Source organism: Pezoporus wallicus, unplaced genomic scaffold (genome assembly GCF_028554395.1).
Source record: "Pezoporus wallicus isolate ANWC-B61680 ecotype Strahan unplaced genomic scaffold, APGP_CSIRO_Pwel_v1 scaffold_11491, whole genome shotgun sequence".
Taxonomy (NCBI): Eukaryota; Metazoa; Chordata; class Aves; order Psittaciformes; family Psittacidae; genus Pezoporus; species Pezoporus wallicus.
The window spans coordinates 12,265,242-12,409,420 of NW_026642649.1; the positions used below are offsets into that span (position 1 = coordinate 12,265,242).

General features: G+C 41.6%; 3 protein-coding genes across 11 annotated transcripts in view; 2 read left to right on the forward strand and 1 right to left on the reverse strand.

The window, feature by feature from the left end:
- Positions 1-23,349: 23,349 nt before the first annotated feature.
- Positions 23,350-66,471, forward strand: ITPRID1 (ITPR interacting domain containing 1). The gene is made up of 12 exons (XM_057431535.1): positions 23,350-23,623; positions 31,412-31,463; positions 32,279-32,365; positions 33,006-33,208; positions 38,887-39,449; positions 42,071-42,125; positions 58,113-58,198; positions 58,571-60,061; positions 63,155-63,282; positions 64,094-64,205; positions 64,879-65,232; positions 66,130-66,471. Exons 2-12 carry the CDS (start codon positions 31,432-31,434, stop codon positions 66,184-66,186), a joined length of 3,168 nt encoding a protein of 1,055 aa, XP_057287518.1. The 5' UTR covers positions 23,350-23,623; positions 31,412-31,431; the 3' UTR covers positions 66,187-66,471.
- A 17,913-nt stretch (positions 66,472-84,384) lies between these two features.
- Positions 84,385-144,179, forward strand: part of PPP1R17 (protein phosphatase 1 regulatory subunit 17) — a 74,882-nt gene continuing 15,087 nt past the window's right edge. The window contains exons 1-5 of one of the 3 annotated variants that reach the window (XR_008975184.1): positions 84,385-84,578; positions 91,578-91,690; positions 93,598-93,750; positions 95,055-95,216; positions 100,161-101,012. Coding sequence is in view for 2 of the 3 variants with exons in the window: in XM_057431604.1 (XP_057287587.1) it covers positions 91,612-91,690; positions 93,598-93,750; positions 95,055-95,216; positions 100,161-100,240 (474 nt within the window). In the remaining variant the exon portion in view is untranslated. Of the gene's footprint in view, positions 84,579-91,577; positions 91,691-93,597; positions 93,751-95,054; positions 95,217-100,160; positions 101,666-144,179 lie in introns of those variants that run through there. The other 2 variants (XM_057431604.1, XM_057431605.1) reach the window with 2 other exon arrangements.
- PDE1C (phosphodiesterase 1C) overlaps positions 107,023-144,179 on the reverse strand; it is a 179,218-nt gene continuing 142,061 nt past the window's right edge. For 4 of the 7 annotated variants that reach the window (XM_057431601.1, XM_057431600.1, XM_057431599.1 and 1 more), the window contains 6 exons: positions 142,404-142,524; positions 141,026-141,201; positions 135,592-135,891; positions 132,264-132,338; positions 110,501-110,566; positions 107,024-107,694 (listed from right to left, as the gene is read on the reverse strand). In XM_057431601.1, the coding sequence (XP_057287584.1) occupies positions 107,525-107,694; positions 110,501-110,566; positions 132,264-132,338; positions 135,592-135,891; positions 141,026-141,201; positions 142,404-142,524 (908 nt within the window). In that variant the 3' untranslated portion in view covers positions 107,024-107,524. Of the gene's footprint in view, positions 107,695-110,500; positions 110,567-118,904; positions 119,774-132,263; positions 132,339-135,591; positions 135,899-140,942; positions 141,202-142,403; positions 142,525-144,179 lie in introns of those variants that run through there. The other 3 variants (XM_057431598.1, XM_057431603.1, XR_008975183.1) reach the window with 3 other exon arrangements.

The window sequence follows — 144,179 nt, forward strand, 5'->3', positions numbered from 1 at the left end:
GAAATACCACAAAAGAGGGAAAAAATAAAGAAATCAGTAGTATTTGCACTACGAGGGAGTAGAGCAGTATGTACTCCCAGGTGCACAGAGAATTTAATGATGGCATGAACTTTTTTTAAGCCTCATGCAGACTAAATATGGATTTTGTTGAAAGTTCTTGTCAGGTTTTTTATGACCTGAGATGCTTTGATGTCCATAGCTGGGATATTTCAGTTGCCACACAAATGAAACACTGGAAGTTTCCACCCAGGCATGGCTTCATCATTAGTGAAGATTAATTTACAAGCTGATTTGCATGTGCTTATCTTTTCTTTCCCCCAATAACACCTGTCTCTGATAAAAATTATTCTCTGTGTGTTTGAGTGGTTCCCCTAACCTAAATATTCATTTCTTTTCCCTGTACATTGACATTGCCTCTGGCTAAGACAACTGCATAGAGCCAATGAGTGTTTAAGGTAGAGAGAAGAAGCTTTTGGCTTTCTATTCCCCCCCAGACATCAAGGTTTCATTTCATATTTCACCTGGGAGTTGCAGGCACATGCTAAGAGAAAAACATGACCCCAGCCATAGCAAATATTCAGCCCTATTGATTTAGTTAAAAGTTTCATTTCACCTCTTCAGAAAACTGGGCTAATTGACCCAAAACCGCAGCTGGACTGAGCCAGAGTTGGCCTGCTAGCTCAAGGGATCTGTAGCTACAGTATTGCTCTCCATGACTTATACAGCTGAGGACAGGGCCTCACTCTTTTGTGGATAAATCATTTCAAGATGCTCAGAGCTGTACTTCTGCCAGAGTCAGCACAGTGAGAAGCATCTTGGACGTGTGTTGAAACATCTCTTGTTTCTCTGAAGGGAATGACACTTAAGAGCGATCAAGCATGGTATGGATAGTATAGCTGTAACCCAAGGATGTATTGTATAGGTGGAAATGGAATGCAGATAGGGTAACTGTTTGACACATCAGCGTATGGTTTTGTTCTTGTTTCCTGGCATATTGCTCCTTTTCTAACTACTTCAGAGTTAATAGTCTTTGACTCAAGGAGCTGCTTTGATTTTAACACCAAAATTTTGGCTTTCTGCCTATACTCTAAACTGGTGGGTTTTGGGGGGAAGGGGAGGATTCAACATAATCTAGAAATATTAAATACTGATCTGAATTCCCTTGAACTGAAGAAAAATTCAATCTATTTATTATGCACATTGAGTTTTCCCTAAGCTTTTTTTGCTCCACATAAAGCTTGGCACGATGTGCTTAAACTAATACCACAGCAAGAACCATTGAAAAACTCACTTGTGAGTTGTGGATCATTATTTGTGATTACCTCACCTAGAGTCCCCTAGAAAGCGAGCTGCAATTTACCATGTGTTGTTATACTACTCAGGTGTTGTAAAGAGCTCCATTTTTTAAAAATGCAGAGAATTAGTCCACCTATAAAAGGCAGTATTTCCTATTTAGTTGAAAGAGTTACATGCCAGAGATTTGCCCACAATGATTAGAAATGCTCTGTAGTGATTTTGTATTCCTTTACATTCATTATCTTACATTTCATGACTGAATTCTCTTTATTCTCTTTTCTTTTCTCCTCTGTCCTGTCCTGTTCCACGTGTGATCAGAATAAGATACTCAAGGTCTTGTCTTAAATTTCTCAATAACCACATGGAATTTGGGGCTTATTCTTTGAATTTCTGATTTCATGCTGATTTCATCATAACCCAACATCTTCTGATCACACTCCTCCCATACACAACCCTTGTTATGAAAGATGTAGCTCCTGTGCTTGGGAATTAATTGTAAATGAACTCTTTGACCATAAATTATGGTTTGTTCTTAGAGGTACCATGTAAATTTGTTAATGGAGTCAGGTCAAGATGTCTCCAAACAATAAACCTAATAATTTAAAACTCCACACTTCAGAAACAATTTGTCTAATAAATCTTCCACTTTTCTTTCACTCATCCAAGAAACTCTTGTTTAAGCAGATTTCATGTAAAAAATTAAGACCAATGGAGGTTATATTTTTTCTGATCACTGGATTTTGAGTTTCTCTGATTTTTTTTTTTCTTTACCTCAGGATGTTTGCCTCATATGCAGCAGATACCCTTTTGTGATGTTCATTTAATAGTAGACACCTCATTGTTCTTCACCTTCAAGGATGTTCAAAGAGCTTCCGAGGACTGAAGTAGGAAAGGGTTTTCCAAAAGTCAGAAGCCACAGTGAACATGCGGGTGAGCAAGGAGTTTCTCTTTCAAGTTTTCAAGAGTTATCATAATCAGTTTCCAAGGAGAAATAGCTTACCAGTGTTTTCTATGGGAAAAAAAAATGTGATTCTTTTCCCAAACTATGAGCATTTGTAGTAAAATATTTAAGGTAGTGAATAAAACCAAACTGAGATATACATTAAATTCTGGAAGTAATACTTGGTCATGGCTTTAACGCATGCATTATATAAAGTACTGACAAAGTGATGCCTTGATGAAGTAGATAATAGTATATCATAGATTGTGTTCTATCCCAGGCAGAGGAGAACGTCCTGGAAGACCTTGGCTTGATTCTTGGCTCTGTCACAGTCTTTTTATGTGACCATGGGCAGGACTTTTCATCTGACAGTGACTCAGGGTTTTTTATTCCATTGATTTATTTTGGTTTCATTTGGTTTATGAACTCTGTAAGGAGGAAATGCCTTGCTCTGTGCTCCACTATGAAAAAGAAACTTGAAGAACAGTAATATAATGTAACTAAACTTTATCATTTGAAGAGGCTGATTCAGTTCAGTGAGTAGAGTGATGAACTCTGAAGGGTATATAGTTCATGATGCTGTGTGTGGTCTGAAATCTTATGCAGAGACAGATTGAAATACTGGTATTTTAATGAAGCTTTAGGTATGAGGAATAATACACTGTCATATAAAATGATGGTAGTGAGTTATTTTGCCAATTTGCAAGTTCCCATAACACTGTAAACAAAAATTAAAAAGCCCTACCCTTGGAAGACTTTGAAAAAGAATCAAATCACACAAACCCCTTGTATTTGAGAATAGCCTAAATAGAAGAGTTGCAATATTATCACAATAATTTCAAAGTAAAAGGATAAAGCTAGGAAGCCAAGTATTTTATAATGAATGCAACATATAGCTTTTAAACAGGGCTAACATATGGACCACTAATGTGAATGTGAATGCAAATTAGATACTTTTGATTGCTTGAAATAAAGTCAGCAGAATCCAAGCTTCAAAAAGCAAATTGTGTGGATTTAACTACCTGAGTGCCACAGAAAGAATGCTGTTCCTACAATATTTCCATATGAAACAAGGTAATGAAGCTAATTAAGATAATTCTAAGACAAGCTGCCCTAGATAACTTGAAGATGAATTGTATGGTTTCCTCTTGCCATTTTTCCCCCCCTTTTGGTTTACCTGGATTTCTCAACCCTGGTTTGTTTAACCTTTTGAGACTGTTCTCTGCTAATTTTGTCACCCAAAGCTACAGGTACATTACTGGTATCTGTCATTTTTAGAGGGGATACAGCTTGCTGCAAATATGTTGCTTTTGTGAAGAATCATGGAATCAAAAGTAACACAAGTGGTGCTGGCTGGAATAAGCAGTCACTGGGAACTCCTCAGCTCATAAAGTATGATTTAGCAGATTGTTTGATTGGGCTTCTAACATGCTCTAGTTCAGTTAAAGGGAGAAGATTAGAGGTTGCTTTAACCTTGAAAGTGCTTGCGTAACAGCACAGCAGGACATACTTTGCATCCAACCCTGCTGGGCTGTGAGCAATTGGGAAAACTGGAGAGTAATGCTCATTTTCTCCATGAGCCATTGGCCTTCATGCGAAAGCAGTAAGCTGCTCTTGGTGAGAGGGGAAATTAAGTGCCTATCAGGCTACTTCTGGCATGGCTTGTCCCTGTGCAGCAGCTATATCACACCCTCCCTGTGAGCAGTGACTTGCAGGTACTGCAGGAGCTGCTGCTAGGATCTCTTGGGTGATGGATGCCCATGGAGCTGCACAGTCTGCAGGGGAAAGACCCTGGAGTCTGGGTGCTCAGACATCTCTATTCCTGCTCCATGTCCTGATTGACTGTTTTACAGCCAAATCCACAACCTATTTCTGTCAAACCATCTTTCCCTCATCCAGGGACACCAGCTATTCTTCAAACTGCTGTTCCCTGCAGCAAAACCAGTTCTTTAGCTCCCCTCACAGCCGGTGTTGCCTGACCATGGTAAACGTGACCACACACACACCCATTTACTGCTGATACTTCTGCAGCTGTGCTGGGTACTCCCCTGATGCCTTCCTACTGCATCTGGAGATCTTAATGCATTAGCAGCCTGAGCTGTTTATTAACATCCTTATCATGCTTGACCCAGGCACATGGGTACCCTAGCCCAAACTGCTGCAACACCTGCCAGGTTTGGGGCAGTTGCATTAACTTCCTCTCATTGCCGTAACTTGGGGAAGAGTATACTGATGGCAAACTGAAGTTTAAAGGAAGGGGAAAATGACTAAATGAGCTCATTTACATGTTTGCCAATCACTTGCCAATTTGCAAATATGTGAATTAGCGCATTCTGAAATTTGCATAAATTCACACATGGAGCTGTGCAAGACTTGGCAGCTATGAAACAAAAGAGAAAAAAATGTATTAATGGCTGTGCAAAAAGGAAAGGAAACTGGTTCCAGAATATAAATGCCTTTATGACTATATGAAGAATGGAGAAATGGCTTTTGAGCCTAAGATTGCTTGTCAGATTCAGGACTGGTGAAAAAAGATGCAACTCTGTTAATATTGCTATACCCAATTATTTAAGTCCTGAAATTGGACTTTGGGATTCAGAGCATTGATTTGGGCCCTCTTCTTTCTTGGGAAACCATGAAAAACTGTTGTGAAGACTAGGAAAAAGAATTCTTATGAAAAGAAAAGTGCTGTGCACGAGGCTTTGTTTAGTGTTACTGAAGGGCTTGGGGGGATTCTCCATCTCCTGCACTTCACGTTTTGCACCAGCAGTACTCACCCCTGGCTGCGCACTTGCACTCTGAAAATGGTTTTGATTAAAGCAAATGATGTTTCTAACATATGGCTGTGTTAGAATTTAAACTGAGCCTGAAGGGCTTCTGGACGTCTGTTTTTGCACTCATGTTCACGTGTGGGACTTATCTAGTAAGACCACTGAGCTTAGGCTGCAACCTGACTTGCAGTTTTCCTACCTTCCTGAGAGCAAGCAGGTGTGTGGTGTTTGCAGCTTGATCAACCTCAGCTTGCAATCATTCTACAGGGCGCTGACTCTGACACATGCGTTCACATCCTTACCTATTTCAGGGATGGCTGCGTGCAGGTGAACAGGTAACGTATAATCCTTGTTTTCCGTGCCTTCCCAAGTGCTGCTGTCTCCAGCTAGTTACCTCTCAGCAGGCAAAACTGGCTGATAATATCAGTTAATGTCAATGACATGGGCAGCATCACTCTATACCACACACTTTTATTAGCAGAGGTGTAGCTCCCACGGATAGGTAGGGCAAGGTGCGAATTATGGCACATGTAGGTCTCACTTATGGCTATACAAGGGGTACCTGATAGTATGTTATGTTGTCGGAACTGGGCTTTTGTCAGTATATTCTGCTTTACCTGTAAAGGTTGGATTAATTGCTACCCAAAAAGCACGCTGTCACTTCCAAAAAATCATGATCCCTTTTGCTACTCCCATATCCTGTTACTGTTACACAAGCTGCTTCCATCATTGGTAGGTCTGACCTCTGCTGTCAACACCATGATCTTTTATGAGTTGAAAATTAAAGGCGCAGAGCTGTGTGCAATGCAGTGGTTAAGTTTCAGTGTAAGGGCTTAAGGAAATCTCTTCTTTAAAAATGCTTTTTCATAAGCAACTGCTTTTTTGACTAGGATAAAAAATTGTAAGTTTGTCTGGAGTTTCCCAAACCCTTAAAAGCAATATTAAAAAAAGGAAAGTCAAAATTGTTGTTATAAGTAAACTTATTTTAGACTAAAATTACCTTTTTTTTTTTTCAGAACTGTATTATTTTACAGAAAATGTTTACAGAAAATGGGATTTTTTGCATTATTAATATACAAATAATCTTTAGGAAATTTAGGAAAGCAGGAGAACTATTAGATATTGTAGGCTGACTTTTTAAAATTCAACTGGAAATGACCATCTTCATCCTGAAGTGCCTTGATACCGCAGACTTCAGGACCTTGCTAAAGTGTTTTGGATCATTAGATGCACAGCTTTCACGGGTTTGCTTTTTCCTAGCTAAAAATGGTTGAAACAACTTAGTCCTTGGTTACCCCTGTTATAGGATATATATATTCTATATCTCTATTCAATATATACAGTGAAATATAATTAAAATATTTTTAATATATTAATGGTTGGAACTAGATGATCTTAAGGTCCTTTCCAACCCTAACTATTCTATGATTCTATGATATATGAAATTTATTTAAACAAATATATGCATGAAATGTATTAGTTATAGGTGATATATTATTAATATATTATAAATAGATTTATATTTCATTGTATATCACTATATGTTACATATAATGAATTTTTATTCATTATTTATTGTTACATATTATTCATATGTTCATTGTTATTGAATATTATTATATGTTATATAATATATATTTCAAGGGCTGTTTATTAGGCAGTATGTGAAGGTATGATATACAGGGGAGAGACGGTATAAAAGTCAGGACTCTGTTTTACTTCCAAAATACCTGAAAAGATTCCCAGTCTTCAAAGTCTCATAGGTTCTTCCCTCCCTGATTTGATTGTCATCCTCCATGCTGAATATGTTTGCACATTAGGGTCACCGACTACCTTTGTAGACTACAGTAATTAATCTAATAATACTCCCTTTGGTGTGAATGACACAATTGGAAATTTGTCCAGGTAAAGACAATTATGTAGAAAAGGCGAAACATAATCCTTCTGTCCCTGAAGTGACACAGTACTTATCTGCCACTCTTCCTACATTTCTTCTTGTGACAGTCAGCAACTATTTCCATTTCCCTCACTTTATTCACTTTCAAGTCACGAATAGATTAGAAAATTCTGCGGTTGACTCCTTCCCTTAAAATTCAGGAAAGCAGAGCTGAGCTGTTTCACTTTTTAAAGATCATTTAATTGCCTTAATGAGTTTGCTTGATTTTTTCAAATCTCCCATGAAATCATAGCCAGAAGTTGAAATGGTTTTATTTGCCTTGGAGAAAATATATACACTCTGTACTAGGCAGGTGGTTTACGTGTGTAAAAACATGTGCCAAAGCAGTCTCAGCCTCATATTTCCACAGCAACGATGAGGGGACTCCCATACTGCCCTTAGCACCTCGTGATGTGCAGATGTAAAATCTAGTTTGTAGACAAGAAATGCCCCAGATTTTCACCAGTGCTAAGTATTCTCAACCTGAAGCAGAGAGGAGCTGAAGGGCTGCAATATCCTGCCAGAATAAGAGCATGTTATACAAAACTATCCATGCAAATATTCATGTTTACGGTGGTCAGATCTGGGTAATTTGTTCTTGTATAGGTTTTATTTCTGATCCTCTGCAAAGAGATTCTCTATTCTTCAGAAGAGAAGGGAAGATGGTGCCATGATGCCGATTCAGACTTTCCAGGTGGTCTGAAGCAGGTCATTTATCTTCCCTGAGACTTTATTGTCCACCTACCTAAGAAAAACATAGTGCATAAAGAGAAATTTGTTAGAGGTTGTGGGGTGCTCAGAAGCTGTTAGAATCATAGAATGGTTTGTGTTGGAAGAGATCTTAAAGCTCATCCAGTTCCAACTCCCTGCCATGGGTAGGGACACCTTCTGCTAGAGCAGCTTGCTCCAAGCCCCATCCAACCTGGCCTCGAACACTGTCAGGGATGGGGCATAATGGAGGTGATGTGTTTTAAAACTATTGCAGAAGTAAGTGAAACTAGCCAAGGGGTATGCATAATCTCCTTACCCTTCAAGTAGGTAGGTTAAATCTGGATAAAGGTTACTGGTTCAGTGTCTGAAACAAATAGATGTCAGTGGGTCTATCTATGCTTGCAAGCTTAAAGACTTCACTTGCTTCTCTGGGCTTTTTGAATTAAACCACAGGAGATTTGTTTTGCATTTAGGACTAGGAAGGATCCTATCTGCTAGTGAGGCACATAGCAGACGTGGAGCTGCTGTGCAATCACTTAAAATACTGCTCTATAATAATTTTGGAAATCCCATCTGTAATCTTATCTGTGAGACAGAATATCATTTTGCTGAGACACAGGATTTCCCTGCATGTAGATATTACCCTAGCTGAAGAGGGCATACTGGATAACCAAGCAAGAAATCAACCCAGTGGGTTTGGATAAGCATCTTCCCAGCAAACTTGTGGGGGCAGTTATCAAATACAGGTCTGTGCTCAGGGTTGCAGCTGAGGCTGTTTTGTAAAAGACCAGAAGGACACGAGTGATTAAACAGTGATTTGTTCCCATAGCAGGAACAAATGGCAGGGACTGAGCAGTGTCAGAAGAGTCTCAAAGCTATGTGGGGCCATGTGAGAGCACAGGATCCCAATGGCAAAAGCTGACCCAAGGCAGGCAACCTGAGAAAACCCTATAGCGGGCTTTTGTGGTTCCTGGCAGGTGAAACTTCTGTGAGACCAGTAACATGAGCATTGTTAGCATTTTTTAGAGAGCAAGGGAGGAAAAGCAGTGTTGAGCAATGTCTGCTTTGCCTTTATACCTGCCTCCTGGCCAGCTGTATTGCTGGGGTTTCGATAGCAGGAGCTGCAAGCTGGGGTGATGGTCACCTTATCTTCATTTGCTTTGGTGTGCTGGGTTGCTGCACATAGGGCCACCAGCAGCCAGGCCTGGCGCTTGGGTCTGTCAAAACCCCTTGCTGTAAGGCTTCTGTAGTACCAGCTGTGCAACACAGGACCCAAAGCAACTCCTCTTTCTCTCTTTCTTTATTCTGTTTCATCTTGTCTGAGAAATAAAAGACTGCATTTCAAGTGCAATAAAGCACTTAAGCGTGTATTTACAATAGCTTTACATATTTAATAAAAGCATTTCACAGTGTTTTTGATGCTTTAGACTGTCACAGTAAGAACACTTTTAATAATGTTTTCTTCTTTAGTACTTCAGTGCTGGCCCTTCCTGTCTTGATCACAATTAAAGGAAATAAGGGTAAGAAATAAAAACCAATCAAACGCAACCCTTTACACTTCCCCAAAGGTCTGTGATCTGGTTTGTTTCAAGTTCAAATAAAAGTTTGTGTCATTTCTTATTTAACAGCATTGTTTTCCCTTCTCTGAATTAATTCATCCTGGAGGCAGAATTGTCTTTGGATCTTTCTCAACTGCTTTTTAACATGCCCATAGAACATACAGTATTCTAGTGATGCGCTGCCTTTTTGAACAGCTGCCTGTAGCAGAGGTCTACTGAGTTTAACCTCTTTGGTCTCTGAAATTAATGAGTGTTCACACTTTGCTCTGTATCCAGGTTGGACTAAATGATGACAGTAGTTGTGATGAAAAAAGTACATTTACTTTGGTATTTAAATTCCATGTCTAACCATGCAGTGAAGTGCTGAACTGATATGGGGCATAGAGGACACTAATCAGACTATGATAGCTGTATTTCATAGCAAGAGTGAGCCTAGCATGTTTCCTTGACAGAAATACTGGCACATGAGCTGCCCAGTAAGTGGCCAGTATTTGGGAACATCAAATCTGTTGCACGTAGTAAACACTGCATGAATCAGATGTACCCTGGAAGTGACAGAATCAGTATACATGGACTCTGAGGTTTATCTATACTTACTCATTGCTCTTCACCATAAAAACAAGGATAAAAATGCCTGTTTCAAGCAGCAGGAGAAGACAGGTCTGAGGGACCCCAAAACCAGAGCAGCTTTATGCAAATATCAGTTGTATGGGTTTTGTTTGCAGGTTATTTAAATACTTTAGAGATTGTTAATTTGGTGGAAGTGCCTTTTTCATCTTTGAAAGGAACAAAATCACCATGTGGAGGCAAGTGAAAAATGTAAGAGGCTTTGCTTGCGCTGCTCCATGCAATGCACCTGGAATTGTATCTATGCAGTTTTACAATTTAATTTAACATCTTTTTAACTCAGATAGAACAAATGTCAAACGAAAAACGATTGGCATCCTCACCGGAAACAAAGGATGTAGCAGCCAGAAAGAGTTTCTGCAAATCTTTTGTGTAAATGATGGCACTGCTATTGTTGGCATTGTTATCTGAATTATTGAAATGCTTGATGGTTAAGTGGGAGAGACGTTTTGATTCCTCTACAGGTATTTAGCAATAAACTTTATAATGTCTATATACTGAAGATTATATAGATCTAATTTTGTATACACAATACAAACAAGTACTGTGGTTAGATGAACCCACAGACTGGGTAAATTAAGATACTAAGGAGTAATTGCTTTTCTTGTGACCTTTGAAGTGCATCCCTCAGCATTTGCAAATAGCACCTTCATGTGAAAATGTATATTCTACAGATGGGACTTCAGTTTTTAAAAGCAAGCCAATACAAAATGACTGCCACAGTATTAGGGAATCGTGATCTCAAAATCTTCTTTCATAGGTGTACCTGTCATTGCTTTCCTTACTGTCTGCTACCAGTTAAACCTATGTCCCAGTTATGCCATCTATGTGGAGAGAGCAAGTTCAGGCAGGTTGCGCACAGCTGCGGAATTTGAGTTCAGAAATTGCTGGTACTCATGTTTTCCAAACGATGTGCTTTATTTTTTAACCTAAGTTCAGTGGGATTTGATCCGCTGAGCTTGCAACCAGCCTGTTTGCGGCCCTAAAAGCATGGCATTCCACAAGGACACAGTGATGATGCTGTACCTCATTTAGCACAAGAAGGGAGCTTTCTTCATCAAAGAGTTCTCCTAAAAGAGGAGGAAGTGCCAGTCATGCTCCAGCCACAAACAAGGTTAGGCCTGGCCAGGACACCCCACTGCAGTATTGGAGGAAATGTGAAGGTGTCACAGGCTGTGCTTAGAAGAGCCTTGTAGCAGGATGGGGATAGCTATCAAAGTACCTGCTTGTAAGTTGGACCTTGCAAGGCAAGAAGAAAGAATTTTTCTTCCCCAGTGAGCTTATGTTTGGGGGCAAGAAATTTATGCCGAGGAAGAGGAAGCAGGACTGTGTTGGCTGGTGAGAGCTGAGTGCTGTAGGCAGAGTTGGAAAGGATGAGCGTTTCTAGAGTTTCCTCCCATCAATTAGAAATGCAGAGTAAAAAAATAACATTGTTCTCTCGCTAAGTATTTTTATCTCAGAAGAAAATGAAAGAACTGTACTCTCGTTGCTGAACTTAAGTCCTTCAAAACGGTTTTTGTACCAAGTACTGCAGGTGAAATTACTGGTTCCAGACAGTATCAGTCCTTTATGATTCCAGTGTGCTCTAAGGTAAATATGTTATTCGTATTTAATGCCCTGTTTTGTTACAGTATTGAGCAGCTATGGTGGTTTCCCAAACTCTAAAAACGGAGTTCTTCTATTTGTATGAGAGCGTTAGGAGTGGGATGCATCCCATTCCCTCCAGCTGTCTAGAGTACAAATTTCTGTGCCTGAGATAGTTAACCTGGATCCCCTTGCAATCAGCCATTTGGGTGAAAGAACCCTGCTCTAGATGTCTGAGATTCATGGGTGTAATATTCCTTTTAGATTTCATGTAGGCAAGTTTGGTGGGGTTTATTTTTGCTATTCCACTCCTCCTTTTTTTGAACTTTATCACTAGGTAAACCCTCTCTCCCATCAGAAACTCGATACTCCCATATGCTGTTATTCACAGGAAGTTTGTACTGATTTCAATTATAAATATACTAACAGTAGTTTATATGTGCTAGCTGAAATATATTTAGCATTTTTCTAACTCTTAAAGAGCTCAAATATTTGTTTGCATTGATGGATGAGTAAAAACTACACATCTTTTCTTCCCCTCCTAGTTCCCCACACTTTGGGAGAGAAAAGGCAAGCAGTTATGCTTCTTAACTTTTGGAAGTTTTATGCCTCTACTGTCACCACAACCTGTGGTGTAGATCTTGAGAAGTCTTTTGCAGTCTTTGTGATAATGGCAGTTTTTAATGAGACATTTGCTGGAGAAAAGTGAGGTACTTGTGTGAATGTTCTTAAGTCCAGGGAACGCACAGGAGATACTGTGATGGGATTTGTTTGCAAATGCAGCACCAGATTGGAGGAAGATGACCTCCCATTTGAGGTAACATCACTTTCTCTTTTTCTTGATCTTCTGTTCTCCCCAGGCATTCAGAAACCATGAGTCAAGCCTCGGAAGAACACCATGAAAAGGAATGGAAAATAACTGACTTGGCATGCTTTTCATTTCTCCATTCACAGTTGATTTTGCAAGCTTTTTCTTGTAATGAGGACCACAAATTCACTTCCTGTTCTTGTAGAGCAGCTTAGATTCTTAAAGATTCACAGGACTCCAGTAGCTGGAACTTCAGGAATAATATTGTGATACATTCATTATAACTGTGATATATTCACGGGAGCTAGCAGCTGTGAAATAGATTTGGAGCTGAAAGTGTAAGTGTGAGCTTCCACTTTCTGTAAGTGGAAGTACTTTGGGCTAATTGACCTGTAGGCTCCTTCCCTTGAGGTACTTTGCTGCGACAGGGATGGAGCACAGTCTCCTGCACTGCCGCTGCATCCATGTCCAGCTCTTGGTTTGAGGTTGTCCTGGAATGTTCCCCCTCATACTGGTTTCTGAGGATGTCTTTTCTTGATTGCACTATCAAAAAGTCCAGGGCTCCCTCTGTGATGGGAGCTCAGGCAGCCCAAGAAGGGCATAAGTACCTCTTCCACTTTGGAATGTACACACACGCTTAAAGGCATGATCTCTGAGCAGCAGTGGGACTTGTCATCGTAATTTCTTGTGTGCCACGGTGACCATTTACATTTTGCAAAAAGCTGTCCCTACAGAATGAATTTTCAGCGTTGGGGAAATATGGGCAGCTTTTTATAGTTTTATAATAATTTATCAGCCTCTCTCCTGCAGTCCTTGGCTGGCTGGCTGGCTGTTCTAAAAGCACACAATCAACAAGAGAGCAGTGAACAGAAATGTTTTCAAGAGCAGATGGGATGTACCTTCAAAACCCAGGATTGTCCCAGTGAAACTGGGACATCTGGCAACCCTAAAAAAACCCAAACTAGATGAAATAAAAATTATGAGATGGAGGAGCAGAAAAATATGTCTTTGCATTGATTAGTAGGCAAAGTAATTAATCTCCTTCAACTCCCCTTTCGGTCCTTGGTGTAAAACAAGGAGAAATAGGGATATTATTGCTTTGCCAAGCATTAATTCCTGTATAGTGATTGCCGAGCAGTGTTTTCAGACTTAGAAGGGCTATTTCACATAATTTCCTCCTTTTTTCCTATTACCCCCACTAACAGTCTTGATGGCATTTGTAAACAAAACCTGCCCCTTGCTGTCTTTGGGGTGGGTCTAATTCAACGTTTTTGTGTTGTCTTTCAGGCACTTTGGACCAACTCAAGCCCAGCTTTGCTGAGTTGCTGAGATTGTTATTGTGCAAGACACCAGCACGTCCACAGTCCAGTTACAATTGACTTTCCATCCTGGGACTGCTTTATAACAAGTAAACATATATGGGCCTTCTCAAAATGCTAGACAGACAAAGTAGCATCACTTCTGTAGTTTCACATGCATCATCGCATCCCACAGTAGGTTTCGGGGTAGGACGTTCACCATAATGCTGAATGTGAAAGACGGGGACAATTGATCTGTCCATTCCAGAAATTTCATGTATCTTGCTAGAAATATGTGCTAGAAGTCCATATTAACTATAAAATTTTGTTCCTTGCATTGCAACAGTTTTGAATTTATTTCTATGCCATTAGAAGTAAGTTCATGCTAATAGCATTTACACAGTGCAGTGAGATCCTCGCCCATGTTGGGGTGTGGGGAAAAAAAATCATGCGTTTTTACAGATAAGCTCTGTGGGAATGTTAAATAATACTGGGTTTGTATTGTATTTCTTCAGCAGACAGCACAAAATATCCATAGTGGAAACTTGTCATTTCAGTAAAGGGAAAAACTACATAGTAGAGAGGTATTTGGCCAGCAAGTGCAGATGTTTTAATGGCAGTGTGATGGTGTAGAGGGAAATGTTTTTCTTAGCATCTTGTCTCTCATAAGATGACAAGACAATGCAAAAAAAATCAAAGCTTCTTAATATCCAGCATAAGTGCACTTCCCAGTACAATTATATGAGGAATAGTAACTATTAACTCTTTTCTTATACATGTCTATTTATCAGAATCATTGTGTTACTCTCAATGTTCATTTGGATAATTGCACATATTTCCCATTTCTCTTTGCTTCTGTTTTTAATTTACTACAAAATTCCCATTTTCCTTTGTTCCTATTGTTAATGTGTTACAGTACAAAAGGGTAATGCTTTCTCAGGTTCATGCCATCGGTGTGCCTAAACAGGTATTCCTTGGTTTTTAAATTTTTTCCTTTTTTCTTTTCTTTTCCAAATAACAGATCTTACCTTTGCTAAAGCTAAAAACTTAAAACACACTCCCTTCCTAAAAAACACCTGCCAGCATGCATTAATTCATGGTTTGATCTTCAGGTGAATATTATGCATGTGTATGTCCTTGTGAAAACAGTGTCTTTGTCAGACGCCCCTCATCAACAGCCGTGCCACCAAGGCAGTGTATGTGAGGGTGGGATTTGGCCTTCTGGGAAGGGAGTCACAGATGATGCTGGTACACACGAGAAAGAAAAGGGAGAAAACAGATGGCTCCCATTTGCCCACTGCATTTTTTACTGAGACTTACATGAAGTTTCAGTGTTGCATAGGCAAGTTTTTCCCAGACAAATATAATTTTTCAGGAAAAATATTTCGGCCATCAGGGTTGCTTAAACTGACTGATCCTATACACACAAGTAATGTGAAAGCAGAGATTTTGTTGATTTTTGACAGCACAGACTGAATTTGTTTGATCAAATTAAGAATATTTGTTTAAGCTTTTTTAACTTTCATTATATCCAGCCCCGGACTACTTGCCTTTATGAAGAACACCCTGGGCATTGGGACTGGATTTAAGATATTCCCTTAGATAAAAAGACAGGGGTTTTTATGAGCTCCTTAACTCATTCTAGAGTGAAAATGACCTCTGCTGGTGGAAATTTGCAAGTCTGTTCAATTAACCAAGTATTATCCAGGTCTTTTCATGAACATTTTTTTCCAAATGCTGTTATGTTGTTTTCTCAGTGTATTTTATTGCAGCAATCTTCAAGGGGGAACTGGAATATTTCAGAGATAATGCATGTTACAAGATTTTCAGCTGTCTTCAGTACCAAAAAGGTATAGGCCTAAGGAATATTAAGGAGGATGTCACAAATTCTGCAGCACTAAAGAAAAGACAGAGTGACCCCAAAATATTTGTTCTTATGTAAAGCATTTTGACTGTGGACCCATTCCTGTAGCATCCTCTCCTTAAAAGTACCGAGCAGACTTCCAGCAAGGATAAAATTAGATCACATAAGTAATAGTAGTAGAATTATTTTACTCCTTTCTCCATGGAATATGGATTTGATTTGGAAGATCAGCATTCTGCACTTTCTTTCTAATCTTTCTGTAGGATCTTAGCTATTATGATCTGAATCATGTTTATAAAATATGTAATTTTCTACCTCCTTTTCTACCTCTTATAAAGCATATTTAGTGAATGATAACAACCAACAAACTGCATACACAATGGTATTAATGTATGTGCAGGTATGGAGATACAGAAGAAGATGGCCATATAGATTTTGTAGATTATGGCAGTTTTGACAATGTTAACTGAAGTCATAGTACCGATTTCTAGATACCAGTTCACCGGTTTCTATGTCAGTGTCCACACACTTTTGTTATTGTCAAAGACATGAACATAATCAAGAAGAAAACGGGGGGATTTACCCACTTTTTTAGCTTCTGAACCATGTTTGCTGGTTGTAACACAGTAGCAGGGTGGGAAAAGGGGATGTTAAAGCCCTGTAGTGTCTTTCTAAATGTGCTTCTTTGAAAGCAAGGAAACAAACTCCCAGCTTGTGAGAGCTTTATTCTCATAAGAATCTGTTTCAACATAACCCCATTTTTCACTGGGGAAAGAAAGTTCTCAGAACCTTTCCAACCAGACATCTCTAGGGAGCATGGACAGGGCAGGCCCTTTCATTTCTATGTTGTTTTCCCAAATTGTCTTTAGCACTATGACTTGGACCCTCCCACGTGATAAAAAGGATGCAGAAAAGACACAGCAAAAGCTCAGAATGTGCAAGAGAGCACATATTAGTTGTTTCCCCACCCAGATTTATTATTTGCCATGTTTCCGTCTAACTTCACAGAGAGTGCTGGAAAATGCATACTTTCAGTATTTCTAATTTTGTACTCTCCCCGTATGCACCCATAGAAAAGCAGACACATGCACACATGCAAATAGCTCCTTATTAATTGCTGTCCTGTTGAAAAATGTTCTCTTCTTTTTTTGTCTAGTATTCTAGAAATAGCTCTGAGAGGAATAGTTTCACTTCAGTGTCACAGGTCACCAACAAAACTTTTCTATTTGATTTGTACAGACAGCATCTGTGGCTTTAAATATCTGAGGAAAAAGCTGGATTATTTGGTTTAATTATTTACAGGAGGTGGGGAAGGAAAATTTTAAAGATTACTGCAGAAAAATTGACCAAAATCTCCTGCTAAAGGGCTGAACCTGCCTTGCTTAGTTTCAAGTGTAAGCCTGTCTTCATCAGCAAAACAGTGGAAGCTGAGCTTAATTCTAAGGACGCACTTTGCTACTTCCAAGCCTGAACCCTCGCCAGTTGCTTTAGATTCACTGGGGGACACCAGGACATGAGGAGGGAAATTTGCTCATTGGGGTGTTTGTGCAAATCCACTCTGTCTACAGAAAATACAACCTCATATTTGTTGGTGCCATCCCAACTTCTTTGCAATGGGTGAGACTGAATTTCCCAGTAATGAATGAGCAACCTTTTAATACCTGGTCTTTGGGATAGTCCTTTCCTGTGGTTTGTATGGAGCTGAAGTAACAGTATGTGTCTTTCATTCTCTGTCAAGGGCCACAACAAAGTACATTCACTCTGCAGATCCAGCCAAGGCTTTCCTTGTAGAAAGCCAAAGACTATGTGGAGAGAAATGAGCTGTGGTTTCCCACCAAATGCAGAACATTTGCCTGCAAACCTGAGGAGCGGGTTGGGGAAAAAAAAGGAGAAAATATTAAATAGGAAAGGTGGAAAGATCAGGAATATAAACAATCAAAGGATTTTGTTGTGATGAAAGTTCAGAGAGAAAACTGAGAATGCAGTTTGACCCAGCAGTTACATGCTGCAGAGTGAGTTGTTGACTTTGAAACCCAGTTTGTGAGTCCTGATGAAATCATCTCAAAATGATTTTCTTGTATAGTCAATAGATTGTGTTCATGGTAACAATAAGTTGCGTCATCCTGGCTGTCACAAAGACATTGAAGTACAGACTTGGTTAAAAAGCTGTGGAAAAAAGAACTAGTTTATTTCTGTTGACCTCTTTAATTTGATTCTTCTGACCTCACTTCTCTAGTACAATGGTGCACTTAATGCTCTGAAAATAAAGGGAGAACAAGTGCAGATAAATTGCTAATCTAGGCTGGGTTCTCCCGCTTAAAGAAGCTGGGATTTCACTAGAGAAAATAACATAATTTTGTGAAGGTGAGTTTGCTTTATGAGCATCATCAACACCACTTTGTGTTTAGAGACATCCCTGCAAGCTCTGCTGGGCATCTTGCTGCAATATCAAACTAGTGCTGTTAAGACTTGTTTAGTTCTGGTAAAATGCCATGTGATAGTGCAAGCTAGTTAGTGCTGTACACCAGGAGTTTGCTGGAGCTCAGTGTGATTATGTTGTGCTTATTTACTGCTTTATTACATCTATCCTCAGGCATAAGCGAGGAGGGATAACGAATGGACTGAGGTCACACGTGAAATCAGTACTCTGTGTTTTGGACATCCTCACTGACACTATGGGAAGCCAAAAAGTGCAGAATACTGGGAGGAAGAAATTACACTTACTGAAATCATGTGTTATTTATGTGTATTCATGCCTGGTACGTAGTTCCCCTCCAGGAGCACTTACAGAGCTCCAGATTAAATACCTAGATTTTGACTTGGTCATGCTTTGCCTTGTCTCGGTATTGGCTTAGTTAACCTACTTTACTACAGTTTCATGATCTGCCTATTTTATGTAGCTTTACAGGTTGTATTTGTTGTTTTTCAGGCTGCTTATTTTCCTTTCAAGTGTGATGAGAGCAGCTTTGTAAGCTTTGGCTGTGTTGTTATTTTCATTAGTTTTCAAGTGCTGAATTTGTTTTGCTTAGTAGGCCTGTGATTTTTTAAAGGATTGTTTGTTCTTGGGATTGATGTTTGAGAGCACTTTGTGCCATTTCCATGGGTCGTGAAGGTACCAGGAATTTTTAGTGTTCTGATGAACCCTGTGGTCATCACCATCCTCAGGCGCCTGACACACAACTGAGCAGGCTGGCTTCTTGCAGACATACAGACCTTCACAGCTGTAGAGGATGGCATGGATTGACCACTTTAAGGCAGTTTTGGATGCTGTTGGGACAACAGCCTGTGTCTGCCTTACCCCAACAGGATTGCCCAGAGTGTTTTCCATTTATGTACAAGACTGTCCACAGATAGGTTGGCTTGTGGCATCAACAGGGCAGTGAGAGGTATTGTTGGCCCTAAAATCTGTGCCATGTCAACTTCCCATATTGCTTTAAGGAAAAAAATCAACAATACAAAACTTCCTGAACACATTTATTCTTGAAAACATGTGACACAGAATAGATAAATTGTGTTTGAAAAACAGGTTTCTTTTTTGCATGAATGGTTGGGGATTATGAAAATATCAGCCCAGGTTAGGCAAATGTTTGTCCTCTCTCTTTTAGGAAAGGGAAAGCTGTGAGAGGTTTTCAGAGTTGTTGAGCTCAGATGGGAGAGCTGCTGGAGACTCTCACTGTCCCTCCTCTGGCTTCTGAAGGGGCATTAGAGGATGATCTGCAGTACCAGGGCTCACCCAGGTAAGCTTTGTGTCCCTTATTCTTTACTGAAGCTTCATTCTTATTGAAAGCCTACCGCAAACAACCACTGCTGGCTGAAGTGTGATGCCAAGGGAAGTACCTTTTGAGGACAAAATTCCTTTTCTACTGTTCCATTGCATGCAAACATATGCAACAGAGAGGGAAGGTGTGTCTAACACAGCATGACTGTGTCTCATACTCCGTGTTCATGGGACAATGTAATTACCAGCAGCTAAAGCTTGAAGCTTTTGTCACTGAGTAATTAAATATACAGTGTCTAATGATACCACTATCAAAGACGTTAAGCCATGTAGTTTTATTGGTCCGTATAAAGTCAGATTAAGTTAATGACTTATCAACTATACTCTCTGTTTTCTCAGACAGAGAGGTAGGATTATCAGTTGTTTAAATAAAATTCCTGTTTGACTAAGGGACATAGAATCTGGCCTACAACATGAAAGATTACATATACTTAGTGTCCATACCTGCCCTTCCCTGGTATGCAAAGAAAAGGAAAATGTTTGCCCTCAGGGTTTCCTGTGCCAGTACACAGATGGAGGAAATTAATGCTTGTGGTGGCTAGCAGAGTTCAATGTGGATGAAGGCTAAACCAAGTTCTCAGTGAGTAGATTTTGATTCACTTCTATAGTCTCAGAACTAGACCTGAAGTGATTTTCAGTTAAATCAGGAGCAATTCTGGGCAAAGCCTGCCTACTTCCATATGAAAAAAATTAGTTGAAACCTTGCACTGAAGAGAGAGAGAAAGGAGCAATTATGGTTAAACACTTGTCAGAGCAATTCTAGTGAATATGTGCTATTTCTAACCATGATAGGAGGTCAGCTTCATCTTATTTTTTCCTAATACACTGACACACACTAAGCATGCTGGCTTCTGACTGAAATCAGCCAGGCTGCTTGTGAACTAACCTAAAGCTATCTGAATCTGATCCAGACTCATGGCAAAACTGGGTATGACTAGCTGCAAGCAAGCAGAATCAGTGTTTGCTTCCCTGTGTTAGGACGTTACTGAGATATGAATGAAATACATACCCACCCCATAAATCTGGTACTGGCTTTTTGAACCGTTGTTGTCCAATACAAAGTTTGAGCTCATATATAAGGGTGAGGTAGGGTGATAAAGGTTGGTGAAAACCAGATTCCACTTGAACTGTGTGGCTATAAATAGCAAAAAAAGAAAAGTAAAAATAGTTTGCACTGATGCTATACTTTGAAATGAGCCTTGTAAGAATGACATTGCAAGGGCCAATGCACTTCACTATTTCTGTATCCTTGATGACTTAAAGATCCTAGTTTTACAGAGAAGATAAAAACTAAATGTTCCAAATTTCAGTTCTGTAAATATAGCTTTGTCCATAAGAGTTAGGGTGAGTTATTCCTAGCTCTGACAATGCCAAGAATAAAAACAGCAGGTCGCTTACCTCTTCTGGAGTATCTGTCTAACTCCCTTGAAACCAGTGGAAATAGCAAGATATCTACCATTTATAGATTCAGCATTACCATATAGAATTTGCTGTGGTGCAGATGTGGAGAGGCAGGGAATGCTGCTTTTCCCATCCCTGTTGTGGTTGTGCAGGATCAGTAGAATTAAAGCAACAAAATGGTTTTTACTAAAATAGAGGACTGAATCCACAGAGGAAATCGGCCTATTGATTGGTGGACTGAGCCCTAGCTTATTTTCAGGCATTAAAGAAAACAGTGCTTTTCATAGATTATTCACTCCAAGTCATTTTGTCACTTGAGACACTTAGCATCCTGCCTGCCTCACTACATCTCCACTGGCTTGTGTACTTATTCTTACAGAAATGCCAAGAAAACTGTTTCCTAATCAATTTTGTTGCAAAGGAAGGACAGACTCCTGCAGGGCAGGAGGATGGAACTGAAAATAAACAAAATGCTAAGTTTATATTTCAAGACCTACGTATGGTCTGCATTTACATGTGCTTTGGCCTGACAACACAGGCTGGCACCAGCATTTTCTACTCTTTCCTGTTGCTGCTGCAGGATGCACCTTGAAGTGCACTAAGAGCAGCCCATGGATGACTTCTCCCCACTCTGCATGGTTTCAAGGGGAGGCTGAGGACTTGCAGCTGTGGAGAGCTGTAGAGAGAGCATGCAGAGAGAGCAGCCTGTCCAGGTATTTGCTCCCATTTCAAGTCCCACCCTTCTCCCTCTCCCTTCTTGACCTGCTTCATGGGATGATGCAGAAAGGGAAGAGGACATAGTAGACCCAGGGCTTTATTTCATTGCTAGGTGCTCTGAAAGGATAGAAAAAGACTGAAGTGTGTGTGTATAAAGTCCAATGGTGCTTATGCGTGCACCAACGAGACTGAGGCAGCATTTCTGTGGTTATCACTTACCCCCTTCCCCAGCAGCACATTCACTGGAAGGCCAGACAAAATCTGTCCCATCAGTAGTTAACTTAGCATTATGGTTGGTGGAAATGCCTGAAATAATACTCGGGGAACATGAAGGTGTTGGTCTGGTGATGATGTTGCTGTGCACCTCTAGCACCAGTCTCAAGGGTGTATATTGCTGTGTCGCTAGGGAGTCTGGAGGTGAGAGTTCAAGGCGGGACACCAGAGCAAAGAGGCAACTTAAACCATCTGCAGGGCTCCATGTTCTCCGCTTACTGTGTTTGCTCAGGGGTACCATGGCTTGAGCTCCCTGTGATTGGTGTTAGGAAACGTATTCAGGGCTAGGCACGGTGCCAGCTGCTTGCTTTAGAAGAAAGGGAAAAAGCTTCTGGGGCTGATGCATCTCTCACTTGCAGACACCAGCAGAAAAAAAATCCACTGATGTGAGTGGGATTATATTGGAGCAAAGCTACTATTTAGTGGACCTTTTGATGAGCAAATGAATGGCGGTGGTCATCCTAATTGTCCCCCTGTACCCGTAAGGAACAGTGGTGTAAGGACAGAGGGAAATCTGGCTGCACCCTCCTTATCAAAGGAAAGCTATTTGGATGGTGTTGGTGCCCTGTCACTGGTTGTGGGCCACTCTCCTGGACTGGGAAGCCAAGAAGAGTATCCTGGAATGATATAGCTGCCCTGGCCCTATCAGAGATGTGCCTAGTCCAGTGCTAAGGGAGGAAACACTATTTTTGCCAAACGTCTGATCTACTGTCCTGGTTAATCCATGCCTAAAATCCCTTGGAAAGGAAACCCTTGATTCATGCATGTGGGCTAATCATTTGGGATCCAGTTACTTTTTCACTCAAACCAATAGTAATTTGGCTATTCTTATCCATAGAAGAAGAGTCATGCTGTAGTATCGTATGTCAGTTGAAATAAAAATGATATGTAACTATATATCTGGCAGAGCTTAAAGCAATAATTAAGAATTACTGACAATTAGCAATCTAATAGACAAACAATCATTTGCAATTTGTTATGGGGAAACAAGACAATTTCCCTCTTTGTTGTTAACTGTACTATGCTGGTTCCCACTAGGTCTGCTTAGGGGACTGTTCATGTTGCTCATTTAACTGGCTTTTGTATAAAATTAAGGTACTTTATAGAGTGCTTCTGCAGAATGAAGAGGACACTTAACTGGATAAAAACTTGCCATCAGAAGATTTGGCTGCTTCCTATTCCATTCCAGTGCTTGTGAAAATCTCTTCTTCCAGATTAGCAGCATATTGCTTCAGCTCTAGTACCCCAGGGGGGAAAGCTGTAAAGCTGAATGACCACCATACCTATCTTCTAGCTATTTCTCACAAGAAATGCCATTTCACCTGCAGATGTGCATGATTCTGTCTCTTCCTTCTTCATCTGAAACACAACTTCCCTTAGCCTTGCTCTCTTGGTACCAAGCACAGACCCAAAGTTGGTGGTTGTTTCACTTTTGATCAGTCATAAGGAAGAACCTGGAACACTCTGTGGCCAGAATATCAAGTTGGGTGTCCTTCACTGCTTCTAGTCGTTTGCAATGCAAATGGTAGGCTTTGTCTCACGTAATGCCATATCCATGGTAACCAAATGAAGACAAGTTTGCATTACTTCCTTAGCAAAGTGTAATCCTTCCCTTGGTATATGTGCCAAAGAGGCATACAGCGTTAAAGGGACAGCAATATATTTCTTGGGAATGGAAGCAACCAAAGAAACTTCTGCTTTCTTTCCCTAATTCACATTGAGTTATAGCTGCCTGTAATCCTTTACCCTCTCTTTCTCGTTTATTTCTAGAGTTCCTGTTCTTAAATCTAGACCTGTCTGTGCTTCTGCTTTGAGGCTAGCAATCGATCATCTGTCTGAACTGTCAACTTAAGCACCACTTCTTGGCAAACAGCCTTTCCTTGCCCTTCCTGGTATCTTTAAAGAAAAACGACAACAACTAATGGGAGTACAAAGCTAAGCCAAGAACAACAGTTCTTGTCCTTCAGTTTTGCAGACTTTGAGTCGGTGGCAGCGCAGAGGCGCAGATGCACCAGCCTTCAACTATTCCATTATATTAGCAGCTGGATTGAGCCATACAGGTTGGAGCTTATCAATTTTTTCATTGTAGTGGTCAAAATTTTAGAAAGCTTTTTTTTTTCTTTTTTTCTTTTCTATTCTGAGCTGTAAGATATGAGGTGGGAAATATTTATGTATTTATTTATTTATAATTTCTGGGTTGAATTCCAGTTAAAAGAGCTTTTATGTATTTCATAGCTTCTTTTGACCAGCCAGGGTATGTTTTGGGATCAGACTCAAACTGCATGTACTGCACTTATTGTTGTTGTTTCTGTTTTCACTGTTGTTCTGTTGCCTTGTGCACCAAATTTATGCATTTTTCTCTTATGTATCTTGACGGCTTAAACCACAACTCTTTCTCTCCTTCTTCAGCACAATCTTATGCAGTTTCAAATGGAATCATCTTTAGCTACTGTTATTTACTGTTATCTGTAATGTTTCTTCTCAGTTAAGAGTGAGTTAAATGCAGCACGATAACTTCACCTTCCAATGGGGTTATTCACAATGAGCAACACTGATTTTCTCAACCAGCCCCAGGACTTCTACTTTGAAAAGAGCAGAACAAGTTGATATTGTAGCTTCTGAGCAGGAATTTTACCAAAGACTTCACACAGACAGAACCCTACACAAATTTATATTTACCAACATATGAGAAGGCTTGAAGTGTTATTACAGCTTTCACTACCTGGAACACTTCCAGGAAGGCTTCACTCCCTTGTGAGTTTTCACATGGATGTTGCAGGGGTGCTTTGAATATCAAACTGAGTGTCCTTCCTTTCTTTCAATGCAAACAAATGGTAGGCATGCTGCGACAAAATAAACTAATACCTTCCTACAGTAGCTGCAATTTCAGTGTGGTTAACAACTAACACTTTGATAGGTAGGGAAAGGTGGCCTCAACTTCATTTAGCTGTCCAAAGTCAAGTCCTAATTTTAAAGACTGAAAAGGCTTTTGTCATCTTCTTTTGTTTCTGAGTAAGACAGTAAAAGCAGGAGTCCTCAGTGTTCAAGCAGTAGTTTGTTGTTGTAAATGGCAACTGAAAAGAATGAATATTACACACCAGAAATTATGATTACTCCTGCCTGAGGACACCGTGCTAGGTGTATCTTTCTTCTCATTTACTGGAGTAGAGTAGATGGGTACTGTGAGCTTTCTCACTGATGGAGCTGCCATAAAAAGCATAGCTTTTATGCAGAATGCAGAACACAGCTACATCACATAAATGACTCCACAGTAATAGTATGAAGAATCTTTGCTGTATTCCTGACATTTTTTTCTCTTTTTTAATGATTACCTAAATGTAGCGATTGATTCAGAAACTATATAAGAATTCATAGAGTTGATAATGGAAAAACTTCTCATCCTAGCTATGAGATCTGAAAAAAACAGGTTTTTTTCTCCTGTTTATTCCATGTGTCATAAGCATACTTAGTGTTCTGCTGTCATGCTAAACAGACCAGTCACCGTAAATACGCTTAGTTACTTTTCTGGATGGATATGGAATATCTTGGGAACATAAAGGCTTTCCTAACTCCAAGTATCTCAGACTTGCTGCTAGCTCCTAATTCATGTCTGTACAATTGCAAGTTTAGTTGTATAGTTCTCAATATTAAAGTTAACTGTAGGCTGTCTACTCAAGTATTGATGCACCTGGATATGGATATGGAGATGTTTGCATTCATAAATGTCTAAAGAAAGTGGATAAATATTAACCAAGTGTGACTGGGTAATCACTTGAAAAATGGAAAGGGAAGAGTAATATTAACAGCACTATCCAGCAGGTATCATACAGTGTGAGGAATATCATGTAAAGCTGATGAAGTTCAAGATCCTGTTTCAGTGAAACAAACACACTTTACTGTAGTTGGTGGCAAGGAGAATTGTTTCGTTAAATGCTGGCAACTGAAGTGAGACAAATCTATCTGGGAACCTGCCATGAACTGTTCATGTGTTGATCAGGTTTTATAAACTTATTTCTTGCATTCTGTAGTAAAGAGCTGGTACAGATTTCTTGCTGGTGCAGGGTCCTCAGTTCTACCTCAGAACCTCCTTTGAGGAGAGGGGGGAAAGGGAAAGACTTAAATAATTATTAAAAAAAAAATATTTCCAAGATGTTCTCAGTGTGTTATCAAATGAACAAAACACACAGAACATGGAAACCAGCCAGTCATTCATTCCATCGACAGATTTGCAGAGCTAAATTTGCTTCTGGAGAGCAGTTAGAAATTAAAACACACAGATGATGAGTGGTGCTGGCACCCAAACTGTGATCAAGAGGACACTCTTGCCTGAAAAGATGTACCCTATCAGATTAATCATTATGTGTTAATTAATTTGAAATCAAAAGGATGTCTTCTGCTGTCTACGCACAGGAAATTAATAGTGATAGCACTAATTAAATGTAATGGAAGTTACCTCTGTACTTCCCACATCTGGGGCCAAACTTTACTGCCCTTCATGTTCTGTCATTTACAGTTTAGTCCCATTGTAGCATCTTACCTTCATTGTGTCCTCCTGTAAATGGCTGTGCAAAGGAGAATCAGGTGGGTGGATTACTCAATGAGGAAACTAGCTCTAAACTTTGACTTCTAACCCTGAGATGGTGTGTCATTGCATCTCCTCCACTGTAAGTCATCCAAACATGATAAAATGGTCCTTCTGCCTCACTCTCTTCCTTTATTCCCCCCAAATACTACTGTTCTTTCTTTGACCTCCTTCTGTTGCACAGGCATTTCTCCTGGCAACTTCTCTGACAGGTGGGAGGCTCCGTTTCCTTGCAGTTTTTCTCTTTGACCAAATGCAGCAGCAGATATTTTCTTACCATTATAGTGTAATTGCAATGCTCCTACTGGAAGGACTTTGAGAGGCCAAAGAAAGTAGTTAAGACTGGATTCTCTCTGCCCAAGCACTTGGAAAAACAGTTCTTGCTGCATATCCCATACTCTGCACAAAGAATGTTGTTAGCCCATTCTTTCAGTCTTTACAAGCCCTCACCTTAGTAAAGGAAATTACTAGAGCCTTTTCCCAGTATTTATCATGCATTCCAGGGTCCACCAAAAAAGAAACAGCACAATAGGGTGGTTAATCGTTATGAATTTATTGGCAACACTTTACATTACATCTCTGCTTTCAGTTTTAGAAGACTCTATAGAGGAAAATATTAATCACTGGTTGAATTACTGTGTTTTGTAAGTTTGAGTCACATTATTATTTGTTGCCTGATTTCCAAATAAGAAATAGAATTTCTGTAATAATAAAATGTCCAGTAGGGAAATTGTGACCCCTGCTCTGGACGATTTCAACCAAAAGATTAGCTTTTTCTTTCGCTCTTTCACAAGTCTTCAGTCTGAAACAATATGTCTTATTTATGACCTAGTGCCTCGTGAGAAATGTATCTCAGTGCTCTGTTCATTTCCAGAGTATTCTTTGAAGGAAAGCATTTCCCATCATGTTTCTGGATAGCTTTCTGATCAAGCTATTTGCTATACCATGGGAATTTTGCAGTGCTGTGTGTCCCAGGGGAGACATACCCTGCTGCATGAATATAATTTATGGCGCAAACTGATTACACAAAGCTACCACGCCTTGAGGCAATGTGCTACTATAGGAAAATACAGTTTAACCTTGAACTTACTTAAATTTGGAGGAGTTTTGTTCACCAAAATTCTGATATTTTTAAACTTTCTGTCCTTCTTCAGGATAGAAATGAAGTCTGAAAGACTGGTATTTCCAATAAACTTTTAGGTATGACTTCATGCACTCACTGCATAAGCAAGCGCAGCTGAAGTGTATTTAAGTTAGATGCAGTGTTTTGCCAGAGAAGAAAAAAGAAAATAGAATGATGTTTGAAAGTAAGATGAGAAGCAAAACAAGTAATGGTAATTGTCTGCATCAGTCATATCAGCATTTTCCAGTAGCAGAATAAGGCCAAGTCAGCCAAACTCATGCATTGCAGGACTGGTGTCATTAATAATTACCATGTCACCATGTGCAGACACAGTATTATACAGATAAGATGCCTCTTGCGTGATGCACTGAAAAGGTTTTTGCTTCCATTTTTCTCACTCCTGCCCCAGACATGCTGATTTAATTAGATTCTTGGTAAAAATTAAGTTCAATAGTGACAGACTTACGCAGAATGCAAAAATTTCATCGGCTTTGTTTCAAGAATTAACTCAAGATTTGAATCTCTTAACAGAGGACAATGTATGTTGAGGAGAAAGTAGGTGATGTTCACAGGCAGGAAAGAAGGTTGAGCCTATAGGTCTGTTTATCTACCAGTCATCCCACCCAGCTCATCCATGCCTTAAATGCCCCATCAAACTGTCTCTCTAACCTCATCCCTTCTCAGGAAAGAGTAGCAGTTCTCTTGGGGCCATTAATTTCTTTGGTTTTTTTAATGGTTTTTGTTTTACAGTCTATCTATAGGTAAGGATAAGCTGCAAGGCCAAGAGTAGGCAGGTAGGAGAGAATGCCATTTATAATTTCCAATAAAGACTCTTAACTGTAAATGTCAAACACCACAGTTCTCAGGAGGGGGGCTATTGGGAAAATGTAGTACCCATGGATAAGCAGTGTATTTTTTCCTCCATTTGGTGTCATAGCAAGAAAATTCTCCCATGAGATCTTCAGTAGGAAAGACTTAAGCTCACCTCCACTGGCATGATTTGATTTTCTTCTGCTGAAGGAGTGAAGGTCTCTAGGATGGGTTTGCACAGTGGTCTGGAAGTTATGGTATAAGAGTTTCAAGTGACTGCAATTCTGCCTGACCTGAATGCAGAACTCTTGCTTGTTCTCATCTGCTTTTCTGATTTGGTGAATGTAGTGAATTCAACATTTTTTTCAGGAAAGGATACAGAAGACCAAATCACCTCCTGAAAATTTCCACATTTTTAGTGCTTTTGGAAGCCCGAAATATTATTTTCAGTGCTTCCATATCCAGGTTTTTTGTTTATTGGGTTCTCAAGTAGAAGGTGCAGTTCAACAATATGTGATTTAATCTCATTTCTTGTTAATCAGAGATTACTGAGGCTAAAATGCCTTATCTTCCCTCAAGTATCAGAGGCCATGTTTTGCTTATCAAAATATATTATTCATAAGCAAAGATATACTTAGATGTGCAGTAAACAGAGCACCAATTAGCACCACAGTTGGTTTACAAAGTATTTTCTGTTTGTTTGTTTGTTTTCATAAGGTTTTCTGACAGATTTCTAAAGGGCATTATTTCCCCCAAAGTATCTTCCAGTTTGGTAATGAGATTCAGTGTTTCTTGTGTCAGGAACAAAATACTTACACAGATCAGGAAATGTAAATACCGTACCCTCCCCATTACTATTTCTGTGACCTCTTAAATATGGAGAAAACAAACTCTAATATTTCAAAATGTCAAGCTCTATCCTCATTAGGAACTTCTTATGAGAGTCTTCTCATTAAAGAAAGTGGAGACTCTACCCATGACTGAAAAGGTCCATGCTACACAACCTAGAGGGGCAAAGTTTGTCCTAGTCACAAGGGCTCCTAAGCAGCTCACTACCACTTAACAGGTTAGATGGCTTAGCCTTGGTAACAGTACATTGGCATGTTCTTGACCCACAGCAGTACAGGACAATTCAACTTAGTTTAGCCTGCAAATCGTAGTTAAGGTTTCACACCTTGTCTTTGCCTGGTTTGAGAGTACAGCCGCACCAGCTACTGCCTCTTACTCAACTTACTGTATCCTATCAAGTACTGCATGTTTGACTTTTTGCTGACCTGCTACTTCCTAAACCTCCTGAAAAAAAACAGGTTTCTCATCATTAAATTATTTACTTAACACCCTGGCCAGTGTTTTACAGTACTAGGAGTTTTATTTGGCAACTCTTTTTTTTGTTCACTCCTGACAATATGAGGTATTGAGAAAATCACAGCAGCAGCCAGTTTGTGGTATAATGTTCCGTTACAGAGAGGAGTGCCTACGTGCTACTAGGGAAAAATTGTATTAACTCTCACTTTCAGATCTTAGTTTTTACATTCTCTTGCATTTTTATGGTGAATCTACATCTTCTGTTGGCACATGAGTAGGAAATAGTATACAAGAAGTAGCTGATTCTTATTCAAATTATGCTCAGTTTGCTGCTAGAAAGTCTCATTTATGTTACCATGGCAAATTACAGGATGTCAGTAACCTTTATGTTCTCAATTTGAATGGATATCCTTGCACTGAGTAAGCCAGAAGGAACTTATGTTAGAATTTATGAGCGGAAGAATAATCCAGCAGAGAACATGAAAGGATGTTTTCTCCTTCTTTATTGACACAATTTTGTTAAATGGAAAAGAAAATTTTAAAAGCTAGAAAATAAAAATATTAATCTTGTGGAATGCAGAATCATAGACTCATAGAATAGTTAGGGTTGGAAAGGACCTTAAGATCACCCAGTTCCAACCCCCCTGCCATGGTCAGGGACACCTCACACTAAACCGTATCACCCAAGGCTTCTTCCAACCTAGACTTGAACACTGCCAGGGATGGAGCATTCATAACCTCCCTGGGCAGCCCATTCCAGTGCCTCACCGCTCTAACAGTAAAGAACTTCCTCCTTATATCCAATCTAAACTTCCCCTGTTTAAGTTTTAACCCATTACCCCTTGTCCTGTCACTACAGTCCCTAATGAATAGTCCATCCCCAGCAACCCTATAGCCCCCTTTCAGATACTGGAAGAACGTCTACTGCTGCTTGCTAGGCTAATGTTACCCCAACTTTCAGAAGGTCAATAAGTGTGTTATTGTGGTGTTAAGAGGGAAGTGACAACTACAGGCACTGTATATTTGCATCTTATTTATGCCCATTTCATCATCGTAAATATAGCACACTTGGAGTCCATTAAACAATGTTATTAGTTCTTGGGCAAATATTTTCTCCTTCAGAAACTCTAAGCGTCCTGCAACTGTTTCACTCCTCTCAAACACATTTAGAGCGTGATGCATAGGGATGCTGGGGAGGGACTCTTCATTAGGGACTGTAGTGATAGGACAAGGGGTAATGGGTTAAAACTTAAACGGGGGAAGTTTAGGTTGGATATAAGGAGGAAATTCTTTCCTGTTACGGTGGTGAGGCACTGGAATGGGTTGCCCAGGGAGGTTATGAATGCTCCACCCCTGGCGGTGTTCAAGACCAGGTTGGACAAGGCCTTGGGTGATATGGTTTAGTGTGAGGTGTCCCTGCCCATGGGAAGGGGGTTGGAACTTGATGATCTTGAGGTCCTTTCCAACCCTAACTATTCTATGATTCTATGATTCTGTGCACAGCCTAGAGAAATCAATATTCCCGAATACTCAAAAAATTTCAGTGGATTAGACTTGAAAAACTGTTATACACAAAAGAAGTTGTACCAGTTCTGCTGGAATGAGTATTTAAAACAGTGTATTTTAATTGCTGGGAGAGGGCGGTTACTAGAAAAGCAGAAATTAATTTTTTTCACCATATCTGCTCTATGTATATCTTCAATGTCTCTGCAGCAGCTACCAAAACTCAATTGATACTACTTACTTTTAAATAGAAGGGGTTTGGAGTGTACTGCTACTGGTTTATGAAATGTAGAGACACCTATCTTCACCTTCTTATTGACATGTGTTGCATTTACCTATGACTAACGTAGACTCTGCGTTGAGCTTCCCACAACGACATTGTTCTGCAACTTGGGCACTTGGGTTAAAATGTTTCCTTATATAATGGAATCAGTCTTTTGGTCTTTTCTCTAGTTTGATGCATTGTTGTTTTGATGGGAAGAAAAGGTAAGAAAATAAATTATTTTAATTTCTTCGCATTTGCAGATTCCCTGTCGGTACCAGAAATGGTACAAATAACGGTGCAAAGCTACAGGAGGTAGGTGTCAGACACCAGATAGCTCTGTTATAAATTATTTGTGCTTCCTTTTCCTTTTGACAAAAGAATGAATTTTAGTTTCTTTATTTTTTTTTTTCCTCCCCCAAATTGATAGCTACAGTGTAGATTCAAATGTATGCATATACCTCCCGGCCTGTTTAAGAAGTGAGCTGATGGATAAGCTGCAATGGTAAAAATATCAATGCAATGCACTGTATATAAACATTTGCTGCTGACCTTGATAGGTATGTGTAGGTAAAGTTAAGCTTGGGTATAACAAAACCATGTTGTTTTACATATCAAGAAAGACTCCCATGCTGCAGGAAATTTCTTTAGCAGTGAGAAGGTTCTGAAAAGCAGTTATTTATCTGCAGATTAGTGGATACATACACAATGAGAAGCAAAGCACAGAATTGTTCTCAGGTGCCACTCCTGTTGCTGCAAATCATTGTGCCTTGTCTCTCCAAAACTTTGTTAAGAGCAATTATATCTTTTGAAGTAGGTGGCTAGAGAAACCATGCTCCCTAAAGGTTCCTCAAAGATTTACCATCTGTCAAAAGTGAGCCATTCTGCCACCTTTATAATTAGCATTTACTGGTACCTCACACCTACATTCTCACACCTACTGTAACATACTGTTCTTGAGAATAAGTGTATTGCCATGCTCTCATGCCGACTCTCCTTCTAAGGCATCGCTATTATGTATTATTATAAACCAAGAGAAAATGCAAATGTTTACTCTAGGAAAAAATCATAATGACATCCCAGAGGAACACATGAGTAAACACATTTCATTGTTGTTTTTTTCCAACCAGGTCCCTCCAAGAGTTTTCAGAAAGTCCGGTTATGTCAAGATGCAAGAGTCTCAGCTCTTCCAACTTGCTTACTGGTGCACCCCAGAGGTTAGTTATTTCCACATATTTCCAGCTAGGAATATAAGGTATTATATTATACCTTATATTATTATTATACATTATATATATAAGGTATTACACTATACCTTATATAAAAGCGTGTGTGTATATATATATATATATATATATAGGTATATATAATATAAGCCCATCTAGGGATCAACAAATGTGAGTACAATTTTGAATACAGAGTCTAGGTTATAGTTGTAAAAGGCATATCCTCATTTATTTAAAACAAGCTCAAAATAACCTTCTTAACAGGTGGCTGGTCTCAAATGCATTTGTACCAGTAAAAAACCAAAACCTACCTGAAACTGCAGTGGGCTTTATCGGTATTGTGTCTGGAGAGAAGTGACCTTGCAGAGCTGTGAACCTACACCTTTTATTAGTGTTCTCCTTGCTAAGATACCTAGATCCAGTGCCACCAAGTTCCTCTGGGGGAGGAACGTGTATTAATCTCTTAGCAATGTGACTGAGAAATGCTACTTTCACTTAAGCAGAAGCATCCACAAGAAGAGATAAGAAGGGAAGATAATCATTTAATAAAAGTGAGACCATATGATAGACTCTGCAAGAGAAAAGTGGTACCAAAACAGTGGTGTAAATAATCCCAATGTTTTCACTGCAGCATCACTGAATGGCTGACACTCTGGGAAAAGGATCCAGTGGAGATTCTGCTTGATTTGGGCTTTGGTACAGAAGAACCTGACGTCTGCACTAAAATCCCTCCTCGGTTCCTCAGTGGTGCTTCTGTAGCAAAAGGGATCAATATCCGAGTCTTCTTGGAAGCTCAGAAGCAGCGGATGGACATTGAGAGGCCAAACCTGTATGGTAAGGGAAGACATTTTGGAAAAGCAGAATTTTTAACCATAAATAGCATGGAAACTGCTAGAGTTTTCTGAAAAAAAAAAATGTGAAAAAGGAGCATGTATTCAGGAAACATTGAGGATCCTCAGGTACCCCTCTCTAGCAATGGTACTTCCTAATACAACAGAAATATTGTGTAGCTCTCCTCAGCTGTGGGCTCTGATTTATGTGCTGAAGCTACCAGCTTGTGGCATTTTAAAGCATAACTGCCTATTCCCTGTAAAACACACCCCACCACCAGAGATTGTCACTGATGTCCCAGAGGCTGAAGAATTGAACATGAGCTCATTGCCTCAGCCACTTCACTGGGAGCACGTTAGTGTGTACCCATCATCATTTGTGGTGTAAGCCAATATAGTGGATTTTGAATTCAGCCAGGCCTTTCCCCTTGCTGGGCACAGGACCCTTCTCACAGGGAAATGCACAGAGCAGATAAGACCTTAACTTCCCATGACTAGAGCTGCCAAAGCTTGTGCATCAGACCCACAAATCTCTACATGGAACCTACAGTTTTGTGGTTCAAATATGCCCTAAGATATAGATGAGGATCATATTTTAAGTCCTATAAAATTTCACCATTTAAAACACACAGTCTTTTATTCATTTAGATGGGTTTTGTTCTCTTTTTGTGTATTTGCAGTTGAAAAATGAATACAAGGTCCTCAGCTTAAAGACATATCTGCATTAAAACAGCATAGTTATTTTGCTGGTGTATCACCAATCTGAAAAGTCCAATTTTGACATCATTTCCCCTCATGTTTGTTGCACAGTATAGCCAGATGGCTCTTGAAATCTTCTGTTTACTTAAGATGCTCAGCAAAGCAGGATCTCTCACGTAGCCCATGCATTCCCATTTAGAATTACACCAAGAAAGCAATATGGATGGAATAAGAATTGAAACAGAAATGTCAGAGCATTGTGGAAAATGTGTTTTTCTCTCTTCCTCTCTTTTTTTTTATAGCAAGATCCGTGCACACATTTCAATATTTACAGCAAACTGACACATCAAACAGGTTTCTCTGCTCTCACTCTTCTTCTCTCTGCAACTCCTCTGAGACAGAGAGAGAGGGATCAGAGATAATCAGTGTGAATGGATAATGGATGGAGACCTCAGGGAAGAAGGTAGAGAACTAGAAGGGAATGAAAGCAAGAGGAAGAGCCTCTGAGGGAAGGCGTTGAAGCCAGGCAGTGGTAAGCCAAGGTGTGAATTTAATGACTCGTCCTGCAGTCATCCTCAATGGGAGCTCTCTTAGTACATGCTAATATCTTATCTGTACGGGGGAGTTGCTGTGAAGTAAGATAGGATCTGAATTTCTGTTTTGGTGGGTGTGATGTCCATCAAAACATATTATCTTGCTTTTGACAGTTTGGGAGGGGATTTTCACACCATCTGCTTAGGCCTCCAAAGTATGTGCCTGGGCTGAGAACATCAGATCCAGAGAGGTGGAACTGATCCTTCAGGAATACTTACCTCTTCTCTTTTTGCTATCTTTCCGTATATGTGGTGATTAACATAAGCCTGGTTCGTTGTACCATATTATAGCCATTTAGCTGAAGCATCATCTCAAGGGGCTTAGTCACTGTGGAGTCTATCTCTCCCCATAGCAAGTGAAGAGAGTCAGCCAACTCCTGCGGGTGATCATCCAGATACCACTTAAAACACCTCTCAGAAGAAGCCAGTCTGTCTCAGTGACCATGGAGGTAATCTTGCACAAGTACCTTCCTATAGCCGGTGTTCCAGGAGAGGACTTACAGCTAAAAAGGGATGTATCAGGAATATCCTCAAAAGGCATTTGTTTTCAGAATGTTGGGGTTTATTTCAATCTTGCCAACCTTAGTTTGTCTAATGATTTTTCAATGATGCCTAGCAAGAAGGAGTGAGTGGCAAATTCATGTTTATTAGATTTTAAAATGGATTGCATCTTAGAGTGGGACCTAATCTATCTGTCTTCAGTCCTAAAACTGCACCTGTATTTTCAGGCAGATGCCTACATTGTCTTGTAATGGCAATGAGGAGAACAGGTGCTTTTGAAGGTCTCCAGAAGATGCCCCGGAAAAAAGACCTTCAGTAGAAGGTTCAATTCTAGAGATGTCCGTTGGCATTTACCTCTCCGTGAACAAATAAGGGAACTCTAGATTCCTTACTGTTGGAGGACTTCTTCACCAGGGCATTGGAATGAAAGTGCCAAAATGAGGCAGACCATGCACCACCTGTAGAGATTCCAAGACTGCATTGAATGACTGTTCCCAGAGATGTGCTGAATGAATTCAGTTATTGTCACCCTGTTAAGTTTATTACCACTGAGCCATTTCAATGCAAATACAGTCTGAATCCCTCTCATTTGTCTCTAGCCATGGAAAACGAAGAAATTGTTTAATCTGAGTTAGTGAATACCTGAGAGGTTATCTGATTGTCTGTTTACTTTCTCCTGTTCTCTGAATCAGCAGAGAAACTTAATTGATTTGGTGCAATGTGTTATTCTGAGAAAGTGAGAAACAAGGAGAAAGATTATAGTTACAGTATGGAAGACAAGAAACCTGAAAGAAAGAAGGAGAGAGGGGTGAGAGAAACCAAGGACTTCCATAGCAGGGTGTTCCCTCTCCACTTTCATATTTAATTCATTTCCCAGTGCAGCCTTTTTCTGTTTATGTCTGGCTCTTCCCTGCAGTTGAATATAGTTTTCTAGGCCTCCTTTACTGCTGATTAGACCTTTTAAAATACATGTGGATCGTTATAGAGTTACATTGTTCCCTCACTTAGTTCTGTTTCTCCACCATTGTCAGAGAGGGTTTTTAAAAGGTTTCATTCACAAGACTAAGGTGCATTTTCAAAAACATCGATCACCCTTTCAGTTTCTCAGCCAGATCCAAAAGAAAAGTTTATCTCAATCTTTAGCCAGCTGAGAAAATGTTACTGACCTCATTAGAAGTGATATTTGACTTCTCAGCTGAGGAAGTAGCCTCTTGACAATCAGAAATGGTCTCAAGTGAAAAGTAGTTATGCTTCTGAATATATTGCTCCCCAAATTCTTTGAAAACTTCAAGTTTCTGAATGCCTTAGTTCAGAAATGTTGAAATGTTTCAATCTGACACTTAATAATATGAAACCCCACCACATTTCAGTGCCACCTGTTCTTACTGCCATATCTAAATCTATGTCGGGTTTGGTGTCTTGTTCCAGTGGATTTTTCACACTCATTTTCAAACTCATTTCTGACTCAACTGCTGCAAGCCCCTCACTGGAGCTGTAGTTCAAGTCTCACTATCCTCTGTGAGATGAGTGTACTAGGTGGACACCATTTCCCATGATACATGGTTCTGCCATGACAAGCACAGGTCACAAATATATACAGAAGCCTGTATGTCAAGAAGATACATACGTCAGCCTGTAAATACAGCCCTAGAAGAAAAATTAAATGTAAATTGCTAAATGCATTCTCTGAAGTACAGCTTCAATTCAGGCTTTGATTCAGTATTGCCAGGACTCAAGCTGAAACAGTCTAAAAAATAAAGGAAAAATATTTTAACGTATGACAAAGTAGACACTGCTGACATTTCATTTTTCCTTTTCCTGAGGAGAAAGAGCAATTCTTGATTTCCCCGCTGAAAGCTTTGGGGTTGTTTTTTTTTTCTCCAAAGTCTGCCATTTGCTGTTCAAAAAAGATCTTGATTGAAAATTTCCTGCTGGTTTTGGCAGTGTTCTACATTATTTCATTGCACTGTGGGCCTACTGAAGACTTTTCAACTCTTCCATGGATATTACTACATCAGCCTATGTAATGTTATACATTTAAGGTAGGAGGAGCAAAATGGTGAGCTTCTCTTCCTGTATTATAAAGTGGTTGATCGTAAAGTCATTAGAAGCCCTATAAAATACATAGATTCTATTGAAAATTCATTGATCATTTTTACAGCATGGCCATTTGAATTTTTGGCTGAAGTTTCTGGTGAAAATAAATCCTCATTTACGTCCTTTAGTATGTCATCTGTGCTACAGTTTTAGACTGGTCTGCAAGGATTAAAGAAATCTTACCAGCCTCTTGCCTATTTGAGAAATGATCCTTGGAGAGCACACCTAAAAACTGAAGGGACTGCTTGCCTGGAGGGAAACAGTCCACGGAGCAAGGCTGCCCCTGACATCATTTCTTTATGACCCATGTATTTATTACAGTTCACGTGAGCAATGGGATTTTTTTCTGTTGTTCATTTACTATGTCTGGTGTAGCTTGATTGGTTCTTTAGGTGTCCCAAGCTCTTTGAAATGACTCACAAAAGCTAAACAGTGTGTAAAAACTATTTCAAATTGCAGCAAGTCTGGTTCTGGTTCAAGCCCAAAGAAGGACTGGACTGCTGTGCCACCGTCAGTCAAAGGAGATTGGCATTTTGCATTTTTATGGCCTGATGTAGTGGGAACCAGATGAAATACTGAGGATAAAATGTGCTTTACACAGAAAGCATATGGTAGCAACATGAATGTACAAAACCCAAAATTGCTTAGTCTGATGCCCCAAATTTATGCAAATGGAAACTACACAGCACTGTGTGTATCTCCTTTAAGCCATATCAGGTGAGACCTTTGCCTGTATATCTTAAAAAGCAGCCATATTTTCCTTCAGTGTTACAAATCAGGCAATGTCTGGGACAGAGACAAAAAGGAATATTCCTGAGGTATAGTAGCTATCAGGAGATATATGTCACAGTATTGGTCCCCAAAGCAAAGCACCAGCTCAGATCCATGTTAAATATCCCCTTGTTGTCTAATTGTCAGTGAAGCAGCATTAGCAACAGCCTGCATGCAGACTGCATGCAGTAAATTTGGCTGTTCTCTAAGAGAAATGGCAGCCAAGAAAGTTAGCTTTTGCCATCTACTGTCCTCAATGAATCGCTCAAGGAAGGAGGAGTCCTGGTGACATGGTCATTGCCTCAGGACAGGTACAAAAACAACATGCAAGCAAATGCATTGTGTTTCTTTGTATAAATAACTTCATAATGTTGTAGTGATGGAAATCTCTGCGTCCCTTAGAGAAAAAAAGATTTTCTTCTCTTTAGATGTTATGCCACTTTAAAAAATGACCCTGAAATTACAGGAGGGTGGTACAGTGAAAAGAATCTGGGAACCTTTATTCAACATTGGCTATGAGTTTCTGGGGGATAAGGGTTTTGCTTTGTGCTGTTGTGAAATCAGGAACACAGCTTCTGTGGTCAATTTTTGTCAGTTAATGCCTATATGCATTTTGCAGTTATCCTGGACAGGTGCCAGCTGTAAACATTGGAGATCAGATTTTAATAACTTTATTCACATGAATTTTAATAAGTCCTCAAAAACCAGCATCCAAGTCTGGCCCAGCCAAGCGGAGAATTTCAGGCTGGATTCTGTAACCTTTATTCACACAAAACAGCATTCAGCTGCACTTGACCCAACAAATTCAATGTTGTGTGTTTGCCTAATAAAAAGAACTATGCAGTGACGTCTGTATGTACCCTGAATGGATCCTCTGGAAGCAAATGGAAAAATTTAGGCACTTTTGAATGAGATACTTGTTATGTTTCTTGGCAATGACAAGTTTGATAATCATTGTACCTGATTATTTCAAATTACACCTTTAAATAACCATGTTGCCTTCCATTCTGCCAAACTTAAGAACGTTTTCGACAGCTGGAAGTACTTGACCATGTAACGAGTGCACTCTCATCCCTGCTGACCGGCATCAATACCCAGCAGACCAATCTCCTGGATTCTACGAGGAGCAGACCTGTGGTGACACAAGCAAAACGGAGAAGAATAGGACAGCTCCTGAAAAGGGCTTCTCAGCAGACACTGCTGCTGAAACAGGGCTCACTGGCACCTGGAGAAGCCAACTTGCCCAGCAGGAAAGAGCAGCCCTGCTCTAGTGCAGATACTGCTGAGAGGGGAACAGTCCAGGCATACTCTTCTGCACATGTTACATTGAACTGTCTGACCAAGGGGCAAACTCCCAGAGACAAAGGTGCCTCAGCATATCCCACATCCCAGCGTTCACTGGCTCCATCAGGGAAAGCCTGGGCTCCATCACAGCAAGTTGCAAAACCGCTCCACCTTTCTCCTGTGTCTGAGGTACCTGCTAAAGACAGGCCAAGAAAAGAGCCACCTTTGCTTGTAGCCCACACACTTAAAAAAGTGGCCAACCTGAACTGCAAGCTGCCAGACTCATTTGAAATGGAAGAGGTGAGGTGTACTGTGCTAGCAATGTATCACTACCCATATTTACGGTGTAAGTTTGGATTCCCTTTTTGAGGACAGAAGCTAAGTTATTTTCAACAAGCACCATGAAGCAGCACTATGGGAAAGAGCAGTAGGATTTACTGCTCATTGGGGTTTTGATTAGTTTAAATTGTCTTTGTGTTAGGAGACTGTCAAAGAAGTTGGCGCTGAAGTTACTGAGATAGGATTCATTCAACCAGTATGATAGTGTGAAGATGCCAATGTGTTTTATGTACTGCTAGGTTGGTGTTTTTTTTTTAATAGAAAGAGGTTGCAGGAACACTAATACATATGGTAAAGGATATTTTTTATAGATCCAATCATTAACCAGGTTTGGGTTTTTTTTCCCTATCTTTTTTTCACCCCCTCAGCTCATTTTCTAGTATGCTCTTTCAGAAAGTTTCGTCACAAGATTAGCCTTGATTTTCTAGCAGTGTTTGAAATACTTTATCGCTCTGTAAGCTGAGCATCTTAGAACCAGAATAACTCAGAACAGCAGCTTGTTCACATATCCAGTCTGTGAAGTCCATGATACTCAGCTCCCTGTATGTTTTAGCAGCAGTGGGCTGTCAGTGGGTGTTCAACATGAAGTAGCAGAGACCAGGATACTTGCCAGTCTCTTTCTTACTTCCAGAGTTGTTATATGAGCAGCAGTTTTTCTGGCCATATACTGCAGAAAAAGGGCAATGACAGGATACTCTCCAATCATACAGACTCCACTGGGATGCCAACAGGGATACTAATGCTTTTCCAGCCATCCTTCAAGAGCAAGGAAAAGGAAGGAGTCCAAAAACTAGGCTCTACTGTAAGAATCAAAGAAAGGAGGAGAAATGAAATGGTTGAAGATCCCCTGAAAATATGTGGAGAATGAGAGGGAGGGAGGAAAGGAGAAAAGAGAAGGGAGGAAGGAAAGGAAAGAGAGAGCAGCAAGTGACAGGAAAAGGTGGGAGGTTTAAAAAAGTTTTCAATTCCTTAAAGCTTTGGAAAAGGTCAGGTTAAGATGGCATTCTTCCTGAGGAAAGAATATTTATCTTTCCAAGTCCTTCCAAAGGTGTCTTTTGTGTTTTTCTGTGAAAGGTTTGGTGCAGCTTTCAGACTCAAGAATCAGCATGGGCCTGATTATCAGCCTCCGTGGGGAAGAGGGTGTCTTTCAGAGATGTCCAGCACAGTAAATTTATAGTCTCAGAGCAGCCCATATGTCTCTGTATAGCACTTAACATGCTGAAGACCTTACTTGGAATATTGTGAGCAGTTCTGGTGTCCTCAACATAAAAAGGACATGGAACTGTTGGAGCAAGTCCAGAGAAGGGCCACGAGGATGATCAGGGGACTGGAGCACTTCCCATATGAAGACAGGCTGAGAAAGTTTTGGCTGTTCAGCCTGGAGAAGGGAAGGCTGCGTGGAGACCTCAGAGCAGCCTTCCAGTATCTGAAAGGGGGCCAGTAAGGATTCTGTGGAGGGACTCTCCATTAGGGACTCTAGTGTCAGGACTAGGGGTAACGGGTTAAAACTTCAACAGGGGAAGTTTAGATTGGGTATAAGGAGGAAATTCTTTACTGTAAGGGTGGTGAGGCACTGGAATGGGTTGCCCAGGGAGGTTGTGAATGCTCCATCACTGGTGGTGTTCAAGGCCAAGTTGGACAGAGCCTTGGGTGACATAGTTTGTTGTGAGGTGATCTTAAGGTCCTTTCCAACCCAACTATTCTGTGGTTCTATGACTCGCAGCTCTGTGAGTAGAGGCTCACACAAATGTGATGACATTGACTGAGCAGTAAATACTGATGAACATAAATTGCCCAGTTTGATGTCCAAGACAATTTGGTGAATGCTGTATGCTCAGATTAGACAGGGTGTATATTGTTTAACTTCTGAGTGTCCTCTACCACATAGTTAAGTTAAGGCTGTAAGAACAGTATAATGACTGAAACAATCAGGCCACCTAAACTGTTAGCCTGGCAATGGCCAGTAGGAGATGTATGGGGCAAATCCTTCTCTTGTATTGTTGTAGCTTTTGACAATGAGGGGTTTAGAGATCTCTTGAGCTACACAACATGTGTGTTCATGTGTTACTTGTATCTATAAGGTTCCCTTTTCTATTAAGCATTTTTCTGAAGGAGTTTATGCAGCACCGTGACAAGATGTTCCCTTGATACTATGAAAAAGTCAAATGGGTCTTCGTTCCTAGAGCAAAAAGAAATCCCAACCTTACATGCACTCTCTGGCAAGAATTTGCTTCCATATGGTTACATTTCCTTGGGTTCCTTCTAGTAAGTAATTTTTTTTTTCCTAGGGATATTTCTTTGAGGCTGTTCAAACAAGATTGTCAGTGTATTTACATGTTGGGAACCTTCATGTATTGATGACTTTGAGCAAGGCTTGGAAAGGTTCTGAGACTAGAGTGTGGTTTATGACAAGAACAAATACTTTAAAGAGGAAGCAACCAAAAAAGAATCATCTGAAAGATTTTACATTTTCACATGGAAATGTAGAGATTTTTTTTTCCTGTTTTTAGTCCTACCCCCCCTCATAATAAGGCATAATCATTACCATCATTAATAATTGTTCCTCCTCTCTTCCTTTTCAGATTCAGAGTTTCGAGGATGAAACGCTGTATGGAAATGCTCCTGCCATCGCTTTAGGTGAGTGTTAAGAAACAGACACTTTGGCCAGTTTTGTTTTTAAAACACTGTTCCCATGTAGCTGCTTCTAAAATTTAACCAAACAATACATTTTCCCTCTGCTCCCTTGATCTCTGGCATTTGGATGTATTACTCTAGATGTGGCAGTCTAGAATAATGATGATATGACCAGATAAATCATAGGGGTGTAAAATATACTCAGCTTGTCAGGCAGACACAATGAGTGCACATGAAAAGGTACCTCACATGCACAGCTTTGAGTGTGTGGTGTCCCTGTCTGATGCTATAAGCAGAGCTTTCTACTCTTCCAAGCAATACTAAAGCTTTGCTCCTGCTTGGTGAATTAGTTGTCAGATTCAGATGACCCTTCATCTGCCAGGTCTCAGACCCCTAGGAAATGACAGTCAACCAAGAGACTGGAGATAGTGGCTCTGCAACTGCTCTGTACCCAGCTCAACCAGGACCATGCAAACAGGTAGTTGTGGTGTCAGCATGGCCTCTATCCCGTTACCGGAGTATCCAATATTACATAGACTATCACCCCATGAGCTGACATAGCACTGAATCATGTGCTAGAAAATAAGTGATTTGAGGAGTCTATGAAAGGATTAAGAGAAAAGCTGTTAGACCAGACGTTATACTGTCATTTGGGGCAATTTGAGTTTGGATCCCGAGTAGCTTTTGCTGTCAGTGGTGGCAATATTGGGGAAATGGCTGTTCAGCCTCCAGAGCAGGGAGCGCTCGGCCCTGATCTCTAGGGACCCTTGTTAACCAGTGCTTAAAGCAGGACTGGCATGGGGGGGTGGAGAGGGTTATTATTATCTTTTTTAATGGTACAGAAACTTCATGTGAAAGAACTAATGAATAGCAAGAACAAGATAGAGAGCAACAAGGGTGAAAGTTTGATGAGCCTCACTTTCTGGGGACTACATTGTATTACTTTAGGGGAACCAGCACAGATAATTAAACAACCCAAGTTCATACACAGGTATCTAAAAAACCAACTCAGATATCCACTGACGCTGGTCATTAACAGATGCCATTGGCTGGAGTGCCATTGCAGGAGTGATATCATGAGCCTGTTGAAGGCAGTGGCATAAGTCCTACTGACTTCAGTGAGGCCAGTGTTTTCATCTAAACACTGGGGGGGGGGGGGTCTTAGTAAATCCTAGAGCCAAGTAAAGGTGATGGAGGGGGGGGGGGGTCTTAGTAAATCCTAGAGCCAAGTAAAGGTGATGGAGTAAAGGAAGAATTCCTTAGTTCCAAAGGGCTTATTTTTGTTTTCACATGACCTGTAAGCATACATTTCCTGCTCTGCTACGGGGCTTTTTAACTGTGTAATAGATTGCATACCTATGACATTCAGCTGTTCTTGCCATATCTTCTGGCAGGGCTGTATGCGTTCAGTCTGTCTATGTGTGGCTCCAGTGACTTTTGGGGCTTAATGTCAGGTCCTTGTTGTTATTCAGACTGTATGATTTGTCACCTGAGTACATGGGGTTATTTTGATTTTATTTTCTGATTGATGTCTTGATCTTCTTGAACAAAGACAAGCCCCCATATCAGTATGCTCATAGCAGTATCTATACAAAGAATAGCAATTCCCCAGGACTGGTGCACTGAAAAACACCATTTGGACAAACATTCAGTGAGAAATTAAAAAAAAGGAGAATGTGGACATAGATCAGTAGGGAAAAAAATAAAAATGTAATAACGTACCCACAAATGCTTCTTTTTTCCTTTCTTTGCCCATCTCTAAAACATGGCTTTGCTACTTAATGATGAAGGGCATAAGTTAAAGGATTTAATGGACTATATAGGTATAGCAATCACAATGTAAGGAGGAAAAAATAAGTATGTACCCTGAATACTCTTTTAAGACACAGGAATAAGCATGTATTTAGCAGTAATTTCATGACAGAAAACACTGAAAGTAATTATTTGGTTTGAATTCTGATAAGACTATAATCCACGAAAGTGGTCAGTCAAAATCATACAAGTCAACTGAACTTTTGTAAGGTTTACGCCTTTGCAGAACCATAATTCTATTTCAGAGTTTTGCTTAAGCACTGGAATATTTCTCCGTCCCCCTCTCTCTCTTTCTCTGTTGTTTTAGTGTCATTAATGCTTGGCCTAAATTTAAAGTGGATATTTCCGGCTGGTTTTTACAGGTTTTTTTTCCATATTCTGTCTCTTTTTCCCACTGCTCTTAAATGGTGCCCTCCTCCAGACCCATGGGAGCTTTGTTGCAATTTCAACTTGCTCTGCATCATGGAAACAGTCTAAAAATGGCCGTCTGTGAACGTGGTATTGTTGGTAGTGAACAATACCTCTCTCTTAAGAAGGTTCCTATCAAATTCAGCAGAATGTGTCTCAGACCCATAAGTAGGGGTCCTCAAAATAGGCATGAGTGGGAAACAGAGTCCATCAAGAGCCTGTACAAGGCAAACTTCAGCTCCCAGGAGATCATGTCTGAATTTAGGGTTTGGCCTCCACATTCCCTTGGGCACAAGCTGCCTATTTTTCAAGGCTCATGCAGTGCCTGATACCATAAGGGCCCATTCTCATTTAGTTGTGGGCTCTGTTGGAAAGGGTGTGAGTGAAGATGAAGATGTGAGAGCCTGACGTGACCCTGCTGAAATGGGAGCTCACCTGAGCAGGAAAGTGCAAGGTTCTCCCTTTGAGAAGAAATAGAGATCAAGAGGAACAGACTGCTTTGCCTAGATGGAGCATATTAGGGACGAGTGACTTATGGAAGCGCTTTTCCCAGTGGTATTGTCCCTTGGCTCTGTAGCCTGGCCTCAATTTTAGTCCAATTGCTTAATTTTCTACACTCCCCATGAAAGCCAATTCCCTGGCTGCTGTGTGTCTTCTTTATATTTCTCCATAATGTAGATTCTGGCTGTTTAACTGCAGTAGGCTTTATGATAAGGCTTTTTTTCCCCTCTCTCTTGGCAGAATGCTGAGACTTAATTTTAAAAGACGCTGAAACCCCCAAACATCTCCGAATGACTTACAGGGGAAGCAGAGTGTTTTCTAGCTCTGTTTTAAAAAATATTACAATCTTTTTTATTAGGCAATTTTATCATTGTTATAAATAAGTAATTGTACTGGGGAGAAGGGATAATCCTTATTTAATTAAATTCATCTATACTCCCAGGTTGGCAGCAACCAGACATATGTGAGACTAATACCCACAGCCTGCCTGTATGCATGTGCAATTAAAAATTCACTCTACAGTAGCACTGGCAGTTTAGTGTTGCTTTTGGCATTTACAAATTCTTTTATTTTGTGACTTTTTTTTTTACCATACACATATGCTGGAGCAGATGTTGCTTATTTGTTGTTTATTCAAATCTGTAGGCTCTGGCAGCTAACTCCATTGTTCTGTAATGAAGCTTTATTCACTGTCCTGTATTAGGACCCAGCAAATGCATGACAGGCAGAGTTAGCTCTCAGCAGGAACTACAGTTATTGTCCTTACTTATTGGCTGTTTATATTCTAAAGCTCACAGTTGAGAAAGCTGGCTGGGCAGGGTAAGGGGCTGGGGATGATGTGTGCAGAGGAAAATTACTTGACTCCACTCACTGTATCTTTGCCCTGATGAGGTGCAGGCTTGCATGTAAACTCATCTGTTGCAGGATTTCATATTCAGCTCTTGAAAAATAGAGCTGTTCTCTCCCTCCACCCCCTCTTCTGCCTTGTTCTCCCCCACCCCACCCCACCCCACCCCTGCTGCTCCTTGCTTTTTCAATTAGCCTTTGTAAAGAGCTGGGTTTAACTAAAAGATGTTTCCGTGTGGCTCACCCCTGTTAACTCAGCACGTGCCAGAAAATTCATTAGCAGCAACGCCTATTAGGGAGGCATCAGAAGTCGGTGCTATTTCAGTGTGCATTCGAGTCACCCGCTCCCCCTTGCTCCTTATTTACTTCCTTCTCCATCTGTGGGACAGCCACGTGCCCAAAAGGCAGGAATTCCTGCACGTCGCTGACCCAAGCGGACACACTGAGTGCCAACAGAAAGGCATTAGCCTGCTGGAAAAGCCCTTGGTGTAGCCCAAGAGGCAATCAATCAGGGAAGTAACCACCTCCATCTGGCTCACTGTGACATGGTAGCTCGCTACCGAAGCACTTGTGATTCATCTTGTCCCAACGAGTGATGCCAGGGATTGCATCCACCCAGTTTTTGCAGCAGCTGGGAACGTCCTGGCTTGCCCGCATGCTGAGCTAACACATTAGCTCCTGTGACTTCTCAAGTAGCAATTCCTTCAATTATCACACCTTCACTCCTCCTACTCGCCAACTCCTCTGATGGTTTGGCACCATGGGAATATTTGCAGGATGCAATTGGTATCTCTTTTAATTGACTGAGTGCCAAGAATGGGAGTCTTGTTTGTTATCTATTATCCATTGTAACTTCCGCCTGCAACTGAAAGAACAGTGCCTTTAGAAGTGCAGGAAGAAAAGGCGCATCTATTTCCTGTGCTTCAACGAGCCCAGGGGTTTCCATGTACCTCTCTCCAGTTTCAGAATGAAGAAGTGAACAGCTATTTCGTATTTTGTAGTTGCTGTAGTGCCTACACAACACTTTATGTATGACACAGTGACTTTTAGTTTTAAGTACAGATTAACAGAAAGTGAAAGGCAAAGAGATGGCCAAAAGCAAGACTTGTTAAAGCTGCAGTCAGAATCTTAACAACAAAAATCCTACAACTGGTCTTGTGTTGAGTCTGCCTGACATTTATGTGAACTTCAGCATTGGTTAATGATAACGTACATTCTCCAAATATGAGTCTTCCCTTCATAAAACATGATGAATTATAGATCTATAAAAGATAGACCCCTCTTGGCAACAGTTTAATTTTCTGCAGGTAGAAGGAGCAAAGGAGACTTCCACTTTCTTTGGCTGCTTTGGGTTGCCTCCATTTGTTTTATGATGTTGCAACCCACACTTTTCCCATCTTCTGCACATGGACCATGGAAAGGCCTTCTTATTCTTCCTTATTTCTTACATAAGGCATCTGTAAGTGAGAGGAAGCTGTGCCATCTTAATGCACTTCTTATCCTGAAGTAGTCTGAAGGGAAAATCCTGCCGTCCCAGGAATGAGCAAAGACCAGGAGAAAGAACAGATTGAAAAGCAAAGTCGTGAAATGATGAGTCATCAAACCTTCCTGCATCTTTTCGCCTTCTAGAAACATCCTGAGTTGTCTGGTTCCCTGAAAGGAGTCCTTCTAGAAATACAATTTGCTTCTTCAGCTCTTGAGAATGCCCTGGCTGCTTTGCTTTGTCACAGTCCTCCTTGGTGTATCTCACGCACTTGCATGTCGAAGTTCAGCAATGGAGGTGGTGATGCCACGTTCACCAGTACAGAAACTAGATGGGCAGCAAAGAAAGGAAGGGCACCCACCAGTGGTGCCAGGACACCCTGCCTGCAGTCCTCAGGTTTAAGAATCCATCCCAAGAGCTTTGCAGGGTTGTATAATTCTCAGTGAGTACGTTCCTGAAAGTCATTGTCCATTCATTTCATTGCATATACGTGTCATACTTTAGGTCCTACTGCAGCAGGCTGATTCATCCTAGTGAGAAAGGATATGCATACAACGTATACTTAAGGCAGATGGCCTAGTGAAGGTTATAAAACCTGCTGTTGTTTAAATCATGGGGGTAAAAAAAAAACCACCGTAGGTATTGAGGAGAACAACCAAATACTTAAGTGACATCAGTTTAGATTAAAAGCAATAGTGTCTTACACAAGGAAAGTACTGAAATGAAATCGATTGTGCTAAAGTTGTGCTGAGATTTTGAAAGGTCTTTAATAATATTTCTTCCTCTGCCTTTTCTTCCCATGCCCTCAGCATGGGAGGATCAGAGCCTTGCCAGTGCAATTGCAGATCTCCATGTTGCTATAGTAATTGTTCTAGTTGACAGCTAGACCCTTTGAACCTTCCTGCAAAATTCATAATCCCAACCCCACATCCAGCTCAGGCTTTGAGGCAGCTCTGTGAGAGCATCCATACTTTTTCTGATGGCACTTCATTGCTTTGCTGTGGCTGCTATGAGGGTTGATTCACCTATCAGTGACACCTGTGAGAAGAGGATGACTGGTGTTATCCTGGTTGTATTTTTATGTTCTGGAGAACTTCAATTTCTTTACAGGTGTGAAACATGATTCCTATTCCACACATCCTCTACATACTTGCCAGCTACTGGGTGTAGCTGTGGCTGCCCCATCCCTGGCAGTGTTCAAGGGCAGGTTGGATGGGGCTTGGAGCAACCTTCTCGAGTGGAAGGTGTCCCTCCCCATGACAGGGGGTTGGAACTGGATGAGCTTTAAGGTCCCTTCCAACACAAAACAGTCCGTTTTCTCCTTGGGAAAGTATCACTGACAAAGAGAGGAAAACTTACTAAGGCTGATGCTCTTAGACATCCTGCTCACAGTTTGAGTAGAGCTATTATAATTGACTGTTGATTTCTGCAAAGAAGCCAGATACCTTTGGGCACTACTGACCAGGCAGAAGTTGCAAGACCTACCAAAAACATAGGGATTTTCACTTATTTTTTCTCCAGGGTCTCTGTAAGCACTGCTGGAAGCCATCCTCCCTTTTGTGAGGTGTTCTCAGTTGCAGAAAGCCCTATGAGGCTCCCTGCAATCGCTTATTTTTTATTCATTATCTCTGTGCAGCTGCTACTGGGAGAAGTTGTGATGTAACGTGATCTACAGTGTAGGCTGATGACATTCAGCTCTACCTCTCATTTTCATCAGAAGCAGACACAACCATCACCCGTCTCTCCCGACATTTGGCAGCAGCACGAATCTGAATTAATGACAGTTGGCTGAAGCTCAGTTGAAATAAGATGGAAGTGATACTGATTCTCAGGGAAAAGTAGGAGGAGAACCTGGCAAAGTTTGAAGCTGTTTCATCAGCTGAGGGAAGATAAAAGACCATTGTCAAAGTGACTGCAATCTCAGGTTTTGACTAGATTCATCACTACTTCTAACCTCCCAGACTGCCGAAACATCATTTATCACAGAGAACTGCCTACAGTGTTCTCTCTTTTCCTGTCAAATTCAGCCCTTAGATTACTCATTTATACTTCTACCATTTCTAGGGCAGTGTGTTCTTTTGTAGGACAGGCAGGAGATGATGGGAAGCTCTGACTCGCGGGGAAAGCAGCTGCCTTGCTCCCGAGCATGGCAGTTTGCAGGGATGCGTCTGCCACTCTCAGCAACAGCGTGGGAGATTCACGATGTTGATCTATATTACCAAACCTAACATGACCTCCCTCCTCACCTACATTAAAGGTTTTCTGAAGCTCCAGTAAATCTATTACAGGAGGTTTACAGAGCTGTGGACCAAATTGTAGTGAAGATATTCTTGAAAGGTGGAGACTTCTGAATGGGGAACCTGTGCCACTAGTGCCCACATACATCAGTTCTTACCCCTCTAGAGATACACGGTGTGACTCATTAGTGCAGGGAATTATATCCTTTTTCATTCATGTACAAGGTAGAGAACATGCTTCTTCCTTTGCCCATATTCATCTCTGATTTGAGTAGGGAGGAGAGGAAATGAACATTAAGAAAAAAATAAATTATTTCATTTATCTTTAATGAGTAGCTTTATGGAATATTACAGCTAATTCAGTCCTTCTCTAAAGCTTCCTTCTACACACGGGCTTGGGACAGCCTGTAATGTGGAAGAGTGAGAGCGCCAACCAACCCACCCACCAGCCCCAGGCATTTCACAAAGGAGTATATTTATACCTGCTGTCACGGCACTGACTGTAGTGCACAACAGATGTACTGAAGCTAGTTTTAAATCAGTAAATATGTGCACCAGCTTTAAAGCATCCTAGCATGTAGCGCAGGTACCAGTGGCTGTCTAGCCACAGCACTGGGGAGCTGACAGTGTACCCTCTCACTCTGCTTTTCAGACAGGTTTTGCAACCTGGGCAGTGCTCCAGGCTGCTGTGCTCTGCCTGACGGCTCTGCTGTGCCACGAGCATGCTAGACATAACCACACTCTACACTGAATCTTAAGCCAAAAACTTGGCTGGAACTTTGTGTAAAACTGCTTTTTTTCCTCGGGTGTTCTGGAGGAGGGCTGAAGCTGAATGCTCTGATGATAGATGTGGATTTGCTACCTAGCTATGTCTGTCATACTCTAGGCTGGCACAGTTTGTGTCTTTAATGCTCCGTGACCTGGTTCCTACAAGTGCTAATAACTGCTATCTGGAGAGCATCTAGGCCAATGTCCTCCCAGGGGAATGTAGACACCTACAGGTCTACAGGGAGCCAGGTCCTGGGTGAGGATGTGGAGCACAGAGTGTGCATTCCAGTGCCTGTGGAGCTATGCACGTGTTTCCTGCTGTGAATGATGGCTGTGACAGCCAGACACCAGTGATAACCATGTAAAGAACCGCAGGATGAGCATGGAGATGAAGCAAGATATCAGTAGCTGTCACTTGTCATATGTGCCCACCACCTTTCATCCCTCCTGGCCCTGTCTCACCTCCTCGGGGTGCAGCATATGTGCATTCATGTCCACCTGAAGTGGTTGCAGCCGCGAGGACTGCGGGGCTTTCCCCTCCTTGTTTGCAATGAGTCTGGCTTCACACCCACAAAATGTATAACTGGAGTCCTCCATATGCCAGTGGTACCCAAAGTGATGGGGAGAACATTGCAGAGTGTGTGAGAGCTGAGGAAACTGGGTTTTGACAAGCAGAAGGAAGTAACTTCAAGAAGAGTCAGGTTTTGTTCACCTTGTCAGTAATTCTGGGCATAGACAGTTCTCCTGTCCCATCCATACAGCACCTATCAGCATGGTGTGGCACAATTAATAATAGAAATTGCTTCGTGCAGAGATTTTTAAAGATATATTTTCACCCAGTCACACTGTGTAAGATGATTGACATGAAATTCCCTTTCAATTCAAAAGGAGCAGGGGGTAAACAAATTTAATAGCTACGTTTGGTTTTGAATGCGAATAGGAGCTTTTGCTGCATCTAGTGCATTTTGGGGTGTATTATTTGCTTTACAATAATGTGACTATTCTGATAAGATGGTTTATCTCATTTCTGCTCCTTTGGAAACACGATTTGTGGTTTATGTGCTGCTGCCATCTGGTGATTGTTCTCATGAAATGCAGCACAAAACAGCGGTACAGAAAGGGGTCGGTCAGCGCTGCAGCCCTGCTCCAGTTGCAAGCATGACCGGACTGATCTCTTTTACGGACAGGTTATAGAATCGTTTATTGCGTTTGGGTAGAAAATAAATATAAAGTAGATCTTTCTCACCTCAGTTTGCTTGTTCACCATTTCTGCAATGTGGAAAGTGGATCAGGGTTACAGAAGCTGGACAGAAAAAGACTTAGATTTTCCCTTTGAGAGATCAGTGGTACAAAAGTACATAGTACAAAAGTACTATGACTACATTCATAGTCAACAGCCACTAACCAGTGCAGTTGCCTATGGGGGAACTACTTAGACTAAGTGAAGACAGTACGGTATGCTGGGAATGAACGGATTTTATGGGACACTTACATAGGATCAAGTTTTTCCGCATACATGGGAACTGATATGAATAACAACATTTCTTTCCACCAAATGCTGACAGTTGTACAAAATCATTTCTTCTAGTGCATCCGGTTGAGTGAGCTTCAGCAAGTCCACTGTTCTGGGTAACAGCACTAAAAAAAATGCTTACGCAGAATGTGTACTTTCAGTGGAGTTTTATTAGCTCTTAATAGCCATATTGTGGAGTGTGATACTTAAAAATTGGTGGTATCTATCCTTTGACTAGCAGGAGAGGGATGTAAGCTGCAGCAGCTCTCCCATCATAGGACTGGGTCATCTGTAACTGTAACTGTGCTATGTAGCTGACTTACTCCTCTAGAACATAGCCAGCTTGTCCTGCAACATCATTTTGCATGGTGCTATAGGCAAGGCAGTGTTGTTAAGGATAATTTATGGATTTACCAATTTGCAGAGCAGGCAGAGATAAGAGTGAAACCTCTAAATGAGATGGATCCAGTTAACTACTCAAATGAGCCTATTTCTGGTTTGAAAGTACTGTTTGAAAATGTATTGTTGAAAGCCCCTTTTTGGCATGTAAGATGCAAATTCTTGACTTTTTTTTGCTTTATGATGGAGAATCAGAACCTTCACATCTTCTGCTTGCTGCCACTAGAGCCATAATGCTGAGCAGCTTTGGTGGACCAAGCACTTCCAGTATGTGATGCCTGTGTTTGACAAGCGAAAACCCCAAACATCCAGGATGCAATAAAATACCTATTCAGTTCTGGCACTTCTGTGGACATAGTGTGATGTTCCTTCAGCACATCTCTTAATGCATTTGACTACTATTGAATTCAACTGTCATTGAATGGATATGTTTAAGGCAAAATCAGTGAGATATTTGTGTCTCCACTTAACTCTGGGTGTGGGAATATTGCACATTGATTTAAGCCTGAGCCTAGTTTCCCTGCTGAATTTAGCCCAAGTGTTTAAGCTGCAATGAAGTTAGTGCCTTGAGAGTTTTGTGTGAGAGACACTGCAAATTACTTTTGCTAATAGAGGAAAGCAGGAAAGACATGTTCTCAGTCCTTCAAGCTTCTTTTTCTTTGAAAAAGCATCTCACTAAATTGAGGCTTCGGTGCATTGTTTAGTCCCGTCTATGTAGCAGATTTAAAAATATCTGAAATTTGAGCAGCGTTGCTAGGTTGCAATTGGCCATTCTGCTTTTTCCTGTGACAGGATGAGCAGTCCAGATTTTCATTTGTGATTTTAAAGTTCATATTTGCACAAATGCTCTTGGCTTTGAAGTTTCTGTGCCTTTGCTTCCTCACGTACTCAAATGATGTCGAAAACAAATATTGAAGTACATTCATCAGTGTTAATGTGGTCCAAAAGACATGTAAAAAAATGTGCTATTATTTACAAGCAGTATAATAGCTCTCATGGTATCTTCTGCAGTTTGCAAGTATTCTCCAGGCTGGGAACTAGAAAAAGGTTGTGTCGTTTGCAGCCAAGTCCACAGAAAACCAGCTGTGGAGTCTTCAGAGGAATGCAGAACTGTACTCTAGCACTGATTTTATTACTGATTAGGGAATATTCTTTCATTAATGGTAAACCTAGGAGCCTGATAGTTTCAGAAAGTTTCTGTAATGAAGGCTGCTGAAAATGGGAGCCACTGTATCTGCATGCAAATAAGGGGAGAGAAAATGTCTCTTAATGAAATTGGACTGATCAAGTAAAGGGTTGGAAAGCAGTGGGAGCTTTGGGGTTTGGAAGGCATGTACTTTCTTACACGATACAAAATGAAGCAGAAACCTGATTAGTAAGTTCCTCTAGCCTGTTTTTATTTAAAATTCAGGCAGAACAGAAATGGGATGCAGGAGCTAAACTATCCCAGTTCAATTAGCACAGAAAGGCGAAGAGCCAAGGTTTTCCTCACCAAGATCTTCTGGGGCAATCCTCAGGTTTCCTCTTTCCAGCATAGCCAGATGTACTCTCCACACAGGGCCCAGAGTTGTAATTTTTAGTTCATAGTTGAATACGGTCTGCGTCTTTACTTCTTCTCCAAACATACTTTATCTTTCCTTGGTGTGATGCTCTGCATGTATTTGCAGAATCTCTACAGGTTTTGGGTGTCTCTACACACCAGGAGAACTGAGTAGAGCTACATGAATAATAGATACTTTGGTTCAGTGGCTGAACCAAATGGTTGGGGAAAAAATGCAGTTTGGGTAGACTAGAAACAGAAACATGTTTTGCTTGAAGTTCAGGTGATTTAACACATTTTTTTGCACCATTCTTCAAATTAAGAAAAAAAAAAAAGTTGCTTTCAGGAAAACAAAACAAAAACTGTTAATCTGAAAGAGAAAGGTGAAAGCATCTAAAACTGTCAAAATGAACTATGTAAATTTTGCTGACCTGACTCCCCCCCCCTCCCCCCATATATTTGGCCAACTTGTGTCCCTCCTTTAGGACAGTATTCCAGTTGCTAAAAGGCTTTAGTTCATTTAAACATAAGGAATTGTTGTTGTGAAGAAGCGGTGACCTTGGCCACTGCTGAAAGGTCTTTAGGTGCTAGTCTATTCTGGCACAAGCCGCTAGCACCAGCGTCCAGTCTAGACATTTTCAGATACCTGGTAGATAGAGGAATTTGTCCTAGGAGACATAGCAAAGACCTGCTTTGGACCCCTGCGAAGAGTCAGTCTCCTGCTAGAAACTTGGGCTATGTGTATCCTCACTGGGGAGCAGGGCCTGCCAAGAAAAACTGGACTGTTACCATTGGCAAGCTATTAACATTGCTGAAAAATTCACAAAGAGGGAGACTCGAATCCTCATCAGGCACGGTCTAATTTGAAGTGTCACTTAACTGCTGTTAGGGACACTAAGAGGAAATGAAGTGATCGATCGGCTCACTCCACACCCAAAACACAGTTTCCGCGCTATGCAAATGCTGCCTGCCATTATGCAAACATTACTTGGCTCTGGTATACAGACATTACACCAAACTATATTTACATAGGTTGAAAGCTAGCTGCCTCAAACTGAAAAGGCTATCATGCTTAATCTGGTTTGGGCACAGCCCCAGCTTGCACTGCGTCCTGCCTTCCCAGGACAGCCCATCTCTGTGTCTCTCCCAGGGCCACATTCTTCAGCATGAAGTCCTTGTGGGAGCACTTTGGCAACCTCTTCGTAGCTTTTTACCCACCTTGAGTTGGAGGCCTGTGTTCGCTTTTACTGAGTCTTCTTTAAAATTCAGGCTTCCACTGAAATCAAGGGAATTGTGACTGGCTTGAATAAAGCATTACAGAGTCAGAGAAACATCTCATCTTCCAAAAACCCCTTATCCTCACCTGCCTACCTTCAACAAAGCTTGGCATACTGGGTAGGATCTTGCAAGTCCATGTGGGATGTAATGATTAAATTAGGCATCTGAATGTATTTGGAAAAGAACTGCAGCTCAGACCCTCAGAGACATCGCTTTGCACTGACTGTATGTGGAATTTAAGCTTTTACTATGTATTAGGTCATCTTGTATCTGCTATGCAGGTAGGTGTAAATTTGAGGCCTAATGCAGTTGAAGGTTATTACTTGGTCTGAGGACAGGAAATCACAGTAACAAGCACAGGTGAACTGTGCTTAACATGGTTTGCATTCTACTATACTTTTATAAGTTTCTATTTTGCTAACATAAAAAGTTTTAGAAACTGGATTTATACTCAGAATGGTCATTAGATTCTTGCCACAGAAAATATATGGAGTCAGTCAGAGATCAATATGATCAGACAAAAGCCATTTATTATAGCATATCAATCCTTTTTATACTGTTTCTCTGCCTCAGCTTACAATAGCTTGTTGTATTATAATCGGATACATTTTCTCGTAATACACCTCAACTACAGTTACATTTACAATAGCTCGCTGTATAATATTGGATACATTTACAATAGCTCTCTGTGTTATAATTGGATATATATGCAATAGCTTGTTGTATGATGATTGAATACATATACAATAGCTCAGTATACTATGCTTTGATACATATTCCTGCAGCACACAGCAACTAGTAACAATGAGCATATGAGAACTTAACCTTTAAAATTTGCTAACAGTCCACTATTTTGTATCTTAGCACAGTCCAGTTTCTTTTCATCTTGCTTGCACTGCTACTTTTGCTGCTGCTGCTTTTGCTTCTTTACCCATGTCCTCCTTCATCCTCTGTTCATGTCGAGCTCCACATAGGCACTTGCTGACTTGGGAATGTGGCCATTCTTTGCTAAAAATCCATCCACAGGTTCTACTGTATTGCCATTTTTAAATGAATACATAGACAGCCTTTCAGAGGGCTTTAAACCTTGATTTATTTAGATGCCTTGCATGTTTTATCAATGAGAACCATGATAGCAAATCACACATCACACCTCCTTCCTGGGCAAGTCCATGGAGATACGTGGAGGTCTTTCTGTAGCCTAACTGCAGTGATATTAACTTGGTATGCAGACATTTTATCCAGTCTTTAATGTCTCACCTTTTACCTAAAGATCAGCCCTTAGTCCACTCTCCCATGTTTTGGGTAGCTGTCTAGCTAGTGCAGAAATGTAAACGTAGGTGGGAAGATTGCACTGTTGTTGACAGGTACATCACATTTAACTTAATAAATGAGTCAAATCTGGCTGCAGAAGATGAATTCTAGCTGCACTTACTCTTCCATCAAAAGCTACAGGGTTTTCACTTACATGTGGCATGCCAGCTACTTTGCCTGCACACCTAAGGAGAAAAACAGGCACCTTAAAACACTAGGCAAGCAGATTGTGGTCTTCTAACTGCAAACTTTAAAGCCTGAAATCAGCTGTTAGGTTTGTAGGATTTTCAGTATTTGAAACTCAAATAGTTTGAGTCTCGGGTTGGTTGGAACTACAGCAGCTGAAGCATTTCAGCTTTTCAAATCTTTCCCTAAGCCTTTCTTCATTTTTATGTGTGGAAAACTCTAGACCAGAACAGCACACTGGAAGCAACAGCTGGCAAAGATGCAAAGGGTAATTGAAACAGCTTTAAAAAAAGTTTCGAGAATGTGTAGATCAGCCCCCCTTGGGGAGAAGCTGGACCATGATGCTGTTTGTGGGAAACTGCAAGGAAGAGTTTTGAGACCACCCACAAAACCAGGCAATTTTCAGCAGCATCACTGCAGATTTTATAACGTGTGAAATGGTAACCACATATTTCTCATCCAAAATAAGAAAGTGACTGACTGGCTGGTGTGCTGAAGATGATACCAGGACTAACAATGCAAGTAATTAATTTCAAAACCATAAAATGATAGCTGCTTTTGATTTTACAGTTGCCGCCTACAAATAGATTGTGTGATTTTCATTAACTGATGTCCAAGATACATTTAATTAGAACATAGTCCGTTAATGTGTGAAAATATAATTTGTAGACTGCAGATTTTTGCATTTTCCAATTCACACAAATGGGAATTAATAACTCAGGTCTCAGAACTGTTTGGTGAATTGTCATTTTCCATGGATACAACCAGAAGATAAAAAGCCCTAGTGTTCAGTAGTGGTTATATATGCAAGGAACAACAAAGGAAGTGTAGCCAGATTGTCTGTCTCCATTCCTTCCATTCCCCTCAGCCTGCTCCCCCAGCTCTACCTCTGGGTTTGTGTCAGCTATCTGAGAATGAGGGCACTATCTGAGGATTAAAGTTACCTGAAAGTGTAAGTTATCCAAGGGCTGATAGGTATCAGGATGTACAGAATAACTGAGGGTTTACTTTCAAGCATTTGTACTTTTAAAAAGGGCTGCCTTTTATTCATTAAATCAGCCAGTTACTGGTGTATAATTTGTCTAATTGCAAAAGTTGGGGTAAGAATTAATTTAGCCAGATGGTGTGGGTGTTAAATTAGAAAACTGGATTAGTAAATCTGGAATACTGTCCTCTTCCCTTTTTGTCTTGCCATGCAATCCTGTATCATCTCTGTTACTGTGATTTCTTGTCCTCAGACCAAAAAATGGCAAAGATGATACTTAGTGCCTCAAAGCAGAGACAAACAGGTTTAGGGAAAGGCTGGGGTAGATTCCTTTGCCTGCAGGAGTCACCTGGTTTAAGCCACCAAAACTACACAGATATGAATGAGACTTGGTCTGAGCCAGTTCTAACAATCAGAAGTCAACATTTTTTAGCAAAACAAGCAGTTGGCTGCTTTATGCGTTATTTACACAGTATGCATTGTGTGAATATATCGAAATCTGAAATCTGTAGTTGTAGATTACACTGGTAAGTCAACGCTTAGTAATATCAGCAGTAGCTATGCTGTGGTTGTAGCAATATTGCAGAGCTCTGGCCAGGATCAAGAATACTTCTAGAAATGGACAGTTTAAAGTGGTCCTGCTTAGCTCCACATTCATTTTGGCCTGGTACTACTTTCTGTCCATCTTTCTAATTTTTCTTATCCTTTTGTTTTCCCCAGCAGATGTGATGGTGACAAGAACAAGCAGCTGCCAGTCAGATAGCAGTGGTTTCATGGAGGAGCTGCCAGAACCTTCAGGTTTGCAAGTAAGAGATGAGCAGTAGTCATCAGTAGGTCTGTAGAAATTCAGTAACCCTGGCACAAGTAACAAATAAATACATAAAAATTCATGGAGTTGTAAAAGCTTCATGAAAACAAATTGATCTTCCTGTAAAACCTCAGAAGGTGAGAAGCTTTCTCAGAACTTTGTGCACCACACTGATGCAAGACTAGTTCAAGGCTACAGCCATTAAGGAAGAAATAGTACAAGAATCTTTGATTCTTTAGTTCATGGAGTATTTAAGATGTATTTAAAGATGTCTTGGGGTGCCCAGGGCAAAATAGTGATAGGCAAACCAGTGTGATAGAACAAATGTAGTATTTCAATCCCTCTTGTTTTGGTTTTTCCCTCCCTTCAGAACGCTTCTTCATCGGGAAAGATTAATTTTATTTCTGATATCTACAATCAAGAAAGAGCTCTGTCACACAGGACTGGTTTTCCTATGCTAAATCAAGATTTTCAACAAGAGCCAGATGATTGTGTTGCTAAGGTCTTTATTGCAGCTTGTGAGAGCATTTTGGCAGTACCTGGATCAATGAAAGCATGCACCAGTCAGGGAGAAGAGACTCATCTGCTGCTGACTTCAGAAAACAGCACATATCAGGCATGTAAAGCTGCGGCACAGAGTTTTGTCCAAGAAATTGTATGTGACAAGGACAAGAAAGAGAAGACTGAAAGAAAGCAACTGGAAAAAGAGAGGTGCATAGAAGAGCAGAGGCCTTGTTTGCAGGGTGATAGCGAGGATGATCCTGGCTCCTCCAAATTTGATTGTTATTTATATTTTAGTAAAGGACACAAAAAGGCAAACGTAACCTTCACTGAATTGAGTGATCTAAACCCTGCAGTCATCAATGAGAACAATATTAGAAGTGAAGATGAACGTAAGAAGTGCTGGACTGACAAGGACATTGGAGTTGCAAGCAATGAAGATGCTCATGGAAGTAGTACAGGACATGTTAAAGGACCGAGGTGGGATATGGAAGTTGCCAGCAAAGACGATACCCTGCTTACAGCAAATGAAATGACAAACAGGCAGAAGTTGTGCAAAATGGATGGTGATTCAAAAAATACAAGATGCTCCCCCAAAATGGGGGTCCCAGAAACCCTGCAGTGGGGCTCAGCACCACAACGTGGGAGCAGTGTGTCTTCTCTGCAAGTATCACAGAGGCATCCCTCCTGCCTAGCAGAATGGCCTGAATTTAGTTTATCTGAAGAGCAAGAGACTGGTAGCACAGGGGAGATGTTAGGTGCTAACAAATCAGAACAAGGAGATGCTGTCCAAACAGGTGAAATGGCTTCTGCTCCCCTGAAATATGTTACTGTTCAGATGCCTTCAATGCTGGAGTTTACTCCAAGAGCAAAGGGCACAGGGCAGAATGCTCCTCTTGGTGAACGCCTTGCTAGGGAAGGTCCCGTGGACTTCTCCAACATGTCAGTGCACAGTTCTGAGGGTGCTCCTCTCATACAGTCAGACCCAGGGGCTTTGAAGAGTGTTGTGAAACAGACCACGGAAGCCTCCAGCCAAACTGACAACCCCGCCAGGAAACCCAGGTGGCCACCACTGCTTTGTTCACCCCATGCTCATCTGACAAAATCAGCCTCTCTTGACAGCATGGTTTGTGGCAAATACAGGTCACGCTATGGGGGTGAAGCCTCTGGCACCAGGGGTGTGCAGGGCAATCACTGCTGTCACTGCTGCTGTTGCCATGGCTGGTGCCCGTGGACCTTCCCTGTGGCTGTCTCTCCCCAGGGCCCTGTGGGCTGCTGCTCAAACCATGCCACCACTGAGCTGCACCTCTTGAAAACATTGGTGCTCCTACAGGACACTGCAACACATAATCCTGCTCCGGTGAGTAGCTTTCTCCACACACTTGGATAGCTGACACGCTAGCTAAATGTACAAGCTGCCTTTTTCCTTCCTCTCCTGCCATGCATGCTTCTTTAGTGAGACATGTCCTGAGAATGTAACTGGGAAAATGAATGGGGAAAGAAACACTCCTTTCTGGGTAAAAATGACAAACGTATCTGTGTGCCTTCAGTTGTGCCTCTTTTAGTAACTTATGTACATCAGTTCAATCTTAAAATGATTACTGTGAGCTGGGTGATAAAGTTTACAGGTCAAATGAGAAATTGGAGTTCCTCTTCAGAATTGCTGAGGGTTCCCCAAAGCTGTGAAAGACTCAGCGTATGTTGTGGAAGAAAGCAAGCAGGGAAGTCGAGAGAAGCCTTTGCATCCTCAGGGAAACGTGGTAGGAGCAGCATACCTCCTGCTAGTTTGCAGGCATTTCCATTTTTCCTCTTCTATTTGCTCTTCATAAGGACATGAAACTTGAACTGCTGTACAAGCTGGGGAAGAAAATTCTTAGCTAAAAGTTCTAGAAAATTAAATTGATGACTTTTATGCTGCTACATCATTGAATAGATCATCCTGCAATGTCTTGTCTTTGAACAGTATATTGCAAAATACACCTTCTGTCAGCTGCCTTGCTGTTGCCACAAGATGGCAGTGAGTCAGTACCTTATCCTGGACTGAGGAGCTTTTCCTCATTCACTACCATTTTAGCAGCCTTCTAGTGGGGGCTAATGGTAATTTGTCCTCTCTAGTCTGTGGACAGGGAATGTGGGAGGAACAGACTGCACTGTACTGTTATCCAGCCTAGTCTGGTGGAAGTGCAGAGAGGGGGGTGGAACTAGATGAGCTTTAAGGTCCCTTCCAATTTACATTCTTCTATGATTCTATGATATGTTCTTAGGGATATGGCTTCACATCCAAGTCACTGTGCAATATGTGAGTGAATTTAACGTTAGTCACTGCAGAGATTACATCCGTGCCTACTTTGTACTTTGCATTACAGATGGGGTAGTTTCTACATCTTTTACTGAGACAAGTTTGCTCAGGTTACATCCCCTTTACTGAAGGCATGCATGGGGAATGCAACCACCACAGAGCAATGGTTAGATAGTAGGTTTAGCCTGCTTACATGCACATTATTTTGAAAAAGGTCTTGCATGAGAATAGTTCTAGAACAGTTAATTCCCCTTCCATCCCTGCAGAGTGTGAACTCTGAATGAATCCATATGAACTTGTGCTCTGCAATATACTCAAAAAGACAGTGCCAGGGGAGCTGCCTGTACCTCATCTATAAGGGCTAGCATGACTTTGTACCATGATTAGATTATGGGCACTGCTCACTTGCACTCCACACACTTCCATCTAGGAACAAGAAAACTGTTTGAGGATCAAGATTAACATTTAGGGTGGAGGAAAATGGACAATCAGCCAATACTCAGTCTGCAGGTGCTCATTAACACACCAAGCTGCCTCCCAGGTGTGTGATTGCTGCCCTCATCCGCAGCATTAAGAGTTACAGTTGTGCTCTACATGAAGCAGATACATAGGAGAGTTCACCTCCGCTGCAGTCACACAACTGGCCATATCAAACTACTGTTAGTCTCCGAGTAGCCTCTTCTGGTGCAAACCCATGGCTGTTGGGTCAAGGCTTTTTCGTTTGCTGCTATGGGATGGTTTATTCTGGATCACTCACGGCAGGAGTGCTCGTACATAGCGTCTTCACTGAAATTGAGATGGAGAATTAGGTTTTTCAAATGCATGGGGAGCAGCTTTAGCCCTCTGGTTGAAGCTGATCCCCTAGCAGGGAGGGCTTCATCATGTCTCAGGTTTTGCTGGGACTGAGGGACATATTCAAGCACAAGCACAGATGTCATCAAAGGATATGATTGCAGGAATCCAAAGAGACTGAGCATTTCTATGCTTTGCAAACATGCCTCTTTATCAATTCCAGTAGTCAGTAATGGAGTGCAGGTCATGCACTGTCTTCCCATGGCTTACTAGAGACCAAAATTTGCTAAGATGGGAACATGCCAAACACCTTCTTGCACTTCGAGTACTTTCAGCATAATAGCGGGAGCATGTTTTCAGAAGGCAGGCAGTATTGCTTCCCAAATCACTTGGATGATGCTGTCTGCATTGCTGCCCTGGACAAGGTGTGAAAAGCCAAGCAGAAGTTTTAAAGTGGCTAGAAACTCAGACCTAGATGGCCTCTAGTTTTATTCTGGTGGGCTGCTATCATTGTACTAGTCCTGTGTTGCAATGTAGTAACTTGCAAATCTGCTTATACTTTTTCATGTGCCATTCCTGCTCATTTATCTCCCCTGCCTTGAAACATTCCTGGTGTAGATAGATACATCAGGGTAGATGTAGATGATCAATCATACAAGATACCTTTTTCTCAGTGAAGAGTAATGGTCACATTTGTGGCATAGGTCCTCTGACCTATTACAGATGTCTACTTCTGGATCAGAACAATTGCTCTGTTGCAGCACCTACCCATACACTGTTGCAGTAAATATCTGCACTTGGTTAGATAAATCCAATTTTAGGTTAGTAACTGGTAATAGATGAGAAATTACCAGTGTAATGCTTGGCAGAACCCTTCAGGAAAGACTCTTTTCCTTCTCATAGTTTGTATTTATCTTCCCTCTCTTCCCTTCTCCCTCTTTCGCTTTTTAAAAACAGCCCAGTGAACAGTAATTTAACCTATCATTACTCCATAGCAACTCATCCTGTTCAAATATAATGTCTGACAACAGGGTGATAACATCAGATTTTGGCACATTGCATCAGATCTTTGATCAAAGTCCTTTTCCCCTTCAATGGCAAAAAATGGAATCATCGGGTAGTGCCAGGACTTGATCCTACATGCTTTAGGGGAAAAGGTGGTGACTGGGATGTGAGTGATGCACACAGAGTAAACTCACTTGAAGTGCCATCTGGACTTTCATGGCAGCTGCTCACAAGGTCCCTGTTGTGCAGGTAAGAGGAGGACCCATAAGGTTTAGGCTGTCAGCTTCAAATGCACTCAACATGGAAGTGTCCAAAGAAAGGAAGTAAAGTGGGATGTCTTCTTGATTTTCTGTATAGTGTACCCTCAATGAGATAGAAGTGATGAAGAGCTCCTGCCAGCACTTCCAGGAGAAGCTGGATGAAATTGAACAGCACCTGACAGAAGAGCAGGTGCTGTTTTCCAGCGCTATGCCAGATGAAGGAAGGTAACGGCAGCCCAACACACTAAATCCAAAACTAGCATCAACAAGAGCCCATGGGTGCATGCAACATGACTGGTCATTTGTGGCACCACAGCACTTCTGGTCACTGAGGTGCAGCTGTGGGCATCTCGCAAGTGGAAATGTATTGTGATGTGGGTTTTGCTCAGAGGAAAGTGAGCTTCTCTCTGCGTCATTCAAGGATCTTAAATATAAACATCCTAAATGGGAAGATTGCACCATAGATGTAGGCTAGATTTTTAGCATGGAAATACTATGTTTTAATAACAACAGTAACACAGGAACAAATCTCATTCAGCTGGAGCTTGGTGTCCCAGGGAAGGAGGTGGTGATGATCTCTGACAAATCAGTCCCTTTAGGCCATGTATTTAGCGCACACAATCAACGCAGGGGCAACGGAGGAAAACTTGAACTAGCTCTTCATGGACTCAGCCCAAGTTCACAGTGATTACCAATAAACCTCAGATTCACAAGAAATCACAAGGGGCTTCCAGTCTCTGCTGCCTAAAAGTAGGACATTTATGCAGTGTTTGTGCGGGTGATAAATCAGAAGTGATAAACCTGCCCAGACTCAAGCTGGCTCTGCAACTACAGTGTGTTTTATCTTGCAACTGAGATAATCAAGGAAATGAGAGTCTAGCAGAGAAGGGCTGTTATTTATTGTTTTGTAAGGTATCCTGTGATCACGGGTAAAAACAAGACTGCAGTGGAAGATGATACAGGCATTATGTTGGAGCTGAAGAAGAGGAGGTTGTTCGCTGCTCGCTCAAGTGTGTTTTCACTGCTGTCCCTGCAGGGAGGAAGCCAGACACCTGCGACTCTTACGGCGAGCTGTTCGTCAGGAGGTTGCAGAGCTGGAATTTCAGCTGAGGGATCAAGCTTGCCAGGTCAGGGGGAGCATCCTTATGGTATGTTGAACAAACCACTGCTATGGGTTGTGAGGGGAGAGTTTAAAGTCTGTCCTGCTATTCATTGTTTAAAGTGCTGACCCTGAGGTACAGCTGAACAATCCTGTCACTGCCAAAAAGAGGAGGCTTTCCAATAACAGACTTCAGTTTACATCTTTGACCCTCTTTCTTCTTGGTTAAGCTGCTTGAGCTCGACTACCCAGGAGAAGTGACAACACTTATAAAAGTGTCTGCATCCTACTCTGCTCTTGGTTGCTAGAATAAGGTAACAGGCAGTCAGCCTACATAATCATTGAGAAACAGTTACCGGTCTGGTTCTTTTCTGGTCTAGCTCTCTGGTCAATAAGGAAAGGTAAAGAAATTATGGTCAGGGGACTTGTCTTTAATTCTTCCCTGACAAGGTTAGGTTAGAGGGCCAAGATTGCAATGGCCACAGGCTGAAGTCCATTTGCAGATTTTCCATTAGGCAATTAGGTCTATAGGTTTGGATTAAATGTCCTTTAGGCTTTTCTCTTTCTCTTTATGGCTACATCACATTAGCCAGATATTACATGTCTTCTCTGGACCAAGCAGAAGAATCAGGCATGCTTCATAGACTCTTGTGTATCCTGCTTGATTCCTTTTATTATATTTTTATTACTGCAATATGCTTTTCCTTCTATTTTCTCTGCAGCAGCTGGACCAATTACTAGCAGAACAATCCCATCTGTTTTTTGAGCTTGGACTCTCTGATTGGAAGGGAGAAAGAAAAGCCCAGAATAAACAAATGTTTCCAGATGCTGCTGACACTGAGCATCCTCAAAGTGGGTGCTCAAAAATGGTGATCCCAAGAGCTCCTAGCAAAACCACAACAGCAACATGTTCACTCTCTGCCCCACAGCTGGAGGCACCCTCAATGCAGTTTCCCACCAGGAAAATGCCTGAGTCAAACACAGTCAAGTCTGCCCCACAGGAGCTCTCTACCAGTGCAAAGGAAATAAAAGGAACTCCCCAAGCAAAAATGGACTTCAAGGCATTTATACACAATGTAAGGAGGTGTTTCAGGCTCACCCTCAAGGTTTTAAGTGGAAGGGATTGCTGATCTGCAATGCAATTTTACTATTCTGTATCTCATTGCCACAGCCTAGAGCAGGACACTTTCCAGCTCTGAAGGGGTGGAGCCCGTGTTTCAGGGCACTTTCAGTCCTCATAGGCAACACGGGCAGAACTGGAACTGGACCTGCCTTGATATTTCTCATTAAACTCTGTCAATGATCTAGATTCTTCAGAGAAGAACATATAAATATGTGGATGGTATTTGGCTTGCTTGGATTTTGACTGCAACTGTTTGACTAATTAGTACATCCAACCCTCTCCTACCGTGTGAAATCAGTAATTTATGGCTTCAGATTGCAGAGACAATTACCCAGTTTTACAAGGGCAGTAAAGGCAGTGAACTGGAAGGTCTGTTGTTTTTCTGGAGAAGCTCAAAGTCAGCATTTCTGACTGCTCTGATCTCACTATGTAACCATAAAATATTGTTTGCCTGCCTTTTGTAATATAAAATATGCCTCAAAATTCTCTTAGATGGCTGCCTTATCGTTTAATGGTCTCTTCCACATACACATTCCTTAAAGGATTTTTGAGGGATTAATCAATTCTCTTAAATTAACAATAAGGGTTCAATTCTGCAGAAACTTCATGTAAACACCATGGGAGGGGATGCTCTTTATTATAGTCTTATAATACTTTATTGATTTATATTAATATTACCACTGATATTATCAAGCAGAATCAAGTTCTTTAGCACACAGTTCAAAGAGTGAGAGCCCTAGACAGTGAGGAACAAAGAACTGAAATGTTTGAGATCATCTTTTGTCATCTTTTGCACCCATTTCCTTTTAAGATTAGCCTTACTAACACTTATTTCCTTTTTTTTTTCCAGTTGAAGAAATCTTTCCAAAACTCTTTAGGTAATGATTCAGCAGAAGGAAAAGACTGATGGAGGACAGACTTATGGATTTTGTTTCTAGTAAACGCGATGGTTTTCCTGAAATGCATGGTGTATCTCAGAAAAAAAGGGACCAAACATCACATTATAGAATGTCCTGATCACAGCAGGTTCATTTGCAATGAGATGACTGGCCAGAAAACAGGCATTTTTAAAGGAATTTTAGAAGAGAGGCGCTATGTATTTTGCTATTCTGTGTCTGTGAAACCTACTATGTGCCCAATTGCAGTAACATGGGATAGGGCTGTTCTCTGAAAAGCCATTTAGCAGGAAGAGAAGAAGGTTTGTTTTAAGGATAAACTTCAGAGCTTGCAGACATCTCAGGAGATACCAGCAGAAACGTATTCTCCTTATAGCCAATTACTTTAACACAGTCCTTCAACCAATATTAATCCTTAAGCCCACACTACCTTATATAGTCCTAGTCACATTCTAACTTTTAAGTTGTTACTAATTTCCTCTCACTAATTTTGTAAAGTTATAAAGTTGTATCTACTGTTAGTATCAAATCAGAAGCTCAGTGACAAAACACGTTAAACACCTGCTCTGTCAAAATATTACTGTGACTAGTCTCCTGGCTGTCTTCCTCATATTTTATTTGTTTAAATCCAATTTAAACCAAAATGAGATGAGAAACACAGGATTTTCTATATTAGAAGCCTTGAATCAGAATCCTGGTTCCATTTGCTGGGAGTGCATAGAGCCTGGATTCACACAGAAAAAGCCATAAGAAAAGGCCTCTCAGGTTTGGATCACAGCAAAGAAATTCAACCGGTTCATTTTCAGAGCAGTGTAGTTTGTACTACTGCTTTCAATATAGCACTTCCCAGACTGTGAGATGTCCTACTAGCTTGTTTGTTTAATGCTCTGGAGGGATCTTGGGTGTCATTTAGGCTTTGGTGTTGCAAATCACAGCTCTGCAAAGGTGCAAATAGAAGTAGCATTTGCACATGTTTAAGGAGAAAATGGAGTCAAGCATGCTGAGCAGCCTCGAGGCTCCCTGCACCTCCACGTTTCCGCAGATGTTCAGGGTAATAAAATGATTGGGGGAGAGAGGTACATAACATAGCAACTGACAGGATCCTCCACAGTCTGCTGGGCCATGAATTTTGCTGGTTGAAATTTGCCCCTTCCTTGAGACCCCGCATGGGATTTGTACACCACTTCCTTGTACCAAGTGTTTCAGAGTTTGTATGTCAAGACTTGTGATTGTGACAGTACCTTCTGGCAGCATGCAAACTGGACCAAAACATCCTTCACCTATGTTTTGGAGGAGCAAGCAATAAATAAAGCTTAATATTTACTTTCTTCACTGGCTTATGAACTGCGCTTACAGATGTTGTACCTCAGTTTGTGGAGGAAGGCAAGCAAAGAGTATGGTTGAATGACACACAATGATGCCAGCGCTGAAGGTCTCCTGGAATAAAGGATGACAAAGAAGCTTCCTTGCCTCAACCACACCATGGCTATGATTATTCCCATGAAACAAGATGGTTTTTTACAAGTGCAGCATGATGCGTAAAAGCTCTGTAGGTATGTGATGCTGCAATCACTGTCTGCCTGTCTTATGTCCATGTGTCCTGAAGATGGCATTGGCAGGCAGCGACTGTTCTTGATTAGAAAGGTCACGCAGGACCTCTGGTGCCATTTGAATTCTACCATTTGCATTCTTGACCAGGACTGAATCTGACTCCTGCTAAGAACTTTGTATGGTTTCTAGACTGGTATGTGCAGTCCAATTCCTCATTTCAATTTAACTATGAAATCAGTTCATGCAAGCCACGGATGGGATAGGGTTGTGCCCTATGCAAACACTTAGACACCCACAAATACTGTTAACTGTGAACTTGTTTGCATTTATAGCTAGATGACATTTCAGGCCCCCAATGTTATTCTAACAGTTAAGTTGTAACCTTGTGCAATAAAAAACATCCTAAGCAATGTGAAAGGGAAAAATCTTCTTACTTACCCTAGAGCACAATGAGTGATATTTCACTTCGTAACTCCTCCGAGCGTGTTACAAAGATGGCTGGGCAAAGTCTCATAATGCTGCTGTTGAAGATGGGAGAGAAAAGAAAACAGGCAGTAATTTTGTGATCAGGAAATTCCAGAGGTAGCACTGGTGACAGCCAGCTGTGTACCCACTTAACCTCACAGTGCTGTGAACCCTTTAAATGCTATCACTTCTTTCCCTTTAGGGCAGTCATAAGCAAATATGGTGGGAATCTTAATGATAACTTCACAGAATTAATGAAATACTAACATATCTGATTGAGTCTCATAATTGCTCTAGCTAGCTAGAACCATAAAAATTAGCTTGCAGGCTCACAAAGCAGCGGGTCATATCTTGGGGGGGGGGGGGGGGGGAACACACACGACTACATTGCTTGCAGAAAGCACTGGCACAAGGCAGTTTGCAAGTTTGAAATGGGAAGAAAACTGACCCTGTGACACTGAAGGACTTCAGACAGAAAAAGAAGAAGAAGAAAAAGGAAAAGAAAAAAAAAGGAAAAGAAAAAGAAATGCAAGTATTTGAGCAAAAGGCTGTTTTCCTCCCTATTCCAGCTCTTTGACCTATGTAGAAACTTTGGCTCTGTTTCACAGAGCTGTTGGGGCCCCACAGAGGTCCATACAATATAGATCAGAGTTGTTATGGAAAGGGGTAAGATACCCAGGGTGTAGGTATGCTACCGCAGTTGTTCTCCTCCCTGCTCTCTGGTGCTTTTTCAGCATCTCTTACCTGCAGAAAGCTAAAACTGCCACCTGAAATCCTTTTAACTCCCTGTTAAATGCTCAGCATTTCCTATGTCCCGGTCACGCCTTCTGGAGTGCAAAGGCAACATGCAACCTCACTGGAGTAGAAGGGAGGTGGGCAGGGGAGGGTCAATGGAAAAATGGTTCCTTAGTGAAGATAGAAAATTCAAAAACTAATGATTGCTTTTGCCTACCCTTTTGTATCACTTGGATTTTACTTCTTTTGTCATTGTCTTTTGCCTTCATTGGTTTTCCCTGATGCCCCATAAATCTTTAAACCCTGAAGCTAAAAGAGGCTGCATTGCGCACCAGCTTGAATATTGATTTTGCTAGAGAGTATAAAATCTAGAGAGATAATAAGGAAATCCATCTAAGGTACCCTGCCAAGGGCTCCCATTAGTTGCTTTACCAGGCATCAATTCAATAAACCCTCGAGAGCAGCACATGAATAAACATCAGAGCCTCTCTGGCATGTTAATGCATCAGTTGCCTAATTGTCAATGCTGCCAACAGACTACAAGAAAAGTACTGTCTTGGGAGTTCAGACCCTTCCAACTTCAAGTCCAAAGAAGATTTGACACAAGTTTAGGAGGCAGGGCTCAGGAGAGGGGCCGTGACAGCCTAATAAAATGGGCACAGCTGCTTGAAATGTATTGCTGATCTGCTGGATGCAGAGCCCAGCTCTAGGTGTGCTGCCTCTGTAATGCTCTGTAATGCATCCCAGTGCATGGTGATGAGGTGCCCCAGGTCAGGCCCAGGGTTTTCCCTGTGCAGGAGTGGAAATTGTGTTTGGGGAGAAAAAAATTCTCAAATCTTGGCCTCAAGCAAAAGAAATAAATGGGTCCTGACACGAACAACTTCCTCCTTTAGGGCTACCAGTGATGCCCAGTGGCAGGAACTCAGCATCTTCATCCTAGCTCTGCCATGTGTGTTTTCCCTGTGACCAGGACCCTTTTCTTTACCCCGTGGGGACCCTTATTCCTGGCACAGCTTCTTTCTGTCTTATGTAATGAGGTTTTAAATTCCTTGCAGAGAAGTTATTCTCTCCTAATGTGTTCATACAGTGCCTGGCACAACAGGGGCCTAATATCAGTTGGGACCTCTACTTGCTGCTGTGATAATAATTTTACAAGCAGCCTTTCATTAAGATCCATTGCTACTTAAGAAACAGCTGCAGTGTCAGTTTATAAGGCTGGTGACTGTTTTAACTGCCTCTGCTCCAGAAACAAGGTTTTGATCTTCCCTGTAAAAACGGATATGTGTAAAAGAGGCTTGAACAAAAAGGCAATTTTGTTATCAAATGGGAAAATTCAGGATCAAAACATCTCAGACTTCCAGGAATTAAACAAATGTGAAACAACATTGTTCTCACCTTGCTAGAGAAGTGCTTTTGAATTCATCCATCTTAATTTCTTTCTTTTCCATTGTCTTTCAATGGGCACATCACTCACTCAATTAGTACAGATCACAGCTAGTAAGAGGGACACAGGTGTGTCCCACTGAGGCTATTCAACCTTAATATGGGAAACATTTATTACCATGACAAATAATGCAGAACACAGGCAGCCTTTTCCTGATTTCCTCCCCCAGCCTCCTTTAAAATACTAAAGAAACCTGTTAGGACATTGGGGTTTATAGTTAATGATAGGCACAGAAGTAGTGAGGAGGCTAGAGGCAGGAGAGATTAAAGGATCTAAGAAGATTTTCCCCAAGTCACCCCTTATCCTAAGGGAGTGCGAGGGCTCCCTAGGGTTTCACCTGAAGCTGTTAACAAGTGTATTCCTTGCATGTCATGGCAAAGTCTAGCCCTGTCACCTGCAAAAGGCTTCTGCAAATACATAGGTAAGATATTCCTGCTCCTCTGTGCTCTCTGCTTGGCCAGCTGCCACCAGGAATGGCTACAGTAAGCATTTATTAGAGGGACTTCAGGTAGGGCAAGCACCGGCCAAGGGTAGCAGGTTACCAGGGGTCCTGAAAAGGACCAGGATTCAAATACTGGGTGCTGAAGAAAGCTGTGGTACTCACCTCAACATTCTCATGCTCCATCACATTTCATTTTCATTGTATGAATTTTGGGCAAATTGTTTTAAGATGGCTCCCAGTCTCTGAGGGTACAATAAGGTATACCTTTCACAAGCAGAGCTTCCTTTCCAACAAACAAGTCAAGCTATTGTAAGCCTACTGTGAAACAAGGAGTGTGGGGGGAGAAAAGCCTGTAGTTAAGTATTACCTTGCTAATGAATTAGCTTTTTAAAGGTTGACTGGACTTTCCAAAGGTTTTTAGGAGCTACTGGCAGAGAAAAAATATAGTGAGTAAGAAACAGTTATGGTCACTTAGGGGAAATAAAATAAAAAGCTAATTACTTGAAAACTAGGGTCTAAGTGTCTCAGTCCTGCTTCTGCAACGTCCTGCATAAGGGTTCCACTGCCCTTAATTTTTGATCTACAAGGAATAGCAATAATGAGAAAATGTTACTCTCTTTACATCAAGAGAGCTGTTCCAGATCTAGGGCTGCTCTAACCAGAGCAGAGCACTATGGAAGCAGGGTAGCCTGGACTCCTCACATCCTTGTCCCATTTAACAAGGTGAGAAGTGGAAGCAAGGGCACCCAAGTCATCCCAAACCAGGACAGGCAAATATGAGAGGTACCTTTCTCAGGCTTGGGTTTTCTGCTGAGTACGAGTGCGTGTGTGGGGTGGGGGTTGCAGGAGTGAGATGTCCAGGGAAATCCAGAGCAGCTGATGCCAAAGAAATCTCATTCTGGGAGTCAATGCTATAGCCTGGTGGTGTCGGCAGGTTGTATCCAGCTGTTGCCTAGCAAGCCCATCCTCAGAGACAGGCAGCAGGAAGCAATGATGCCAACGCATGCAGCAGCTGGGCTGACTACCACCCAGGCAGGAGATGAGAAAAGGGGCTCCTCAGCAGCATGGGAGAAATGTTGTAGCTATGGATGGGACAGGGGAGACTGGAAATAAGGGGCAGACATAGAGAGAAATTAAGAAAGAACAACAGTAAAGCAGGTATAATGACGTGGACTGATAGACCTGAAACTAGACAAAGGAGAGCTGAAGTGGAAGTTCACCTATGAGTAGATTCACCTGCCTAAATGTACCCTAAAGCTGTTAGTCCAATACATAGAGTTCTTTCAGAAATAAGTAAGCTTAGCTCCCACTCAGAAACCCGAGGAAATAAATTCACTTAACTGCTTTTTCCAAGAACACTTACAAGCACTTCAGGGTCACAGACTAGCAAAGGGGTTAAAGACCACAGTCAGATTAAGAGAAAGCACAGAAGAACAGTCAATTTAAGGCTATCTAAGTCCTCAATAAAGCACACAGCTGTTGAGAACATGAGAATTTACAGGGCCAGACCGCCTCTGACAAGATTATATCTTTGACAGAGAAACTAGGAAACATCTTTTTCAGAAAGCGCCTGGCCACTTTTTTGCAAGCTGCTCTCCTCACATGTCCTCTGCAGCCACAAAAGCTGGAGAAGGGACACTTGACCAACTGATGAAGCTCCTGATTAGGAGGCACCTATCCATGGTAAAGAAAAGGGATGGACATCAGCAAAGCATCCAGTTAGAATCAGTTTGCAGATGCTGGCTAGAACTGGAAGATGGATGAATGTGCTGTATGACTGCGCAGATGCTTTTCTGTTACTATTTTCCCCTTGGTTCATAGTTTTACTCCTTCTTTACTGTTTTTATTCTTCACTTCTGCTATGGGAGATCCACTGACTTTTTTATATCATATCCTCTCAGATTCAGTCTTGTTTTTTGTGCTCTGTATTGCAGCCAACCTGTCAGGTAAAGCTTTAGAGCCCACAAAGACAACCTCAGAGAGTCTCCATGGGAATATTTAAACCAGAGGATGTGTTGGTCTTCTGCTAGGCAGCTAGCAGTGTGAGTGCTTTCCCTCAATACAAGAGGGATAATGTTAACACAGTTAAGCATGAATTTAGACGTGTCACTGCTAATCCCTAGATTAACAAGAGGGAAGGAAATGTGTCAAAATAATAAAGTACCTATTAAAAAGGCTGTAGAGACAGACACTGATCCACAGTTAGCACCGATAGATGACAGAACATTGCCAGTGAAGCGTGAGCTGTCATCTGGCAACACTTTGTTCTGTAGAAACCAGATGAGTTAGGGACTTATGTCAGATTCACTGGGGATTTCCAGACATTGAAAGAAAGGAGTAAGGAAAGCAAATTTGGAAAATCTTATTTATTTATTTATGTTAAATCCTCACTTTAATTTGGGGTCTTTAGGACTTTATCCTTTCTTTCTCTAGAAGTACAGTGGGAAGTGGTGATCCAGCAGGGTACTCTGAAGCCCTTTGGAGGAATAAATCAGTTACTTTCTTTAGCTCATACTAGGAAAGAGAATAAAAGTCTCAGAGGAAGTCAGGTAGGAGCCCCAAGAGTCTAAGACATCTGGAGACACTTGGGGGCTATATGAAGCATAGAGCTTCTCAGGCGCTAATGCCATGTTGCTGATTTAGTTTATCAGGTAACAGCATGTATGTGGAACTGGCTGATGTTGGTTTTAATGTTTGTTAGTAGTTATGCTTTCCAGAGGAGGAAGGACAGTCTATAAGCTGCTTTTTAAAGCCCACCATCCTGTCTGTGGAAGCTGTGAGAGAGCCGGGCAGCAGAAGGTGGATGGTGGTTGGGGCTAGTGCCTTGGCTCTGCCTGACTTCTGGACAGTGTGCTTGGCACCAGCAAGAACTCCCACCTCATTAAATGGAGATTAAAAAAGGAAAAGAAAGGTGTGTGTGGTGTCTTTTAATTGCCTTATGGTTTTGAGCCTCATTCAAGATTTTCCTATAAGCAGGTGGGAGGTCTAGGAACTTAGCTGGATGTGTCATTCTGTGTCTCATTTGGAGAATGAGTGGCGTACAATATTATAAGTGCTTGGAAATATGGCCCATGGCAAAATCAAAGGGGAATCTTTCCATCTCTCTTTGCTATAGCTTAAGAAATACCTGCTTGCTGTCCTCTTTAGCTGTCTCTTCCCAGCATTCATTAATAGAGTACCAGCTTTCAACGAAATAAAAGGTGGGTTTGCAATCTCCTTTTCTTGCTTCTCCTTTCTGTGCTTCTATGTTCAAATCTGCCTGTACTGTCTGAAAGGTTATGTGTCTATGGGTGGTTTAAGGTATCAACTTGATACCTGTTTTTATAGCAAGGGTACTTAATTATACAACTCCAAGAGAAGCATTTCAAGGATAAAGATTAATTGCTTTTAACATTGCTTCATATTTGTTATGCTGTGGATAATGCTTGTTTTAAGTAAATGGAAACAGGTGTGTAACAATTGATTAAATTAAATTAAACAAGCAAGTAGGGAACGAAATGCACATGGCTATTTTCAAGGAGAGATATTGTAAACACTAATTAAGCAGCTGGAAATCAATAACTGCATAAAACTATTCCCTCTTCCCAATTTTGTGAGATGGAAGACACTCTCATATTTTCAATCATGACATGTCTGTTTATACTTTGCTGTGGTATGAATAAGAAGTGCCTATAACCAGGCCAGCCATGATATGTAGCCAACTGAATTTTCTTTTCTGGACCTTTCTGAGTCCTGTAGAGGCCCAAGCAGCATGATGTGGAACCACTTCCAGACTGCCTGTTGATTCCCAAGAGAGAAAATACTTGTCAGAAGTGAACCAGTTTCAGAGCTAATTAGCAAAAATAATCCTCCATTCCCCTTCTGGCTAAAATTAAGTCCTTTTATATGAAATAAGGAATATCTAGTACCTTTCCAGTGCTGAATTACCATGCAAGGCTACTGTCAATTTTGTGTGTATATGAATAAAAAAGGGGACAAATGGATTTGCTAAATTCTCCAAAGGCCTCCATATTAATTTCTGCTCTTAGAGAGTCCCCATTAGCATTGACCTTCTTAGTCAATAGTTGTGTTCCCTGCAGAAGCACAGACAGGCTCCTGGCTTTTGTAACTAATATCAGTTTGATGGCTTTTTTCTACTACTGCTAGCAGAATTCAACACAGCTAAGTAAGAGCAAGAAGCTACTTTCCAGTCTGCTTTGTGCAATTCTATGCACAGTGTTTTACAAAGCTCCTAGCAGCTACCTGTTGCTGGCTCACACAAGGCAACAAAAGGCTGACACTGGATGCACAGAAGATCCATGGCAGACAACTTGCCTCATGGGGTTGATTTCACAGGTCTCCCCATGTTGGTTAAGGAGGGCATTTCCCTTTACCCAGTGGAGCAAGGCTTGTGCTGGCTGAGGAGGAGGAACAGGTCCTGCTGCAGGTGGCCAGCCCTGCCTGCTTAGCATTTGTGTTCACAACTGGCTCTGAGGTCTAAGGTACACCTCAGAGTCTACCTTAAAAAAATTGGTATTATTATTAAAAATAATAATTGGAAAAGAAAAACATGTGTGGAGAGGACAGAGCTGTAGTCTTCTCTTTTTGTCCCTAGGAGCCACAGGAAATGTGAGTGAAACTGGTTCTATCTCCATGCGTGAACACCGTCTCCAGCTAATACTGAATCAAGTCCAGGTATATTTTGCAGGCAGAGAGTGGTGTGTCACAGGGTCTGGATGGATGCAAGTTATCTGGATGGATGGAGCTGTTCACTTGGCATATATAATTAGAAATGAAGTGGAACACAGACTGGACTATGCTCATCCTTGCCCTCTCTCTGTTGCTATAAGGGATGGGAAGCCATAAAAATACTATTCCTGATAAGGGAGACTTGGAGGGGGAGCAAGGAGGAGAGGAGGCTCTTCTCCTCTCTCCCGGCTTTACAGGTATGCATCTGAAGCTTTTATTTTGGGTTGTAAGGGCATCCAGAGGTTTAAGTGGAAGGCTGGATTTATGTTCACCTGAGCACCTTCAGCAGGGACCCACACTGCTGCTTTCACCTGGTCTCTGTTTGGTCCTCCCTCCACATGTATAGGAGCATTTGTGACAGTGGCTGTAGAAAGTAGGCAATTTGCTGTTATTCATAGAATGGTTCGGGTTGGAAGGGACCATAAAGCTCATCCAGTTCCAGCCCCCTGCCATGGGCAGGGACACCTTCCACTAGACCAGGTTGCTCCAAGCCCCATCCAACCTGGCCTTGAGCACTGCCAGGGATGGGGCAGCCACAGCTTCTCTGGGCACCCTGTGCCAGTGCCTCAGCACCCTCACAGTAAAGAACTTCTTCCTTATATTTAACCTGAACTTCTCCTGTTTCAGTTTGAACCGATTACCCCTTGTCCTACCACTACAGTCCCTGATGAAGTGGTTTGCTTGTGGCTGGAAACTCATGGTGTTTTGTTTAAACATGTCACACCTTCACTGGATGAGAGTTTATGTAAAGAAAAGAGGGTTCAGTTCAGCTTGTTTTCAAAGCCTACTTGCTGGAAGATCTGTCCACCTCTTCTACCATGCTTTATGTTAATAATTTCCTGGCCCTGATGAACAAAACTTAGACCTCTGTGGTCTCACTGAACAATTACAAAAGAGAAGCAGCTCTCACCTGCCTCTGCAAAATTTTCTGATATTAGCAATTATTGTTCTGATGTTTTATCACTGGTAAGCAGGAAATCCACCAAAGAATGAGCATTTAATTAAACTACAGGCAAAGAGGCACTTGATGGTTACACACTGCTTGAATTGAAGCAGTCTTTATTATCATAACTGAAATAGGTACTGACCATTGCATATCAGCTTCATGGATGTTCCTCTCTGACATTACCTTGGCACTGTTCAATTCACACTACTCAAGTGGTCTCTTTTCACTAGGATATTACTTCAGAATACATTTCCCCAATGCCTTGTGGGGAAAAATAGCAGTACTGAGAGTGGATACGTGCATGGTTGCCCTCCTCAGAAGAAACGTTGCCCAGTTCATTCTGGTGACGTCAAAACTCTATACGCACAACAGAAATTGTATTGCATCAGCTGATTAATCGTGCACATTTTCTGTGTGTCGTGGTAATGCTCCTTATTCTAATGGCTGCCTCAATAGAAATATGTTTCTGATAAGGTACCAAATCTGCCTTGCTAAGACAACAGAGAGTTTAATCTCCTGAGGTCTGGACTCCACTGAACTCACTCTTCTGGGAGAGTTTCCAGTTTTCACGTTGTTTTGGGAAATTAACTTTGTGCCATCTTGGCCCCATTAAACCAGTGGGAGTTTTGCCTTGGACTGCAGTAGAATTAGGACGTTGTGCGCTCTATAATAATTGAACTGGAAATTATAGGAGCACAATCTTCCTTCTGCCCTGTTAATGAGCTTAACAACTTGCTAGGAGCAAGCTTCTGCAGATAAGGAATTTGTGCAAGTATTTACACAAATCCCACATGAAGTAAAGCTTATGTGTTTCTAATGAATGAAATGTAATGTGCTCATGCTGGGCTCAGTGTTCAGCAGCTTGTTGCCAAGCCTTCAGCTGGGCTTGGGTCTATTGATGTTATAGGAAGAATGGATAAAATGCTAATTTGTGACATACCTTTTTGGTATTAGAATTGCAAACTTGAAATGCAGGCACTGAAACCGAGGGGAATTTTAGACTTAGTTTCAATGGAAGCAGAGCTCCTTCTACAAATTCCATCCAGCATGGGGAGGGAGGTTTCTGTTTCTCTTTTCTCCGGGAAATATTTTGTGTTATCTCCTTTGTACCATGTCACGTAGAGGAAGATATTGTCCCAGACAGAGGACACCATCCTACTCTGAATAGTAGGCACCAATCTGCTTAGCAATAGGAACCAAACAAGGACCATTAGCCCATTTCCTTCCCCCTTGCCTTCGTGGGATTGGCAATCTGAAAGTTGAGGGGTGTGAGTGAAGACAATGGGGAAAGCCCTGCACCACTGTTGCCACTGGTCATGCACCACTACTATCCTCTGGGCAACTTCGGATTTCTCAGGATCCACCACAGGATCCACCATCCTTTTGTTTCCCTTCAGCCCTTAGCACAGCCGCACTCTTCAGGAGGCAGGGCTACGAACCAGGTAGCTGTCAGTGAACTGCACAAAACCCTGCAGGAAGCCAGAGGGCTCTCACTCTGAAACCTTCTCTCAGCAACACAGCACAGAAAGGTACTGTAGGGATCTTTTGAGCAAGCCGTTAAGGACAGAGGAATACAAATAAGATGCCCAGAAGTGGACTGGGAGATGTTTTGATTTGCTTCATTGGTCAACACTCGGGGGATCTTTAGCATTTCTATTAAAGCTCCTTCATTATGCAAGTAGAAGTTTTCTCAAATTCTCAAGAATTACAAGTGATAGTATTCACAAAATGCATATATATTCTCTCTCTCTCTGTATATACAGATATTTATATGTAGATACCACAAAAACAACTGCTTTTTTCAAAAGCATATCTTGATGAGAAAACTGCATTCCTCAGCTGGCCATCAGCACATGATGGTCATCAGGGCTCTGAAGGGGCCAGCCAGTTGATCAGGTAAGGACTTACTTACATTAGGTATTAGTCAATGATGACACTCAGAATGAAGAAGGAAAGCCATGGCATGTAGACGACTGCTTCCTTGAACTCCCATCCTCTGTGTTCTCTAACCAACAATGGATCTATTATGGTTTCTCATCTACTTAATTTTTCAGGACTGTAAATACTGAAAAATAAGTTTATTTTCCTTTGTAAATTTAAAAGAAAAAAACTTAGGGTATGGACAGATATGTTCTTACCTCTTCTGGCTGAGTGATGCTGGACAAGTCAGCATCTCTGCACAGGTTCCCCCTTGAGACCTGAGCCAGCTGCAAACCAAAGTTCATCAGCACAGAGATGTGATCTCATTGCACAGTAGGACATTGACTAGCAACGAGCATGTGATGCTGCCATAAGGTGAAGAATAACAGGTGGGTAAGATGCTTGCAGAACACTGGAGATTCCCAGGGAAGGTGAGAGGAGGCAGTATTCACCTTTCCTGAATCTCTCTGAAAATACTTCCATGTGGATCACTCTGCTCCTTGCTTATTTTGTTTCATGCCCTGGATTGAAAGACTTTTAGTCTGGTTTCAATCAAGCCCAGCTTATTCCCCGTTTAATAAAGTGTTTACTGGATAACACATGCTGAAATATCCTTTGTCGGGAAAGTTCACAGACATCCTCTCAGATGTCTACATCTCTTTGCCATCTCGCTGTGAGGCACAGACAGGTGAGGGACAGCCCAACTTTGCTAACGATTCTCTGTCTCTAGTCTAAGCACACACTGCAGGCACTGGTATTTCTCACACCCGTGCATGTAATTTCTATTCAGGGAAGTTGTTTTCTTCCCAGGTTGGCAGTCTAGTAAAACAAAGCAGCCAGCATGGAGGGTGTCAGAATGGAGAGCAAACACAGCGGTGTTTTAGAAGCTGTTTAATATTTTAAGCTATAAATGCAGGAGGACTGTGATGATGTTTGAAAAGATAATGCTCAGATGCATAGTTAAAAATGCTGTAATCTTTTCAAGTGTTTCAGCAGAAAGACCCTGTGTGTCAACGCATGGGAAGACATGGGTTCAGCACTGAATTAACTGAAGCAAGAAGTTAGAGGGTAGGGTGAGGAATTACAGCAGGTGATCCAGGAAAAGGAGCATGACAGATCTAATGCTGGAAAGAGAAGGAGAGAGACTTCTCTCAGGGCAGCATTCACCCCATCCCAGCTCCCACCTTGCTCTGTGCTGCATAAGAGGGATGCATTTATGAAGAATCACAAGTTACATGGGCCAGAGGTCATCTGCTACTGCTTTGTCCCACGTCTCCCTGGAATACAGTTTTCCACTACCATCTGTCGTTTGCTGGATTTTTACATCTGTCTTTCCCTAAAAGTTACTCTCTCAAAGCACCCTGACATAAGGATCAATGAAAGCTGTGGACTGGGGTCTTTAGGAGCTTGAAAACTATTTTCCCCTCATTTAAAGCTACATCTTTTCCTTTCCTTGTTTTCTGCTGGCTTACTCCTCCTGAAGTAAGCATGAAGGCTTAGTTAATTAACTATCTAAATGTGAAAGCACTGGTTAATCTACAATCATTTTCATTGTCAACTTAGTGTGATGATTTTCTTTTCTCTTGGCTTTGTACAAGGAGCCTTGGCACAACACTGACTCTTAACATTGAAACTCCCTTTGCCACTCTAAATGGGGTTACTCTCTTGCAGCCTTTTAGTTCTCCTTCATAAGCCTCCTAACCTTTGATGGGGCAGAAGAAAGGACGTTTGCATGAGAGCCATCTGTCAGGGTCGATAGAAACCCCAGACTCATATGGGCCTTAGAGACTGCTCCAGCCTTGAAGGCTTCACTCAGCAGTACAACAAACACAGATGGTTTCCCTCTTGGACCTGGGACAAACGTGCTGCCTTACAGGACATGGCAATGATTTTCCTCAAGTAAGCCTTCTGTTTAAAATCATGAGCTATCTGTATGTTTAGGTTTGCGATAAATGCAACTTATGCCCCTTTATGTGTATTCTTTTATATATAAGGGAAAATGTAAATATTTATGACAAGTTTTCTGAAAAGCTAGGTGTGCTGAGTGCAGTTTTCAATCTACTGCACTTTTAACCTCCACAGCTTAAAAGGAAACCAGCAAAGACAAGTGTTGACTGTACCTCAACCAATCTGTTTGATAAAAAACAACACTGAACATTGATCTATCAATTGGACTGATCTGGCTGCAAAGTAACTTATTTAATCAACCATAGTCTGTTTTATACCTGTGACTAAATGAATAAATTGGTCCTTACAAGATACAATTCCTTAATTCTCCATGTATAAATCCTCCGTGTACAAATTTACTTAATATGGTTAATACTACCCCACGTATAAATTTCCTTATTTTATAAATTTATTTAATTCTCCACGTATAAATTTACTTTGGGCATGCACATGCTTGCAGTGGCTTAGGAGTTAGCACAAACCTGCACCAAACTTTATGTACCGTGCATTACACTTTCACACAGAAATAAGCAGCACAGGCTCAAACTGGGTTTAAGCACAATAGGATAGTGTGAGCCCTGAGTTAGCTCCTCTGCAGAGAGTGTTATCTCGGATGTAACCACATGTTACTGCATAGAGAAGTCACTTGAGGCTGGATCATTAACAGTTTTCAGATGCCTAAGACCTGTTAAAACGAGATCACCCTTCACCTGTACCTTCTCAGGGATTCTTATTTCATCTGAAAATAGTGCCAGGGGTGGAAAGTCAAATCTGAACTTAACCATAATGTAAGCAGTTGAATACAAAACCCCAAAGAATCACAGTGGAACATCTCCTTTGAATTGAGAGAATGGAGAGATCTTCTTTTGAATGGAGATCAAACAAATACCTTTGATTGTATGCTAGTTTTTTCACAGCCTTCTGCAGTAGATATGGAATATGCAGAGGTGACAACTACGTCATTTTTAGGACAATGGACCTCCTGGTGCTGATGACACACTCACCCTCATTTTCCTTTGGCATGGGAACATGCTGTGATATGACTTACCTGATGGTACCTTGTTCTTCTCCCTTGCAGCACAGTTTCACCTCCTTCCCAGAAGACATCCTTGCATTTGCAGGCAGCTTCAGCAGCTCTGCTCCACACCCGTGCCTGGTAGACAGCCTTCTTTGTGTATTAGGCATCTTTTCCAGACCATAATGATTATGAAAAAGACACTGTTATTAACAAGGACCAGCATAGAAATACATCATGTAGAACTATTTTATTCATGGTGGAGAGGAGACCCGAAAGCCAGAAAGCTCAGGCATTTTAAATTCCCCATGGCATCTGATATTTACCAGCCTCAGTGCTCTACTTGGAGTAATTCCCCTCACATCCTGAAAGTGGGATTTTTATTTAATGTAAGACTTCTAAGCAGGCAAACAACCCGCCACGTGTTATGAATCAAGACTAATAATAGTTTTGTTCTAGCAGAAAGTCCTCAAAACCAACCCTACAAACCCATCATACTAGCCATTTGTCAAACTTGTTTATGCTGGTATGAGCACAGCACCAGTAATCTGTAAGGAACAGTCTTTCATCTGGCCACCCCTTCTATAAATCCAGTATTTTAACTGGTTTATAATGGACTGCTATTGTCATGAATGAGATCTGGTTTTGGTCTTCAATTTGTACAGATTCAAAGCGAGTTCACTGTGAGCAAAATTACAGCTGGAAAAGGATCTTTACTAACCACTGCAGTGATGAAAAGCCAGCTGTGTTTGCTCTGCAAAACCCAGTGCAGACCTACTATTGACCAGCAAGCATAACATCAAGGGGCATCATGCATCTTTCAAGAAACCACTCTTATGCTGTGTGCTGGAAAGCTTCAGTAAGCCAAATATTCAGTATAGAAAAGGAAAGAAAGTATAGAAACAGGAAGAAAATATCAAAGGCAGGCCAAATTCTCACTGGCCTTTGGACATTTGAAAATTTGACCCTTGAATTGAAAACCAAGCCAGAAACAAACACAAAAATAACAAATGCACAGGTCAGTAATGGCTACACATACATAGATATATGCACATATGTACGTATGTGTCTGTGTATACATGTGTTTGTGTATTTGGTTTCTATTAGATTGTCTCATCCTTTGCCATCTGTCAAAGCTGCATCTTCTGTCTTCTAAAGCACTAGCCTGGAAACTTTTAGACACGTGCTTATCTTTAATTACATGAGTAGTTCCCCAAGTGCTGATGGGAATACTCGCATATGAGGGAAGAGGGTTAAAGTGCAGATTTATTACAGACTCAGACTGTTTTCCAGGCTGTGTTTGTGAAACAACTGAACAGGAAGGATTAAAAAGCTGGCAGGAGTCCCAGCCCTCTTACAAGCAGGACAACAACTGTAAACACTTAAAAGATCAGATATGGGAGTAAATCCTCCATCATACTAGTGATGCGGCAGCCGCTATGAAAAGACTGGGATAAATCTAAAGTGTTTCATGGCATCGTGTGGTGCCACTCAAGAGGTGACTAAGGTTGGATGTGTGATCCTGCTGTGAGTGATAGGCCACTTTCCTCATGGGTAAAGCTATCCTGTAATATTCCCAAAGCATCCTTGGGATCCAGTGACTAGAGCAGGAAATGATTTTCTTATCCTCAGGGAATTTTTCCAGTGCTATAAATGACTGACTGACTTCTTCAGTCAGGACAATGAAAACATAAAAAGGCAATCTTGAGCTGAGTTTCAAGTTATAATTTCTGATTTGAGCATTTTGCTTCATGAGCTTATTTTTCAGTGATCTCATTCTGACTTTTCTGCGTTCATAGGAAAATCAGACGTAACTTGTGCTTCTAAGTAAAAAACATCCCAGTGTAAAAATAGAGGGTGTTTTACCTAAACTTCACTGCAACAGAGAGGTCTTGACAATGTTGAAAGTAAAATCAGTCACATGGAAACAATTTTTTCCATGAGCGGTTTGGGGATTGTGTGGTTTTGAGGTTTTGGGTTTTTTTTTTGTCAGTCAGAAATCTTAATCTTGCCCAGAAGTTCTTCACGTACTTTGCTCAGGAGCCTATGCTCCATTTTTTCAGGAGCCATACAAGCATTTATGAGCTTGCTTTTAAAACTGGGTCTCTGAGACACCTAAACACACACAACTTACCCTCAGCGAGGTGAGGAATGCACTTGTCTCTCCCAGGCATGGATGGGGAAAGCTCACGGTCCTTCCTTTAGAGCATTTAAAAGCATGCTTGGTGCTTTGTGGAACCACACGTGAAACACACGGGATCTGAGAGCGCTGCACGTTCTGCAGGGCTGGCCATTAGCAGCATCTCCCTTTGGGCTTTCTGTACAATGTATTATTTATGAAAGAAACCTTGACTAATTTAAAGCACGCTGGTGCTGTTGAACTGCAGTTGCTGATGGGGGAAGAGAAGGAGGAGGTAACTACAGATGTGAGCTCCCACAGGTTTTAATGGTGTTTTAATAAAAGGGCACCGACAAAGGCACCTTTGTTGCAGATGAATACTGAGAGAGGGGCAGCTCACAGCCCCGCCACTGAGTAAAGCATTTCTCCCGGAGCTTTTCCAACGTCAGGCGTGTTTGCATATGTTTTCCCTCATTTGAAATAACAGCTCCATCCAAAGGCACGGGCTAAAATAGGAGAGACTGGTCTCTGCTGGCAAACAAGCGGCAGCCACAGCAGGCTCCGTAAACACCGCGCCTGTGTAACTGGTTGTGGCCAGGTGTATACACAGACACGGCAGTCATCGCTGAACCCCGGCGCTGGAGACGGTGTCCATCACTTTTAGTGCTTGTGGTGCTGCTCCCAGACACATGTCCTGCCTCCTTGCTCCACTTTTATCCTCGCCTCTCCCCTGGGTCCCAGACAGCACCAGCCTCTCTCCCTCCCCTTGCCATTTTCTTCGCGCCTCCTGCCACGGCTGCCGCAGCTTGCCTTTTGCCTCTGTGCGCCAGAGCTCCGGCAGCCTCCCCTGCCTCTCTGGAGCAGAAGAGATGCCCTCCTCGCCTTGAGGGGCTGCCGGTGTCCCCGCTCCATCGGCCTCAGCACTGGCGGCAGGGGCGGTGATGCGGCCGCCCCGCGGAGGAGGCCTGAGCGCGGCGTTGCCATAGCGACTCCGCACCACGCTCCCTAGATAAGAAGGCGGGCGGCAGCGGCCGCGGCGGCCCCAGCCCGGAGAGGTCCCGCTGCAACCAGCCCCGACGGCTCACCGCGCCGTAAGTACCGCACCCGCACCCTGCCCTCCCTGGGCCCTCCTCTTGTCTCTTCCTTTGTTTCCAGCACCAGCGAGGAAAAGTCGCCCCACAGCGGGCTGGGGATGGTCCCATGTGGAGAAAGTTGGGGTGCGGCCGAGCTGAGAGTGGAAAGCATGGGTGGTGGGGTTACAAAGGACAGTGCTTTAGAGAGAAGTGCTTTAACTAACTTTAACTGCTCAGACAGCTTGCAAGCAGCAGAGTGGGAACTGGCATCAGGGCTTCTTACCCCACTAGAGACGGTTGGAATAGGTGAGTTTGTAAGGAAATAATTACTGCCGGTTTGACTATATTCAAACACTAAAACTTTGTGACTAGAACCTCCGCAGATATATCTTACTGTTTTGTTTGTTTGTTTGTTTCTGTATCAATCAAAGTTTAACTGTTGGGATTTTCATTTTTGCGAGTTGATGGGAAGCAGTGTGAGATGGTCCCAACCAGGGTTTTGAACTAGCCCATAGAAGCTGTGAGAGGAAACTACTCCCAGACAATTCTGCTATCAGCAGCAAAAAGTTTTGGGTGGAGGGAGGTGCCTGGATTAGGCTTTCAAATACCAAAGTGTTTCCGAAGTGCATTTAAATACTTTTAAATAAATAGAACTCAGACTAATCCGACAAGAATACTTTGAGAGAGCAGCCTAGTGCCCAAATAACTGAAGAAACTCTGTGCAGCAGCATGAGGCTGTCTTCTGTGCCCAGGGAAGAAGTCACTCCAATAGAGTAATGTTAATCATATAGTAAAAGTGAGAAGTTTGGAATGCTGAGCAGGAACGCCCAGACTTTCTACTTTTAGGGCATCTATTTTCTACTCTGGGTATAGTTTTCTACTCTGAGATGGGTTGTCTTGCTTTATTCACAAGATTTGCACAGGAACCAGTGGTAATGGGGTTAGGATAGGACCAATGTATAGGCAAAGGTGTGCATTTGCCAGTAAAGGAGCCAAGGCTGCCTGCTGAGTGCAGATGGAAGGAGCTAAATCCAGATGATAGTCTCTTATTCCTTCTTTGTAAATGACTTCATGCAAATAAGGGCCTACTCACACTATGGGACCCCGCAGAGGACATGCAACAGAAGGAAGGACAGGTCTTGTCTTTCCCTGCCATGTAGGGAGGGAAGAGAAGAACGGGTAAGGATGCTGGAAGCCTGCCTGTCCCTCCTTGCTCATGTACTCATTGTAACCAGACAGAGAGGGGCAAAGCAGTTAAGAGCTGTTTAATAATTAAAACATGTCAGGAGACCATAAGTGTGCATGTGGTTGGAGGAGAGGCACCAGGCTTAAAGGGCAAATCTGATGCCTGAGCAGCATTTTGGGCAGGGTAGTGAAGTGCTGCCCTTGGTGCAGGCTGGACTAACTTTTACAGTCCAACCTCTGCCTCATGTCTGCATGAGGCAGCACGCTGTAAGATATTCCCACTTGTTCCGTTTCCAACTGTCAAGTGCATCAGCGGCACCAAGGCCAGGTGCCGCCTATGGGAATATGGACAAGCATGTGCGTGTGCTGTCCCACCCTAGGGCACCAGTTGTCTCCATTTCGGTTCTTGAACTTTCCTTCTCTCATCTCATGGCAAAGAAGTGTTCATATGCAGTGCTCTGTGTCCATGAGAAGACAGGCGCACAGGCTTCTGTGGCAACTTCATTATCAACCTACCAAAACCAAATACCTATTAGATTCAGATTGCCTGCTGTCACCCAACAAGGACACTCTCAAGAGTACTTTTACTCCTGTAGCACCCTTATCAACACGCCAATGGTTTCTTTAATGGTTATGCATGTCCTGCAAACTAGTGCATGTTTTTTTTTACTGGGGATTTGCTCAACTGTGGGAACAAAACATTCCCCTGGGGGGAAGGGATGGGGAGAGAAAAATCAAAATCCACATACTTGCAGACAACAGTTTGTGGAGACCTTGCAAAGGGTTAGTGCAGCAATTCTAAGAATTAAACACACAAGAAAATGACATGCAGGTATAAAAACTCATGCCCTTAATATACAATGTGAGGACTATTGATGCTGATGCTCAGGTAGCCCGTGTCAACTTTGATATGAATTGCAGATCAGGAATTCTTTTCTGCATCTTCTAGGTAAGAATGATTGCCTGCTGATGTCTCATTTGAGTTCTGCATTGTCTCTTAAGACTGGATACAAATTGCCATAGGTACCTAATTTCCCTCTAGCTGCATAGCACCTACAGCCACTCAAACCCTATGAGAAGTCAAGAAATGGAGAGTTAACTTTCCCATACCCAAAGCCATTTCCATGCCTAGCTCAAGATCAAATGAAAAAAAGTCCAGCTCTTTAGTTTGATACTCAAAGCTTTAGTTTTCTGTTCGATCTCATGAGATTTCATTTCACATTGGTTTAAATGTCATAGGATCAGATGGCTTCAAAAAAATGCATCATTTTGGTAGAAGCATGTGATAGTAGCTTTGCTGAGTATTCCCTAAGCTCCAGCCTAATTACTGGTGACAAATATCTACATTAACACAGCCGCATATACTAATCTGAAATAATAAACCAAAATTGGTTTCCTGGAACCAGTTACATTGGTGACTTTTTGATGGAGACTCACAATTTAAGCAAAAAAGGATACCCTATTATTGGCATTTATAGTGTTTTAAGACAGTGTTCGTGAGTGGTAGGAGCTGTACATCTGTCTCTGGATAACTTTATTTGGGCACTTTAATCAAGCATATACAGCAACTGAGAACTCTGAAAAAAAATCTTGAATGTGCTTTAAGCTACATAGGAATCCAAAGCAGACATCTAAAAAGTGAAAAGGTCAGATATTTGTCATCTAAATCACCATCTCTTACAAGTGTATATGCCCAAAGGAGTCCTGTTGCTACACACCAGGGCTTCAGCCTGAGATCTTATCCACATGAGGATGAAGAGGCTTTTACCCATACCTGCATTTTTCAGGCTGCCTTATCATTCCTTGCTCTTCTCCGTCCCTAAGTAGAGAAAATCTTATTGAATGCCAAATGTTTTTACAAGGAGCAAATGTAAAACTGTGTAGGCAAATCTAGAACTTGTCTCAAACAACAAATTGCTCAAAGAAGTGGTAAATGCCCTATCCCTGGCAGTGTTCAAGGCCAGGTTGGACAGAGCCTTGGGCAACATGGTCCAGTGTGATGCCCATGGCTGGGGGTTGGAACTGAATGATCTTAAGGTACTTTCCAACCCTAACTATTGTATGATTCAACCTTTAGGGAAGCATTTCAGGTGTTTATCAGCTCTGCCTTTTCCCAGAAGTAGGCACACATGTCTGCAGGGGGTGGTATAGCCTAGCTGCCTTGCTCCAAAGTCCAGGCTAAATGAGTGATGAGTCCTAACTCATACAGAAAAATCTATATGCATTTCAGGAAGTGTCTCCCACTGACTGTGATTTAGAGCTCCATTGTAACCATTACAATTGAACAGCGGACGAATGTGGATCATTATGTCAAGAGATATAAGAATGCAAGAAAAATCCCACCTTAGTCCATGCTGTGAATAGTAAACACTACCCACCAAAGCGACTGATGGCAGCAGAGAGCACAAACCATGTGTGAAGGCTGCTAGGATAAGAGTTTCATTTAACACACAGAAACCTAAGAAAGTGCTTCCATTTGTAAAGGTGTATGAATGACTTCATACAGTCCCCCCTCATCTTCCTTCCCATGTGAAAGATTACTGGGGAATCTGTTTCTTTAGTGGTGGGAATTGATTTCAGTGGTTTGGGAAAGCACCATTACAGCGCTCACATACATCACCTCTCCCCCGAACGAGCACTTTGTGCGTAATGTGCAGTGACAGGATGCAACAGCACTCACAGGTTCACACGTCATATGCAGTGGGTAGACACCCAAGATACAAAAAATCATGACACATCTTGGTAATCTTTCTCTTTTTATTCTTTTGTCACACAGACTGTCACTATGTGCAGTGGGAAAACACTTGTAAGCGAAGCAAAGTTGGTTGCAGGCAAACTTTAAATAACAAAAAGGGTGCATGTGTCAGGAGTTAAGCTATAGAGACATATTTTAAAGCACTGAAGGTGCCAAGGGCTTGGCATCTGTGGCTATGGAAATGTGAGGACATCTAAGAGATTTATTTAGAGTATAGTTTTTTCAAAGGAGTATAGTAAGAAAAAATAACTAAGGAAGTCTCACAGCTGGCATATACCAATCCTAAATTAAGACTCTTTACAAAGCTTTATTTTTATTAGGTGAACTAACTCAGGGAACCACTTCAGTGAAATCAAACCAAAATTAATCGTATTTTATAAGGCATTTCCAGTCAGTATAATTTACCACCAATCTTACATTTAAATTTTACAATCTAGTCTCAGCCTTTTTTTGCCTCAAGACCTGTTCAAAACAAGTCCATGGTGTCTGAAATGGTATCCCTGATTTTACTGAAAACTGTCTAAAATGAGTACCCTTCAGGAAAGAACGATTTTTCCTACTATGATAATATTTAGCCAGTGTGGCCTAATCAAATCCTATAAAATCAAATGGTATTGAGGAAGAAAACCTCCCTCATCACAAAATGCAGTGTGAGCCTTCATATGGCCAGCTCATAAGTTTGTTTTTTTGCTTTAAATAAAACTGACTGCTTCATTTTAAGCATTTCATTTCATTAGCTATAGCTAATTTATACAGTGGATAAACAGAGCAGACATGCCATGCTAAGGTGCATTCAAAGGTTTCTTTGTACAGGGTCTTCCCAAGTGGAAGATGATTAATTTTTTTTTTCCCATAAATGCAGATGGAGTCTCCAGGCAGCGTAATCCTTTAGTACAGATGTGAGGCTGGACAGGGGCAGTTCTACAGTGAACAGGCAGAGGTCAAACCCCTTATCCAGGCCTGATTCCACAAGGTATTCCAGAATTCATAGAATATTACAGTTTTTGGATACTGAAGGGTATGGGAGTTAGTCCCATACATGCATTATGAGTCAGTGTTCCTGACCTTTATTGCTGTCAGCCAGTGTCGCTCCACTTATTTTGAAGCCACTGGAATTTAGGACACGTTTTTTCATCCCCTGAAGAATTACCTCAGTGAGTGATTATGAGTGCGACCTTTCATAGTTTGTTTGGAAAACATTTAAGTGACTGGAATTTGCTTGAGGATTAATTGTTCTTTATATAGATGTAAGTTTAGTCATAGAAATGAGGTTGACTCCCCTACTGTTCTGTTTCTTGTTGACAAACAACCACTGCAATTTACAGAGAAGTAATATAGGTGTTTTGTTTACCTCCAGCAGGATAAAAGCAAACTCTCTATCATGGTTTAAGCCCAGTTGACAACTCAGCCACGCAGTCCACTCACTCACTCCCCCCCCTCCTTCCTTCCCCCACCCTGCTCCCAGAGGGATGGAGAGGAGAATCAAAAGAATGTAACTGCCACAGGTTGACATCAGAACAGTCCAGTAACTAAGGTATAACACAAATCACTGCTGCTACCACCAATAATAATAATGATAAGGGAAATAACAAGGGAAGAGAATACAGCTGCTCACCGCCTGCCGACCAACACCCAGCCTGACCAGAGCAGTGATCTCGCCTTTCCAGGTAACTGCCCCCAGTTTACATACTGGGCATGATGTGCTGTGGTATGGAATACCTCTTTGGTCAGTTTGGGTCAGGTGTCCTGTCTCTGCTTCCTCCTGGCTTCCCCTCCCAGCAGAGCACGAGACTCAGAAAGTCCTTGGTCAAACTAAACATTACTGAGCAGCAGCTGAAAACATCAGGGTTATCATCACCGTTCCCAGACTGAAAGTCAAAACCACAGCACTGCACCAGCTACTGAGAAAGAGAAAAATGACTGCTACTGCTGAACCCAGGACAGTACTCCTGTTTTTTCTCTTCCTCATTGCCTTCCTCCTCCCTACACGTTAGCCATGGTCTGCCATTATTCCCTGAAAATGGAGAACAGAGATTGTAAGTAAGAAGCTGCCCGAGCTGTTGCTGGCAGAAGGGACATACCAGGATCACTCAGGCTGCACCTTCAGGTTGAAGGTTCCTTTTCTTTTAACATTGCTGTAATGTGTTTCTGTTAAGCAACCATAGAAATGGTCAACAGTAAAAAATGGTCTCATTTCCTTCTTCCTGTGAAGACATCTAGGGTGGCCTCAGAGTGAGCAAGTCTGGGGTCAAGTCTTAGCTTGGGAAATGCTGGAGGAGCTCAGGTAGGAGGCTGGGCTCCAGGATCCTCTGCAATTGTGAGAAAAGGGGAATAAAACAGCCAAAACAGCAATTCAGTGGGACTTACAGAGAACAGGCTCTTAAACAGCTTTATGAAACAGGCTCCTGCGATCTTACCAAGGTGATTAGTAAGTGTACTTCATGCTGGCTTTGGGGTCCATATGTACTGGCCATCTTTCAGAGGGAGCATTCACATATGGGTATTTAGGGGTATCAAAGCTCTGTTAGAGGAGCTGGGCTTGTAAGAGTAACTCAACAGTATTCATTATTAAGGCAAGATTGTATGATAAACACCAAATATGATCCTTAGTATAGAGTTGGGAAAAAATGGGAAAAAAACAGAACAAAACACCCTATTTCCTAGCATATACTTTGTGTATGAGATAGATAGATAGATAGATAGATAGATAGATAGATAGATAGATAGATAGATAGATAGATAGATATAGATAGATAGATAGATAGATAGATAGATAGATAGATAGTGCTTTCTGTATGCTCAAAGTCAGTATTCTTCTATAAAGCCAATGTATTTCCCATGCTAGTGTGGGTTGCTTACAGCAAGGTAGGTGGAAAACCAGGATATTGCATGTGTAACCAAGGCAAAGGCAGTGAATAAATGTATCATCTCTTAGCACATGTGAGCCAGCAGACTGCATGACAGAGAGCAGCTGGAAGACAAGAACTTCTCATGATCTGGCTAGCAAGTGGATACATAACACCAATATGTCTGATTTATGTCAGGGTGCAATTTCTTTTCCTTTTCTCCTGGTGTAGTAGCTTCAAAGGGGAAGAAAAGCCCGTTTCAACGATGTCAACAGAATGTGTTCAGCCATTTGATATCCCAGAAGACAGACTGGACAAGCGAGACTCACACTGTAACCATTTAGGTAAGTGTTATTAGGTGATGTCATTGCATTAATTAGAGAGGTGTTGTCTTCACATCATTAGGCCCTGCCCAGTGTCCATTTTTCCCCTCCAGCAACAAAACTGAGCCCTCATGAAACCCGATAGATTGCACCTTCTGCTGACACTTCTGGTGCCAGATGGAAAGGCAAAGAGAGCTCTTCCTGCATATAAAAATCAGCTGAAGCTGGAGAGCAAAGTTAATTAAAGAGGAGAAAGAAGAAAAGAGTCATTGTTCTTTCCCCTGGTAAAAAAAGGTAGAGAAATTTCTCCATTTATACCACTGTAAACTAAAAGCTGGGATACGGCTGAGCCTTCCCTGAGCGTATTTTATAGATGCAATCTCAATAAAAGATTTCAGACACCCCCTCCCTTTGCTTCCACTGAGTCTGCTTTCTGAATACTTTTTCCCCTTCATTGTCAGTGTTTCCTCTCTTGAACCTATTTCATACATAACTTTTGCACTGAGAGCACCAGAGGCATCGTTTCTCCGCCGCACTCCTAAATACCAAGCTTCATACTCGATAGATGTGCTTTTTTGCGTATTCATGGTCTTTTGCCTCTGCTTCAGATTCTGTTACTTCACTCCTGCCTTGCAATATTGTCATGAAGATTTAGCAACCCAGAAACAAAAACCTATTTTCTTGTTGTTACCCTTGTGATGACAATAACGAAACACAAATGCAATTTCACTTCCTTGTCAAAAGAAGTGTCTCACCGCAGGCAAGCACAATCTTATAAACTTTGTTTATCTGGCCTGCAAGGAAGGTATCCTAGTTCTGCCTCTGCCACATGGCATTCCTAGCTAAAGGCACTACTTATACAATTGCTGGTATACCACATATAATTGTTCTCATTCTACAGTTAGGAAACTGAGGCAGCAGGAGGTGAAATGATCTCATTAGGACCATGCGAAAAGTCTGTGGGTGCCAGAAAAAGACCCCACATCTTCCTGGGGCTTCACCCTGGAGGTTATCCTTTCCATGCGTATACCCACTTATAGCTGTACACTGCCTCAAATAATGTGAGAGAGCCTGGAATGAAGACCCAGCTGAAGCCAAACTAGCAGCTTTTTAAGAAACCAAAGCATTGGTTTGTGTGATGATTCCAATCATGGAATCACTTAGCTTGGAAAAGACCTTTGCAATCATTGTGTCCAACCATACACTTAATACTGCCAAGTCCACCACTGAACCGTGCCCTAACTGCCACATTTACAGGTCTTTTAAATACCTCCAGGGATGGTGACTCAACCACTGCCCTGGGCAGCCTGTTGACAGGCTATCATCTTCAATATTTTTGGCTTGCATTAGCACCCAGAAATGCAGATTCTTGCAAAAAAAACCATCTGGGTCAAGGGGAAACCAAAAATCCAGTGTAATGTTATGTAAATCAAAACTGAATACCAACTGCTCTGGAAATAAAGCCAAATCTTGAGGGGAACAATATACTGCCTCGGCTTACCGATACCTCAGGCTGACCACACACACGTAAATCTTTCCTTCACAAAAGGGCCCTTGTAACTCTTGAAGACACAGCCTGCACAGTTAGTGTGGGATGAAAACAGGGATGGTTGTGGGACCCCTGCACACCATGGTACAGCTTTCCTTCTGCCACGTAACACACAGCTGCCCACAGTCTCTTCCTCTGCTTTATGTCTACCACCTACAACGCAGAAGGACCACCTAAGTCACTTGACTCCCCTATAGTATGGCACATAGGCCTCTTGTGCTGATGTTTTATTAATGAGATGTTCCTCCACAGGCATTATAATTTACTTGGATGAAGGCAGTATTATTAAAGCTTTTCTTTTTACCATGTGGTTTGTTATTTCTACTCAGTTTCATGGCTTTTTACATCTTTTTTTTTCTTTTTGTTTTTTCCTCTGCAGAAGATCTTTCAGAGCAGCTGATTCAGAGCTGTGACCTCAAAAAGAAACCAAGAAAAGGGAAAACCATCCTGGCTTCCCAAAACACTGAACAGGACCAAAAAAAGCCAAGGAGAAAAGATACACCCGCTTTGCACACCCCACCACCTCTAACAGGTGAACACTACGTCCCTTGATTTAGGAATCACAATTCAGCTGAGGGGACTGAGTCCAGGCAAATGTCTGCAGACCCCTCATTCACTTATGTCCCCTGGATGTGGGCAAGAATGCAGCTCAATGCCATGTGCATAGTGGTGCTGCCTGTATATGACAAATGATGTGTATTTGTCTGTAGCTGCTGAGCCATGCTACTTCAAAATCAAAAAGGATCTAGTTCAGCCCCTGTGCGTTCTGTGAAACATGTACTCAGTGCTCAGAGGGAGGCTGACCAGGGATGAGGCTGGGATGAGACCTGAGGAGCACACAAGCCAGCTGCAGGATGCTCCTCCTAGAAATAACAGGGCTCTTGTACTCATGGGGACTCTGTCAAGGGCCGGGTGTTTCAGGAAGCCAGAAACCACTGCAGCAACAAAAGGGCTCCTTGTAGGATGCTCCCTGCTGATGTGCATTTACAGACCTCTGAAGTTTGAGAGCCAAATGCCACCAACCTGGGGAAGGGAAGAATGAGCAGGAGACTGCCACTGAAACTTGATGACCTTCTAAGTCAGCAGTAGGAATAAACGTTTGTCGCTCCTCTCTACTGACAATCACTCCTTGTGCTCTCTGGGGAGAGAGTTGTGCTCTTGTATCCACTGCATTGAGTTCTTCTACCCGTATTGCACATACACAGAGGAGTTAGCCAGTAGCTACTTGCATGGTCCCCTGAGTACCAACAACAAATCACCAAGAACAAGAAGCTGGGATTTGCCAGTATTTGTAATCCAGACATTGACTCTGTTCAGCTCTCATCTGTATCATCTCCCCAACAATTTCCTCTTAGGGAAGAGTGGTTCAGAGGCTAGAGAGCTGCATTTTGTGCCTGTAGTAGCCATACCATAAGGCATTATTTCACTGGTTAAAACAGGCCATTTCTGTCTCATTACATTGCTCCCAAGCAAAGGCTTTAAGCATCCATATGATTGAGCTACTTTGGTGAGATGTTTAAGCTTCTGGAATAGAAGATTGCCCTCATCTTTACCACGATTTCTGATGGGCTGCAGTTTAGTGCATTAAGTACAACCAGAAGCCAGCTGGCCTGATAGCATCACTGTCATTAGCCTGTGGGATAAAATTGACTTGGAGGAAATGTATACCATTGCAAAACCTGAAGGGTAGGTACACCATGCAGAGCAGATCATGCACTTGGCCACCTTATTTCAGAGTAGTCTTTGGGAAAGTTGCACAAGTGCCTATTTTCTCCGATGTGAGCAAGGCTTAAGTGACATTTTCTTTTTTGTTGCGGTTTTTTTCCTTGCCTACAGGCATACTTTCAGACTTTTCTGATAGTTTGCTGAAAAGGTATGGTATCACAGAGAAGCCACAACGAGAGAGAGTGAATCCAGGCTCTCAGATCGCTGAACTGGAGCAGAAAAAGCCCAGGAGAAAAGATACGCCTGCAATACACATCCCACCTTTGATTATAGGTAAGAGAATATTTATGTCAAGGTCCTCCAAAGAGGAAGCAAACAGTGGGTAGTGCCAGAGGTGTGTTTGGGAGGAGGCTGGAAGGAGGTTGCTAGGCCCAGTGTACTTTGCAGTTCCTGCTGAGCTGGACCTATTTGGTCAATGTATATAATAGCAGTGGTAGCTCTTGGAAAGTCTTTTTTGTTCATGCCCCGGGGATAGAAGGGAAGGGGAGTAAGAGAAGACATTAGGTCACTTGATTACCTGCAGACACAATGCTACTTTTGTGAAAGGCCAACAACCGCCCTGCTTTTCAAACCTGATCACATGCAAATTTTTAGGTCAGCAGCACTAACAGTGGCTCATGCTGCCTTAAATAACCTGGAGCAAAGGTGTCCTGATTAACCTTCTCTTAATTCCACAGTCCCTGGCTGCACTTAGGAAACCAAACTGTGATGAACTTCTCGTTAACAGCACCTTAAAGACAGCTCTGTGCTTCTGGCATAACACAGTGCAGCACCTAATTTGCTTGGTGACCACATGAAGTCAGCCAGCCATGTTTTGGTCCTTAAGACCCTTTGTCACATTTCCCGCACTCCTCTATCACGGAAGAGCCTCAGTTCATCAATCCTTCTGAAGGGGTAGATGTTAATTATTAATACTAGCTAGGGATGCAGCTTTCAGTTGTTTTCAACCATACCTCCAATGACTCTTGCCTGCTGGTGAACCCATCCTCCAGCACTCAGCATGGATTCAAAGCAGCCTGCTAAACACTGCCTCTCCTTGTCCAAAACTTTTCCAGATCCAGTATTCTGGGGTTGTGTCCTAGTGACTGACTACCTCTGACAGGCTTGTGCCCATAATGGGGCAAAGTAGCCTGTGTGTTTGAATGCCTGAATTTCACTCACTCCCTGCTCTGAGGATGCATGTTTTCATTTCAAGATGCATACCACCATACAGTGTTCTGCTGGTTGAAATTTGCCAGTGGTGGTTCCATGACTTGCTATGAAAAAGTGACTCATTGTGGCTAAGGACTGCTCCAATATTTACTACTTGTTTACTCTCAGGGTTATCCCATCAGGTAGCAGACAGAGCACAAACAAACGGAGCTCTCTTGTGAAACTGCTGTGCAAAATAGAACCTGAATTACAGACTCGGAGACCTGAGAAGCCCCAACAGGGCTATGTGTGCTAACTAGATGTAGACAGGCCTTTCTGTCCCTGTTTCCCTGTTACTGGCCTTGTTTGCACGTGTGCTGCATGTATCCCTTGTGACCTGCTAATAAGGATTGTCCCCATTTCTGCCATTTCTCCTTCAGATCCCTCCCAAATGCCACTTTCAGATGACAATTCAAAAACTACATTTAATTCTTTGAAGTAACAGAGCTTAATTACTATATTATCTTTTTAAGCAGCTGTCCACACAAACAGCTTTGTTGTAAATGTAGCTAAGAATGGCAGCTGTGTTACCTTTCTCCCTTTTGACCAGCTGGTTAGGAGCACTCTAGGACAGTCCCTCACCCTCTTGGGTGCTCAGAGAGATTTTTTACCACAAATAAAAGTAAGTCAAATAGCCCATAAAATGTGATATAAATCAACGTATCTACTAGATGCCACATGATCCAAGAGAGTAGAATCAGTTTTACACCTTGCAAACACCCAATCTAAATAGGAGTTGCAGGTACAGAAAGGAGGCTGCTAAATTAGGATCTTAAGGTCCTTTCCAACCCTAACTGTTCTATGATCTGAATGTTACTATCTGGAGAAATCCATGGCTACCTGTTGTCCACAGAAGGAGCCTAAGGAAGTCAGTCCTTAGCCAGCTTAAATGTCTAAGGATGGGCATCACAAAACTCTCCCCTAGAAGGATCAGACTTCTAAATGTACGTAACCTTCAAACTCCTACTGAAGTAGCATGTTGTTCCATGTGTATAAAAATGAGCCATACGCAGAAGTCTTCTCCAATGGCCAGTTCCCCTTTGGTCAGCCAAGACCTTGTCTTTCTGAAGGGATTAGACCAGAAGACAAAATACAACCCCCATGCTAATGGTGTTTTTTTCAATCTCACATGACAGCAAATGATTTGAATCTGATCCAAGGCCTGTACTCAGCTCTGGGATGCTCAGTTACACATCCGCACTTAGCAATATATTCAATTAGCTGAAGCATTTCTGAGAGCTCTTCAGGCCTGTGGGTTTGAGCAAGAATGTAAATACATGTGTAAATATGGGAACGTGGTTCCTGAAATATGGCTGCTTGAGGTTTCTTAATCAGATCAGAGATAACTCGTAAAACCACAGTTTCAAACCCTTGCTCTTCCTCATGCCCTAGAAAACCAGTTAAGGTTGTCTCTTTAGGATAATATCATCCTCCCCCCTAAAACTCCGAGCGATACAGGGGAAACACAGCAGTGTAATGCCCCCTCTTGCCTTTCTCCTGTGCAAGTGATGTGTCTGGAGCACACCAATACTCTCCCAACCCAGCTGCAGATGCTGTCTGTAGGTAGTCAAGTGGAAATGGTGCAGTCTTGGTGGGTTTCTGATTTTATAACCCAGGAGGAGTGGCTTAGATCCAGGTGGCACCTGGCAAATGGATGATTTAAGCCAATTTCTTCTACTGCCTGGGGTTGAGTTTCGTAACAGAAGCTCTCATGTCTCTGTGAGCCTTTGAGGTCCTAGTCCCTAGCTAAAAATTGCAAGGGGTTGCAAGTTCTGTTGGGAAAACATGACTACATTGCATTTCTACTGTGCTTTCTGAAGTCAGATCACTTGGCAGACACTAACAGAACCACCTAGCAATCCTTAAAACAGATCTGCAGGATGAGCTGCATTTCATAACACACACAGCTGGGAAAACAGGGGCACAGGGGTTAGGTGATTTACTTGAACAGTAATGAGAGAAATACTGACTTACAAGCATTCCCTAAATCTAACATCCTGCTCCTTTAAGGATTCAGTAAAGCACACTTTCTCCAGAAGTGATCAGTGGCATTGTATCAAAGGAAAAAATCCTTTCCCAAAAATAACTCTAGTTTCAACATCACGTTTGCATCTCCTTTGCACTGTTTTGCATTAAAAGGCTGATTTTAAAGGCATGTCGTTGTCCTTGAAGTTACTGGTGGGCTGGAAAGTTAATAACCTGCAGCTCTAGGCTACATCCTCCTCTGAGCTTTGAATCCTGAGCTCTACTGGAAACTTTTGGAGTTCATCAGTCACCAAAGTGATTTATTGATAATGATGCATTATCTTGCTATTGATTGTGGTAAGTGTCTGGCATGCTACTGATGTGGGTCCAGCTGAGAGCTGGGGACCTCTGCTTGGCGGCTACCTTACAGCTGTCTCTAGCATCTGCTCTACAAGGGCTGGTTTATGTGCTATAACCATCAGAATTACATAAACATACTTTTCCTTCCTCACTTCATAATTTAAATGAGAGTGTACATGATCACAAGGCACAGCGCAACTTTATTTAACTTACATTCCTGATCCCTTATTCCTGACTTTACCCCCAAAACAGGTAAGCTCTCATCAAATGATCACTGTAGCTTAGATTTTAAGCATATTTGAGTTATGTTTTCCTCATTCCTCAAATGTTCTGTGAAGAAAACAGCCACAAAAAAAAACCCACTCCCCTCTAAAAACACACAACCCAACCCCCAAAGACAACAGTGGAAAAACGAGGTGTCTGTATTTGCCTATGTGAATAGAAGTCTGGGTGGGGAACATTCACATCCATCCCATAAAACAGCGTATTCTTTGCAGTTAACAATGCTGTTTTCTCAACTGTTGCTTGAGAAAATGAAGTCTTTTGTGTTTCAAAATAGTATTCACTCATGCCTTTCGGTCTATCTCATGGTTTTGCTGAAACCAGCTGGTTCACAAGAACTGCATGTAAATGAAGCAGGAGCTAACTTAAATGAAAGGCAGTATAAGTTAATACTTCCATAAACTCATAAGCTCTTGACAAGCCTCCAAAGTTGAAGAAAATCTTCCTGTGTGGTATTGCTCTATTTTCAGACCTCATCAAGACTGAAAGCCTTCTCTGTGAGAGGGCTTTTGATGCAGAAAGAAGCAAAACAGGTTGGTTTGACAGAACAACTCAGCTGGTTAGCACAGACTGAGAGCAAACAGTAGGAGACCAAATTAGGGTGAGATTTTGTTGGTCTAGACACAATGGTAACCCTCATCCTGTTTTTAGACTATGTTAACCTCCACACCAAGGAATGTAGGCATAAAATCTTGTTTTTTACTGGCAACAGGCAAAACCAACACAATATGCTAAAATAGGGATCAAGAACATTTTCTAGTTAATATATTGTCCTCTCTTCACTCTATTAATTTAATCTCTAATGAAGAGAGCAGTTACAATAATTGTGGTATCTTGGTATCACATAAAACCCTCAGAATCCTTAAGGGGTGGACTTACTGCCTTTATGGAAGAGAGAGATATAGAAGGGAGAGAGAGAGATTTGTGGAAGGTATAACCCAGAACCTCAGTCCTTTTCCACATTGATCTTAATTCGGTTGCTTTTGCAATTTATTGGTAATATGTAACTTCAGTGGGGATGGCACTTGGCATGTGGGTATTCTAACACTTGGCTCATTTGGCAAGATCTAATAATGCTATGTACCTACAGAAAACATACACACATTCACATATGCTGACTCAGTCACAAAGATCAATCACAGTATTTATTTCATCATGTAAGCTCTTTTTTAGCTTCCCACACCCCTTTGACAAACAGGTTCCCAGATGAAACTTAGTGTCTCTTTCCACAAGTAGCAGGAGTAACTCCCATGATGTTGGAAAACTATATTAGCATCAAGAAATTAGAGAGGACTGAAAAATTCTTATCTGGATATTTTCTAAAGAAGCAATATTTTAAATCAACTACTTTTTTCTCTCTCTTTCCTCTGTCTTCTTTTTGTTTGTTTTGTTTTTTTTCCGTGTCCTTCTGTTTTTAAGGCACTAAGCTGCTTACGGAAGAAAAGCAAACAGTGATTATGGAAGATGAAGAAAAAGATGGAGACGCAATCCCCAGTTAAGATTACAGTGATATTTCCAGTAACGCAGTGTAAATAATTCTGGGTCATTCAAAGTGGCAGTACATAGAAAGTTAAAAAAAAAAAAAAAGTCCTTTCATTTTTATAGATAATAATTCTCTCAAGCATGCACTTGAATTTAAATTATCTTCAAGTGCTTATCTGCATCTCATGGAATTCCAGCAAGCATCATAGGAAATGATGGCAGAAATTTCACTCACACGTGGAAGGATTCACTCAGTTTGCTAAAAGTGGCTTCCCAGGATTTTTGTCACTGAGGAATCCACCTCGGATCAGAACGAGCTTTGTGCATGGTGATAAGGGTTAATACAAAGGGACACCACCAGTCAAGCGTACCTGGCACTAGATACCAGAGCAGCTGGTAGCACAGAGCAATAAAACATCAGCAAGTGATTCAGATAGCATTTTTCTCCTGATAAGTTCACTTTGTTTGTCTAGCTTTCCTCTGCTGGAATATCGTTGACCACAGTGAAAATTCGCACATGCAGAGCTGATGGGATAGATGGAGAGGAATCAATGCTAGAATCCCTGAAAGGCAAAGCACACACTTCTTCTGCCAGTATCTGCTCGTGACTTGTGTTTGTGAGGAGAAAAGAGAAGATTTACCATAGAATGAAAACTCAACAGCTAAGGGCTGTCAGCACTGACACATCAAACAGGACAGAGGGCAGAGCTCTCAGAAGAGAAACATGGAACATGCAGTGCCTGCCTGTTACACCAGTGTAGACCATTGTGGGTCTTTTTCCTCTCAAAGGTTTTATTCCGGGTTAGTGGGAGATAAACTTGTTCTCCATGGCTTTTCACTCCATATTTTTTCTTTTAACATCTGCTTTTTAACTGAGTCCTAGGTTGTCAGTTAGGAGATTGAAGAAAATCTCCTAACTGACAAAAATTAAAGATTAAAATTCACAGCAGGAGAGTAAAAATTGAGTAAAAAGGGTACTGTCACTCAGTGATATACACACACTGCAAGATGGAACAGCACCGTGCTTTTTTTTAACAGTTTACCTCATTGGTTCAATCAAGAATTGTTTTCGCACCCAGCTACAGCCTTCAGCATTGGTGCAAACAGAGACAGGTACTTGTAGAATATTACACAAAATAGGTAGAACTGGGTAGTTTTGTGCTTACCTTAATAGCTCTGTGCGCTAGATGGGGCAGCACTGCTGGCTGGACCCTTAGGGACCTCAGCAGAGAGGTAAAGATTATCTATCTAGCCTGGCAGACTGAATTTAGTTGTCATCTTCCTAACATCCTTAGGCAGACAGCTAAGGAGCACACTAGTTTGGACTTCATCTGCCACAGTGACTGACCCAGCATCTTTCATGAGCACGCAGTCCACTCCAGGTATTCAGCTTCAAGATGTAATTGACAAGCTTATAATAAATAATCATGCGTTAAAGTCTACAGTAGGCCAGGTATGTTATTGATGTTGATGGGATGCCTGGCACCTAGGAGAGGTATTTGGTTTTTATCCTGTTAATCGATCAGCGAGATGAGCTAATATTTTAAAAATAATCAATAGTTCATGTAACAACATTCATGTCAGGTCCACAGTAAAGGATGTCACAGCAAGTGCGTAACAAGAGATATGCATGATTCAAGTCAAGCTTTACCAGTGAAGTCGGTGAACATTTTCAATGCACAGTACAGCAAGAGAGCGTAGAGTCCAGAAAAGATTCAAATGGGCAGTGGATTACCTGAAAAATGTACACGTTTAGATATGAAGACCCTTACCAACACAAAGCAGGAGCACAAATAGGATGTGACTGACTTCACTGCTCTGAAGATTTGTTTCCAAGCCTGGGGAATGCTGACACAGCTTAATATGAAATAAAAAGAGCCCCCTTTAAGCCTAGCACTACACGTTCTTCACCAAAGAGGAGTTATGGTCTCAGTGACATCTCTGACGGCACAGCAGCCTAATTTACCATCCCTCCACAGATCAACTTGAAGCCCAGCCATAAAAAAGGCTGCAACATACATCATTTGCTGCAGTTCATTTAAAATCGCATATTCATAGCCTGGTAATTCCGCATTTACTGTTTTTTCACCCAGGAGCAACATGAGCGACTAAAAAGTAATTTTTCACTTGATCAATTAAGTAAATAGGGGTTTTTTTTGCAATGTTCCTGGGAAGTAGTGTGAAGAATCATTTCTCAGAGCTTTCACCTGCCTCACCGCACTCCGTGAAAGTGTTAAATGTTACTTTATTTGGCAATCAAATATGATCTTTTTCCAATCAGATTAGCATTGCCACTTTCCCCAGAACAAAGCCTCTAGGTGTTGCAGAAGCGTGTGTAGACTCTACAATGGCCTGAACATTGTTTATTGGGTTTATTTATTGCCTTTCAGGCTCTGAACTCTCCCTTTAAGACCAGACAGTGCTAAAACTGCACAGATTGCTCTCCTAGGCAAATGGCTGGAGTTGGTGTGCTCTGGGGCAGAAATGCTTTTGTACCCAGTGTCCACAAGGGTCCCCCATGGCCATTACAGCAAAACCAGAAGGAAACAGAAAGCACAGAAACAGGATAAGCCTTTCTATGGCACTCTTAGGACTGGAATACTCCAGACTGAGGTTGTGTACAATGCCTGCACATAGGCATGGGCTGCTTGAAGGCCTTAGTAGCTGGATTGCATTCAGATATTTATTTAGCTGGAAGTGCTAAGTCTGCACTTCTGCACTAAGTGCAGAAGTCTGCACTGGCCAGGACAACCATTCCAAGTCCTCAGAGGGAATGAAGTGCTCCAGTCAGTGCGTAAAAGACTGACTGCAGTCAGGAGGCTGTGAATGGATAATATTTTTGCAGGAAATTCTCTATTAACCTCTACCTAGAAACTAAGGGACAGGTCTCCATTTACAACAGACTTGGAGCAAAGGGATTTAATGGCCTTGCACTGTCAACAAAGGATTGCAGAAAGCCCATCACCCAACAGAAGAGGATGTATTTCTGTAGTGCTAAACATGAGGTGCAGAGGTTAAGTGGTTTGCCCAGCTAAACCTCAGCAGAGACAAATCCAAAGCAACATTCATGATGCTATCACTAACTCACACTATTTACAGCTAAAGCAGCATTTGCATGCTTTGAGGTTAGCAACACACTGAAATTTTGTCTGGTTGAAATTTTGTCTTACCAGTTAATAAATCTATAATTGTAGAATGCTTCAACCACTTAAATTAAATAGATGTGGCTGGTTATTATAACCAATTGTTTTCCTGCATGTCCTATGTCATTCCTGCCTTTGGAGATAACATTTTCTATGCATGACCTTACACTATATTTGTATGCAGACAGACTGCCCAGCATTTACATCTACAAGCCAAAATCAGGACTGCGTGTCACTGAAGCAAATGAGAAATTCCGGCTTCTCACTTTCATTTAGATAAGTTCATAAACATATCATTCTGTTACTTACATCCCCCCAAAAGCCACGGGCCTCTTAGAGTGAGGTTGTGCAAACAGAAATACCACTATTATGGAAATGTAGTTCTACAGATAGAAATAGTGAACATTAAAAGCCAGTTTCTGCTCCATGACACTGGCTCTTGGTCCTGTGGGAGAGACCCACATCAGTCTGTTAGACTCAGGAGCTGTGAAGGGAAGCTTAATCCATCCTTATACCCAACATCCTGAAGAATCCTGAAAAGACACAGACTTTGATGGAAAAGCAGTAGCAAAATTAGAAAGCATATTCCAGAAACAAAAGAAGCATTTTTGATGGACCATTCGTGCTTACTCTTACAGGTGCAATGATCCTGTAAAAAGCAAGCTGTGTATTTATAACTGTGAGACATTTAGCCATGAGCTTTGGATTTTTCCAAGCTGTCGAGTCTTTTCCAACCTTCAAAGTAGGTTTTAGTCCCCCAGGTGGTCTTAGCATCTAGGACGAAGTTATACCTGTTCCAGGTTTGTTTTTCTGTATTCTGTTTAGCCTGCAGGAGAGAAATCTTACAGGGATCTTATCAATGTATGTAAATGTCTGATGGGAGGGAGTACAGAAGAGGGAGTGAGGCTCTTCCCAGTGGTACCCACTGACAGGACAAGAGGCTACCTCATAACCTAAAGAACTGGAAAGGTCCATCTAAGCTGCTGAGCCACAAATCCTCCTCCCTCTTCCTCTTTCCCTTTCCCCTCCATCTCTGCTCTGGCTGCTGCAATTGCCCTTGAGGATGTTGGAGCCAATTTTCCTTTCCAGACCCTGTTTGTGTACACATAAAAATACATGGAATATAAGGAATGAATACTCAAGATTCTCTCCATGCCTCACTCACTGTGGATTTTGACATTTAGATTTTTAATTCAGCCTTAATCCTTTTCTAAAATAATAAACAAACAGCTCCCTCACAAATAAGAAAGCACCAAACTTTCTTGCCATAGCAATGTGATCCAGTGATTAGAACAAAGACACAGTTCACAAACAGCCTAAACAGAATAAAAGGCTAAATTTGCAAGTGTTGATAGTTGCAGCAAGTAATTCATAACAAGTTGAAATGGCATCATAAGTCTGAGCTGCTCATAAGACTTTCCAAGAAGGACAGATTACTCATACTTCTTTCTGTGCTGGCAACAAGTAGTTGTCTCAGAAATTATCACTGCAGAAAAAGGCCGAGTGCGTGGCAAAGCCAGACCTCCCCCAAATAACACAGATTTCATTGCTGAACTTCACTCTTAGAAAATTTCCCTGCTGTGTACACTAGATGTCAGGGTTGGACTGAAAGGATGAGCCCATCCACTCCACCACACAGCTCTGTGCATCCGGAGGGGTGCTACCAGAACACCTAGTTCTGCTCAGCAATTGCTCTACCTGATATTTACAAGGAACAGCCTGCACAAACATCCTCTTCCTCCCTGCTTTACAGTATTTTGTTTAGGCCCAAAACCTCAGGCTTTGGAAGAGGGAAGAGACATCCTGAGATCAGAACTACATTACATTTTTGGGAGTCACATGCACTCCCCATGACACCTCAGGTAGGTTGTTTCATTCCCCTGTGCCTTGACTATACAGCAGTACCTTCAAAACAGCAAGTTACCTCTGCTTCTCATGGCAAGGGAGGGACTGTGGACCAGGAGTGCAAAGACAAAAATACACAGCCTTTATGAGATGCCAGTGACACAAAACCAATAATCCCAATAAACTGTTGGTCATAATGAAAGGCAAATAAGAAGAGGATCCCCTTTTAATGCCCCGGTGCTGTCCACTTGTCCAGAGAACAGTTAGATGGAACTCTGTTAGGTAAAGTGTTAACCAAAGGTGTCCTAAGGGGAAGGAATGACACAGCCAGAAAACATGTTTGGAAAGACAGTATAATTTTACATTTCTACACAGCCTATTTCTGTAAAACATTTCAGGGAATTCTACAAGCAAAGCACAGTTCTAGGGGAATTCCTAGAGATAAATCACATTTATAAGCAGGCAGCTTTAAAGTGCATCCCTCTTTGCATTTGGCTTAGGCAGTGACCCAGCCCGGCTGCTGAAGTCACAGGTTCTGATGGTGGTTACGGTCAAAATCACAGACATGAAGCACAGGGAAAACACAATAACAAAAAAGGGAATTAAATAAGGTGCCACTGGAGCCCTCAGGCAGCAAAACACTGCGGAAAGGCATCAGGCCTCAAGGGTGAGTGTGCATGGAATTGTAGTGATCCTCTCTAGGGGTACAAGGGACATCCTCAATACTGGGAAAACACCCTGTCCCTTTGTGGCCACAATTTTAATGTGACTGTCACACAACAGTGCTACATACCCCAGCTGGTGCACTTCTGATGTTGGATATAGTTACAAACCTGTAGTGTGTGTAACAGACTGTGATTCACAGTGAGTGAACCATCTACAACAGAATCAGCAGGGATACTTAAAGAGGGGTCAGCCTAATTCTTACAGGAGAAATTTTGCCTCACAAATCTTTGAGACTTCCTTGGAGCAGCCCAAAATGGCTTGCAGTTTTCCATTTTGACAAGGTCCTGCTCCAAAGGTTGTCATGGATTGAAGGACGATGGGTAAATAACTGGTTAACAATGGGGGAAAGACAAAAGAAGAGAGAGTGAGATGAACTGGTCAGCATTCACAGTAAAGGAGGAGTGTCCTCTCTGCCATTTAACATGATTATCCCAAAGATGTGATTTGGAAAAGGTATTGATGGAAGAAGAAAACATACCGGCAACAGAAATTAAGAATGTAAGGTTAAAAAAAGAAGCAGCAGCAGCAGCAGCACTCTCCAGTGTAATTGTCAAAACCACCAAATCAATGTCGGTAAGTGCAGAACAACACATGTATGGAGAGGCAACCCCAACTCCCCAGCTCCATATGTGCATTTGGACTATAAATTAATTATGATTCATTATAGATAATGCTGCAGAAACTACTACTTAGTGCCCAAGGAAGTGCAAAAAGGGAAAAACAACTTTAAAAACTATTCGGAATGGCATGGAAAATAGAAAAGAAAATGTCATTACATTGTTTCACACCTGCATCTTGAGTACTGTGTGCAGTGCTCACCCTCCTCTTTCTGTAAGAGATTAAAAGACAGAGAAAAGAAGATATAGGGAAAGAGAGCAGAGTTATTTCCACTGCTTCTCATAGTGTAAAACCTGGGGCAAGAGGAACCTTTTCAGAGGGAGCATGTGCAGCTGTGAAACTCAGGCCCATGGGACACTGTGCACCAAAAGAACACGTGAGATCAAACTCAACTGAATGAATGGCACAAAAGACAATCAGTGATATTTAACATTCACCATGGTTTGGGCAAAGAACAGTTTAAATGCTGCGCTGTCTTCTTTTTCCAATCAGTGAAGCTAGAGGATTATTTGTACTTCAGCCTCCTACCTTCAACCTCCCTAACACCCATCACACTGTGACATTCAGGACATTTCTTCTCAGTACAGCCAGTACTGAGTTCTGTACTCCCATGTTGTTGGAAACAGGAGTTGCTGTCTTACCTGTGGTAGGCAGAAGGTCACATTGTGAACGCTGTAAGGACCCCAACAATCTAGGAAAGCATTGGCTTCCTCAATTTGAGATACCGGTATACAATCACTTCTTTTAAGGTAACAGCCCAATAACTTAGTACTAGGTGGGTGTCTGATGCAATAATAAGGACGCTACTGAGAACATTTCTAGCAAAATGTCCATTATATTGCTTAGCTAAATCATACACTTGCTTTATCTAGACTTGCAGCTGCTGTACAACATAGCATGGCCTGTGCAATGGTTACACACTGTCTTCTGTCCGGCTGTGAGAAGTGTCCTTCCTCTTTATCTCTTCTGCTATTTCCTGTTCCAGCTCTGGGAAATATGTTGGATCTTCTTCATCCTTCCCCTCTGGTCAAGCAGCTTACATCTCACCGGGTGTTCCTCCAGTTTCTTGTGGGAGGCTGGGAAATAGTCTCCTGAGCTATGAGTGGGCCTCCTGAGGTGCCACAGCTGAGGTTTGATGGCTGGTGGTAACAAAGGAAGAACAAGGATAGTTACCATGCCTAGCATTCACTCGCTGCTGGGCAAGAAATCAATTCCTTGGAAGCTGCATCCATCCCACTCAGCACAAGCCTACCTGTGCAAAGGAGGGTTCCTCAGCCTGAAAGCCAGGACTCTTTTGGGTTAATGGATAGTTAAAGAGGGTTAGGAAAGGTTCAGGGGGAAAAAAGATCCCAGAATCACAGAAGGGTTTGGGTTGGAAGGGATCTTAAAGACCATCAGTTCCAAACCCCTGTCACAGGCAGGGACGTAAATTATAAATATAGATGTAAAACTCTTGAATGAAACACAGACATCTCCAAAACTGAAATTTGGGCAATTAAACCCTTTGGAATACTTGATCTTGAAATCATGCCCGTATTCCAACACCCCAGAAGATTACACCAATGCAGGTGAATGCTAAGGAACGTGCTCAAGGTTGGGAGACAACAGTTTAGACAGATGAAAGTGCCAAAAGTATAAATGAAGAAGAAACATTACACTTACCTAGCTATATGCATATAGCTAAACATCGCACTGTTTTCAAAATACCATTGAACAAGGTCATTTTAAGGCAATAAGTGCAGATTAAGATCACATTTCCTAGACTACAGGATGAGGTGGATTTGAAGGGTTTCATATGATTTTCCAGTAAACTAGAGGTCATTGTGAGAGTCACAAGTGGGATACAAATGAATTTAACTAGTCTCAGCTTCTTGACTCTGTTTATTTGAATCTGTGCCTTGCTTTCTTACATCTTCACATAGGTAGAATAAAAAATCCAACATGACCAAAATGTATTTGTCTTCTGCTTGGTTATTATTTGCAAAATAATCAACTAATAAGTCAATAATTAGCATGACAAACACTTTAAAGTCATTGCTCTGAGCATGAATCCTAAGCAGCAAAAACGATTCCCCTGTGTGAGCTAGCTAACATCAAACGCTAGAACAGTCACACTCTCATCTTGGTAAACTCTTTAAGTGATTAATCATACTCTAAAATGTCTTGGGAAACAAAAAACCTACGGATTTCATAAACTTCAGAGGTCCACATCCAGATTTCTGCACAGTCATAATCTTCTCTGTTCTCAACTAGGCTAGATTGACATTCTTTAAAAGCTTGAAAAATATCCAGGTGAGATGCTGTTCTTTGAGGCACATCCACTTTTCAGATTAATTCCATTTTATGGACTCAGCATGGACTCAGCCAAACTGTTATTGGGTTTTCCATTGTTCAGCATTGAGGAATATTTACTGTTAATTGGAATTTTACTGGAGTTGTTGCCAGCAGAGTTGACTTGGCTAATAGGTTTAAGGGGGTTTATCCAGAACACTGGCAGTGCTGTTTATCATCCTCATACAGGAGCTGATAAAATGCGTCCATGACATTTAATTTCTTCAGGCTTTAATGACTCAAAGTGATGGGGAGAAGACTCTCTCAGGGCTCTAGAGATCAGTTCCCAGATTTCTCACTCACTTCTCATGTGACCTGGACTGTAACTTTCACCCCAGCTTCTCCACATGTAAAATGGGAATAAAAATGAGCATACTTACCTCACAGGGTTTCTGCGGGCTTCAATAGGTTATGATTCTCAGGTGCTTCATGCATGGAGTTATGTATTACAAGTTCCTAACCTTGGTGCTGCTAAGGCTTTAATTTCCCTTTTTTCATTTAAGGAAATAATTCCTTTTTAAAGATCATGGCTACCATCAGGCAATGAAAGCAGAGAATAGGTCCCACATCCCTGCTTGTTCTTTCCCTTCCTTACACCCCAGCAGTGGCTGCAGCTGTGCCTGGGGAAACAATCTGCTGAGGTGGTGGCTGCGAAGGAGCATCACGCCATGAACAGCTTGGAGAACAGAAACATGCTACTGCACATCTATATACGGAGCCACACCATACCGCATCTGCTGGCACAGCAACCACTGACAGTAATATCTGTAGTAAAACTTTTTAAGGACTTTGTTTGAAGTTTGGGTTTTTTTTCTTGGTGATTTCTTGTTATCTTCCTGCAGACTTGCTCTTTCTTTCAGCTATTGTTAATTATACGTATATGAACGGCCTGCATATGCACACGCAAGATAATATCTTGTTCACACTAAGTCACTATTTTGTGTAACTGCTTCATATAACCTCCCTTTCTTCTGACTGTTGTGTGGGACAAAGACGAAGGGACTGAGAAAATGGTTATGATGGTGAAATAGAGACAGCAGGACTTTTGTGCAGGGAAGGGCACAAAAAGAGCTATGATTCAGCCCATAAAACAGCCTTACTTTTTCCCTTCAGCATCTATGTCCACACGATAAAGGCCCAAATGAACTTGCCAATTGAATTTAAATAGTCTGTGAAGCCTGCACTGCAAGCCACAAAACATAAGGTATTTATCACAGAACCCCAGAGTTGTTTGTGTTGGAAAGGACCTTAAAGCTCACCCAGTTCCAACCCCCTGCCATGGGCAGGGACACCTTCCACTAGTACAGGTTGTTCCAAGCCCCATCCAGCCTGGCCTTGAACACTGCCAGGGATGGGCAGCCACAGCTTTTCTGGGCAAAAAAACCCAACCCTATCATGCAGTAAAGACCATTAAAAACAACAGTTAATTTGTTCAACCCCAGTGAATGGGTTTAACCAGTGAACGGGTTTAACTTGTTTAATGTGATGTGTAGAAGTCATGCCATACCTGGAGAAGCCATCTCTTCATGTCCATCTCCCAGACAGTAGGCACTGTGAGTGCCTATTCTAAAGCTATGCATATAAGCAAATAAAAGTGAGGTGGTACTGACTGACCTGGCAATGTAAGGTGGTTTGTTGAGGAGCCAAAGCCTGGGAAATCAGCTGAACATCGTGCTGGACCTTTAAAAAGAAAGAGCAGTTTCAGCAGAGATGGATGAACCCGAGTTCCACCAGCCATTCAAATGCTTTTTGTAGCACGGCCGCCGCTGCAAGGTGTTTGTTTTCCTTCTGCCATTTCTTATCCATGATTTTAGGTGAGGCTAACTGGCAACATAGCCTCTTTTCTGGGGACTTTTCCATCTAAAGGAGTCAATACCAAACATATCTTTCTTCTTTGTACTCAGGTATCTCTTACACTTACCAGGGTTTGGGTGGAGATACCCGAGTTATTGATTCTGGAAGTTCCACAGAAGTTTTGGACCTCTGAACTGGCGTCAGATCCCAGACAGCTTTCCCTCCAGCTACCTCCATGTCCCACAGAACTGGAAAACACCAGTTTTATTCCCCAGCATGGCTTTGAAGGCAGTTACACAGCACTTACCTTGAGTCTGGGGTGGTTCTGCAAGCAGCTGGCATCACTTTGGGAGCCACTAGTTGTTAACGGCTCCAGACATTTGTCACTGGTGATTCATGCCAGAGAAAAGACTCTGATACTGTATTTGCAAGCAGAGGCAAGTCACCCGAATCATTAGATGCCTTTTCTCAACCATCTTTTCTCCCTTCTTGCTTCTGTGGAAGTCAGTTTTTGAAGATGACAGTCAACTGCATCAACACCCTCAATGTCTATTAGAAAGTGGCAGGTTGTTTTCATCTCTACTTGCACTGCACTGGAGGTACTTGCAGACTCAAACCAAGCCAGTAAGGCATAAGAATGCAAGAAGGTAGAGTGCTGAGCACATTGCATGTTCTTCGGGATACCAGTGAACCTCCCAGAGAGGAAAGGAGTGATTTAAAACTGGAATTTTAGGAAAAACAGAATGAACAAAACCTGTCACGCTTGTATTGAACATCCCCGAACTGCACATCCTCCTTAGAGAGAATGGCCTGGCCTCTGCCTCCCTTCATCATGATTTTTTCCCTTTTTTAAGGAAAAGATCAAATAGCAAAACAGCAGATGGGAAAATTCTGGTCATTGCATGTGCAGTGTGGTGACCACTGCACAGACACTGCCTGATCCTACCTGTGGGGTAAGGCACTTTGTAGAAGGTGCTATGTAGAGACATAGCTATAAGAAGAGGTCTCTAAGAAATACTGGAGCACAGGACACCAGCCCTGAGGGACTGATGCTCATGCTTCAAGTGGCAGAAGAGAAAACATCACACAATCAAGTGTTTGAGTGGGCACGAGTGTGGTGTGCTGTTCTTGGGTTAGATGCTCTTCTCTGCTCTGATTTTAGTCAACAGAGAAAAGGGGAAAGGTGAAGTTGGCATGTCTAATCCCCAAACAGGCAGAGATTTACCTTGGGGTCCTTAAATAAGCTCTATAGTTTCCCTGTGTTTAGATATTACATAATTCTACTAAATCATCCTCACAGGGGCAGGGGGTGAGCAATGACTGCTGTCCAAGCAATGTTCCCACTAAGATCATTATTACTAGTAATTTACGGGGAGCTGGACACTGGAAAGCAAATGACAAGTGCCATGCCTGGATCAGATGTAGAAAGCAGCAGAATAAAAGGAACCCTTCTACAGCTTTAATTCAAATGGAGCGGAGACCTTGGTGGCTTTATTTGATAATAAGATGAACATACATGGACTCGGTTACAGAAAAACTGGAATGTTGAGAAATGGTTTATACATTCAGAGACCACGAGCCTCCTCTTTCAAATAAGGAACTAGCAATAAATACATAGTGCTTAAAATTATTCTCATAACAGTTGAGAATACTTGGCATTACAAATGGCATCATTCATTTCAGGTTTGCATTTGTTTGTTTCCTTATGAGTCTTCACAAACCAAAGAGGTTGTTTTTCATTACCCTGCCCACCCAGTCCCAGGAACAAAAGTGCTGAGATATGCTCTCAGCATGCATTTGAACTTCTTGTCTAACCCCTGGTGCAAAACAGTGTAACAACCTGCCTCTTTCTTCCTTGGGAAATGGGAGAGAACAGGTTTCTGTTGTTTATTTTAGTTCAGTTCAAGAAAGGCATCTCCATTATCGGTTCTGCTAATATAAACACATGCTAAAGTTTATGTTCAGCTTCATACATAGAATTCCCTGCAGAATGCCAGCTGAGAAAAGGTTATTTTTTACAAGACCAAGATTCATGAATTTGGTTAATTTCCCCTTATCCTCCCTACCAATGGTTTAAATTTCTTAACATTAGTTAGGACCTGACACTGTAGGGTTAACCATAAGAGCAGTAGAATCTCCTGCCCCGGATAAACCAGCGTGCTGAAGGTAGTCAGGGCCCTGGGGTATGACTTTGCAGTGCCTACAAGAAGCAGCAGCATCAGAACAAAGAGGGGGATGTAGTCTTATTTCAACACCTCAAGGTGGAAGCATATCCTACCAAAGCAAAGAAGACAGCACCACCCTGATGCATTGGCTTCACACAGACCGCCCTGCGTGCAATTAGCTGTGTATGTTCAGGTTATTTCATCTTCAGCCCCAGTGGTGGGACCAGCAGGACTTTGCATGCAACTTCAATTTCAGTGCAACTAAAAGAGCGATCAGGCCCAAGGTGTTATTTCGCTCCAAGCTGATGTTGCAAACACAATGGCTTTTGTCTACTGGGGAGGAGAAAAGGGAAGGGAAATATCCCTGTGAGAATCTGGGCCTGCAGACAGCCAGAAGGTCTGGTAAAAACCCAACCAGAACCCTACAATAAAAATAGCAAATATTTTTAAAAATTGCATATAAAAGTGTATAAAAAATAGCATCCAAGCAAGAAGAAAAGGAAAATACTCGTTCTGTCATTCTACTGCTAGGTTTTATCACAGAAAACCCCAATGGCCATAAGTAAGTTTGTTTGATGGATGCACTCCTACGACCACCAGCAGATACAACAGGATTACATATATTCCTCCTACCACTGGATAGCTTCTAAACCCAGGGTGTTATGAATGCACAGTAGCTGATACACATACACTTGGAAGAAATTGAAAGTATACAAGATGCCAAGAGTGTGCTGGGAGGCCTGTGAGCAAGTGCTGTTGTGCACTTAGGTGTGAGGGTAAATAAACTTGCTAAAACTGAGCTTCAGGTCCTCAATCAGCTTGCCTGAAACAGCTCCATTTTCTTTTACCTGCTGGTCAAGTCACCAGAACAGGGAGAGCTGAGGCCTTGAAGACCAACATGTGTCCCAGTCCTGCTAGGGTACAGATCAGATCCCTCTGTGCTTCTTCGGGGATCAAAAGGGACATTGCAGCAACAAGAAGGCAGGCTCAGCAAGTGAGAATGCACAGCCAGTGCCTGGCATTGCCTAATGGCATTGGCAGTGGTTCTGCTTTGATTACAGTAATCGGATGTTGAAAGGTTGCCTGGGATCCCAAAACTTGTTTGCCTGTGGAAGCAGGGGGAGCACCGGGCACTAAACTGAGTCTAGAGCAAACCTGTGGTGGGAAAAATCTCTGTACCTGCTTTGAAGGGAGATGGATTGATGCCTTTATGCCATGTGAAACTATGTTTTTTCCCCCTCCTTTCTACCTGGCCAGCACCGATGCTCACTCCCAGGAGTGATTTGCATGGAGTCAGTGCCCTGGGGCTCCTTCACATCCTCAGCCAGCTTTTCCTCCTTTTGAGTGCTGATGTTCAGACCCCGCACCAGCACAGCTCTGAGATCAGCACTGGTTCAACACGTGAAAGCACAAGATTGCTCTGCTGTTATTAACTATTGGATTTAAACAGTAAGAGAAAAGGACTTGATTATGCTGTCATTTGTTGAGTGTAATGGCTAATGTATGGTATAGATCATTAGAAGATGATTATAAAATGAAATGTGAGGAAAAGGAGCCAATATGAGATATTTAAGACATCTCATGAGTTCCTGGAGATAAACTAGTTTATTCCAGTTGAAATAAAAGAATTACTATCTTTGTCAGGTTCCATCGTTTTGAATTTGAATAGATTATTGTGCTTTTTAATTAAAAAACACATTTGGGACATGCTGTAGATTTTGCAAGGCCTAACAGCAAATTCGGGCGGTATTTGCCTTTAGCTAGGTGAGCTCAGCATTCTCAGCTATCTAGTCTGAAATACTGCTTCCAGACTGAGCTTGTAAGATTTGTAAGTACATATGCAAACATGTGCATATTCAAAGGGTAGTTTGCAAAACCACCGCCGTATCCCACTGCTCCCCTGCACAACCAACTACATTTTGGAAAGATTCTCTCCAAGAACAAAATTTATACTTGAAAACAAGGAACATGGAGAAGAAGGAATCTGCCTCCTTCATTCACGCATCAGGAGCTAGGCTCCCAAATTCCAGATTCATCCTGATGCTAATCTTCTTATTGTATTAATGCATAGTGTGTTTACCAGCTGCATTTCCTACATTGACTACTCTGGAATAGGTTTTCAGTCTAAAATGGTAACATTTCTTGTTTTTTTTTAATCTAGCACCTATTTTATCATCAGCAAAAAGAAAAGTTCTCTTCTGGCATCCTTTTTCTCCAACATGGAAAAGATTAGTGACATCCATCATCTTTTTATAATTAAACATAGAAATCTGATCATATAACTTTGGAAATAATAGTATTTGTGTAGTCTGTAAGGAAAGCTGCTTAATTTAAGCATTTTGAGAGGGTGCATCACAGGCTTTTACACTTGAAACAATAAACAAATCCCTTATTTCCCATGTGTGAACACTTCTCGCTTGCTGTCACAGAAACACATAGTTCAGATCACGGACTGAGTGCAGTCCAGAGAACTGGCACCTTTGAGCCACTTGAATAATGAACAGGATACAATGAGGGTGGTGAAACCCTGGCACAGGTTGCCCAGAGGGGTGGGAGATGTCCCATCCCTGGAAACATTCGAGGTCAGGCTGGAAGGGACTCCGAGCAACCTGCTGTAGCTGAAGATGTCCCTGCTTATTGCAGGGGGGTTGGATGAAGTGACCTTTAAAGGTACCTTCAACCCCAAGCACTACGTCACCATGAGTCAAAGATCTGCTAGATCCCTGAACACCAATCCCATCTAAAGGGAAGACCACTGACAGGAATACTGGCAATGGAATCCCTCTCTGTTTTAGGGTGTAAAGTGCCTGGATTCTCCCTCTCAAGTCACACAACAGTTTCTGGGAAGCAGAAGGTGCCTGGTGCTCTTCCAGAAAGGCAGAGCTTCCCAAGAGCATCAGCAGTCCCTGTACAGAGATGGAGGTGCATCCTTATCACACAGCTTCCCAGCCTGTGCCAACCTTCAGAAGCAGCACTGGCAGCAGAAGACCCCTCTGTGCCTATTCCAGGGTGCTCCCAAATAACTGTGTAGAATTGCAGCATGAGGCTAATGGTAAGCTCCTTACATCTGCAGAATTTCGGGCTTATTCATTGCTTATATAGTCTTAGTGAGGATGGAAAAGGATCTCCACATCTAGGGGAAGACAGGTAAGGGTGAAAACCAGAAATCCCTTCTCACTCTCTATAAACAAAGACCATCAGCTGATGAATGCCTGATCCTTTTCCACCTTTTCTTTTGTTCGTTTCCTTTTGTGGAATAAAATAAGAGCAAGCAGTTCTGTTATTATTATCTTTTATTTTTATTGGTTTTGTACACAATTGCACAGTGGCTGATCTCTAGTTTGACTGGGAGGTGACTAAACATACCATTCCTTGGCTCACAATGCACTAGCACAATGCTGCAGAGTGTTCCAGGGAGGTGAGGAGGCAGAGTAGGGGGATGGAATTGTGATCCTGGGAGGGGACCCCATGACAGATGCTTTCATCTGGCCTAGCCTCTTTGGAGGTTTTCGGTTTCTAGATTTCACTTTCTAAATTCCCAAAGTAATAAATTTCATGGGGAATTTTTGACACAACAGAAAATTCCAGAAATTGCTAACGATTCACTGTAGCTTATTCAAGTGATTTTAAAAGAGCAGGAGAATGTTAGAGCTAGCCCTGACTGCCTGCATATTGCAAACCATTCTGCTACATACCTTTGTGCTGAGATTGGTAACTCTGACTGTAGCATCTCTTCTCGAATGGCAGCTCAGACCTGCAGCCCCCAGAAGACAGCAAATTCACTACTTCCCTTACTAGCTCCTGTTGGTGGTAACCCTAACCATTGAGGAAAACCATTTTCCAGTCTGATTTCAGACCTTTGTGCCAATGCATGAGAAATAAGAACTGACCAGCTGTGAACGAAGCAGTCTGGCTTCGCTGTCTGAAAGAAACCACTCCCCCCAGAGAGATAGAAAATATATATCAGAAATAGATGAAGAAAGTGATTTAGGTATAATTAAATAATATTGATTATTATTCTACTGTGCATAATCTAAGGCATCTTTAGTCACTGTACATCAGGTAACTGTAGCTTAAAAAATATTGACTAAACCATCCTGCACCTCTGACCAAACACTTTGTGAGGGGATGTTCCCCCTGACTTTAGGGACGAGTCATTGCTGCAGCATTTAGTTCTGCGTTATTGATATTTCACCAACATGCCTTCAAAGAGCCTGGTCAGGGCTGGAAGTCATATTCTACCACTCTTATCCAGGCTGAATGCTGATGGAAGGGGGAAAAGGAAGGTGGGGAAGTGCTACGTGGTGACACAGCCCTCTGCTTGTCACACCACATGGAGCTGGCTGTGGGGGCCACTGCCCTCCCAGCACTCTGCTTCCATTAGAAAATCTGCCATTGAACCAGGAGCTCATGAATGGGAACACTACGTGCCCTTGTATTTATTTTACATAAACGAGCTGGTTCAGTGAAGCCGACTGCGAGTTCTAAGAACTGCAGGAGTTATTTCTGTACTTCTTCCTTCTGAAAACATGTGATTGAAGTGCAACCTTTAAACAGCATGAACCTAATCTAAATCTCTGGCTTTGAACAAATTCAAACTCCAGTGTCCAAAAAGAGAACTCAAAATACCTCTAGCCTCAATAATCAAAATCCCAGATACAAACACTCCTGAGTGAGAAGGTACTCATGTTTAAATGTGGATTTAGGCTGAGCTCACTGCTGTGATTTTTGCTAGTGTCGCAGAGAAGCTTGTCCCTGTACATGCATGGTTTAAGCAGGAACAGAGACCCAAGCTCTAATATATAATATAGGCTGGTGGTAAAGTCCTGTGCTTTTAAACATGAAAAGGAAACATCAAAGTTTACCTTCCTAAGCCAATGTTTTGCATGTTCTCTACATAGCAAAGAGCCATGACAGCAGTCTGATTCCTTGTATAACACATATACAACTAACACAGCAAGACCTCATCCTGAACAAAAAGGAGTTAGTCAAAAACAGCTGTATGTGTACGTACAAGTCTTGATTTCTTCACAGACAGGTAAAGTTACTTACAATTAACTGGATCCTTACCAAGATCCCAAGTCAGAAAAGCACTCACATACATGTCTGATGTTTCTTATACAGAGATGCCTTCCTGAATCAAGGCCTGAGTTAGGTTTTTAACATTTCTTCTTAGAAATGGGCCAAAATGATGGCTACTTTCCATGTGTCTAACTCCACTGAATGAGACAGTTTTATCCATCGACTCCAGCAGCGCATTTAGGACACACTGTTTCATTTTGGTTTTGTCTGTCCATACTTCTCCAGCAATGCTTTTCCCTTTCTTTGGCCTGTCCATTCAGTCAGTGATGAAAGAAAGACCACACTGAGACGAAAGTAACAACTGATCTGTGTGATTCCCTGCGTGATTCCCTGCTGCCCTTCGTCTCTTAGATCTTCAGGTCAAAGAGTGGCCCATGAACAAATGTGGGAAACAGCTCATTATCTGTAATCTCAAGTTAAGGCAGGCACGTCAAGCAGTACATTAGTACGTGCTCTCAGAGTCTGTCAACAAAATTGCCCCAAGGGAATATGGCTTTCATTTAATTATTCCTTTCCTATTACTAACAGCAAAACCAGGGCAAACCAGTGAGTCTGCCTCCTGTTTAGAAACAAAAACATTTTGCTATCATTGCATTGTCTAGGAAAGACATCAAATCCTAACAAGTGGTCAAATGACTCTACAAATAGCCATTCTCATTAACAAAGTATTCTACAGCAAGAGTAAAACTGATGGCAAATTCTGCCTACAGCAATTGGAAAGGCTCTCAGGGAAAAAAGTAGAAGTGAAGTATAACCCACGAGGATGATCAGGGGACTGGAGCACCTCCTGTCTGAAGATAGGCTGAGAAAGCTGGGGCTGTTCAGCCTGGAGAAGAGAAGGCTGCGTGGAGACCTCATAGCAGCCTTCCAGTATCTGAAGGGGGCCTATAAGGATGCAGGAGAGGGACTCCTCATTAGAACTGTAGTGATAGGACAAGGGGTAAAACTTAACAGGGGTTCAAACTTAAACAGGGGAAGTTTAGATTGGATATAAGGAAGAAGTTCTTTACTGTAAGGGTGGTGAGGCACTGGAATGGGTTGCCCAGGGAAGTTCTGAATGCTCCATCCCTGGCGGTGTTCAAGGCCAGGTTGGACAGAGCCTTGGGTGACATGGTTTAGTGTGAGGTGTCCCTGCCCATGGCAGGGGGATTGGAGCTAGATGGTCTTACGGTCCTTTCCAACCCTAACTATTCTATGATTCTATTATCAAGTTTTCTTTTTTTACATATGTATATTCTTTTGAATCACGCTAAAGTTGGTTTCACAAGCTGAGCCATAGCAAAGGGCAATACCAGCTTTCGAAGATGATTCTCATGTATTGGTTTGACCTGTCCATAGGAACAGAACCATTGCATGGTGAGGCACTGGAACAAGTTGTCCAAGGAACCTGGGAATGCTCCATCCCTGGCAGTGCTCAAGGACAGGCTGGACAGAGCCTTGGGCAACACGGTTTAGTGAAAGGTGTCCCTGCCCATGGCAGGGGGGTTGGAACTGGATGAGCTTAAGGTCCTTTCCCATCCAAACCATTCCATGATTCTACAATTTGCATCAGGAAACCACCACTTCTTTTTCGTAACAAAAAACTTCCCAAAACAACAGAAAATGCACAGATACAGGATCAAACAAACAAAAATCAAACTGACCCAAAAACCAAGGCCCCCACCCTAGAACCCAGAGTCATTAGCTGTGAAGTAGCCAGTGGGAGGAGGAGTGCTTTGAAAGTTGTTTAACGCCTTCCCCAGAAACTGGTCTTTGCAGAAGGAGGAGAACAGGAATGAAGAAGCTCAGCTAAAATGATGAAAGAAATTTGCAGTCTCTTATTTTATATGTTTTTACTCTTCTGTATCTGGAAAAAAAAAAGAAAAAGAAAAAGAAAAAGTGTCAAATGCGCCTTTCTCCCCTTTGTCCAAGGAGCAGGTAATCTGGGAAAGAGAAAGGAAGGTATCAGTTTAGACAGCCCCATTTCCTCCAAGCAGTGCAGCTTTGCTTAACTGTTGAAAGGCTGCAAGGTGAAGCCCACCAAAGCAATAACTCTTATTGGCTTGAGCAGAAATATCATTGTATCTTACACAAAGTGAAATCCATTGCTCTCGGACTAACTCTGTGGGAATTCAACTTTTGGCATCAAAAGGATCATGTAACAGAACACAGCATGCTTAGATTGAGATCCCATTAGGTTTCTTTGCCGTAGGGTTCTATGATCACCCTTTGCTCACCAGTTCTTTCAGTACCTTTTTTGCTCATGAAAGCAACAATGTTGTACATGTGGTTCAAGGTGAAGAGAAGAAAACGATTCAAACATTTGGACTTGATGATCTCAAAGGTCATTTCCAACCTCTGCTTTGATGATTCTATGAAACACAGATCACTACCTTATAAAAGCCCTTTCTCCCAGGCAGATTGCAATGTCTAAATTGCACAGTCTTAGGTATGGATAAGTGCCTGGGACCTAACAAGCATTTTAGAATCTGAATGACTCCTCTGTCAAATATTTATATTATATATATATTATATATATTTATAATCCTTTGGCCTCGAAATTAGGCTCTATTTGACTAACGTTATCCTAAATGTACAAACCTAACATTTTTATGTAGTTATACCACAAGTGATTCTTCACAATGAACATATCTTCCTCAAGAAGAAATATAAGCAAGATAACCTTTTCTTCCTTTCTAGTGAAAGAGGACCGTTTCTAATGAAAGAGGACATTCTGTCCAATCCTCTTCATATCCTTCTCTAGAAATCCTCTGGAACAGTTTCAAATGGGAACATGAATATTTTACTGTATTGGCTGTCCCAACCAGTTATGTGAATGTACCTGGCACTCTGCTTAGCTACTGTTATTCTAACAATGCCTATGCCAGCAGAGTTGGAAAGTACACATAAAAGGGTTCTCTCAACCAAGGGGATTCATCCCAGGGAGAGATAAATTCATCTATAAGGCTGGGCATGCCTTGGAAGATGTGACTACATCAGAATCTCTGTGTCCCTTTCAGAAAACAATTTTCTTTTGCCTTCATTAATATATTGCTCTATTTTTCTAAGCAGTGTTTGGGCAAAGGCAAAACAAAGAGCGAAGATCCCTGCTGGACTGCAATATCTCTGATGAATGTATAGTGGCTGCACAGATTCATCAGTGAGTTGGTATCATTTTCTTCTACTGCATAGTTAGCAGCAGGACTTCTTTCAGGATGGTCCCCTGTAGGTTGCTACTACAATATCTTGCTCACTGATGCAACTCAAAGACATGGTTGTAAACAATTAGGCTTTCAGCATTTCATTGGATTTATTTAGACTGAATTCTCCCATTCCCAGCACTATTGGCAGCATAATCTACAACAGGCAATAGTAACAGCCATAACAACAGTACTACACTTCCTTGATGTCTCCTACCTCAAAAGTTGAGCCTGACTTACTGTCATTAACAGGATCATAACAATCCTCTGACATGTAGCATTAACCATATTTTCAAGAGAAGAGTGACCCAGAAGGCAAGGTAATCATTTGGCACACGTGGATGAAATGACATCTTTGAGCAGTAATTGTTTCTGAATCTCTTAAATGATGTGCTGAATCACACCAGGAATCTGAAACAGAGCTCCAGGTACCACCCAACAGGCTCTCCCCTTCCAATGCAGTACTCACAAGACTTTTAACCCCTTTCATCCCCATTAATGAAGCAAGGGAAAATGCAATGTTTTTTCCAGACTTCAGACGTTCCCTGCAGAGAACTGAGTCATATATTGCTTTTTTGCTTCTGTTAGCCACATCATCAGCTCCAGTGAGAACATTCCCATACACCATTTGCTTTAAATGGTTTTTCTACTTGCTGGAGCAGATGTGTTGGTTTCCTAGCCGAATTTTTCCTTTGGATACAATACAGCTTCCCTACAACTACGTTAACCTTGGATGTGATCCAGCTACTTTCTCATTTCAGCACAATAAATACAGTGCAAATATTAGTACATATCAACAGAGGTAACTGAAAGAAGAAAAAGAATGAATATGCAGCACTCAGTACACAGGAAAACTTTAAGCAGTTCACTTGGCATGTATTGAATTTCATTATCTGAAACAGCTTCGTCTGAATGCACATCTCAGTCCTTCAGTGTTGCAGATGGGTTTATATTGTTTGCCGAGTGTTGGCCTTCCCCTTGATCATTAATGCAGACACCAGTACTTCTACAACTCTTGATGTGATAAATGTTAACATGTAACAGCTCTTCATGTTATAACAGTCTTCCAGAGCCTAAACGGGCCAGAAGAAACCTGGAGAGGGGCTTTGGCCAAGTGCCTGTAGGGACAGGACAAGGGGAATGGCTTTAACCTGACAGAGGGGAGACTGAGATGAGCTCTTAGGCAGAAGTTCTTCCCTGTGAGGGTGCTGAGGCACTGGCACAGGGTGCCCAGAGAAGCTGTGGCTGCCCCATCCCTGGCAGTGTTCGAGGTCAGGCTGGATGGGGCTTATAGCAACCTGTTCTAGTGGAAGGTGTTCCCTGCCTGTGGCAGGGGTTGGAGCTGGATGAGCTTTGGGGTCCCTTCCAACACAAACCAGCCTGGGATTCTATGATGCTGGTTTTACCAGCTGGAAGTGGAGAGCTGACCTCTCTCAGCACCGCTTCTGAAGGTGGCAGCCCTGTTGCTCCAGCCAAATGCCTGCCCTTTCCCTTCATCCCTTCCTCTCCAGCTGCCAAAGCACAGCAATGTCCAGAGATGGCTCAGGACACTTCCCCGTAACATCCAGTGCCATGCCAGGCTGTCAGGGCAAGATCAATCCCTGTGGTTTTCAAAATACATTTAAAAGAACACTGCTATTTTTTCCCCTAACAAATAAATGGTGAGTGCAGACTGCAGGATAGCGTGCTGTGGAATAAGGAATTTTGTGAGCAGGGTTTTGTTTTGAACTGTTTCTTTTTTTCTTACAAACTACTTTGCCTGCTTGGCAGTCCCTGTCAATGGAAGCATTTTTGAGGTTATGACATGATCCCTATTTCATCTGCTTAAATATGCATTCCTTCAGTATTACCACCATACTTCCTTATGAAGGAAGCACAAGATAACATCACAGTTATCCAGGATTACACACTTAGATTTTCTTTCTAAGCAGACTGTGGTAACCTTGCAGTTCACTCATGAAAAGGTAGTGCTTAGCATGAGCACATCTCATCTGCGTAGCATGCTGCATGAGCACTTCTGCAGGATGGTTTAGTGGTGGCCTTGGCGGTCCTGGGGTAAAGGTTGGACTTGACAGTCTTACAGGTCTTTTCCAACCTTGCTGATTCTATGATTCTATGACCTTCACCACACCACCACGTAACACTGAGGTACTATTACCCGAAGATATTTTTGAGTTAGAGTTTTAATACACAGAAAAAGCAACAGGAGAGCACCTCAGTTAACCATATTCATTCAGTACATCCCTTACTGAGCCCCTTTGGTGATGCCTTTCCATGCTTTTATAATGTAACATCATAAAGATATCAACCAAAACTATCAGCATAAAAATATATTAGAGATGAACATTTTTGGATTTCATGTATTTTATTCTTGAAAACTTAGGGGGGGAAAGGTGAATCCTACAGGCTTTCTCATTGCTATTAAAATCAGATTCTCTTGTCACATCCCAATAACCATGTGTGTAACAGGCTGTCAGCATTAGGTCCTAACATAATAAAACAGCAGATACTAAAAGGGTTGCACTTGAAGAGAAGTTGAACACACAAAGTTTATGCACACTGATTCTTTAGCCTGAAAAAGGAGAGTTGCAAGGAGAATCTAATAAAAGGTAAAGGAAATCATGACTGGTGCTAAGAATGTGAATAGGGAACAATTACTCACTGTTTCTCACAGTCCAAGAAATGGGTTATTAAATGAAACTATCAAGCAATAAATTTGAAAACAATAAAAAGATCTGATTTGTCATATAATGCCTAAGTACATTATTTTGAATTGTGTTGCCTCAGTGCCCAGTACACAACAGGGTACCAGGGCTCTAAAGTACTTATTTGAAGAAAAATCCATCAGAGGCTATGCAAGTCAGAGATTTGACCTCTGCCTTAGCTCTCTGAAGACAGATAAGGTGTAGGGGGGAGGCATTGCTCTGCTTTTCCTCTTTTTTCATTAAGATCTCTGCTATGAAATGTTGTCATCTAGGTGATGGAAAGCTAAAAGGCTTTTGGTCTGACCCAGCATGGTTGGTCAAGTGTTCCTAGAGAAGCTGGCATTTGAAAGTAGCCTTCACCCTCATTTATTAAAAGCCTAAGCTTTTCAGGATAAGAGTATTCCAAACTCTGCCCTCCTCCAGAACCCTGTTCCATCCAGGCACTGGTTGAAATGACAACAGAAATGACCAATTGTTATATGACATTTGATGTCATAAAACCAATTACTAGTGATGCAGTGCACAACTAGGGAAAATAATAGTCAAATTACATGTGTCTCAGATACCCCACAATCCAAAAGGCAGTTATCCTTCTTACTACACATAATGGAAGTATTTGCAACTGGTGGGGCAGATTGCTCAAACTGCCACTTTTAACTCTTTCTGTGACTCACTCAGCATCTCGCAGGAATGACCCCTTAATTTTGTAAGCTATTCCCCAAAGCCAGGGTATTTCCTCTCTCCACTGACTGCTAAAGTGTGCTTAGTCCTAACCTGTCCCCATCTGAACAGCACTGTTAAAGCTACTCCTAGTGCTCAAAATAAAATGAAGATGCTGAAAATCACAGTGCTTAGTTCTCAGCACTGGATGATCCTATCTCCTCCTAAAGCCATTCAAAAAGCCTCTTCAAAGAAAACTAAGACCATAAAGAAAGATATTCGGCATATTTGTGCTGTTCTCTTGCTTCTGTTGCACCAGAGATGAATGAGGCCTAAGAAACATGAAGATCAGTGAAATGAAGAAGAAATATGTGTTACAAGTTAATTCATCTTCATTATCTGTCTTTTTAATGGATGAGAAATTTTAGAGTTATTATTTTTTCCAAGGGAAATAATGTTACTCGAAGCTGCTTGTGTCCTGTTTAAAGCAAGGAAAAACAAGAATAAATGCTGTTGGGAAAAAGTTTTGAATACTTGTTTTGTAATTGAATTTAAATACCATCATTCTAATTTAGCAGACGACCCAAGTGCTTAACATTCATTTTGCTAGGAGGAAAAATGACATTAGCATAAAAGGTATTCTGATTTTTGAGCTTTGGCACGTAATTATCCCTAAATCATTCATGACATCAAATAATTTTTAGTCCTTTCCACACTGATGTTGAGTTTTCTGTTTGCTTGCAGCTTGTATTACCCTTGACCTGAGAGTACACCAGTGACAGAAGAAGGAGATTAGCTTTGCTTTAATATATGTTGTTTGCTTACCAGCACATTATAGAAATATGTAAGAGCAGAGAAAAACACAATGAATACATTGGCAGAAGTTTGGTTACACCAAATGATGTTTGAGTTTCCTGAGTAAAGCATGTAGGTAAAAAATTAGACACTCGTTATGCAAAGCAACCTACAGGAGTAAGTGAGAAACCTTATTCTGTATTTGATAATCAAATATAATTCAAAGCTCTGAACATGTCTGGGGTAGAAGCTAGATCATGGATTTCATAAAGAGCTGTTCCGCTGTGGATGGAAATGAAAACCCCCATACTTTCAAAGCACAAAAGTGATGAGCTGCCATAGGCAGAAGGGTAATTGAAGCCAACAAAGTTTTCAGCTGAATGCATGAATCAGGATTTTGTCATTAGCATTGGACAAATAATTGCTTCTTTGATTGAGTGACTAAACTGAAAAATTAGGGTAATGCTTAGCTCTGGGTCAGACACAATTGCTTTCCTTCTCTCAGGGCAAAAATGACTGTTAGGGAGGGGGTTACTTTTGTGGGAGGAAGGTGGAGAGGAAATGAAAGATCAAGCTGAGCTTTTCATCTAACTCAAACAAAACTTTTATTTTTGCCATTTACTTAAAGCTGGCTGAAAATGTGAGACATCACTTGGAAGCAAAAATTCCCATTTGGATATTTTTTCAGTGCCTCTTCAGTTTTTGCCAATCACTTATTTTGAATTAGACATAAATTTCTAAATACTTTCACCTGATTCAAAATAGCACTTCTCAACTAATATCACTTCCTACTTTTCTCCTACATTTATTACTGCCTCCAAGTCCCTGGTTTTGGCATTAGGAATAGGAAAGCAGTGGTTTAGAAGCAGAAAAAAGAACCATTGTAATAAGTGGTAAAGATTACTATTAGGGTATGAGTTTCAGAAAACAAACCTGTAAATTGACTCCCTCTTCTCTTTGTTCACCTTCTGTGGACTGAGCGGTACAGAACTGCGGACTAAGGGCACTGGTGTCCCTTTGCCTCTGCCCCCAGGGAGAGACCAGGCAGCAGGTCCAGCACACAAAGCAAAGGGCACGAAGGTACCCACCAAGCACCTGGCTGGCAGTTTGTAGAGTGCCGTAGAGTTTACATTTGTTGAATGTTGGACTTCTTCCTCCTTAACGCTTCTACTTACACTACCTTGTCAGAATCCCTGCCTGGCAAGATACCTATAGCTGGTATGCTCAGACTGGGAGCTAGTTGTTTCATGGGAAGGGGATTAGATGGAAGTTAAAGGTCACTGAACTTCTGAGGACCCATTTCATATTATTCCTTCCCTTCAGGCATGAGCTTGTTTCTCTTTCAGGGCTAAGTGTTACAAGGGGAAAAAGAGGCCTGATTGTCATCAGATTGAACAGAAATTCACGGAGCTGGGGAGCAAGGAGGACTTTCCTCTTGCTGAAGCAGAGAATTTTTATACATCATTGCACAGGCAAATTATCCTAAATGGGGTAAGAAGGACTGTAACAGAAGAAAGGTCACAGCTCCACTCCCTCACTGGTGCAAGAAAATTGCTGATGGTGTAATATCAATGAGGAGTTTTCATCATGTGATTTATAAATTGTATATTCCTCCATGCTTCTAGGACCATGGATGCTACCCCCAATGAGCAGTGCAGCCATACGCTATCTCTGAGAAGAACTGTATTTAAAGGGCCACAGGTAACCTGAATAAATGCTCCCCCTAAAGTCAACTACTCAAAAAAGCTACTTAAGTATCTACAGTGATTTTTTTTTTTTTTCACCATGCATCTGGAATGAAAATTCCAAATATTCACTTAAATGTGAAATCAGCCAAAATGCCATTCCCAATTTTTAAACTTGTCACAGCTGGGGCTCCATGTAAAGTAGAAGCAAAATGCACTCAAACATCCTAAGGACTTTCTAACTACCTAAATGGCCTAAATGGTGGAAAGCAGGCTAGGAAAAGAGATACACAGAAGTCTCAAAGGAAAACCAGGTGCTTTCCATGAGCTTTACACACACACACTGACAAAACCGACAAGTTTCAAAATCATCTGCATAATTATACAAGGTACCTTTCTACATCCCTATATTCTCATTGAGCATGTATGCCATGGTGATGCAATGTTCCTGAGGTCTTGATGCTACCAATGCGTTTCGCATTTAGCTTCAAAGATCATATCACGTTCATCTTCTATTTGATTTTAAAACTGCATAAAACTTATTCAGAGTACAACCCTCTATGCAAATTCCAGCTTGCCCTGGGTGCCACTTGCTAAATTAGACAGACGCATTTCTTTCAACAGAGCACAAAAAGTACTTTAAAAAGCACGGAAGCTTTTTCCTCCTCCAGTTATCCTATACTGCACTACTATGGAGCAATTGTTCAGCAGAGATAAATTAGGGTGAAATATATCTTTTTGGATAGCAAAATGCCTTCATGTTTTCAAGCAAGCTTTTCCAGAACGTATCAGTACCACACTTTCTGATTTCTAACTTGAGGCAATAGCCTCTAATGTAATTCAAATAACAGGACATAAAAAGAAGTAAGAAAAGGAAGGAAATTGTCTTTATAAGTAGCCTGAGACTATTGTAATTCCAATTTGCCACTGCTGCTGGATTCTGACATATAATATCAAGAGCACTATCAAGCAGCAAGGAGGAATCTAACGTGTTTGCCTTACAAACTGGGCTTTCTGCTTCTGACAATAACGAAGAGACCAACCTATCTTTTGGAACAGAAATAAAAATGGCTCTATTATTTATATGACCTAAAATTTACCTTTTCACCTCTCCCAAGAAGATACAGACAAATGCTGCTCATTTATGTGCCTGAGTAACCTCTTTTAAAACAACAGTGGCATTATGCAGATAACATGAGCAGGGTTTTCTCAGAAGTCTACATAGTGTTCATCACTCTATAGCAGTCTTGGCTAGACTGACACACATGAAAACCGCATCTAAAGGAGGCTATTCTTAAATGGGTGAACACTTTGCAAAAAGCTGCATTCTCCTTAAAAGAAGCTGAGAAGATTCTTGTTCATTCAACTCTGTTTGGCATAACTGTGAAGCCATTATCATGACCCCTTCACACCACCATGTTTCTATACCAAAGGCATTCGCAGATAACAACATCCTGTGCCAGCTACTCTGCCACTTGATTTCTGGGAACAAGTGGGACAAAAAGAAATGCAGCCCCCCTACTTTACTGTTATCATCAGGGAATTTTCAACTTGCTGATCAAGGAATGATTGTCAAGAAAAATTAAGACCAAAAGGCAGCTTTATATGTTGGCATCAGCAATGTATAGAACATCCAGGAAAGGCTTTTGTCTTCTGTTCAGCAGCAGTAAAGCTTAACAGAATCAAAATAAAGCTAAAACCTCCATTTCTGGTAAGCCTGTTACGAACTCTTCGTAGAGTCTATTTAAAAGAATACATACTAAATTATATTACATTATATCACGTTGCATTACATTATATTAACTGTATCCTATTCTAGTCTATTCTGTTGCACTGCTGAGGGAAACGTTATTACTGAAACTATAACCTGTCAAAACGCAGGGTTACAATTTGACCACGAGGTGGGAGCATTGCTCATCACACACACACAGAGCACATCAGGCTTTCTGTCTCTGGTCTTGCTGTTGAAACCACAAATACCCTTCATATTTCTGTGCTGCAACCTGCAAAAGTGCATGTTAGCACCAGAATAATGAGCTTCCAGAACAAAAACAAACAAAAAAAGAACCTTTTAATTGGCTGTAATTGCTAGCTGAAAAAGAATATCTGAATAAACTGTTTGGTCCCCAGAACAAAGAGCTGTACTGCAAACTTTGCATTAACATTGCAGAATCCATTCCCAACAGGAAAAAAAAATGCAAAGATGGTAGAGATAACCTGTGAAAGTGGTAACCATAGTATCATAGGATAGCTGGAGTTGGAAGGGACCTTTAGAGGTCACCTAGTCCAAGCCCTTTGCAATGAGCAAGGGACACCTTCCACTAGACTCAGTTGCTCAAAGCCCGGTCCAACCTGACCTTGCATGTTCCCGGGGATGGGGCAGCCACAGCTCCTCTGGGCAATCTGTGCCAAGGTTTCACCACCCTCATTGTAAAAAACTTCTTCCTTATATCTAGTCTGAAATGGGAGGAATAATTTTCTCATTTGTTGTCAGTGTCGTGAGTAGAAAAAAAAAATTGCAAAAAAGAAGGTTTGTAAATGCAGATAAAAGTCATGTCCATGTGACTGCTTACAATCTTCCACTCAAAGTGTTGAAAAGCAACTATTTCACATGGGAAAGTCAGGTTTTCCAAAATGGTTTAATAATGTTCTATCCCACAGGGAACATTTGATGAACTACTGATGTCTGATGATGTCTCTGATAGGGTGTGTCTTTGTGTGGGAAATGGCAGCCCCATGTCTCTTTTCTTGGAACTGAAGAAAAAGGGCAACAGTCCTGAGTAACAAGCAGTATCTCCCACAGAAAAAAAAACAACAACCCAAAACACAATAATATGAAGATTAGATTAACATGAGAAGGGGACTAGCCTATGGTCAAGAGACTTGCACAGGAGTTTGAAGCAGTTAAGACTGAAATCTAAGGCATGACTGCAGCTCACATAGCTATCCTCAAGCTGGCTTAAAGTAGTCAGCTTTGGTACTGATAGGCCCAGTTGTACAAAGCTCTGGCTAGATGCATACGTAGTTCCTTGGTCTCAGCAAGCCTGATCCCTGTTCCTGGAGGCATGCCATTGAACTGTTCTTGGGTAGACTCAAGGTAGCTCAAATACAGAAGCTACATTTCACACCTGTGACTACAGTGTAGACATGCAGCTTCATTGTCTTCGTGTCCTTGTGTGATATTCTACATGTCCCTGGCCACTTGGCTCCCCAAGTAGTAGGACAAATGTATTAGAAATAGTTTGGTATGTATTCCTGTGACAAGATATTAAAATATTTCCTTTGTATGTGCTCAAAAAGCAACTTGGAAGCAGATCCTGCAAAGGTTTATGCAACGTATACACTGCAGCTTTCTTCTCTGGGTGCAGGATGCTTGTGCTGTAGGACAGGCGAACAGACTGACCTTAGCTGGATGTAGGGTTCTAGCTGATGCTGATGGGCAGAAGCGAGAAAGCTGAAGCCCTCACGGTAAATCTACACAAATGGGCAACTGTTTAGTACAAATACACCCAGCTACATACTGCACAGACCTTGTAAACCCCAAGCACCCTTGACCCTACAGGAAGTTTCACCCACCAGCAAAGCACATGTGGTGAGTGCATTATAGCTGTAACCTCAATCTTTCTAATTCCCCCGCTTAATCCTTTTTTTTTTTTTCCAGCATGTGAAAGAGCATGGACTGGCATATGAGAAAGCATATGTTTGGGTAAACATTTCAGTAGTCTGTAAAGAGCTATGTGTTATCCATGGATAATGTTCCTTTCTCCACATCCCCCACATGGCTGGTAAGGAGATTTGCTCTGGAGCGAGTATGGACAGAACAGGTTGTGCAGTCTGTCAAAACAGATCTGGCACCCTGCGCTTTCCTTTCTAAGGCTGATCATTCACAATTTTTCTCCTGTTCTATCAATGAGACTGTTAGCTCTAATCTGTCTACAGAGTCTGAATGAAAAACAGTCGGCCTACGTATTCTCCTTGCATGGTTACAGTTGCTTATTCGCTGTAATCAACTGGTCCCATGGTATTAGTCTTTTCTCTAAGGGGATGAGTGGAACATTTTCTCATGAGAAAACAAATATACATTAAATAACTAACACCATGCGAAGACTAACAACTTGCAAAGAACCAAATTCACCCCCTCAAGAATGATTAAATATATATATATATAATTCAAGTTCAAGTCTGCATGAAACATGCCCTTCTTGGTCCTTCAGCCCAGCTAAATAGGTGCCCCTAATCCTTCTGAGACCTTGAGAGCGCAGGCCTTCAAGTGTAACCTGTTCCTCAAAGTTAGAGACTCCTGGGTCTACTCTCTTAGCTGCACTGATGCTCCTGCATCCTCCTAAAGAAGCCCCAGTGCTCCTTCATCCACCTGGCCGCCTTCACCTGAGGAGTTACATGTTATTCGAGTATTTGTGCTTAATTTCTGCATGACTGCATGAAGAGTTGCGAGTAGTATTTGTTCAAGACTGTTTTCCTGACAGACACTTAGCTCAGGCATGGAAATAACAGGACCTCTAAAGAGTTTTCCTGAAACAGTATTGCTTTAAAAAAACATATTTATGTGTTTGAAATTATTACATGCTTCTACATGAATTTTTCTACATTTTTAAATTGAGATATCAGATTTTGTTCTTTTTTATCACTTTGCTAGAGCAACAGAAATTTCTACACTAGGCTCAGACTCATTTGAAATTATTCCCAGATGCCCAAGAAAACATCCTATGGCTTGGGATCACTTCAGTTCAACAATGTCTCATCCCTTTTCTATAACATCCTTAATAGGACCTTTATGCTGTGATTCAATAATGCTTGGCAAATTCCCTCGAAGTCAGTTAAATCAAGAAAGCTTTATGTTTGTATTAGCATAGTAGAACAGGCAACCATGAAAAACATTAACCCCTTGGGCAGGTTTTTTGTTATCTCTGTTTGTTGCATCTTCCATACAAAAAACTCCCATTCCTGTCCTAAAAGAGAGCAGAACATGGCCCAAAACAACGCAGGATAGACCTCACACACCTACATTTCCTATTAAGCCGCTCTAGGAATCCAGAATTTTTCCTTGGAGGCACCATGTAAATGTTGATGGATAAGGCTTACTAAGAGACCAACTAAGGCGTTGTGCATGATGTGAAAGGGATGAATTTCCCAGGAATGCCCCAATGGCTTTTTTTGAGTCTAATGACTGTACCTGTTAAGTTTGTTTCTGGTTACCACACCATGTTTTGTTTTAGAATAAAGTGCAGAAGTTTAGGAAAGAATAGGTTGCATTTAAAAATGGGTGACAAAATGTAATAAAATGTTTTCCTTACCATCTGTTTTCTTTGATTCATCCCCCACACTGGGCTGATCTTTTTTGTCCAACTTATTCTCTTCCTTTAATTCACCTAGAAAGAAGCAATAAGAAACACTATAAGCATTTTAACGCAGACTGCCATTTATTAATGCCTGTAACTCAAATTGTAACATCCAAAGAAGAGGCTCCTTAGGAGAAAAGGTCTGAATTCACAAGGAACTGGATTAACATACTTTCACAGAATAAAGCAACAGATAAAATTATTGTATAGAAAATGAAGCTTTGCAATCTACTTTTAAATTCATTCTAATTATTAACACCTTCTTAATTGCAGATGCAAACTCGTACTCCTTCTGGTTGTATGTAGGCCATTAAAAACTTGAGCATAACCTTCATTTCAAAATCAGGACTCTGCAACATTTATGCTTTTAAAGGACTAAGACCCTGCAAGACTTCCTCATTAGTCTCTGCATTAGAGAACCACTTTACATATCCCAGACAGTCCTATATAATTTTGCCTTACTTTCTCTAAGCAGTTTCCTTTATCCACAGACTCATTTGGGTTGGTCCTTTGATGCCAGTACCAGAGAACAATCACCCCAGTATTGACGACTGGCTTTAGAGTCTCTATAGCAAACCAGGCAAGCAAAGACTTTGCAGAGCAATGTTTGATGCAGAATGAAAACGGCAACCTGAGCTGCGGTGTATTTTATGAAGCCAGGATGGTTAACCAGGGTCATTCCAATCTTCTGTCCTCTGTAAGTCACACAACAGAGCACATCAGACCTCCCCAGACCATCCCTTCATTGAACAAGAATGCCAAATGCACATCAAATGAAAACTAACTTAAAAGAAGAGCTCCAGTAGAACAGGGCTCTTTCAGCTGCAGTGTCCAAGCAGCAGCAACGAAGGTGTCCTTCCTTCAGATGTCCAGAGAAGCAACAGCAGCCTGCCCAGATGGGAGCAGGCAACTTGTGCTTCCCCAGTGGAGGAGTAGCAGTGAATGTGTGATCCACAACTCAATACAAAAAGTCTCATTTCTGAATTTTGTAACCGTGAGGTATGTTACAGGGCTGTATTAAAGTGATGCTTATTCCGTTTCTATTATTAGTTTTCTTACTACAACTGGTTCCTAGCCTTTGGATCCAGATTATACATATTATGCGTTAAAGAGGAGCTGATCTGCTTCCAAAATAGTCATGGCTAGTGGATATATTTTTAGCAGCTCAAAAAAAGGAGTAATTGTAGATAAGTAAGGTCTCCCCCTTCCACACTGGGTCCTAACCACTGGAATATTTGTTATTCTTGGATGACAGAAGATCAATGTCTCTGTCCAATTAAGCTTCATCATAGTATGAAAGAGGAATGGTTTTCAAACCTTAAAATATCCAAGAAGATGGAATGAACATATCCTGTTCAGTTCTCATTCAGTGCCAAAACTTCTCACGCTTTTCTTCCCAAGCTCAGTGAAAGGAAAATGAAAGCATGATACGGGACAAGTAGCGACCTTCTCAGCTGATCACACAACCACTGACTTGGGCTTCTTGAACAGAGAGGTATGAGCAGCTCCAAGCAGGGCTGAGGTGTCTGCTTGATGAAGGTGGCCTCTAGAAGGACACTGTCTTCAGGAAATGAAATGAAAATGCATCTAGCAGAGTACAAGTCTTCCTGCATTTCCTCCACCGTCATACGGCTGATGGTAACGATGAGCTATTAATGCTCTTTTTCACCATGCACAAAGAAGTTGCTTGACCCTAAGTGTGTGCAGGAAAAGATGATGAGCATCCACACACACATTATTTAACAGTTTGATCTCTTGGAGAAAGCACACAGGCAGCAAGTGACTGAAAGAGACTTTAAACTCACTCAACAAAACAATTTCTGAACTTTCATTGAATATAACTTATTATGAATACAGGGCTTTTGAGTATTGTAATATCCACCCTGCCATAATGCCAGCAGCAGAGCAGAACCATGATCATAATGATCTTTTTGAAAGGGATTACAAAGGCAGAGAAATAACAAGGCAAATACTTTATGATGAGATATTAACATATAGGCGTAAAGGGAGCTGTGGTGAACCCAGAGATATTAATGTGAGGATTTCATCAGTCTCCAAAGACTCTGCAGTGATTGTACCTCATAAAGGCCTTTTCCCATAAATTAAGGAGCAGAATTTCTTTTCCTGAGGATGACACTAATCTTCAGAAATCATTATAATTCTTTTCAAAGCATTTCTGACACCTGCAGCAGAGAGACACTGCAGAAAAAGGTACTGTCAAAATCACTAGAGCAAACTTTAATAACCCATTATTGTTAGAAACATGTAAAACAAAAGATTTCAGAAGAAAAGTCTGATGCAGTCTAGATGGGATTTCAGATGTCCCCAACCTTTTTGCCTCTTGACCAGCAACCAAGTGAAATACATGAGAATCACATCAGGAATATTTTAAACTGAATTTCTGCCTCTGCTGCCATCTAAACTCACTGTCTGACTTTCAAAGCCTGTATGCTCAACTCAGGCTTTTCTTCAGAGGATGCTTCCATGTCTGACTTTGTGCTGGTTTTGGACTGACTGATGATAGCCAAGTCTGTGACAGGTATCATGCACTGCCTTTTTTTGATAATGGCTTCAAGGAGCAGGAGCTGGGGAGTTAAAGACAGTGAAATGGCCTAGAGACAGCTCGTCTGTTCAAATGGGGGGGGGGGGGGGGGGGGGGGGGGGGCAAGGGTTAATGTTTAATGCAATTTTCAAACATATTTCCTACCTTTTCTGGGTGCAAAATGTGATTCTTATTTTAGCTCAGTTCTATAGCAAGTTAAACCCTTGGAATCAAATTTCTGACCAAACAAAAGGCTTATGACTGCCCTAATAAAAAAATTGAGCAAAGGAAGAGTAAATAAAATAACAGAAACAGAAAGGAGGGAAAATCCTCTGTTCCAAGCCACATTTATATCAGAGGCTCAATTACCTTTAATACCTTTACTAAAATACCTTTAATTTGCCTTAAAAAATTTTTATAAGCCACCTTTGGCTTGTCCTCTGTCAGTTACCCAAGCACTGAAGGTGTTCACTGAACCAAGAACATTTGTTTCAGCTTTTCAGCCTGCGCACAACAGCCTTCTTCATTTCCACAAGAAGTCACATTTTCCTTCCCTCCAAAACTGCCCAAGCAGGTATGGTGTATCCCATCTTCAACTGGAAGAACACTACTTGGGAGTTAAATTATAGCTTCTGGTTCCCATATGCAGGTGACTATGCCAGTGGTCCAGGTTCCCCATCACCAAGGTGAGATACTGGTTTTAGGGCTGGATTTACATTTCAACGGAAGAAGAAAACTCACCATTATGGACATGCTGTTTCTCATCTCCCACTGCATGATGAGAGTCCATTCCCTTATCTGTCCTAGGTGCATTTTTCCCTTGAGAGGCTTCATGTTTGTTCACCCCAGTTTGCCGAGTCCCATTTGCATGATTCTTGTTGGAATCTGCACTTTTGTTTTCCCCCGGATTTGGTTCTTTGCTGTTCTCTGTCTTTGCTGCTGTGGTATCTTCAGCTGGCTTTTTCTCATCTTTTTCATCTGTTTTCTTTTCATCTGTTCCCTGATGAGTATTTTCCTCTGCTTCTTTCTTAGCTTTTTCTTCTGCATCCTCAGCAAAGAGAGAAGCAAAACAAGGAAAGAAATCATGATTATCAGTCAATTTGACAAGAGTGATACAACTCACATATCTAAATCTTCTTCAGTTTTTTACATGCAAACAGCTTTTACTTAAATGTAGGAATTGACCTGACACAGGAAAAAGAGCACAGAATGACATTTAAGAAAGTATCCTCAATAAACCCAACCCATGTTGGCCTACAACGTATATTATTTGTATGTCTTTTTTACACCATGGAAGGTTCACCTTTGAAAATACAGTACCTCAAAATTCTTAGAAGGCAAATTAAAAAGAGACATTAGCTATCGAAGGTTCTAAGGGTGAAGAGGTTAGTTTAATTTTTGACACACAACAATCATTCAAATTACATTAATTTTATCTTGTACCATACCACGTAACCCTATGCGCATAGAAAAACTTGGTTCTTTGATACCTGCCTTTCCCCCCTCTTGTTCCAGGTTGCTTCCTAATCTCTTCCCTTCTAATTACTGTTATGTTTTCTTTATGGCTCTGTCCTTTCTTGGCAGACTCATATACTGCTGCTAGTACTTGCCCTTCCATCCCTAAAAGCCTTACAGTCAATCACAAATACACAAAGGTGTAAATTCAGAAGTGAGTGTTGAGCAACTGCAGCATCTCAAAATGCTGTCATTCAGAAAAATATCAAATCACAGAGAAGCCAATTTCCCCCCTTTTAAGATCCTGCTCTTGTTGTTATCCAAATCCTAGGTATTGATGCAACACTTATAACAGAGTTTGCAAATTACTGCAGCTCTAGGTGTTGAGACCACTGTTTCTAGCCGAGGCTGGGTACAGAAAAATCCCCAGACTCAGCTGCAAAGGCTCTGTATGGCTTCCTGCATCTCATTGCAAAGCAGGACACAAACACAGTCCCTCAGCACAGCCCTCAAGCTATTAAACATGGCTGGGTGTGCAGAGACTCTGGGCAGAGACCCCATCATTTTCTTCCCCTTTTCCATGATCAATAGAGACTTCACCTGCAAAAGTAGCTGAGTAGCTCAGCACATGCTCAGTTTGGAACCTGTGAGCTTAAGCAGCTTCAGAGCATCACATACATCCATACTGAGTCTAAGCATTCAGATGTGACCACCCTATGTATTCAAGGGTCTGCATTCAAGATCTCTGAGTTGGCAATATCCTAGCCCACTCATTACCCCATCGTGGGCTACCAATTGCACTTTGATTGTGATAAGGACGACAGATGTAGGTCAGGTTGGACAAAGTCTTGGGTGACATGGTCTAGTGTTAGGTGCCCCTGCCCATGACAGGGGATTGGAACTGGATGATCTTAAGGTCCTTTCCAACCCTAACTATTCTATGATTCTATGTATGTTCTGAGCAACGTGATCTAGTTGAAGATGTCCTTGCTCATTGCAGGGGTTGGATTGGATGACCTTTTTGAAGATCCCTTCCAATCCAAAGCATTCTATCTATCTTTTATCTCCTGTTTTCTGAGAGATTGTGTGAGCTGATGAGCAGAGGAACAGATCCCACAAAACACTGAATAAAGTGTTGGTCCTATGGAAGTATTCTTGATGTCTATAGAGATGTTTCACTCATTACAGGAGCAGCGTCTTGGCCAGGGAGTAAAAATTGCAAAATAATTTTCAAGTGTCTTGTCAAGTAGTTCTTATGAGTGAACCAGAACTAGTTTTGAGGAAAATATAACAATGGGATACCAGAGAGAAAGTGGGAAATCTGTCTTTGATAAGAAATGCCAATCTGTATTTCCTTGCCAGCAGCCAAATAAATTAATTAATTTTTAAATTAATGAATTCTGGCTCACATGAAAATATAATTAAATTAGATATGAGCCTCCCTCACTTTATTAATAATTCCTGAGATCTACGGTAGTTTCCATTGACGGCTCAGCAATGCATGTTTATGTTTTCCCTGGAGTCTCATGGTATACAGAAGGATACTTCTCATTTGGAGATCTGAAAAGTAAAAATGCTGCATTTTGCACTTGAGCAAGAGAGAAGTTCAGCTCAGGACATTAGGGGTTACTACAGCACCACTGGATGAGCGCTTCTTGTCAAAATCAGTGTCACAAAATACTTCATCTAAATGGTGCTTTGCTCATCAGGGGGTTTGTTTATTCAGCTTTTTCATTTGTGAGTATTTAATGATTACCCTTTAAGCAAAAAGAGATCAGGAATAAACCCCACTTACTTTGCCCACACAGTCCTAGAAGTTTTCTATAAATAACACACCCAGGATAAAAACAGCTCAGTGATGATCCCAGGGACTATGCCATTACCAAAAGGAATAGAGTATTCTACAAAGAAATTATGACTATTATTATATACAATAGTAATTAATAAAAGTCACTGTAATAATAATAATAATAATAATAATGGCTTCCTTCCCTCCTGGTCACCAGTTGCTATCTGTTGTCAATCAACTAGTTAAATGCTATATCTGTCTTTGCTTAATAATTCTTATTTTTATTGTGAGAGCATCTTTGATGCTTTGCAAGCCACTGGTTTGACAGGGTCAGCAATTTTAACTCCTGCTGTGTGGCAGGCCCTGCTGCATATGGCAAAGGCAGGCAAGGCAGATGGAGGGGGGTGCAGAGACTTGCTGCAAGTCAGAAGCAAGAGAGCAGCAGAGCAAAGGTTTTGATGCAAGGGCTTTGGGGTCCCAGTTCCTTAGTCAGGTCCCAGTTCTCAGCCACTCTGTCTGAGCCAGACATTTGTATAAACCTTTGAAGATTAGAAAAATATGCATGGTTGTACTGCTAAATGCACCCAGAAACACAGACATTATGTGAAAGTTAATGAATGCAGATGAACAGAAGCTGAGACTGCTTTCTGAATCTCTGATCCGTAAACTGAGGCCCTGATCCAAGTTGCTGGTGATGAAGTTTGGCAAAAACATAAAGTAAATTGACTTTTCAGGGCTGAAGTTTGTCAGAAAAGTAAAGATAAAATTACCTACTCAAGAGCTCCCATGTCTAATAATGCAGACTGTTGAGCTCTCTGCTTTCAAGTGATCAGCTAATTCTTACACAGACCACCCTCAGGAGCTGCTAGAAGGATTTTTTTATGAGGCAATTAAAAATAAAACATTCTCCTCTCCAGCTGAAGTATTAATAACCAAACACTTATCGTTAGGATACCCCGTAAAGAATGGATATGGAATACTGCACCCAGACATACTACCAGTGCCAGCATTAGTTAAGTAATGTGTGCACATCCACTTGAGTCATAACTTGACATTTACATGTGTACATTTAGGAAAAAGTCTTTATGCAAAGCAGTCGCTGCAAGTGGGTACAAAGCACATTTAAAAATTAAATATCCAGAATCTATTCTGAGCTAATCTATATATTTGTTTTAAATGAAATGTTAGATAGATCTTATTTATTTCCCCATAGGTTCCTCTTGCATGTAAGTTTTTTATCTAGCAGATCCTTAGACAGGCAATTGTATATGGTACATGTTGAAATTAAATCCCTAAAACTAGTCAACTGGATTGGCTTAATCTGCTCAACACCCCTATTCTGTAAAACACTCTCCATGTTAAATGCTTTGCTTGTTTGGTTAGCTTTAATTTGGTTGCTCCACAAAAAACTGGGAAATAGTAAATGCCAATTGAAAAAAAAAGACCAAACAAAAAGCTACAAAAAGAGCCCCTGGCAAAAAAAAAAGCAGATTTTGAATTATGTTTTTGTTTTCATTTTCATAGAATGCCCAGAAAGGCTTTTCCTGAATGGCAAATTTAAATCACAAAGGAGAATTTAATTTGAATAATAATGCATGCTTTCATGCACCTTTAGACAGGCCTTTCAGTTGGAGAGGAACAATCTTCTCTGGCAAATAGGAGAGTGATGGGAAATCTTTCACCAGTCCTGAAGCCAAGGACACATAATACATTAAAATCGAGCTCCTTCCATTTACATGAAATAAAACAACTCCATTAAATACAGGTTTGAGTAACAAACATTCAGCTCGGAGAAGAAATTGTATCACCAACAATTCCATGGAGAAAAAAAAAAAACACAATCAGTGACACATTCCTCCTTTTTTGTTCCAAAGCTGATCTAAATCACCTGAGCGCTCTAGGAGACCGTGGGCAATTATCCAGCCCCTGGAGACAACGGCCAGTTGTACATAAGTTCTCAACAGATGGCTCTCACTGATTCCAAAAGATCTCTGACAATAGAGATTTGCCAGTGTCTAACTTATTATCAGTTTGTGATTAGCTGCCAATTTTTTCTCCTCTTAACAGCCATGGGTACTTGAATAAAACCAAATCATAACTCCCTTATTCTGCAGCTGCAGTAGTCTTCAGAAAACTGCTTTGAGCTACCAACAACAGTTATAGTTTGCATTGCTGTACTCTGCAGTGGTCTGCAACTGGTCCATGTGTTTCCTGAACTGCAGTGGCCAAAACTGCACACAATACTGCTGTGGGGACCTTGTTACTGCTGGTTAAGACAGGAAAGATGCCAACGGGTCTTAGAAGCAAGATCTGGTGATTTTTGTTGTGTCGTTTGGGGGCTTTTTTCTCTGTTTGGTTTTTTTTTCCAATTACATGACAATACTGAACCCTGATCAACCTGCAACCAACACAGTCCCCATGCTCTTCTGAAATATTTGGAGTCCCTCCCAGGTTAATGATATCATGGGTATTTGCTGCACAGTTCCCAAGTCATTATCCAAGTTATCACTAGCAATAGGAAACCAGCTATGAATGCACAATATCCTCTCCTTCCCTGAAAGATTATCCATAGCTCCTTCAAGCTTAACAGTGAACAACTGCGAACCTATCTGTACAAATGCAGTTCCAGCTATTTTTGCACCCACCCCAGTCTGACTCATGACTTCAGGGGACCTCCCTTACAATTGTTTTTTTCCCTTCCCATTGTCCACATCCTCTTCATGAAGTCCACTTAACACCACCTCAGAAGAGTAAAAGGCACAGATGAGTCACAGTATTCCTATCTCACTGGGCTCACTGTATGTTGCTGACCTTGAAAAGCAGATTCTTTCAAACTAACAGTGCTTACTTGGAAAATAATTTGATTGAAGAAGAGCTTGAAGAAGAGGTCAAAAGAATTGTTACTCTTTCCCTAAGAAGCCTGGCTGTTACCTTTGGTGGCTTGCGCTTTCCATTTCTCCCGGTTCTGCTGCACCACCTCAGTCCAGGTGGCTTTAAAACATTTGAAATCCACAGTGAGTATGGAGCAGTTGAGTGAGGCACTTCCTTCGGACCCAGTGCTCTTGACACTTGATCTTTTAACTTCAGAGGGATTAATGCTATTCAGACTGGGACACAAGATCACAAAATGCAGAAGAAATCAGTATCCTATTCACCCAAACATAGCTAAGAAGAAATTATGACTGTAAGTCTAAACTTAATAGAGTCAACCAGAAAAACAAAAACTAAGCTTGAACCCCTCTTTCTCCCATCCCAGGTCTGATATCAAAGAAAACAGTATGATCTGAGCCAGTACCAGAAATAAATGGCAGCTTTTCCCCACTTAGTTTTTGGTATCCATAGTCCCTAAGACACAGAATCACCCAAAGTGTTGCCATTACCTTCATTGTGCATCTTTACTCCCTACATATTCTTTGGAGAGTCACACAGTTCTAGAAATCAAGTATGTCAAAGGAGGAGTCTCCTAAAATTCACCAGTGGGAGCCATTAGGCACAGGACAGGAGTCAAACCTCTGTCCAGGTCTTGATGAGCTCAGCTGAGGCTGAAACCAGGCGCTCATTTTGGTTACAGACCCTACAGTTGTCTTTCAAGGATAGACACTTCTTTGTGCACACTTTTATAAAGGCAGCAAGGTAACTGACATAGAAAGATATTAGCACTTGTTCTTCCTGCAACAGCCCAAGAGTAAAGAAGTCACCTGAGAGAGACAGTCTTGACTTGGTTGCCCTACTCTAGGGAGCACTAGCCATGTGGTGTTTGAATTCCAAGACTTACCTTGTCCATGAAACAACTAAAAGAGTAGTTTCTCTGCAACAGCAGAGCAGGTTAAATTGGCCAAGACTCTTTACACACAAACTCTATGTGAATCCGATGGTAGTTCACACATACCCATAGTGTAACCCTGTCTACTGTCACTAGGATGTGCTGATACTTCCCAGTCCTATTCTGTATTTAAATGGGATTGATCCCATTTACGCTTCCAGACATGAAGAACTGTGCACCTCCCCTCTACCTTTTTTAGGACATTAGTGACTGAGAGCACTAAAGTTCACCTGATTGCACGGCTAAAACCATTTGTGCTCACTGCCTTCGGAGGCATGGCTCAGGTTTATGCCAGCCTCCCTCTTTGCCCTCCCCTGGGCTGGAGTTTCCCTGCAACAAAGTCATGTCACAAGGTGAGCTGTGGTGTCAGCAATGCAGATACAGGGCTTTAAGCCACATGGAAGATATACACTGTGGGAAGGAAACTCGGGGAGTTGGCACAATGGCAGCATGTGCAGAGGGAAGGGAGAGAGCTGTGTTATTCACCTGGAACGCCTGAACCCAGACATGCCAGAGCGGGAAGCTTCATCGATGAGCGGAGTCACAATCTTCTCAGTCATGTCAGTCAGCACAGTAAAAGTGGGTTCCACGATGAAATCAATGAAACCTGAGCAGAAACACAAGCAGAGTCAAGCAGGCAAGAGGAGGATTTATGTGGAGTCACTGCTTCAGCGATTGCAGACAGCCACACTGTAAAAGACAGAGTAAAGAAAATTATACCTTGAAAGAGGGACAGGCAAATACTAGAAAAGGAAAACAGAGTTATACATTCATCCCTGACCCAACAGCGTGGATATAGCACACAATAAAAAGTACCTACTTAAACACTGGAAAGAAGCTGTGGCAAATCAGAACATAAACAGATGCATCAGAGCTTGGTTTATACAAGAAGTGTGAAGTTTAAGCCAAATTCCAAGCGGATTTGGCTAAAACCCAGTATCAAAAATGAAGTCTCTAGAAGCAGAAAATACAACAGCAATAATACTGCTAAGCTTTGCTGGTGTGGAGTTACATGCAAAACTCCCTTACTGCAAATCAGTGGGTTGCTGTGAATATTCTCTTCTCAGTGTTCAACCAGCTTGTTCTTGTTGATAATAAAACAGATTTAGAAGCTTTCCCCTGCATTTTTTTAACATAAAATAATATCTGCTTCAGTATTCAGTTTGGCAGAGATGAATACAGCTCTGATCCGAATGTCGGGATGGGCAGACTGAAGGGCCCTGTGGCCATAAGTTCACAAGATGAGGGAAAATCCAATCTGCATGATAAAAATGGGGGAGTGAGGAGTTTAGAGTACTTTACACCTTCCCCTAAATTCTCATGGGGGACAAGGACTATTTCTGGTGTTCATTTTAGCACTTCACTTAGCAAATTTCTTGGTGCTACAGGCAGCCAGGAAAACAATAATGTCTTTAATCCTTCCTAAGGCACATCAGGATTCAGGTTTTCCCACTATTACAGTTTTTAAAGATTTGTAACTATCAGATATTGATTCTACAATCATAATACTATCATTTCTGTGACTGGGTCATGATATGTTTCGACAACAGACCCTGGTGATTCTAGGTGGCAACAACAAAAGGAGAAGAGACCACATGGGCCATGCACCTGAATTCACAGCAGCTTTGATCCACACCTGGAGTACAGTCAGTTGAGCATCCTTCTAGTTCCATTTCCCTTCCCTGATTTTGTCTAGATGTCTAAAAAGATGGGTAATTAAGTGCATTTTCATGCCCAGCCAAATGAAAAACATCACTTGCAAGTTCTTAGAATTTCACACTACCATTCTGTAAATGTGGAGAAAATATGCGTTCAGTCTTATTTGAACATCTGAATCATGTGCCTCCATCACACTGAGACAGTCTTATCTATTCAAATTTAGGGAATTAATCAGGAAGGTATGTAGTATAAAGCCACAAGAGGAAATTGTGTGCTAGATCACAAGCAGATAATCCCAGCAAACTTCATACCATTTTTTTTAAAACACTGGAAATTGTACTGGCTGACAACAGTGTGCCACAAGGATCTGGAGGATAAGGAGAACCTGATTTACGTATATGTGTGTCTGTTTCTGTGTCTCTTCTATTACCCTTCACTCAGAAAAAAATTACCTCTTAATGACCAAAGAAACCCAAACCATGGCACCCTGTCACTTCTGCTTGCCAAGTAAATACGACTGCCATTTGTTCCATCACCACTAACACAAATCCCTGCTATCAGATGCATGGCTGTGTCACTAACTGCAGCATCAAGGTGGTGGGA

Excerpts from the sequence above, each read along its gene's own strand:
- ITPRID1 (XM_057431535.1), top strand. The coding sequence starts at position 31,432 with ATGGTACAAATAACGGTGCAAAGCTACAGGAG. Across the intron at positions 39,450-42,070 it reads ACTCATTTGAAATGGAAGAG|ATTCAGAGTTTCGAGGATGA; the intron begins GTGAGGTGTACT and ends CTTCCTTTTCAG. Across the intron at positions 63,283-64,093 it reads GCTATGCCAGATGAAGGAAG|GGAGGAAGCCAGACACCTGC; the intron begins GTAACGGCAGCC and ends CTGTCCCTGCAG.